We start from the raw sequence: 121,896 nt of genomic DNA, 5'->3' as shown, positions 1-121,896 counted from the left end.
TCTTTCCAAAATAAAGACATTTCTAAGTGACCCCAAATCTTTGAACGGTCGTGTACATAAATAAATTTATATTTAAGTATGCATCAGATAATAATATTAAAAAATCATTTCACTAGGTTTAGACTTTCTGTCCTAAGGAGGTAGCCTATGACAAAATAAGACAGATAAACCCTCTGGAGCAATATTTTCAGTACTGTCTGATCCCTCCGGGCCAAACTGTCCCCCGTTGCAGTTAGTTAAATGTGGAAAATGACCAGCAGGAGTTGTGTTGTTGTGTGTTCCAGTTACACAACCATCAGCAGCGTCTTTTCCTCCAGTCTGAAGAAAAGTTGTTGGTCGCCGGTTGCCATGTGATCCTGGAACCGGACCAGCCGGAATGTCAGCTGTCATGTGGAGCTTCCTGCTCGGTAAGCGACACCCATCCAACTGAGCCGCACCACATCGGCCTGTCTCTCCCCAGAGCTGCTTAAATTCAGTCCGGAGCCCTGCTAGGGGTGATTGGGGACTTCCAGTGACGGCAAACATGCGCTCCGTAGCTGGACTGGCTGTCATTGTGGTGGCAGCGAGCGTCTACCTCTACCTGCTGTCGACGCACCTTCCTCCAGGACCAAAGCAGCCACAGGCGGCCTCGGAGGGCCAGGACAAAGAGCTCCAGGAGTACAGGTACTAAACACTGGAGCAAGCGAACTATATATACAAACTTAAAAATAGTCTTATTAACCTCTTAAGCCCTGGCCATATTTTCAGAAAAAACGCCGGGATTTCTTCGGCCCACCCGTGGACCGACCAGGCTTAAGAGGTTAAGAATAAAGAATAAAAAATATTATCATTATCCCTACTCTAATCCAGCTATTTATTGATCCAGTAGATCAATAAATATAAATTATATTACACTATTATTGCAGAAACAACTTTACACACTTATTTAATTTTTCTGGACTTTCAGAAATGTTTGCATGAATAAAACTCAGCTAAATAAGACTTTGCTCTTACTTCTGCCCCTTATGTAACCATTATACATCATTCAGCTGCATTCTTGTCAGATTTTTTATGTTAATGTAATAATTTAGGTAATTTCTGAGTAAAATGTGCTCGTTTTCATGTGTTGCTGTGTATTTTCCCCCAACTTAACATCAAAACTAATACTCCAAGTGTTTTATTTTGTCTGAAAAACACTTTTACACCATATAATGTCACATTAATAGCGTTTACCATCATAAATGAGAACAGAGCCAGAAATGATCACATTTCATAGGCCTGGTTGGCACTTTTAATTCAAAACTGACTGAAACCACTAACTAGTTATCATATTAAGTTGAAAATTTGCGATCGATCAGTGAACTGTCATCACATATTGTGGCTTTAAAGTGGACACTACAGTTCAACTAAAGTAAAGGAGCTGAAAGAAAATAGCAAAATTTAAGAGGAAACTCCCTGAAGTGATTGTAAATTTACATTTTGTGACCCTGTTGTATCCATCTTGGAAGCCCTCGGTGATTCCCCACAAACCCCGCGCTTAGAAACCACTTCACCAGTCACCCATAAACACTGTTTACCTTTCTCTTTTCACAGTACATGCTGGGAAAGGATCCCTGTGAGGCTGAACAAGAGGAAAATCAATGAATGACGAATTAATTTATTACACAATTTGAGCTTTTAATCATCAAACAGAGCTGCAGTTACTCATTATTTTCATTGTTCAATGTCATAAAAAAGGAAAGAAACCAGAAAAGATTGACATTTAAGACACTAAAATCACAGAGTTTAGACTTTTTTCTTTAAAAAATTACTCAAACTGATTAATCAAATATCTAAATAGTTGACAAATTAATATTTACATACTTGAATGAATCAATCTTTAGTTTTCTGCTCATATTGTTAATTTTAAATGTGAAATGTTACAATAATAATATTTAATGACGTCAGTGTAGCCATAAAATATCAGATGTGTTTTATATTCACACCTTAAGTACATTCTGTACTGATCACATTACTGCTCAGTGCATGTGTGTGTGTGTGTACGTGTTTATCTACACCGGTGGGGACTTGAACCTGACTCTGTGCTATATAGGACCTAAAATGAGGTCCCCACGGGTGGCAACAGCGTTTTCTTGGCCATGTTGTTGTTACTAAAAAACTGTAAAAGTGCAAAAACGTTTCTTTAGGGTTACGCATTGTTTTGGTGTTGGTTGAGGTTAGGGTTAGGGTAAGGGTAAGGGTTAGATATGAATGGGAGTCAATGGTAGGTCCCCACAAGGATAGGAATACACAGTGGTGTGTGTGTGTGTGAGTGTGTGTGTGTGTGTGTGTGTGTGTGTGTGTGTGTGTGTGTGTGTGTGTGTGTGTACAGAAACACACTAATGGTTTTTAGATATTAGTGCATATGTTTGTGTGTTTGTGTGAGTTTTGACAGTGGTATGTTGCAATGTGTCAGACACGAGAGAGTGAAGTTGGTCTGGAGATGATAGAATATCACCGACTTAGGCTATCTGAAGCCAAGAGAGCACGTGTGTGTCTGTATGTGTGTGCGCACACCCAGTAAATTGATATTACTCACACTTTTAGAGATAAAGTCATTCAAACATCCAGTACATCCAGTGTGTGTGTGTGTGTGTGTGTGTGTGTGTGTGTTGACATGACCTTTCAAGAAACTATGGTTAAACTGTTTTCTAACATTTTATTGTCATAATTTATCAGCAATTTTAAAAAATATTAAGTGGGATTAATCATTAGGGCTGCACAGTGGAGTAGTGGTTAGCACTTTAGCCTTGCAGCATGAAGATCCCCGGTTCAAATCCCGGCCTGGGCCTGGGATCTTTCTGCATGGAGTTTGCATGTTCTCCCTGTGCATGTGTGGGTTTTCTCTGGGCACTCCAGCTTCCTCCCACAGTCCAAACATATGCTGAGGTTAATTGGTTACTCTAAATTGTCCGTAGGTGTGAATGTGAGAATGATTGTTTGTCTGTATATGTAGCCCTGCGACAGACTGGTGACCTGCCCAGGGTGTCCCCTGCCTTCGCCCGAGTCAGCTGGGACAGGCTCCAGCACCCCCCGCAACTCTAGTGAGGATAAAGCGGTGTATAGAGAATGGATGGATAGATTAATCATTAGTGAAAATAATTATTTGCAGCCCTCACTGCTTTTGTGGTATTTACAGTTTTTCTCAGTTTCTCAGTTGATAAGACCCTGGTTCTGAAAAATAGCACACATTTCCCACAACACTGCACCCTATTTTCTTTATAGGACACAAATCGCAAAGCACTGCACACTTGTGTCAAAGGCGCACTTTATTGTCAAAACTCAAACTTGTTTTCAAAATTAGCACACACAAAGCAAAAGTAGGACACCGCACTGTTAAATACAAAACACTCTTCTCTCACCGTGTTTTCATATGAAGTATAAAAAATGATACAGTCCTAAAAAATGACAGCAAAGCACGGGTGCATCCTATAAATGAATCAGAGGGGGCCACTGCAGTACATTTCAAAATAAAAAAATAATGTTAGACAAAAAAGACAGCACTGTATTGTACAGAGTACAGTATGGAAATATTTACACCACGTCTGCATCAGATCTTTCAGCCTAGTCAGGCCACGAGGACCTCATCAACATAACAAGCTATGTTTTCTCTGGCCAGGCAATGTGGGAAGAAAGACCTAGTGTGTCTGATCCAGCCCTGACATGCATCAACAGAAACATCACTACATGTTACAGTTTTTCTCACTTGATAAGACACTGTTCCTAAAAAATAGCACATATTTCCCAACACGCTGCACACTATTTTCTTTATTTGAACACAATTCACAATGCACTGTGCACTTGTGTCAAAAGTGCACTTTAATGTCAAAATTTGAATTTTGTTTTCAAAATTAAGACACAACAAGCAAAAGTAGGACACTGCACTGCTAAATACAAAACACTCTTCTCTCACTGTGTTTTCACAAGAAGTATAAAAAAATGATACTGTTCTCAAAAATCACAACCTAAACACAGATGCATCCTGTAAATGAATGAGAGGAGGCCATTGCAGTGCCTGACTGTACATTTCAAAATGAAAATAATGCCAGACAAACAATACAGCACTGTATTGTACACAGTACAGTATGCAAATATTTACACCACATCTGCATCTATTCTTTCAGCCTGGTCAGGCAACAGGACCTCATCAACATCACAAGCTATGTTTTCTTTAGCTAGGCAATGTGGAACGAAAGACCTAGTGTGTCAGGGCTCCTCCCTCTCCTGCTTGGGTCTCAGCCTAATTAGCGACGGCTGCGAAGGAGCGCAGCTGGCCCTGATCAACAAGCAGCACTGCATAAAAGCCTGGCTCTTTCCACAGCTCAACGCCCGCCTCGCCATTTCCGCCTCGCCTACAGCTTCAAAGAAGCTAATAGCTTCTCCTGCAGCCTTAGAGAGGTTTCCCGCCTCTCCTGCGTTTTCAAGGAAGCTAAAAGCTTCTCCTTCAGCTTTAAAGAGGCGAAACGCCTCCCTTGCAGTTTTGATGAGACTTCCCGCCTCCGCTGCAGCTTTGATGAGACTTTCCGCCTCTTCTGTAGTCTTGAAGAGGAGAAATGCCTCCCCTGAGTCCTTATTAAGGCAGAACACCTTCCCCAAGTCCTTAAAGAGACAAGATGCCTCCTCTGCAGCTTTAAGGAGGCTTCCCACCTCCTCTGCAGCCTTGATGAGGCGAAACGTCTCCTCTACAGCCTTGATGAAGCGAAACACCTCCTCTGCAGCTTTGAGGCAAAATGCCTCCCCTGAGCCCTTGAAGGGGCGTGGCGCCTCCTCGGCCACCTTGAAAAGGTGTAGCGCCTTCTTGGCAGCCTTGAGGAGGCGTAGTGCCTCCCCCCGAGCCCTGAAGAGGCATAACGCCTCCCCTGAACCTTTGAAGAGGTGTAGCCCCTCCTCGGCAGCCTTGAGGGAATGTAGCATCTCCCCTCCAGTCCGTAAAAGGACTACACCACCCCAACACCAAGTGGCGCCCCTGCAGTGGCCTCCCCAATTAGTTCCCCTGCAGTTGTGGTCTCCTCAACCCCGTGTCCAGTCCAGCCCTCCGAAAGAGCCCCAGTTCTTTGTTCAGTTCAGTCCCCAGTCGCTTCCCCCGAAGAATCCCCAGTTCTAGTCCTGTCCCCAGTTCCGAATCAAGCCCCATCCCTAGTCCCGAACCCAGTCCTGTCCTCAATTCTACCCCCCGAGGGGTCCTCAGTCCCTAATTTAATCCTGCCCCCGGGTCCAGTCCAGTTCCAATCCAGTCCAGTCCCAGTCCAGTCCTGCTATAGTCTAGTCCGGCCCAGTTCTAGTCCAGTCCAGCTCGAGTCCAGTCCAGTCCGGTTCTAGTCTGGTCCAGTTCTAGTCCAGTCCAGCTCAAGTCCACTCCAGCTATTGTCCGATGCAGCTCGAGTCCAGTCCAGTCCTAGCTCAGTTCAGTTCCAGTCCAGTCCAGTTCTGCCCCTGGAGGGGTCCTCATCTCCAGTTCTGCCCCCAGAGGGGCCCTCGGCTCCACCAGCTCTGCCCCCAGAGGGACACCCAACTCTGGCTCCAGCTCTGACCCCGGAGGGACACCCGACTCTGGCTCCAGCTCTGCCCCCGGAGGGGCCCCCGACTCTGGCTCCAGCTCTGCCCCCGGAGGGGTCCCACCACCGCTGACACCCAGTCCGGCCACCGGCCCGGCCTCTGGAGGGGTTCAGCCGCCGCCGACACCCAGTCCGGCAACCGGCCCGGCCTCCGGAGGGGTTCAGCTGCCGGTTCCCAGTTCATTAGCCACAAGTGTGATCAATTTTGAGTTGTTGTGTTCAACCGGTGATGCCTGAGCTTTAACTGTGTTTGACTTTTGCTTACCAGTGCTCACTATTTTGCAATACAGGTGCATCACAATGACAAAGTGTTGACAAGATGTGTCTAAACAGGTGAAAAGTGCTTATGGTTTTGCCAAAAGAGTGACTGATTCAATAAGTGGGTTCAGGCAACTGAGAATTTGGTTCAGAAAATAGAGTTTAGTGTTTTAGCAATTGAGAAAAACTGTAATACAGCGGTGGCTTTCATTCATTTCGTTCTTGTAAGTGATTGACAGGTGCCATGTCCCGCCCCGTGATTTACTGATAATTTGGGCTAGCTTCAGTCAGCCCACAGGCCTTTGACGCAGCGAGAAAAGGTTAAGCTATGGCGGGCGTTAGCATGAACGAGGTGGATTATTTGCTTTCATGTCCATTTTCCTCAATTTCCCTTTGGAGGAAAAGTTGGAAGTTAAGACACTGGGATCACATCGGCCGTCGATGTGAGCTTCTTTTCAAATAAAGCAGGCCCATGTTGACCTGTTAAAGGACTGTGACACCTTGTTTTTGCTGAGGTCATCTGTTGTACTGAAGGCGTGTTTTGCACTACATGTTGCCAAACAATTGTAATAAGACAGTTGCAGCAGGCTATCTGTGGGCAGTTGTTTGCAGTTGGAACACGTTTTGTAGTGGTGTCTGTGTGTGTGTGTGAGTGAGTGAGTGAGTGAGAGAGAGTGCTGATGTAGAGCACTAAAAAAGTAGTGTACCTGTAATTGTTGTAACTGTGTGTATCATAGGTGATGTTGCTTTTGCAGCTGTGTTAACCATTTAATCGGTATTATGCATTTGTTAGCCCACCCAACAAATTTCACCACCAGCCGCCATTGGAAAGGGAGATTAAAGAAAAACCATAATAAGTTGAGGGTTCATAGTGAACCATTCCCGAATCAATAGTCCTATATGAAAACTAGCATTGTCCTAGATGTATTCATGTGGCCTATCATCAGCATCCAACTGAAAAACTCTCTGGAACAAACGCACATAAAACAGAGAAAAAGTCAGTCATGTACACTTTCTGTAATTTTACTAGCATTTGTGAACCAGAATGATGCATTAGATTTTTTGTTACATTGTTCTCAGAACATTTGTGACTGCTTGTATTGTTACAGTACAGACATGTCACTGAAGTGACAAACAACATTTATACACCATGTAAAGTAAACCACAATAAACCGGAAACTATTTACTTTATGCGCCATCCTTACTATCTGCTGAACTTAACAACAGATTGCATTCTAAACAGCTAATGTTGCTTCTCAGCAGGTTTCATTGGCAAAAGTATTTCCAGCTTTGAATTGTGGTGCCTTAATTGTGACAGCTTTGTTGGAACAGTGTCCCAATTCTACCTTCTAGTGTTCACTTTTTTGAAAAATGTGTGTTATTGTCTGGATTCAGCCCTCTGGCTGCCTCTTGCCCCACTTCTCCTCCCTTTTCCGTCCTCCCCTCATTTGAATTTTGACCCTTTGTGGACTCTGTTGTTTTCTGTTTAATATGTGTGCCTGTTTGTTCCTTCTGTGTTGGTTGCTTGTCTGTGTGCGTTTTGCTGGTGTGTCTTTGTCTCCCTCTTTCTGTGGCCCTTCTCTCCTGTCACTTCTCCTGGCTTGTCACCTGCTTTGATTACAGCATGAGCGTCAGCTGCCACCAATTAGTTAATCCTAATCACCTGTCTCCTGTTATTTAAGCTCTGCCATTCCCCTCAGTCTTTGCTGGCGCATAGTTGGACAAACATGCAGTTTCTATTCACTTCCCACTACCCTCCTCCGCTGGATTCTCAGTTGTTGGACTTCATCATTTTTCATCTCTTCTCCCCACTGGACTTGTTGCTTGTAAGACCCTAGTTTGGTCTTGAGTTAGCTGTTCATTCTCCTTCTGTAGTATTTTTAAGTCTTGCTGTTGCCTTTGTCTAGTTTAGTTTTTGTCTCCTCTTTTTAGTCAAGCCGTTGTCTTTGTCTAGTTTAGTTTTCTCCTTCCGTTCCCTCCTGAGTTCCCTCCTGAGTTCCCTCCTGATCTATTAGTTTTTGTCCACCTTAGTCTCGTTTTCAGTTGTAAATGGTTTTTGTTTCAGTCAATAAATTCTTTAATTATGCCTAGCTTTTTGTCGGTGATGTCTGCACCTGGGTTCTCCACATCCACCAATCCTAACAGTTATGAGTGAAAAGTGTGTTCAAATGAGCAAAAACCGTGTTCAGTCTTTTGCAAAAAAGAGTGCAAGAGGTTTGAAAACTATGTGCAAACCATGAATAGTGTTAAAAGTTTTGACAGCAGAGCAGGGCCGGATTGGAAGTCAAATTCGGCCCAGGACTTTTTGGACCAGACCAGCCCACCTGTGCAACCCCGGACCGCTTCAACAGAGTCAGAATCTAAATTGCTTACACTTATATATGCTTCTTTCCACCCACTATGTGGTGGACTATGTGTTGACATTTGAAATGCATCTTGAAACCATGAAGACACCTGTTTTATGAATTCAATTAATTTGTGACTTCTGTCTTCTTTCTCTCCCTCTTGCCCTCTGTTATCTCACAGCACTGAGATTTCTCAAAGAAATGTAAAGTAGGCTACTTTACAAATGAAATGTGTTATTAATAATATTATTATTACTGCTACTACTATTACTACTACTACTACTATTATTACTAGGCTACTACTACTACTATTATTATTATTACTATTACTACTAGGCTACTACTACTACTACTACTATTATATAGCACTACACTGTAGTCTTCTTTACCCATTCACACACACATGCTTTAGATACCAGCTCATAGAGTTGATTACAATTCAGACCATAAAAATCCTTTTTCAAAATTTTACCTGTGAAACACACATTAAGACCATCAGGGAAAAAAATAAGATAAGATAGACTTTATTGATCTCACAAAGGAGAAATTTACTGTTACAGGGCTCTTAGAAACAAAAAAACTGAGGAGTGCAAAAGTCACGAAAGTGCAAGAACAAGATAATAAATATTGCACATAACAATTACACAGTGGTGTTATATAGTCTGATGGCAGTGGGGATGAAGGACCTGCGGTAGCGCTCCTTCTTGCACTGAAGGTGTCTGAGTCTCATGCTAAAGGAGCTGCACAGGTCCACTACAGTCCGGTGCAGTGGGTGGGAGCTGTTGTCCATGATGGATGAGAGCTTGGTCAACTTCCTCCTCTCACCCACATCCATCACAGAGTCCAGTGGGCAGCCCAGGACAGAGCTGGCCCTCTTGGTCAGTTGTTCAGTCTCTTCATGTCCCGCTCTGTGCTGCCCGGGGCCCAGCAGACGACAGCGTAGAGGAAAGCAGAGGCTACCACAGTGTCATAGAAAGTCCTTAGTAGAGGTCTGCACACTCCGAAGGACCTCAGCCTCCTCAGAAGGTGGAGGCGACTCTGGCCCTTCTTGTACAGAGCATCAGTGTTGTGGGACCAGTCCAGTTTATTGTTGAGGTGAACACCCAGGTACTTGAAACTGTCCACTGTTTCAATGTCCTGCCCCTGGATGTTTACTGGTGGATGTGGGAGTGTCCTTCTCCTTAAGTCGACCACCATCTCCTTCGTCTTACTGGTGTTGAGGCACAGGTGGTTGCGCTCACACCAGTCCACAAAGTCCATGATGACCGACCGATACTCCAGCTCATTCCCCTCGGACACACTGCCCACAATGGCGGAGTCATCGGAGAACTTCTGGAGATGGCAGCTGTCCGTGTTGTAGGTGAAGTCCGAGGTGTAGATGGTGAAGAGGAAGGGCGAGAGGACGGTGCCCTGGGGCGCCCCCGTGCTGCAGACTACCACCTCTGACTCACAGCCACGCAGCCGCACGTACTGTGGACGGTCAGTGAGGTAGTCAGTGGTCCAGGCAGCGAGATGTCCATCAACTCCCGCGTCCACCAGCTTCCCCCGCAGCAGCGCCGGCCTGATGGTGTTGAAGGCGCTGGAGAAGTCAAAGAACATGACTCTCACAGTGCTGCCGGCGCTCTCCAGGTGAGTGAGCGCTCGCTGCAGCAGGTAGATGACAGCGTCTTCTACCCCCATGTTGGGCCTGTAGGCAAACTGCAGCGGGTCCAGGTCGGAGCTCACCACTGAGCGGAGGTAGTGGAGGAGGAGCCTCTCCATGGTCTTCATGAGGTGGGAGGTGAGGGCGACACGTCTGTAGTGGGCCAGTTCCTTGGCGTGAGCTGTTTTAGGGACTGGGACCACGCAGGAGGTTTTCCACAGGACAGGGACCCGCTCCAGGCTGAGGCTCAGGTTGTAGAGGTGGCAGAGGACCTCACAGAGCTGGTCTGCGCAGGTCCTCAGCAGCCTGGGACTGATGCCGTCTGGTCCTGCAGATTTCCTCTGCTTTAGTCGCCTCAGCTCTCTCCTCACCTGTTCCGGTGTGAAGGAGAGGGGGGGGGGGTGAGGGGGGGAGTGAGGTGGGCTGCAGGGGGTGGGAATAGTCCGTGAGGGTGAATTGGGGGCCGGTGAAGGTGTCGCAGGAAGGGGAGAGTCCGCTGGGCTGGGGATGTGTGAAGAGGGGGGAGCAGGAAGGGGGGCAGAAGGGGTGGGGGGAGAGTCAAATCTGTTAAAGTAACAGTTCAGCTTGTCCGCCCTGCGCTGGTCTCCATCAGCTGTCCCTCTGGCACTCTGTCCATGTCCAGAAATGTTCTTAAGTCCTCTCCACACGTCCCGCACGTTGTTCTGAACCAGCTTCTCCTCCAGCCTCTTCCCATAGTCCTTCTTGGCCCGTCTGATCCGCCACTGGAGCTCACGCTGCACTCTCCGTGAAACACATGAGGCTACACTCGCGATGCTCCTTCAGATGCTCCGCGCCAGTGTGGCCAGCTCCTCTACCTTGTTGGTGATGGAGAGGACGTTCCCCATGTTGATAGAGGGAATATAATATGCAGATGGAAGAATATAAATCACATTTGAATATTTTGGCAGCTTAGTTTGAACAGCTACATTTTGTCAGCGGATGTGTCCATAGAAACGACTCGAAAACACATGAGGACAAGAAAAGTCAAAGTCTTGAGTGTCATTCAGGTCCTGTCGTCAGGACAATACTAACTAGCCAGGGTGCGCTTGAGTGTGTGACTTCTTTTAAGTTCATGCAATTCTATACCATGGCCGAATAAATTTGTTTTCGTTGTTGCGCCCAATACGAGCTGCGTTTGTATTGTAGGAGACAGCTACATTTGGCTAACTAGCCAATTAGCTTCTAAGGCTACCGTGGATAGACCTTGGGCTTGGGCTAAGAGTTTACACCACCGATACTAACAGCTTGATATTTCTCTACTAAAGGCAACATATTCAGATATCCTCGAAGATATAGTGAAATGCAGGATTCTTTCATGCTCACCACTCCAGCCTCGCTTTCTTCACATTGATCTGCATCCTCATCCTCGCTTGTTGGCTCAGCCTCTTCATCAGCAGGTGGCCCCTTTGCCTGTGATGGACCGGCAGCGGCTACAGCAAACATTTCTGTTATTGTTTTACTCTGTATGGCCGACGCTTCGAGAGCTTTTCTTCTGTTTTCTCTGAGTTTTTCAGCCCCTCCTCTACGTTTTTTGACATTCTTCTCCATCTTCAACTACCTGGCTGGGCTTTACTGCACACACCGCAATATCAAGTCTAAACTCTACTCAGCCCAGAGCTGTCACCTGAGGGTGGGGCTGAGCGTGCGTGTGGTGTGACGCATGTGGGCCTGTGTGCCTGCGTGCCTGCACAGGGCTGATGAATGGTTTTACGCTCATCCCATTCGGCCGCATATGGATAAATAATCAATTTTTTTTTTGCCTTTTTATTGTGATAGTCGCAGTAAAAAGTGACAGGAAATGGGGAGAAGAGTATGGGGAAGACATGCAGCAAAGGGAATCGAACCCGCTGAGTCGGAGACCAGCCCCTGTACATGGGTCGCCTGCTTAACCTGATGAACTATACGGGCGCCCAATAAACAAAATTATTTAATAAATACCAGCGCACCGGCCCAGATGTGGACCGGCCCTTCGATCAAACAACCGAATGAAATAATGTTCAATCCGCCCCTGCAGCAGAGTCCTGTTTTTGAGAAATGTGTACAGTCAGTTGGTGGCTGTGCAGTGAATGGAATTTCGTGTCTAATCAATCGAGAAAAACTGTAATAGAGTGGTGGTGATTTACCAATTGATTCATTTGTAACTATTAAGGTAATCACAGACTACATTGCAATTTTTTTTTTTAAACTTTATTTTGCGGTTTTACATTATTATATTGACCAGACTGTCACAGAATTTAGGCTGGACTCGTGCAGAGAACCACACTACCAAGGCAAGGATGGAGGTAATGATGGTTTATTGTACAGATGAAACGATGAAGGTGGCTGGGAATTGTCCAGGGAGGAAGATGAGTTATGGGGGAAAGGCAGGAGTCCGGTTATGGGGGAAAGGCAGGAGTCCAGTTTGTAGAATCTTCGGGCTGGGGATCAGCGGCGGTCCAAACTCAACGAGGTGGGGGGGAGCAGAGTGTGGAGCGGGGGGACTGGTATGGGCAGCTAGGTCAACGGTGGGTTTGGCTGGGTTCGGCGAACGGCTCTGGGCAGCTGGTTCTGACAAGGCAAGGAGGAGAAAACAGAGTTAGCGGAGTTCACTTTCTCAATACTGACAAGAAGGCTAGAGAGTCACTGACTGCTGGAGTCGAGAGTTCAGCCGATCTTTATTGCAGTGGTGTGATTAGTGGAATAGAACACAGCTGCCCAGGCTCCAGGGAGGTAGCTGATTACCAAACAGGAGCCAGCTGTGACCTGCTCCACTCCCGAGTCCTGCAGAAAGGAAAGAGGGAGAGAGGAAGAGAGGGAGAGAGGACAAAACTGGATAGGGAAGGGGATTTGGGGTGTCAGAGGGGAGTGAGGGTGAGAGGGGAATCCTGACACAGACAGATAACAAGAAAAAAAAATGGAAAAATGCCCCCTCCCCCCTCCCCTCTCCCCCCTCCCCCCTCCCCTCAAGGCTCATACATAAAAATCAAAATAGAAAAACAGAAAAATACAAGAACAAATACAAAAATAGACAGGCAGGGACTTCTCATCATATATTGTGTTGGTTAATGCTTTGGATAAGATACGAAGTCGTTTTAGCAGTTCAGCACAACAATGTCAGAGTATATAATTTAAAGGGAAAACCTTCTACAAATTCTATAAAAGGACTCCAGGTCAGCGTGAAGTTTCTGTGGGCTTTACACATCTTATAGCTCAGTTTCTCTAAAGGAAGAAAAGATAGTACATCCCTCAACCACTGTAGAAATGACGGGGCTGAATTTGATTTCCAATTTAAAAGTATGAGTCTGCGTGCGAGCAGGGAAGCAAATGCCAAAGCATTTGCTTGTAGCTTTGAGACTTTGTGGCCAGGGGGTGGAATGCCAAAAATGACTGTATGATAGTCAGGTGTTATAGTCTGACCACAGATTTTGGAAAATACGTCAAATATCTGTCTCCAATAGTCGTTGAGGGAGGTGCATGACCAGAACACATGTCCTATTTTGGTGGGTGTATAGCTGCACCTTGGACAGTCAGAAACTGCAGTTGAAAAGAGCTTAGACAGTTTATCCCTTGAATAGTGCAGGCGATGGAGTACTTTAAACTGAATTAAACCATGGCGAATACACAAAGACGAAGCATGAATACGTTTTAGACTGCATTGCCACATATCTTCAGAAAGCTCAACCCTCAAATCCCTCTCCCATGCCATTTTTGTTTTATCCCATGATATTGGTTTCAGGTCTCCTATCATATTGTAGATCACAGATACACACTTCTTCTCATAAGGATCCAGCTCAAGAATTGCATCTAAATGATTCTTAGGTGGTGGGAAAGGAAATGAGGGGAATTCTTTTCTGGTAAAGCTGCGTATCTGGAAATATCTAAAATTATGTGATCTCGGTATCCTGTGATAATTTACGAGTGTCTCAAATGAAATAAACACATTATCTGTCATGAATCTGAGCTGGAGAACCCAAGCAGCAGGCGCGGACAGCAGGGTGAATTTATGGTGATTTAATTAAAGGAAATGGACAAACAGAAACTCATCTTAAACAAAGCAGGAGGGGAGAGAGCAGGAGGGAGAACTAAACTGAATAAACTCAACTAAGGGAGGACCAGACGGTCAAGGTAAAAACTATAAAATAAAACAGAATAAAACTAAACTAAGGATGGACCCAAGGGCCGAAGTTAAACAAAAACATAGAACTAACCAGAGAGAGGGGAAAGTGGCTTACGGATTGTCTGGGTTATGGAGGACGGGAAAAGTATGAATTGACAGAGCCGGCGGGGAATGTGGCGATGGTCGGGGACTGGCGAAAGTGTCCAGGAGGGGCAATGGGGTCCGAGGAACGGGACGTGGCGAAGATAATCCGGGGGCAAACAGAGTCCAAGGAGTGATGTACGGAAGGCAGAGAAGCGGCGAGTAGTCGGGTGAGTGGCGTAGTGGGGAGGTTTGTTCAATGATGCGGCATCGGTGTGGTGGAGAGAGCCAGGCTTTATGCGGTGCTGATTGTTCATTTGCCTCAGCTGTGCACTCAGCACAGCCGCTCGTCATTAATCAGATGAGCCGTCTCACTGAAGCAGGAGGGTGTGACATTATCGGGATACAAATCACCAAAGAATAACAAACCATTTCTATGCCAATACTGAAATGCACTGTCGGACCCAGATGGGGGAAAGAAGTGGTGAGGTGGGAAATACCTGCTATACTGTTTTAAATCAAAATGTCTCCTGAACTGTAACCATATCCTGAGTGAAGCTTTGACAAGTTTGTGAGTCGTGTACTACAGCTATGCGGCAATGATGTTGTGAGTGTTGGTAGAGGGCTGGATGATAGTTCCATATGAACCCAGTCTGGGCCCTGCTTATTCCCATACACGTGGATCCAATAAATTAATTTTGCAATGTTAGCAGCCCAATAATACCAAAGAAAATTAGGCAATCCCAATCCCACAGCATTTTTAGGGACCTCCAGGTATATCTTTTTCATCCTAGGGTTGGAGTTGTTCCATATATGGCTCAGTGGGTAGAGTGGCCGTCTTGCAACCGAAGGGTTGCCGGTTCGATCCTCGCCCCGTCGTGCTCGAGGTGTCCCTGAGCAAGACACCTAACCCCGAATTGCTCCTGATGGGGTCGTGGTTAGCGCCTTGCATGGCAGCTTCCGCCATCAGTGTGTGAATGTGTGTGTGAATGGGTGAATGTGATGTATCATGTAAAGCGCTTTGGGTACCTTGCAGGTATAGTAAAGCGCTATATAAATACAGACCATTTACCATTTACCATATAAATGAAGAAATGAGTCTATCTAGCTGTTTAAATGTTTTCATAGGGATAAATATGGGGACACATAAAGAAATCTAGGTAGGACTGTCATTTTGACTATATTAATGCGACCAGCTCACGAAATTGGTAGAATCGACCATTTACCAAAATCTTTTTTTGTTCTAATAATGGCTTAAAGTTGTGTTTCTCCAAATTCCCTATCCTACGGGTAACTTTGATTCCTAAATATGTGAACACGCTGCGTTCTAATTTGAATGGAAATTTGGAATAATCATCGTCTGTGTGGTTGATTGGAAAAAGCAGGCTCTTTGAATAGTTCAATTTGTAGCCTGAGAGGCATCTGAACTTTTCTAGCAATGACACTAATTTTGGGATTGATACTGTTGGGTTGGATATATACAAGAGCAGGTCATCCGCGTATAGCGCCACCTTATGGACTTTACTGCCACGGGATATACCAGTGATACCCTCTTCTGCCCTAAGGGCTATAGCAAGGGGTTCAACTGCCAGATCAAACAAATATGGGGAGAGGCCGCAGCCCTGCCTGCAAGATCTGTGAAGGGGGAAATAATCAGAGATATTGTTATTGGTTCGTACAGCCGCAGTAGGTGCGTCATATATTATTTTAATCCATGTCAAAAATAATGATCCAAAGCCAAATCTTTCTAAGACAGTAAACAAGTATTGCCATTCAAAGCGATCAAATGCTTTTTCAGCATCCAAGGAGACCGCATTGATTTAATTGCCTGCATAACTTCGTCTGTTGTAATCCGTCTGTCTATCTGCAAACAATCCTCTGGGTTGATTGTTGGGATGGTCAGTCCTTCCAAGAATCTAGTAATATCTGACAGGTCATCTGGTGGTTCAGATTTGTAGAGGTTCATATAGAATTGTTTAAACTCATTGTTTATCATGTCCGGGTTGGTGGTTATCTCCCCCTGCTCTGTTCGGATTTTAGGAATAGTGCTCACCGCTGCGGACTGTCTGATTTGGTGAGCTAAAAGCTTTCCAGCCTTCTCCCCATGTTGGTAAAATGTTTGTTTTGATTTAAAAAACAACTGCTCAATTTGTTTAGTGGAGAGGTTATCAAATTCAGTTTTTAACAGTAATTTTTCTCTGTAGAGATCGGGCGTTGGGGCATCAGCATATTTACGGTCCACCTCTGCTATGCTGTGAGACAGGTCGCTCAGGCGCTGTTTGCGTTTTTTTCTCTCATAGGCTGTATAAGATATTATCTGGCCTCTGAGATAGGCCTTAAGGGCCTCCCATACTGCGGTTAGTGGCATATCTGGTGTCCGATTGAATTCCAAAAAACTATCAATTTGTTGGGAGATGAATTTCTTGAAAGACTCCCGGGATAGCAACAGAGGATCAAACCGCCACGTATGGCGTGGTCTGATGCATTCTGGGAAACATATATCCAGTTGCACTGGGCCATGGTCAGAAATTACAATACCATTATACTGGCAATCCTTGACCAAAGGTAGAGTTTTGCTGTCTACAAGGAAAAAGTCAATCCTGGAAAAGGAATGGTGGACTGGGGAAAAGAAGGAATATTGCCTAGTGGTTGGGTTATCTCTCCGCCAGGGGTCAAAAAGTCTGTATGTGTCTATAAATGACTGGATAACTGCACCAGAGTTTGAGATCTTACTGTTAGGTCTGGGATTTAATCTGTCTAGTTTAGGGTGTAAAACACAGTTAAAATCACCTCCTAGTATCAATTGATTGTTATTAAGATCTGGTAATGTTGCTATAAAGTTAGTGAAGAATAGTGGATCGTCCCAATTGGGTCCATATACATTAGCTAATGTTACTTGAGCACCGTACAGCTTGCCACTCACTATGACATATCTACCCCTGGAGTCACACGCAGACTGTGTTGGGTTGAATGGGATGCCTTTTTTAATCAGAATTGCTGTGTCACGTGCCCTGTCATCGTTTTTTTTTTAAAGAATAATTGCCCTATCCAAGCTTTCTTCAGTTTTGCATATTCACTTGATAGTGAGTCTCCTGTAGAAATATGATATCACTTTTTAGTGCTTTCATATGTGCAAACACCCTGCTTCGCTTCACTGGGTTATGGATTCCCTTTATGTTCCAACTCAGGAAACGAATATGACTTGCCATTTGCATACCAAACATTGTGTTTCTAGAGTAACTGAGAAAAGTAAGAAAGCAAGAATAAGTCCCTGTCTAACTACAAAACTGAAACTAAAGCTGAGCCTTAAAACCCTATGCTGATCTACTGAACCTGTCGAGATCGCACATCCCCCTTCTAGCATACTGGTGCAGATGCTCAACTAACCTATCCTCCTAACTAGCCCCAACCGGGGCGAACCATTAGTAAATCTAAGTTGAATTCAAATTAGAGTGGAGACTGTTTATATATAGTTAACAACAGAGAAAGAAAAAAAAAAAGAAACAAGGTATCTCTGTGTGCCCCTCCACTCTCCTGTATCCGCATGTCTAATGAAATTTAAAAGGCTTATCTGTGCGGTGCTAGTCCTGGTAACAATAATTATTATGGCGTTTACATTTTACTCAAGAGGCTACCATATTCAAATGTTATGCATATATACATACATATCCACCTGGGTTACATGCGTAAACCATAGGAAATTAAATAGGAGAGAGGAATAAAGTCTGTACACTGTAACTTAAACACCAGGCGCTAAACGTTCACAAAATATAAGATGCCAGTGTTGCCTGGGAGCCTCACTGTTGCGGGCATTATGAAAAAAGAGGGTGAATAAACAACTGTTGTGAAAACACCTTTCACACTTGGGCTTACCAGTTCGTTGTTAACATTTAGTCTCCATCATCCAGTTGGCTAAATCAGTTTACATTGTCCTCGGGCTTCAAGTTCTTTTTAATGTATTCCACCGCCGCCGCCGGGTCTTCAAACCACGAATCAGTGATGCGGAGCACCACCGGGAACCGGACACCAAACTTGACATTCCAGCAGCTCCGGAGTAAACGTTGAGCTTCAGCAAATGCAGCTCTCTTCTTCGCCACCGTCGCCGTATAGTCTGGGAATATACTCACTCTCTCGTTGTGCAGGGGCAGCGGTGCCATGCGAGCCGCTGTACAGAAGATCTCCTCTCGTTCCCATAAATAGTGGAATCTGATCAAGATGACTCTGGGAGGCTCTCCTTCGTTAGCGCGCCGGTATGCTGCATCTAGGGTCGGGGTGAACTTAAGGCTCAACAGCTCCTGCAGTAGTTTAGCGAAGCTCGCAATGGGCCGCTGTCCCTCACATGATTGAAGACCTTCTTTTATCCCGACTAGGCGTGTGCAGAATCGGCGTTGTCTCTGTAGGCATTTTCCAAAAGGCCTCTGGAATTCCTGAGACATGGCAAACTCAGATAAGCTCCCTCCAATGCTGGACTCCTTTTTCCCATTCCTACAGGAAGATTGGGACAGTGTATTTCTATATGTTTTCATCCACAGGAAGATGGAGTTCCTGTAAACATTAAACACCTGGAGGAACCTTTTCTTTCTGATTGACAAGGATTCTCAATTATACGCTATGGATGTCTTGTTAATGAACTTTCATGCTAAAATCCCTTTTCAGCTTTAGGAGACCCTCAGCCGGAGACGTCTCTGCATTCCCCAGATCAGATAACAAGTCGTAAAACTTTATGGCTGAAGGCTGGAGTCACCCTCTCTGTCTCGTTGACTGAAACAAAGAGACTGGAACTGAACTGAAACAAAAGAACACTTGCCAAATTAATATTTCTGATATGTATTTAGTTTTCCAGATTTACCACAGTTACTCACAGTGTTTCATCTATGACATATTCGAAAATCAGATTTACATGTCTTATAGAAGTCGATTTATTAATTTGTGATGTTTAATCATTTCTTCCCCAGGATACTATGATTTTGGAATGAATTCCAGTATTAACCTCTGAATTTCCTCTCCATTTAGGTTGAATGATGACCATTGTATTTACCTGTTACCAAATCTCTGACTTGTTGTTATATTTTCATTGTGATACATATTTTTAATGTCATAAACATAAACATATAGTTATGAATGAAATAATTCACATAATATGAACATATGTATTAATCTACACATTTAGGAACATGCGTTTCTCTTTCACACAACTGAAATATGGTGGAGAGATAGACAGATCGTTTACCGTTCTAACGTCACATACTCTTTATCCATTTTGGATCATTTCCTTTTTCTGAGAACAAAGGAACTGCGGTCACTAGGCAACTCTCGCTGAAAGTTTCTTTCTCCGCCTCTGACCTTTATAAGCCTAAGCAGCCCCCACCTTCGCTCTCTTCTTCTTCTCTCTGCCCTAGACCACACGTCAGGGCCTCTCATTATTTCTCTTATCTAAAGCGCGTTTTTACCTATCTTTTGAAGTTCCTTCATTATCAAAGTTTAATTATTTTATCCTTTCATTTTTGTAACTTAATTTAGACCTTTTGCTCAATTTTAAGCCAACTTTACTCGTTTTAATCTGAAGAACAGATTCAGAACCAGCATTTATTTTTCTTAATCTGAGCAGTTTTTCATCAACACCCGTTGTTCTTGGCTAAGCCTGAGAGCCATCATTTTTAAATCAAGCGGCATTAAACCTGGCGCCATTCAGCTGTGACCTCCGTAGACCTGTTGGACCAGGTCCATTTCGGCGGAACCGATCAACCAACAGCAGGACAACGAAACGGTGCCAGGAGACCATACCACCTTTGGGAACCAAAGACGTCCAGAGGCGTGGTACAGCGTTACAGGCTCGTATAGTCCCAGCTCAAGACGGTTCCACTTCAATAACTCCAGCTGAGTTTGCTCTGATTCCATTCTATGGGTGATGTACTAACCGCTTGGTCAATTAATTCATTTAATCAGTTTATTCGTTTACAAATTATTAATTCTTAATCCAAATTACCGGTTACCTCGTCAGGTTAGCTCTGGCTAATCCTCACCATATTTCCGTCTCTCTCACACGAACTTCAACATCTCTCACACACTCCCACATTCCACACACGCACACGCACACACACATGTAGTCCTGCACGCACACACACACACCATATCCACATTGTATATAGTTCACTTGTCATTATTTTCATAGAATAGTTAATAAATACCTCATTTTAGATCAAACTACAGTCTTAAGTGTTTCTTTGTGTAGAATGTGGTCAATTTAACCAAGAATTCAAGACTTTTTGATATGAGAGTGATCAAAATTTTTATGAATATTAATAATTTTATTAATGTTAATTAACCCTCAAGGGACGGACATCCCGCGGGCGGCCCCGCCCACCCGCGCTGTGTACATAGGTCTGCTTAAACTGATATAACTAAAAAACCACATTAGCTAGAATGCGCATTCTTTTTGCTGCTAAAAGCACAGATTTCCGTCTTTCAAGTGATATCATTTACGTCATTACGTCGTGTCAAAAAAAAAATCTCGAGTGATTACCCCGGGGAAAAAAAAAAGTGATTACCCCGGGAATTTTTCCGCGCCACCACCGTGTGGTGCCAAAGGACCTTTGTGAAGAGTAGGTTGGAAAGAGCAGGACGTATGGTGAGAGAGCTAGAGATAGATAGATAGATACACACGTGGACAAAATTGTTGGTACCCCTCAGTTAAAGAAGGAAAAACCCACAATTCTCACTGAAATCACTTGAAACTCACAAAAGTAACAATAAATAAAAATTTATTGAAAATTAAATAATCAAAAACAGCCATTACTTTTGAATTGTTGATTAACATAATTATTTAAAAAAACAAACTAATGAAACAGGCCTGGACAAAAATGATGGTACCTCTATAAAAGATTGAAAACTATTTGACCAGAGTGACATGATTAACTTAGGTGTGTCATTTAATTGACATCACAGGTGTTTCCAAACTCATAATCAGTCAGTCTGCCTATTTAAAGGGAGACAAGTAGTCACCCTGCTGTTTGGTGAAAAGGTGTGCACCACACTGAACATGGACAACAGAAAGCGAAGGAGAGACTTGTCCCAGGACATCCGAAAAAAAATTATAGACAAACATCTTAAAGGTAAAGGCTATAAGACCATCTCTAAACAGCTTGAAGTTCCTGTGACAACAGTGGCTCATATTATTCAGAAGTTCAAGACCCACGGGACAGTAGCCAACCTCCCTGGACGTGGCCGCAAGAGGAAAATTGATGACAAATTGAAGAGACGGATCGTTGGAATTGTATCCAAAGAGCCCAGAGCAACCTCCAAAGAAATTAAAGGTGAACTCCAAGGCCAAGGTACATCAGTGTCAGATCGCACCATTCGTCGTTGTTTGAGCCAAAGTGGACTTCATGGGAGACGACCAAGGAGGACACCACTGCTGAAAAAAACTCATAAAAAAGCCAGACTGGAATTTGCAAAAATGCATGTTGACAAGCCACAAAGCTTCTGGGAGAATGTCCTTTGGACAGATGAGACCAAACTGGAGCTTTTTGGTAAGGCACATCAACTCTATGTTCATAGACTCAAAAACCAAGCATACGAAGAAAAGAACACTGTCCCTACGGTGAAACATGGAGGAGGCTCAGTAATGTTTTGGGGCTGCTTTGCTGCATCTGGCACAGGGTGTCTTGAAAGTGTGCAAGGTACGATGAAATCTGAAGACGATCAAGGCATTCTGGAGAGAAATGTGCTGCCTAGTGTCAGAAAGCTTGGTCTCAGTCGCAGGTCATGGGTCTTCCAACAGGACAACGATCCAAAACACACAGCCAAAAACACCCAAGAATGGCTGAGAGAAAAGCGTTGGACTATTCTAAAGTGGCCTTCTATGAGCCCAGATCTGAATCCCATTGAACATATGTGGAAGGAGCTGAAACATGCCATTTGGAGAAGACACCCATCAAACCTGAGACAACTGGAGCTGTTTGCTCATGAGGAGTGGGCCAAAATACCTGTTGACAGCTGCAGAACGCTCATTGACAAATACAGAAATCGTTTAATTGCAGTGATTGCCTCAAAAGGTTGTGCAACAAAATATTAAGTTATGGGTACCATCATTTTTGTCCAGCCCTATTTCATTAGTTTGTTTTTTTAAATAATTATGTTAATCAACAATTCAAAAGTGATGGCTGATTTTGATTATTTAATTTTCAATAAATTTTTATTTATTGTTACTTTTGTGAGTTTCAAGTGATTTCAGTGAGAATTGTGGGTTTTTCCTTCTTTAACTGAGGGGTACCAACAATTTTGTCCACGTGTGTAGATAGATAGATAGATAGATAGATAGATAGACAGACTGATTGATTAGAATTGTGATAGGGAGACTTGGGTACTGTAGAGTGTGTGATTTAGGGAAAGTAAGTAGTTTGATTTAGTGAGAGATTGTGTGTGTGAGAGAGAGTTTTGTCTTTGTAAAGACAAAAACTTTTCTTTTTTGTCTTTTGCCATTTTTGGCCACATTATTATTGTTTCTGGAGCTAATTAGTAGGTGTCGTGATGGCAAGGAAGAGCTACACCACCGAAGAGGCTCTAGAAATAATATTGGTTGTTGCTCGAGGTACGGACCCGTACCCGTAGCCTGTGGACTACGGATACGGCACTTGCCATTTGCCAATCAGATACGCGAGATCAGGTCACGTGACTCCCGGTAGACGCTAGCTGTACGGACCCGTAGCATCGGTACGACAGGTACGGACCCTAAACCTGACCCTAACACTAACCCTAACCTTAACCTTTGCTTACCTTTCAACAGTTTGCAGTGGTTAGCAGCTTCTTGACTCGCGAGACTCGCGTACGGGTCCGTATCTGTCTGGCAAATGGAAAGTGCCGTACCCGTAGCCTGTGGGCTACGGATACTGACCCGTATCCGTAGACACTAAAAATAATATTTGCTCATCAGCATGAAGATGCGCCGTTCTCTGATCCGGACTCTGTCTTGACAGAGGATGAAGATCACTTTGTTGAAGGTCTCGATCCGTATCATGACATGTAAGTAACATTTTATTTTATTTTTTTAAATTTCATCTGATCAACAATTACATTTTTAGGGAACTGTGTTTGAATTTGTGGTTTGTGGGGAAGAAATATCTTCATCAGTGTAACAGGTGCGTCAGAGCGATTATTTTTCAAGAGTGAAAAGCAGTATTGGCGTTTCATAGCAACTGTGAATCACTCGTGTTTGTTGATAATGTATAATATAATATGTTCTTTTTCATTTATTTGTTTCAGTGTCAGTGACACTGCAGAGGCAGAGCAGCCCAGCACTTCACTGCCACCCTCTGATGAAGAGGCACAACCTCAAAATAGTGAATCTCCACAAGTAAGAGGTCGCAGCCTCAATCGCCAGGGAGCAAAGCGTAGCTACAGAAGTCGCAGCTGTGGAGGTAGGAGTCATGGCCAGTCAAATGGATGGTGGAAGACTGAAGAAGAGCCGGACAGTCTGCCTCAGCCGGTCCCCAGGTTCCATCCCAAAAGAAATCCTGGTGTCCAGCCACCTGCATCATCACCTGCCTCTGCCTCCAGCCCCATGGAGCTATTCAAGCTTTTTTTTTTTTTAACACTAAAACGATTCAAGTTTTGTGTCAAAACACAAATAAAAATGCAGATAAAAACAAAGCTGCTGGAAAAAAATTCCCCAGGATTCCAGTTACACCTGAGAAAATGTGTAAATATATGGGGCTAGTTTTTTATATGGGTGTTCTCAAGATGCCAAACATCAAAGATTTTTGGCGTTCAAAACATTTTTTCCATGTCCCATCTCCTGGCAAGGTTATGTCCAGAGACAGATTCCTGCTCATTTCACGGAATCTTCACATGAGTGACCCAGAGGAGGATGCCTTGAATGACAGGAAGAAAGGTACAGAGGATTATGACAGGCTGCACAGGCTCCGCCCTCTGTATGACAGTCTGCAAACCGCCTGCAAGGCTGTCTACCATCCTCTGAAGAACCTGGCTGTTGACGAACGAATGGTGGCCACCAAAGCAAAACTTGGCTTGAAACAATACATAAAAAACAAGCCAAAAAAGTGGGGCATCAAGCTTTTTGTGCTAGCAGATTCAAGTGGCTACACTGTAGACTTCAATATCGACACTGGAAAAAATAAATCAGTCAGTGGGATGGGTCTTTCCTTTGATGCTGTGGTTTCACTTGCAAACAAAGAATTCCTGGGGTCTGGTCATCACATTTATTGTGATAACTTCTACACCAGTCCAGCGCTTTTCAGGCATCTCGGGGACCTTGGCTTTGGAGCCTGCGGGTCCGACAGGGCTGGCAGAGTGGGGACGCCATCCACGACAAAGAACGCTCTTACAAGAAGGTCACCACCAGGATCCATACGCTGGATTAGGGATGGGCAGCTCCTCTTCGTGAAGTGGATGGACACAAGAGAGGTGTCAATGTGCTCCACTGTGCACTCTGCCTACTCAGGAGAGACAGTGATGAGAAGAAGGAAGACCTGCAATGGGTATGAGAGGGTGGAAATACCGAGACCAACCAGTGTCGGGGAGTACAATCGGTACATGGGTGGAGTTGACCTCTCAGACCAGCTCATTGGGTATTATTCCACAGCCAGGAAGAGCGTGAAATGGTACAAAACTGTCTTTCACCACTTTCTGGACATTGCTGCAACCAACAGCTACATTGCATAAGCAGCTTTGTGCCTCCAGAGGAGAGCAGCCGCTGACCCATCAGGGCTTCCATGAGCTCCTGTCTGCTGAGCTGTGTGGGGTGTCCCTGGACGTGTCTGCACCGAAGCCAGACAGAGAGCAGTGCCATCACACAGAAGGTGCCATTGCTCCTGACAATGATCCTTCCAAGAAAGCTACAGCAGGAAGGAAAAAATGCAAACTGTGTGGGAGGAACACGCCATTCCAGTGCCGTGTTTGCAGAGGTCCCCTGTGTGTCATTGTGGACAGAAACTGCCATGATGACTTTCACAATGGCTCTTTGTAAAATAAAATGTATTTAATGTGTATTGTGTAAAATGTGCAATGTATATATGTATATGAAAAATGTATATAGATGTATATAGTTGAAACAATATTGTTGAAAAAATATTTTGTTCAAGTTTCTATGTTCAGTGTTGCCTTAGTTCTGCAGTAGTGATCAAACTAAAAAAACGCCTCTGCAGTTCTTACACAAAAATGTTCATATCTCAAAAACTAAAATAGGTATTTTGTTTAAATCACTACTGGTGTGTTCAGAAATTTATTTTTCTACATGTGGAAATCATTTCGATCAATGGGTTTTGTGTGCATATTTAGTAATTATAATTAAAAAAAACATTTCCGATTTATGTATTTTCTTATTCATAACACAATTTGAACACCTTTACCTAATGTTTTTGGTTTATTTATATGTATACCATTTTAGATTAAGTTGTCAGGATTCTAGGGATATTAGGTATTTGAAGATATTCCAAGAAATGACATCAGAATGAACAAAAATACAAATGTATGTACTGGCGAACCTTTAACATTGCAGTCCCCAAAGGGACTAGCAATTAGAACGCTAGGTGGTGCCCCAGTTATTGATAACGAGAGCTATAAATCATAACGTAGAATCCCCTACATCTCCCGTCAATTTCTTCCATTTTCTGGCGGATTGAGGTGATTTCCGCTTTTAACATGGCAACGTCGTTTTCCATAGTAGCCGCCCTGTCCGAGTACGTATTCAGGCCGGATTCCAACTCGGTCAAGCGGGTCTCTTGTTTCGTCACGTCTTCCCAGAGCGCGTCTATCTTAGTGTTCAACTCAGCTGTCCTTGAGTCTATCCATGCCAAAATTCTGCTTTCGCTGCTTGCAATGGCAGTCATGACAGCCGTTAGGTCTGTAGCCTCCTCCTCTGAAGATTCCTCGTTCGCGGTCGCAGTTTCAACTGAGTCCAAGGCTTCACTCAAGGCCTCCTTCTTGAGGCATTTTCCCGTCGGCATTTTATCGTTTAGTTGTATATTGTGAAAAAGTGGAGCTACCAGTATGATACCCTGGTGTTATGCAGTTGTCAGGGACAGACACGGTCTGTCTGAAGTTATTTTAGAAAACGGTATTTTTAAAAAAGGTTCGCCCCGGTCGGGAGCACTGCATAAACACGTCCTTACGTATTGCTGTTCGCTAGCGCCCCCCACATCGCTAATTTAATTTTTTTTTCTAATTTCAGCTACTTAAATTTACATTTTCCTAGTTACGACTGAGGGCTGCACAGTGGAGTACTGGTTAGCACTTTCGCCTTGCAGCAAGAAGATCCCCGGTTCAAATCCCGGCCTGGGCCTGGGATCTTTCTGCATGGAGTTTGCATGTTCTCCCTGTGCATGTGTGGGTTTTCTCCAGGCACTCCAGCTTCCTCCTGCAGTCCAAAAATATGCTGAGGTTAATTGGTTACTCAAAATTGTCCGTAGGTGTGAATGTAAGAGTGATTGTACGTCTGTATATGTAGCCCTGTGACAGAGTGGCGACCTGTCCAGGGTATCCTCTGCCTTCGCCCGAGTCAGCTGGGATAGGCTCCAGCACTCTCCGCAACCCTCGTGAGGATAAAGCGGTGTATAGAGAATGGATGGATGGATGGATAGTCACTACTGAGCCTAGTTCTCACTCTTTTGGTCTTATATGATTGTAAATTCAATATCTTTGGGCTTGAGACATAAATAGTTTCAACATGTTTTGAGGATTTTAATTAAGGAAAGTAATTTACAAACCTTTAGCCACCTAATTTAGACTCTACTGATTTTATTGGCAGCAGGAGGCATTTACAATTGAGCTTAGCAAATCTTTAATTAACCGCTAACTATTTGATAACTGATTAATCCTTTCTGGGTTGTTTTAAAGAAAAAAGTAGAAATTCTCAAATTTTAGCGTCTTAAATGTTTATTTTCTGGTGTCTTTCTCCCTCTGAGACAGACATCATCCAGAGCTTCGGGAAACACTAACCAACATTTTTTACCATTTTATAATCCAAACAACTAATTGATTAATTAAGAAAATAATCAACAGATTAATTGAAAATGGAAATAACAGTTTTTAATGCTGATTAATGTTCTGGATGACATTAAACCTGATTGGACGCTGCCTCATATGAGTTCATAATTGTGACATCAGCCTTAAACCTGTTTCCACGAGGAGTCAACGTTACTTATTTTACTGCTGTGCATGAATACTTATTTGTGTCTGTGCATTTGCACTGACAGATTGTTTGTCATGAGATCATGCGTAAGCGAAATTAAAAGTGCTCACGAAGACACATTTTCCTCCTTGAATACTGTACAATATGTCCACACAGTTTCATGTGTCTGTGTGCTCACACATCATCAACTCAGCGACAAATGATGGAGCGGCATGTTTGTGCAGCAACCAATAGGAAGCAGGAATGATTGAATGTGGAAGCAGGTGGTGGAGAAAGGGTGGCATCTTGAGTTTCAGGAGGGGATTTTGGTTTGTGTCTTTGGACGACCTGTTCAAGTCTACAGGCTCTATTTCTGTTCTTCAATCAAATGTATCCTGTTACACACACAAACACACACACACACACACACACACAAACACACACACACACACACACACACACACACACACACACACGCTTATGTTACAAGAGGGGCATGTTGAGGTACACAGGCCAACAGGGGACCAATGTGTCTCATCATTTTGAAATAGTAAAAATTAAACACAAAATTTTATTTTAAGGTCTTTTTCATAATATAACTGTAAACATGCATTTTAAACTACAAAACAAACCAACAAGCCAAAAGGGCACCTCCATAGTCTGCAATAAAACTGTATATGTCAACACAGAGTAAACTTTCTTCAGGTTTTTCCAAAATGTGACTCTACTGTTTTAAGCATTTTAACAACTCATCCTTACACAAACATTCTGAAAGTCACTTGTTTTTCTTACATACCCTTATTTGGCTTGGTTGATTTGGTAAGTACTCTAAATTGCCCGTAGGTGTGAATGCGAGTGTGATTGTTCGTCTATGTATGTAGCCCTGCAACAGACTGGCGACCTGTCCCAGGTGTCCCCAACCTTCGCTCAAGTCAGCTGGGATGGGCTCCAGCACCTCCCGCGACCCTAGTGAGGATAAAGCGGTGTATAGAGGATGGATGGATGGATGGATTTGGTAACTTGACTGCACTAGTGTATTTGTCACTTATCAGAACAGCATTTTATTTCATGTAGTTAGAGATTCGCAATGCTTTTACATTAAAAATATAATATACCCATTCAAAATGCCCTAAGTCGCTTAAATCTGACCGAAGAGAAATATGACACACGAGGAATATTTGATTAATTAAACATTCTATTCAGGTGTGATTAAGATTCAGATATGAAAATAAAATAAAATCCGTAGTTGCAGTAGTTTTAAATACGTTCTGAGTGGCACTAAATATCCTCCGCTTGAAATACACTGGTTTGTATTTCGTTGTGTGCACCACGAAAAACATGAGAAAATCGTGTTGGTGCGCACGAAACCATAGATTAATTTACGTGACAGTTTCACGAATCCTTGTGAGACCGGGTTGAGTAGGATTGCAATCATGTGATCATCAGTGGGTAACTGACGCAGTGTTCACGTCATGGTAACAGCGGTGTGGTGCCGGCAGCAATATCTCCCAATGCGAACTCTCAAACAAAGCCGTGGATCCAGATTATAAACCACATCAGTGCAAAATCTAATCACTTGGTCCCTGTGTCATTTCTGACTGTCCCTGAAAATTTCATCCAAATTCGTTAGTTCGTTTCTGAGTAATGTTTCACACAGACAGGCAGATTCACAGACAGATTTCTGACTGTCCCTGAAAATTTCATCCAAATCGTTAGTTCGTTTCTGAGTAATGTTTCACACAGACAGGCAGATTCACAGGCAGATTCACAGACAGATTCACATACGCTGAGCTTCACATAAGTCCGCCGTTCCTCGGCGGAGTAATAATAATAATTTACCAATACAAAGGACTTCCCTTAATAAGAATTTGGGCAGCCATTATGTGTACCATCTTGACCTGCACCGAATTTTATATTATTTTGTTCACTTTTAAACTACCAATTATTTTTTCTTCATAAACAATCATTTTAATATCACAAGAGCAACTTGTCTTTGGGACAGAAAATGTTCCTTTAAATGTGGTGTAAATTTCAAGTTACTTTCCACCAAACAAATGGTATCTACTACATGTAACAAGATGAAAGGAATATATATACATACATACATACACACACACACACATATATATATATAGATAGATAGATAGATAGATAGATAGATAGATAGATAGATAGATAGATAGATAGATATTTCCTTGGATCTTGAGAATATGATTTATAGGCCTGAGCATCACAATAGCACCAAAACGCTTTACTCATAATAGTATGTTGTGACACATCTTACATTCATAAAAAAATTACAGGTTCTGAGATTTGGATACTGCAACCTGATACATATTTGTTCAACCCTCCTGCTTAGCTTACCAATATCTCACAGATTGGTTTCTGAATGGGTAATTTGTTTCTTTAAACAGTAGAAATGAAGCTTGTGTTTGTTTCCGTTTAGACTGAAGTTCCCGTCGGATCTGGATGAGCTGCGAGAACTCGCTGAGATGCTTAAGTTTTATAAAAGGGAACATCATGGCTACGTTTTGCTGCTGTTCTGTAGCGCCTACCTGTATAAACAGTCTTTTGCCATACCTGGTTCCTCCTTTCTGGTGAGAAACACATAAAAGATCCTGGCAAAACCTGGACAAATTATATAAACAATGTCTAAACACTTTTTACCATAAAGTGCAGTCTGACTGAGAGTTTACAAGTTGTTTTTCACACTAATTTCTGGCAAATATGTTATTATTTTTACTGTGTTATTTTCTGTGTAGTTATTCTTGCTTTCATCGTTCAGAACATGTTGGCTGGTGCGATTTTTGGGCCCTGGGAGGGTCTTTTGTTGGCTTGTCTACTCACCACTTCAGGCTCCACGTTCTGCTTCTTGTTGTCTAAAGCATTTGGAAAACAGCATGTGGTTCAGATGTTCCCTGACAAGGTGGCTCTGCTACAGAGGAAGGTAGGTTCAGTATATTAGTCTGAATAAAACTTACAGTGGTAGTACTTTAGCTGTCTTTTCAGTGTTTTACTGTTATATTGTTATGAGTTTAGAACTGATTTCTACACTAAGAAACGATCTATTCTCACGGTAATACATTTACAACATCTGTATTAGAGGATGACCAATTATCAGATCCAACATATTTTTTTTTTTGATTGTCATTATTCTTTTATTAACTGCTTCTTGTAAAATTGACCTAAAGTAGCTGTACTATCTGATTAGTTACATATCCTAAGCAACAGCCAATCACAATACAGAGGGATACATTTGAAATATTCTCTTCTAATGAAACACATTTTAACCATTAATAAACAAAGACAGTTAAACACATTTTTGTGTTGGTGTTTGTATTATTCTAAATTTCAACACTAAGATTTTAGTTTTTACTGCAAATATATATCACTCATTTAACACCTGATTAGGTGTATACAGTCCCTGACAAAAGTCTTTTTGCATAAGGACATAGTAACCTTAAATGGCATATAACTTTATTTCTAATCAATCAATTCTCACAAAAATGGTTCATTTTAATTTCAAGGGCTTTCACATTAATAACTGGATGCAAATTGAACCCGTCATAAAGTGTCCTGATGTTCACGTCTTGGTAAAGCACATGACATCTGTTTTTGCAAGGACAAAAGTCTTGTCATGTCTTTAAATGATTCAACCAATCACACATTAGAAGTTCATCTGTGACAAATACTGTAACTGACACATTCCCAGGTGTGTATAAAAAGAAACCCAAGACACAAGACCTTCATATGAAGCCCAACCTGACCCCGACAGCATGCCAAAGATCCAACCACGGACCAAAGTGTTGATCATCAAGACCAAGTCTGCTGCTGAGGTGGCAGACAGCTTTAATGTATCCAGATGTCAAGTAGAGAGGAAAAGAAAAAAATCTGAAGAAACTGGTGATGCTTATGACAAGCCTAGGTCAGGCAGACACCTGTTAGAGAAGAGCATTTGTTGCTTCCACAGTCCAGGGCCAGCCCTTTTTCAACTGAAACAGGGTTACACGTGAACTGGTCGCCAGAAATCCCTGTATCTGCAAGAACAGTTTGTCAAATTCTCTCACGCGGTGTTCTCAGTAGCCAAATTAGTGCGTAGAAACCAGCATTAAACAGAAGACAACAAAAAATTGTGTTGCATTTGTCAAGGTCCACAGCTTGCAGGAAGAATGGACAATGAAAAGTGGCAGAAGGTTGATTTTTCTGATGAATCATCCTGTCATACAACAGAACCGGACTCGAGCAGAGAACCACGCTACCGAGGCCAAGATGCAGTTTTAAGAATGATTTATTGCAGGGAAGGGAGTGGATCTGGTGGGTGGAGAGCCGGAGTCTTGTCTGGGGGAGAATGAGGAGTGGTACCGGGTGGGTGGCGTTCCTACTGGGGATCAGTGGCTGCTGGTTCTGGGAGGGGAAGCAGAGTGAGGCGCCGGGTGGTCTGAGGATCCCTGGCGGCAGGAGGGAAGCGGGGAATGAGGGGTTGGAGAGCTAGGATGCAGACAGGGCAGACTGGAGAAATCAGAACCGGACAGGTTCTGAATCGGTTCCTGATTGTCGCAGGCAGAGCTGAAGAAGGAAAACGCCAGGAGACAGGGGAGTGACGCTGAGAGATGGGTTCGGGGAATAACTGGGTCCAGGAGGGAAACCGGAGAAACACAGCAGGCAGGAGTCTGAGCAGCGGATTGTGGCGAGACAGAGAAAACAGGATTAGAGATAACACTCACAGGCAGCAGAGCAAGAGGCTAGAAGGCAAACTGACGGTGTATGTCGAGTCTAACGATCTGGTAGGGTGTTGCAGGATGAGCCGGTGTTTTATTGTCGGTGTGCAATCAGGAGAATGCTTGTCAGCTGCTCAGACTCTGGCAGAGGTGACTGATTGAATGACTGGTTTCAGCTGCTTCTCATCAGCTCTGCTGTCATGTGAGGGAGAAAGGCATGAAGAGAGTTAGAGCTTGTCAGATTGCAGTGTATGAGGGAAGGGTCCTGACATCCATTGAACTGCATCCCAATCAACACAAATCCCGCAGAAGCTGCACTGACCCAAGATTCACCAAGAAAACAGTCAAGTTTGGTGAAAGAAAAATCATGGTTTTGGGTTATGGGGTGTACGAGAGCACTGCAGAGTGGATGGAAACGTCAACAGCCTGAAGTATCAAGAAATTCTTGCTGTCCATTACATCCCAAATTCTGCAGCAGAATGGCGTTCCTTCTCATACTTCAGCCTCAACATTAAAGTTCCTGAAAGCAAAGAAGGTCCAGGAGCTCCAGGATTGCCCAGCTCAGTCACCAGACATGAACATTATTGAGCATGTCTGGGGTAAAATGAAGGAGAAGGCTTGGAAGATGAAACCGAAGAATCTTGATGCACTCTGGGAGCCCTGCAAGACTGTTTTCTTTGCCATTTAAGATGACTTTATCAATAAGTTATTTGAGTCATTGATGAGATGTATGGATGCAGTCCTCCAAGCTCTGGAAGTCATACACAATATTAATTATTTTTTGCAAGACACCATGACTTAATGTTCTGATATTTTTATAGCATATTTGTGTATTCAGAATAAAGTATATGTATAATTTCAACATTATTTTTGTATGCGACAAGACTTTTGTCCAAGCAAAATCGGACCTTTCTGTCCTAATTAAATGATAAAACTCAATGAATGATACAAAGCTTTATTTTTACATAATAAATATAATCTAGAAGGCTTTGTCATTCATATGAGCCATTTCTGATTCCAATTGATCAACTACAAGTCCAGTTGTTATTTGTTGTTCCTACAACTTAAGAGAAGCAACAAGACTTTTGTCAGGGACTGTATATTCATGCTCAACTTACAGAGACATTATGGAGGATTTATCATATTTGACTGATGATGGATTTGAAACACATTCTCTTTCCTGCTTCCCAAACTGTGAATTTTCTACTGTGCAGCAAATAACATGAGAAAAAGAAAAAACGTGAGCAGAAAAATGGGAAAAATATTAAGTAAACAGGCAATTGTATTTTGTTATTTCTTTTTCTCACCATCTCTTCATCCTTTTATTTTCCTCCTCCTCTCCTTGTTTGTATTTCTTTGCTGTGTCAGGTGGAGGAGAATCGCAGCAGTCTGTTCTTTTTCCTCCTTTTCCTCCGTTTCTTTCCTATGACTCCTAACTGGTTCCTTAACATCACCTGTCCTGTCCTCAACATCCCCATGCCCATCTTCTTCTCCTCTGTCTTCATAGGTGAGAACAAACACAAATAAATACACAAAACAGCTACAGATACTGATTATTATCTGTATAGCACATTTCAAAACAGAAAGTGCTTTACAATTAAACAAATGTTAAATTAGACAAATAACGAAAACTAATTTGAACAAATAAATAAGATCCCAGACAAGCAGCATAAACAAAACAGTCAAATAAAGACAATGTTTTAAGAAAGAAAATCTAAGAGTGTAGACTCTGTAGTGTTATGAATGGTGTAATTATATCAGAGTATATTACATATTAGGGATTAAACCCTACAAAAAATATATAAAATGCTACTTTACTTGATTATGAAACATATTGAATCTGAGACCCTCCAGAGTTTTTAAATATGGAGAATAATCTAATTAATAACCTAACTAGCTGAAACATCGGCCATTTAAATTCAGTGTTATCAGTATCAGTATTCTTTTAATAATTTATGTAGTATCAGCAGTATCAGTCTCAGTATTATGTAATATTTAATGTTTTTGTGTTCAACATGTGAAAAGTGTATTATTTCATGTATTTGGTGGAACATTTCGATTTCATTTGTAATATATCAATTCAGTGTGCAATATTTCAATATTGTATAACATTTTTTCAATTTCATTTGCAATATTTATCACCATGTGTGATTGTAGTGCCTCAGAATTATTCTATTCTAGTCTTACTCTCTTATTTTCATTTTTCATAATGTGTTGTACTTAAATCTTATTGTTTTTAACCAGGCACTGCATTTATTCTAATGCTTTGTAATTTTGTTTTTTGAGCAATATTTGGCAAAGAAAAATAAAGCTTAGGGTTACGTTGTAGCAAGACTGCAAAGGCCCTGGAATTCCTGAGCTGATCAAAACTCAGATAAGCTGTCCCTCTCTCCAGCACTGACCAACACCCATCTCTATAGGAGGATTGAGACATTTGTATTTCTGTAGGTTTTCATTCACAGAAGGATGGAGCTCCTGTGAACATTTAAACCCCTGGAATAACTTCTTCTTTTTAAAAGACAATGACTTTCAATTATATGCTATGGATGTTTGTTTAATGAACTTTCATGCTAAAATCCCTTTTCAGCTTTAGGAGACCCTCAGCCGGAGATGTCTCTGCATTCCACAGATCAGATAACAAGTCGTAAAACTTTATGGCAGAAGGCTGGAGTCACCCTCTCCCTCTCTTTGACTGAAACAAAGAGACTGGAACTGAACTTAAAAACCTTGGCAAATTAATATTTCTGGAATGTATTTTGTGTTTACAGAATTACCAATGTCAATGGAAATCATTCATCATTAACATATCCGAAAATCAAGATTCTATCTTTCACAGAAGTCTAGATACTAATTTGTGATGTTTAATCATTTCTTCCCCAGGATACTATGATTTTGGACTGAATTCCCTTATTAATCTCTGAATTTCCTCGCCATTTAGGTTGAATGATGACCATTGTATTTACCTGTTACCAAATCTCTGACTTGTTGTTATATTCTCACTGTGATACATATTTTTAATGTCATAAACATAAACATAGTTATGAATGATTCACATCATATGAACATATGTATTAATCTACACATTTCACTTTCACACAACTGAATATGGTGGGATAGACAGATCGTGTTTTGCGCGTTTAATATCATATTTTAATCCATTCTGGACTCCTCTTTCTTCTCTACTCTGTGAGAACAAAGAGATTCCAAATTCCACCAGACTCGCGCCTAAAAGTTCTCTCTCTCCGCCCAGGTCCTCCCCTTAGCTGGACCCACAGATAAAGTCAGCCGTAGCCCACATTACTCCCTCTTATTCTCTCTTGCCTCTTACCGACCTACTCTCTTACCCCTCTCTTCCTGAGAGGCCAACCAAAGTCTCTCTCATTATTTTCTTACCTAAAGCGCGTTTTTCTATCTTTGAAATTCCCTCACCATCTAAGTTTGTTAACTATTTATCTCTTAATATTTTTGTAACTTAAGGAGACATTTTGCTCAATTTTAAACCAACGTTATTCGTTTTAATCTGAAGAACCGATTCAGAACCAGCATTTATTTTTCTTAATTTTGACAATTTTTCATCAACACCCGTTTTTCTTGGCTAAAGCCTGAGAACCATCATTTTAAACCAAGCAACACTCAGCTGAGAACTCCGGAGGCCTGCTGGATCAGGTCTTTGCTTAGAACCGATCAACCCGCGGCAGGACATCAAGGCGTGGCCAGAACGACGACACACCGCTCCGAACCGGCAAGTCCAGACCGTGTGCTGCTTAATCTGAAGGCCCCGCAAGTCCCAGCTCCATGACGGTTCACTTCAATAACTCCAGCTGAGTTTGCTCTGATTCCATTCTATGGGTGATGTACTAACCGCTTGGTCAATTAATTCATTTAATCAATTTATTCTTTTACAAATCATTAGAATTCTTAATCCAAATTACCGATTACCTCGTCAGGTTAGCTCTGGCTAATCCTCACCATATTTCCTTCTCTCTCGCACCTACTTCCACATCCCTCACACATGCACACACACCACACACACACTCCCACATTCCACGCACACACGTAGTCCTGCACGCACACACACACACACCATATCTTCATTGTACATAGTTCACTTGTCATTATTTTCATAGAATAGTTAATAAATACCTCATTATAGACCAAATTACAGTCTTGTGTTTCTTTGTGTAGAATGTGGTCAATTTAAACGAGGATTCAAGACTTTTTGATATGAGATTGATCAAAATTTTTATGAATATTAATAATTTTATTAATGTTAATTAATAAATGTCCTAGCCATTACAATGCTAGGTGGTGCCCCAATTATTGATAACGAGAGCAATAAATCATAACGTAGTACCGCTACATATATTGGTGCCCCGTGTGAGGCCAATTATAAACCTTTTTTGCACAAAGAAACACTATTATTCAATCACCGGGAGCTGAAGCCTCCCTCTGCCATTCATTCACATACACTGGTTCTTTATCTGCTGTGTGAGCATATGTCTTCCTGTAATCAAATTGTCTAAGTAATTTACTGCTTGAAACGCTGTTTTGTTTTTATATCACGTCGGATTGATAACATTAGTGGACGCACTTGTGTTTTATTAGTCTGTTTTGCCGTGAGCGCTGTTGATCCGTGACGTCAGCTGAAGCTGCAGTCAGTCCCTGTGTTGCTAACTAAACTAGCCTGAGCTCTTTGAGTTGTTGTTTCGAAAGTTTTTATCCATCTTGATACAGTTTATTTGTCGACTAAAACAATTAAAAATAAGGCCTGGAATTCATGAACAGTGCTATGCCTTACCGATGAAACGTCCGGAACGCATAGTTTGTTCAAAAGCCTCCCAGTTAGGGTTCGGAGTAGCTAACTGAACTTGCTAACTCTGCTTCGGCAGCTTGAGGTAATTTAGCATTTGGGTGTCTCGTGCCCAACACACATTCATTGCTTGGTTAAATATAACCTTCGTTTGCTGTTTGCTAAGATCCACAGCGACCTAATTTTATTAGATAAGGCACATTTAGCCGCCGAGCTAACTAGCGTTAGCAGCTAAAGCTAACTAGCATTAGCTCAGGCCCTCAATCACCAAATTAAGAACAAGCCCAGTGGCCCCATCTTGTGGCTGTTTCGAAGTATTACACTTAAAGCAAAATTTCTCTGCAAACGTATGCACATAATTCTCGTCTTTGAAACGCATTTTAATCAAAAAGCGTGACTTATTTTTGAATGTAAAACTGAACTATTGTAGTTAAGAGCTATTATTAAACATTTCATGCATTTATTCAATTGATTTTAACCCACTATTGAATTTTAATCCACTTTTTGATTTTCAGTTCAGATTCTGAACCTAAGCAATTTTCACAGATTCTGACTCATCACTTAAACACAAGTTAAGTGAGTTGTTTTTGCATCAACTAATCAGTTGAGCACATTTTAAGTAAACATTTAATGTGCATAACCAAGCTTGCGATTTAATGTTTATTTTGAAACTTTTTCATAGTTAAATGGTTTTCCACAACTGAATGCCTTTAACTAACCAATGCTGAATTAGTTCTCCTTTACCTATGGTAATTGAGCTTCTAAACTTGAACACTGAAACAATTAATCTTACAAAAACAAATGTAAATAAATCCAGGCTGTTGACCAAATTATTTAAACTCTTCTTTTTGAGAACATCTAACTGCATTTGAATAATCTCACTTGTTGTTATGGTTGTTCCGATTCCAAAAACAGAACTTTTCCAGCCCAACTTGTGCTAAAATTGTTTCGTTGTAGATTTGTTTGTAACATTTGTCCGTTACTCTCATTAAAAGACATGGCCCCAGATGCGTCTGACCTCAGTGACCCCCTGATGAGCTTAGATGACGCTTTAAGTGGCTTGACTGAAGACATGTTACCTGGATATGTAGGAAAAATCCAAAATGTTGGTCCTTCTACCCTTGAAACCAAAATGACAGAGCTCCTGACGGAAGCGATCTCAAAAACACACAAACAAAAACAATTTTTGTCAAAAATCTTAGGGAAAATGGCTGCTGTGATGTCAGCACAACTTCAAAACACTTTTCAACTCTTAGAGAGAACAACAAAAACTCTAAAAGCCCGCAATCAGGAAAATGAACTATTAAAAAAGCAGAACCAAACTACTAAAACCAAGATAGGGCAAGAACACCAAGCTAGGGTAGAAGCCCAGACACGTGTTGCTGAATCGGAAGCCCAAATCACTCAACTTCAAAGCAAAAATGCTGAATCAAACCAAGAAATACATCAATTAAAGACAGAAAATGACCGATTGCAAGAAGCAATTTCCAACCAACAAATCCAGCTTCAAACTGTAGAGACAGAGCTGGAACAGTCCAAGAAGGACTATACAGAAACCAAACACCTTCTAAAGAAAGCTGTGTTTGAAAACAATGACTTAAAATCTCAAATCAAAGACAACAGCAGCTATGTGGCAAACCTCGAACGACAGTTGCAGGACGCTGAAGTCAGAGCTGCAGAACCACTAGAAATTCAAAAGATCGAACCAAAAGAGCTAGCTGAACTTGAAGCTGAGCTCACAGAACCGGGGAGATACACCTCATCTCCTCCAGCAGCTCAGAGAAACCCATTACCCCAGGGTTCCACAGTCCGTGATTTAGACAGCATAGCTAGACACATAAAGCGTTTTGAACCGAATTTTAATGACTCCAACTATGACATCCTAACCTACGTGTCTGACATTAACTTCTTTTTGAAGAGGCGTCCACTCGCCTCAGTAGATGACAAGATTTGTCTGGTAAAGATGACATCCAGTCGTGATGTCAGCAGCTTTATCGACCGCCAACCACTTAATGTCAGAACTGATTTTGAAAAGCTGTGTCAGGCCCTGAAAGAGGAATACCGCGACCTCATGCCAGACACTGGCCTGATACCTGCCCTTCGGGTCAAACAGGGACGATCAGAGAATCCCCATCAATATTACCACAGGCTACGTCTAGCCTACTTTGGATCCCAAAACAAACCCGGAATGGAGGAAGATTTGCAATTCAAATCTCTCTTTGTCGAACACCTGCATCCTACTACTAGCTACCACCTTGGAGTGTCGGCTTGCCCACGCTCCTTAGACAGCCGACAGCTACGTGAGCTGGCTGCAAAAGGCTTCTTTAAACAGAGACAGAGTCAGTCCAGATCAGCAAAACATAACACTGTTCTGCATCTTGACAGCCCTCCCTCACTGATGGAGCTTGACGGAATTTCAGGCCACAATTCACATGGTCGGATTACTCATCCACCACAAGCTAAGCGGCCTGACTCGACACCGAAACAGTCCTCACCTCAGGGACCTAGGCAGGCCCACAAACCTGTCAAACCACCTTGGACTGGCGGACGCCAGGACCACATGAAACCTGTTCCTAACCAAACTCGGCCCCCAGGTCACCCACGAAGGGGACGGTCGAACCGTTGGGACAGACATCACAGTCGTGGTGCACCCCGTGACAACTACTCGCATAGGAATGATGAGAAAAGCAGACCCAGACAGAACCACGTCAGTGGCACAAGTGAGTCTGACATCCCTCACATTTCCCAAAAAGTAAAGGAGCTTAAACAGCTACTCCAAGAGGTCAGGAAGAAAACACGAGAGAAGTCAGAGCGTGACTCTGTAACATCTGTGTCTTCCTCCACCGATTCCTTCAGTCCGTCAACCACGGCTGGAGAAGAATTCTACTTGGGACCTCATGTCGATGCAATGCACTCAGACCCCAACCATGAATATGACAATCCTGCCAGCCAACCAGATGACACAGAAAATATGTCAAACTGGGAAGCTGATGACCCTGACTTTGACTCAGACCCTGAGACTGACACGCTAGATTCCCAACAGTGGGGTGATGACCGAGAACTCCTCAGTGCGCTCTCAGAAGTCCAACCAGACTCTGATGATGAAATTTTTGAGACCAATGCATTCACTGGTCCGATGACATTCCTGAGCCACCTCACTGAAAAAGGAGGAACAGGCCGACAATTTCTCCTACCGATAAACATTGAAGGTGTCCTGCATCAGGACGCACTTCTGGACACTGGAGCCGACATCACAATAATGTCACTCCCTCTTTTCCAGGAACTACAGCACAGACTGCACAGGACAGGTAGAAAGTCTGATTGTCAGTTCTGTGACTTAAACATCCAGCCATATGCACAGACAACGGTCACGTTGTCCACTAGGGCTGAATTGATGCTTCAGATAGGACATATGACACTGATCCATCCAGTGTATGTGTCATCTCTGGACAACACTCCTTTCCTTATGGGGAAAGACCTTCTCAACCGCTTTGAACCCATAATTGACTTTAAACGCTCTGTAATCTATGCACAGGTCCGCCAGCCTCTGCCAATCGCAGCTCCTGATGACACTGTGACACAGAGTTACAGACAAGAGCACACAGACGACAACTTCCAGGCTCCACAGAGCCCATATGATGTCTTCCTTTGCACAGTGGCTGAATCCACTCCTGCAACCCACCTCTGTCCACAGGCTGAATATGTCACTGAAACTGCAGGTATCAAGTGCACCAGCAGGGCAGCACTGCATGACCTCCAGCTTCCACTAGACCCTGGTCTTCCTTTTTCCATCCAGAACGTTCCTGTGGACACTCCTTGGACAGGTGCCTCCACATGTCAGCCCAGCCCAGAATCTTGTGCCCACCCACCCACCCTGTCGGCCAGTGAGCTCACTCGCCCTCCCTCTGCTGCCCCACAGGCCACTCACTCTCCTGTGTTGGTCTCCCTGGCAGCTGACTCTGACCTTATGACCCTGCCTTCGCTTTGCTGTGACACACAGGGCCCGGTTCCGGATCTTGTGAGTGCTAATACCTACACTCTGCGCTCTCTGCACTTCTCCTCGGCTTCTCACTTTTGGCTCCTCTCTACTGTCCTCGCCACGTTTCTGGTGTTCATCGGCCTACTTTTTCATGCTTTTGGCCCTCTCACTTCACCTTCGTTCGTGGTGACCCAAAACCACAGGGGGGTGACGTTGACACACGGCCATGAATCACTATGGGCAAATCCCAGCCTGCACACCGTTCACCAGACTTCAGGTCAGATAGGAAAAGCCAACCACAGAAAGTTTAAAACCAGACTACTCCTACTTCTGATAGCCATCACAGGAACTCCACATGAAACAACCAAAGTTCCACTCCTTAAAATAATGACAGGTAGACAAAGGATTCTACTACTGCACCTGCTCTTCCAGCCAGAGGAAGCCTGTGTTGATACAGCTCACACAGCTTCCCACTATATGACTGACGTAAGTGACCAAAACCTCATGCAAAATAACCACCAAGTGGGGGACAAAACATGGTCCTACCTCTCTGCCCAACCACCTGAGAACACTAAACCAAGTGGGGGTAAGCTCGATCGAAAGCTCCTCCCTCAATGGTCTGACAACTTCAGGATTAAGGACAAAATCTATCCTGTAATCTATCAAAACAAAATCGATAGGGACAAAAACCCTTCCACTTTAAATGAATACATAAAAATCGCACCAAAACTTCATAAAGACTGCATGGGAAGCAATAAATCAGTCAGATCTCATACCAGAACTAAATAGATAATTAGGAAAAACTAAACGTCCTAGAGAAAAACAACAGGTGTAGAATAGAACAAAATTAAATAACTTAATTTTACAAGCCAATTGTAGAATTAACAGAGAAAAATAAATAACTTAATTTACAAATCCAATTGTAAAATTAACAGGCAAAGAAATAAATTACTAAGTTTACAAATTCAACTGTAGAATTAGCAGAGATAAAAGGAAATAAATAACTTTACAATCATAAGCCTAACTTTGACAAATAAACAACCATACAATCAAATTGTCAGGAAATTACTAAATTAAATAATATAATCACAACAAACCAAAACAGGTTACTAAAACTAACATAAACAGAGCTGTTGTCTTTCCTTTCAGACTCAGTGAAAAATCACTTGAGGTCCTCTCAACCATAGGTGCCTTGTTTTCAGTCAAGTTCACCTTTAATATCTTTATTAGCACCCTCGTTAAACTCCATAGGTACAAGTGGGGGTTAAACCCATCGTATCAAGTGCACAACTGACCGTAGCCTCTGTTTTGATTCTCGTTAACATAAGATTCGCGTCTCTTATCACTGCTAGTACTGTGAATTCATAACTCTCTGTTTTCCAGGTTGTCTGCTCACCCAGTAGATAAATATACTTCTGTCTGACACGTTTCAAGACACCAGCTTTAGGTAAATCATACATCTACCTTCTCACTCTAACAAAACACCTTGGATTCACTACTACTGACAATTACACCTCTCATACGGTTAAATGACAATTCAACCATGATCTAACACTTCTGTAAGGATTTTCATTTTCAGAAGTGACATATATAGCTTTAGGTTTGTTTTAGTTTACCTTATTTTGTTTTATTTTTATTCTCTAAGCCCATAGGCCTTACCTACTCTTTATTAGAATCTTGATTCTTTTACTTTACCTTACTAGTCAGTAATAAAGCTGTTTCAGAAACTAACCCACTAACCCTTAGGATTCCTGTTCCTGATACTAATAAACATCAGCCCTGAATCAGAGCAGCATCTGAGTTTGATCCTGACACCACGGATGACCTTGATGTTGGACCGAAGTTCTTCTGATACAACGAACATCGCTCCAAAGTGGGGGAATATGTAGCAAGACTGCAAAGGCCCTGGAATTCCTGAGCTGATCAAAACTCAGATAAGCTGTCCCTCTCTTCAGCACTGACCAACACCCATCTCTATAGGAGGATTGAGACATTTGTATTTCTGTAGGTTTTCATTCACAGAAGGATGGAACTCCTGTGAACATTTAAACCCCTGGAATAACTTCTTCTTTTTAAAAGACAATGACTTTCAATTATATGCTATGGACGTTTGTTTAATGAACTTTCATGCTAAAATCCCTTTTCAGCTTTAGGAGACCCTCAGCCAGAGATGTCTCTGCATTCCACAGATCAGATAACAAGTCGTAAAACTTTATGGCTGAAGGCTGGAGTCACCCTCTCTCTCTCTTTGACTGAAACAAAGAAACTGGAACTGAACTTAAAAACCTTGCCAAATTAATATTTCTGGAATGTATTTTGTGTTTACAGGATTACCAACGTCAATGGAAATCATTCGTCATTAACATATCCGAAAATCAAGATTCTATCTTTCACAGAAGTCTAGATACTAATTTGTGATGTTTAATCATTTCTTCCCCAGGATACTATGATTTTGGACTGAATTCCCTTATTAATCTCTGAATTTCCTCTCCATTTAGGTTGAATGATGACCATTGTATTTACCTGTTACCAAATCTCTGACTTGTTGTTATATTCTCACTGTGATACATATTTTTAATGTCATAAACATAAACATATAGTTATGAATGAAATGATTCACATCATATGAACATATGTATTAATCTACACATTTCACTTTCACACAACTGAATATGGTGGGATAGACAGATCGTGTTTTGCGCGTTTAATATCATATTTTAATCCATTCTGGATTCCTCTTTCTTCTCTACTCTGTGAGAACAAAGAGATTCCAAATTCCACCAGACTCGCGCCTAAAAGTTCTCTCTCTCCGCCCAGGTCCTCCCCTTAGCTGGACCCACAGATAAAGTCAGCCGTAGCCCACATCTTCCCTCTCTTACTCTCTCTTACCGACCTTCTCTCTTACCCCTCTCTTCCTGAGAGGCCAACCAAAGTCTCTCTCATTATTTTTTTACCTAAAGCGCGTTTTTCCTATCTTCAAAATTCCCTCACCATCTAAGTTTGTTAACTATTTATCTCTTAATATTTTTGTAACTTAAGGAGACATTTTGCTCAATTTTAAACCAACGTTATTCGTTTTAATCTGAAGAACCGATTCAGAACCAGCATTTATTTTTCTTAATTTTGACCGTTTTTCATCAACACCCGTTTTTCTTGGCTAAAGCCTGAGAACCATCATTTTTAAGCACTCAGCTGAGAACTCCGGAGATCTGCTGGATCAGGTCTTTGCATAGAACCGATCAACCCGCGGCAGGACATCTAGGCCACAACGACGACGACGCACCGTTCCGAACCTGCCAGTCCAGACCGTGTGCATAATCTGAAGGCCCCGCACGTCCCAGCCCCATGACGGTTCACTTCAATAACTCCAGCTGAGTTTGCTCTGATTCCATTCTATGGGTGATGTACTAACCGCTTGGTCAATTAATTCATTTAATCAATTTATTCTTTTACAAATCATTAGAATTCTTAATCCAAATTACCGATTACCTCGTCAGGTTAGCTCTGGCTAATCCTCACCATATTTCCTTCTCTCTCGCACCTACTTCCACATCCCTCACACATGCACACACACCACACACACACTCCCACATTCCACGCACACACGTAGTCCTGCACGCACACACACACACACCATATCTTCATTGTACATAGTTCACTTGTCATTATTTTCATAGAATAGTTAATAAATACCTCATTATAGACCAAATTACAGTCTTGTGTTTCTTTGTGTAGAATGTGGTCAATTTAAACGAGGATTCAAGACTTTTTGATATGAGATTGATCAAAATTTTTATGAATATTAATAATTTTATTAATGTTAATTAATAAATGTCCTAGCCATTACAATGCTAGGTGGTGCCCCAATTATTGATAACGAGAGCAATAAATCATAACGTAGTACCGCTACAACGTTAATTTAATAATAAAGCGAGACACTATGGTTTTATATTATTACACAACTCAACCTAAATAACATAGACATCGAGGTTAAAACCCAACTATGTTATTAATTTTGGAGGTACACCTGAATAATTCAGAGCTATTTTTTCTTGTTATTAATATATATATTCTCCTCCAGGTTTGATTCCCTACAACTTCATCTGTGTCCGGACAGGCTCCATCCTCTCAGAGATCTCCTCCATGGACGACATCTTCTCCTGGGGGACGCTGGCTCAGCTCCTGGCCATCGCCATCGCCGCTCTGGTGCCCGGAGCACTGATCAAACACTACAGCAAAACTCATCTGAAGGTGGACGGACTGGAGAGCAACGGAACAAGTCTGGCTGAAGTCAACCAGGACCGGAAGAGGCGATGATTGTTGGGTGAAGAAAGACTCAGTGTCAGAAGAACTGAGGTGACACTGGGAGGAATGTGACCTTTAATCCACCCCAGGCCTGTGATTTCTGTAAGGTCACACCGGAGGCTCTTCATACTCGGTACGATCTGTCTTCAGATCCTGTTACATTGGTTTTAATACCACAGTTTTCCAAAGATCTCGCACTACTGATACACAGCTACAGCTTCAGGGCAGTTTTCTAAGAAGAGCTCTAAAATTTCTTAAACTCTTAAGAAAATGCCTTAAAGTCATTGATGTTTTTCTCCAAAGACTTTCACATACTGAGGAAATATTGTAATTAGGATTTTTCCTACAGCATTAATATTAATCAAATTACCTGAATATATATATATATTGGATCATTCTTTGTTTTTTTTAAAAAAAAAATGCTTTTAATGTCAAAACAAACTTGTAATTTTTTTTAACAATTTACTTTTATTTTACAGATATTGTATGTTTTGTGAAATTACAGGTAATAACTAGTAAGATGACAGGATAAAAGCATTAATTTACATGCTATTAGTTTAAAAAAAACAGGACAAAACTGTAAATAATGTTGACATCAAAATTTTTTCATTTTTTTATAGACAGTAATTCCTTCTTTTAGAACATTTGGCAGCAGAATTACAGAAGTCTTACTGTATTTAAATCAGCCAAAAATATTGCTATTTTAGAGATATCCATTTTTACATCAATTGATTCATTGTTTTGTCTATAAATGCCAACTTTTTCAAATATTCAACGCAAAGAATCAGAGGAAATGTAATTTCCAGAGTCTCAGAGATTCTCAAAGATACGATGATTGTGATGCGAGTGAAACGATCATAATATCAGTTTACATTTCAGGAACAATCAAGTATTATTTATTATGCAATGGAAAAACAGCTAGTGATCTGGTGATCTGGTTCAATTGGATGAAGTGCCTTAAAGGTCTTTGTGTTTTCATTGTTAAATACTTTTCATTTTTATCTCAAATGTTGTTGTTTTTTTGGGTTTGTTTCTTGAATTCTGACTTTGGTTCCACGGTGCAGCTGTTACAAGAACATGAAGCTTTAAAAGTACTTTGTGTGTAGCAAACAGTAGTTTAAGTACACAGGACAGAGTCGTGGAGAAGTCTGATTTCTTACTGTATGTTCCTTGTTTTACTCCACAGTCCGGTGTGCATGTAGACCAGTGTTATTTTCTTCTTCTTTCATATGTTTACTCAGAAACTCGGTCTACAGCTCCACAATCTTAATTATTGGGGAAAATGTTGTTTTAGCTCCTTTTTCTATTTTTTTCCTGAAGCACTTAAACATGTCTTAATGAAGCTGCAGCTGGATATTACATCATCAAATCATCAGTGAACTTCTGTTCAATCATCTCTGATCTGATTTATACTTCATTATCATCAATTGTGGACATTTAAAATGGCATCATATGAATGACATTCATATGTCAGGTACTTAAAAGTCCTGTCGACTCACTTTCAGTACATTTTTCACACATTAGAATTTGAGGCGTCGTATCAATCCACCCGTCCATCTGTTGCTCCATTTTTCCATCACTCGTGAAGAAGCACCAGAGATACTTGAACTCGTTCGCTTGGGGAAGCAATAATAATAATAATAATAAGAAGAAGAAGAAGTAGTAATGCAGGCATTGTACTGAACCATCATGGTGAGGTGAAGAGGGAGCTGAGCTGCAAGATGAAGCTCTCGATTTACCAGTCCCTCTATGTTCCAACCCTGACCTATGGTCATGAGCTCTAGGTAGTGACCGAAAGAACAAGATCGCAGATACAAGCGCTCAAAATGAGCTTCCTCCATAGGGTGGCTGGGCTCAGCCTTAGAGATAGGGTGAGAAGCTCTGACATCTGGAGAGAGCTCCTTTGCGTTGAAAGGAGCCAGTTGAGGTGGTTTGGACATCTTATTTGGATGCCTCCTGGGAGACTTCCTTTGGAGGTTTTCCGAACACATCCCCCTGGGAGGAGACCCCGGGGTAGACCCAGAACTCGCTGGAGGGATTATTTATCTCGTCTGGCCTGGGACTGCCTTGGGATCCCCCAGGATGAGCTGGAAAGCATTGCTGGAGGGAGGGACATCTGGAATGACCTGCTTTGCCTGCTGCCTCCACGACCCGGCCCCAGATTAGCGGAAGAAGATGGATGGATGGATGGATGGATGGAAGGATGGATGGATGGATGGATGTATAGAATTTGAGGCTGTATTTAAACAACATCTCAGGAACTCCTAAAGATTAAAATCTGAATTTTCCACAGTTAGTTCTCATTATGTCATGGTTTTAGTATCTTCAAAATTGGAAAAGTAGATCAAATAATGTGATTATGGGTGAGTTGAACTAGTGATACATTCTGAACCATATATACATATCACAATGATACAAATCATATATAATGCATTTTAGTATGAAATACTTGGTCAGAGATATAAAAACATAGATTTCTGTTGAACCTTCATAAGTTCAACAGAAATCTATGAGCATGTATAAATAACATGATTAATTAATTTCAGACAGCCTTTCATGTGTTGAGCTTACATTTTCATAAATATCTTTATAAAGAGCCACATTTTATGCTATAATTATTACAATTCAGGCAAATCAGAGATTATTGGGCAGAAAATGTTTTTAAGATTTGAAATGAAATGACACAGCTGTATTCACAAATGAATTATTGAAAGATGAGATCTTTTCATGGTGGTTTCAACAAAGAAAAGAAAAAGCAAAATTACGTCTTATTTTTAAAAATTGACAAAAACTTAATAATTTCCTCTATCCAGTTTCTGTAAAAATGACAGAGTACCCTGAAAACTTCTATGGGACTTGTTCACTGTCAGACTTTTTACGTGAAATCAAACAGTTCAGGGTAAACACAGCTTTCCAGCCTGTTAAGTTACTTTTTAATAGTATTTGAAATGTAAAGTCCTGAGAAGATCACATCTTGTGTTGCGGTTATTATGGGAAGTGTGTTGTTGTTCTTTGTCTGTTTGAATTTGACTGATATTTGTTTTTTAAGTCAGTATTTGATAGAGCAGTATCTAGAGAATAGTCTTACATTATGAATTTTTTTAAAAAAACACATAAGTTTGCTCTGAATTTAGTGAGACTGTAGCACAGAGAAGAACATCTTTAAAGGTATTTCAAACCTAATTTCAGGATGATCTTTTCCATATGTAAATGTATTTTTGATATCAAATTATATACACTATAAAATTTATTTTAAAAATTATATTATTTGAAAAACGAGCTGCTCATGACACAAATTACGGAAATGTTGGTGGTTCCACTATTTTTGTAAAGATGAAAAAGACATAAAAGTGCATTCAGTTTACCTGCTGTTGGCTAAATCAAGTAAAATAAATTCATTATTTTCATTAGTGCAGTGGTAGTTTTACAAATACAGTTTACCCAAATTGTAACGATCTAAAAGATGTTAAAGGGGATGAAGAAAGTAACAATGATTTAAAACCCAGGTTAAATAAAGAAAATTGAGACAAATTATGAAAAGAAAAGGTGATGAATGTTTATTTACACAACTTGATAACTTAAAGCAACAGGGCAAGCCCATGTACCGCCCGGTAAACCTAAAAAGCCAAAGAACACAAAGAACAAAGGAAACTACCAAACTCAGCCACTGGAAGCCTACAAAGCTCACAAACCCTCACAAACAGCTCCACAAAGAGTTAGAACTTAAGAAGTTAGAAGCAGAAACTGCTATTAAATTGCGGCAATTAGAGTTACAGGCCAGCTCAATAACTACTGTTGCCAGTACTGTGCCCCCTTCTGGTTCTGCTACTGCTTTTGGTGTGAGTAAACACATTTCTTTAGTTCCTGTTTTTCGTGAGTCTGAGGTAGAATCCTACTTTGGTGCATTTGAGCGAATCGCTGCTGCTTTGCATCGGCCTGAAGATGTGTGGGCTATACTGTTGCAGTGTAAGCTAACAGGTAAAGCTCAAGAGGCCTGTGCTTGCTTCTCAGTAGAAGATGGTTTGATTTATGATAAGGTTAAGAGTGCTATTCTGCAAGCTTATGAGCTAGTGCCAGAAACATATAGACAGTGCTTCCGTGGCCTTAAGAAACCATCAAATCAGACTTACGTAGACTTTGCCAGAGAGAAGAGTATTCTTTTTGACAGATGGTGTGCAGCATGTAAAACAGCTGATTTTAACTCTCTGCGTGAGTTAATGTTGATAAAAGAGTTGAAAAACTGTGTACCTGACCGTCTTGTGGTTTTTTTAAATGAACATAAAGCTTCCACTGTGCAGCAGGCTGCTATGCTCGCTGACAACCCGGTCTCACGGGGATTCGTGAAACTGTGACGTAAGTTTTTGTTTCGGTTTCGTGCGCACCAACACGATGTCGTCATGTTTTTCGTGCAGCTCACCACGAACGAAACCGGCTGTGGTAATCACATCTGAAAGTGGTTTATACCGGCGGATTCATGACGATCTAAGCTGTCCATCGGCGTTTGCGGCCACCGCTGCGGCCGCCACCGCGGCCGCCACTGCGGCCGTCGGACATTCTTTAAATTCCTATGCAAATTCGTCGGATTCATGACGATCTAAGCTGTCCATCGGCGTTTGCGGCCGCTGCTGCTGCCAGACATCCGGCCGCGGCGGCGGCCGCAAACGCCGATGGACAGCTTAGATTCGGCGGATTCATGACGATCTAAGCTGTCCATCAGCGTTTGTGGCCGCCGCCGCGATGGACAGCTTAGATCGTCATGAATCCGACGAATTCGCATAGGAATTTAAAGAATGTCCGGCGGCTGCGGCTGCGGCTGCGGCTGTGGCTGCGGCTGCGGCGGCTGCGGCCGCAAACGCCGATGGACAGCTTAGATCGTCATGAATCCGCCGGTATAAACCACTTTCAGATGTGATTACCACAGCCGGTTTCGTTCGTGGTGAGCTGCACGAAAAACATGACGACATCGTGTTGGTGCGCACGAAACCGAAACAAAAACTTACGTCACAGTTTCACGAATCCCCGTGAGACCGGGTTGTCGCTGATGAGTTCAGACTCGCACACAAGAACATGTTTGCCACTCGTGAGTCCTCTCCTCGTGACACTTATGTGAACACTGATGTAAATGTGCGTACTTCATCCGGTCCTAAGGGTAAAAGGCCCTGTTTTTCTGCCATAAACCTGACCATTTCATTTGCTGACTGTGCTGTGTGGAAGCGCAGGCAACAGGGGTCAAGTTTAAAACAGCCTAAGGGGGTGGGGTTCATTAAAATACTTCCAGTGCCCAACTTCCTGTCCTAAAAGAGCCAGAGGACTGTTTCAAACCATTCATCTTGAATGGTCTAGTTTCTCTTACAGGAAAAACTGAAGATCAGCATCCAGTCACATTGTAGCGAGACACGGCATGCTCACAGTCTCCAGTGTCTTGCCTTTTAGTGAACAGTCGGCCTGCGCAGTGAGCGCAGTGGTAAGGGGCATTGAAATGGGCTTTGTGCCTGCACCTCTCCATCACATTCATGTGCAATCTCCTTTAGTTACTGGGTTTTTTGATGTTGGTGTCCGCTCATCTTTCCCCATTGATGGTGTAGATTTCATCATGGGAAATGATATAGCTGGTGGCAAAGTTTACCCTGTTCCTGAAGTTGTGAATGTTCCAATTGCAGATTCTGAACATGACAGCTTAGTCCAGAATCACCCCAACATCTTTACTGTGAGTGTGTTGACCAGAGCTCAAACCAGTAAGCAGGCCCAGGATATAGATTTGGCTGACACATTGTTTGCTTCTGTTCTGACAGACAATTCGCCCTCTACAGGTACACCAGTGGAATGCACCTTAGAGGCTGAAAAGGTAGCGGAGTCTGTCACAGCTCCAGTTCCTCTCCCTTTAACTCGAGAGGCACTGATTTCTGCTCAGCAAAACGATCCATCCTTAGCTAAATGCCTCTCCACAGCTTCTCAGAGCTCTAGTGAGTGCAGAAAGGGCCTGTGTTTCTTTTTTGATAAAGATGTGTTGATGCGCAGGTGGGTATCTCAATCAGTTAGTGCTGAAGATAATTCAGGTGACGATTGGAGTACAGTATATCAAATAGTTGTGCCAGTTGGTTGTCGGCAACATGTGCTTGCACTAGCACATGAGCACCTATGGTCTGGATATTTAGGTATAACAAAGACATACAACCGTGTCCTAAAACATTTCTTTTGGCCAGGAATGAAGAGGGATGTAGTGCATTTCTGTAAAACCTGTGGTGTCTGCCAAATTGTGGGAAAACCAAATCAAGTGGTGCAACCAGTTCCTGCTATTGGAGAGTCTTTTGAGCATGTTATTGTTGATTGCGTGGGTCTTTTGCCCAGAACAAACTCTGGTAATCAGTTTTTACTCACAGTGATGTGTGTTGCTACCCACTTCCCAGAAGCTATCCCTTTGCTCAAGATTACCGCACCAGCAGTTAGCAAGGCATTGCTTAAGTTTTTCACCACTTTTGGTCTCCCTAAAGTAGTTCAAACGGATCAGGGTACCAACTTTCTATCTAGAACCTTTAAAGACACTTTGCAGTCTTTGGGTATCTCTCACTCTGTGTCCAGTGCATATCATCCACAGTCACAGGGTGCACTTGAGCGCTGGCATCAAACACTTAAGTCTATGCTCAGCAAATTCTGTCAAGAGACTGGTAAGTACTGGGATGATGGTGTACCTTTTGTTCTGTTTGCAATTCGGGATGCTAAACAGGAGTCTTTAGGTTTCAGTCCAGCTGAGCTTGTGTTCGGTCACAATGTGTGTGGTCCGTTGAAAGTGTTGAAGGAGAAATTTGTGAATAATGTTTCTCCTCGACTTAATGTGTCTGAATTTGTCTCCCAGTGTCGAGAGCGTTCGCAACATGCTGCCCTGCTGGCGAAAGAAGCCCTGTCATCCTTTCAGGCTAGTATGATGAAGAGGTTTGATCGAAAAGCAGTTAAGCGACAGTTCGGGCCTGGTGACAAGGTTCTTGTGTTGTTGCCTACACCAGGTTCTGCTCTCACTGCCCGCTTCTCTGGTCCCTATGTGGTAGAAAGTAGAGTGTCAGATACAGACTATGTTATCCACACACCTGAGCGTAGGACAAAAACACGTCTGCGCCACATTAACATGGTCAAACCTTTTCATTCCAGAGCTGGTGGTCAGGAAGAGCCTAAAGCTGTCCCTGTAATTGTCACCCCTTCACTGATTTGTGTCACCACTGAATCTGATGGGTTGGTGGGTCTGTCTGACGGTAATCGTGGTGGTAGGTTGTCAAATTCTGAGTGGCTGTCTTGCATAGAAGATCATTTGTCATATCTCCCTGAAGTCCAGCGGCGAGACGTAATGGATTTGATCTACTCCTACCCCAACTTATTTGGTGCTGTGCCATCATGTACCACTGTGTTAGAGCATGATATTGATGTTGGTAATGCTAAACCCATTAAACAGCACGCATACCGGTGTTCAATGGAGAAAAGGGAGAGCATGAAGAAAGAAGTCAGCTACTTGGTGGAGAATGGTCTCGCTAAGCCCAGCAGTAGCCCTTGGAGCTCTCTGTGTTTGCTTGCTCCCAAGTCTGATGGAACCCCTCGTTTCTGCACAGACTTTAGAAAAGTGAATGCAGTTACTGTGCCGGACTCCTTCCCATTGCCTCGTATGGAGGACTGTATTGACAGCATTGGCCCTCCACTTTTATCACCAAGCTGGACTTGCTTAAGGGTTACTGGCAGGTTCCTTTAACCTCACGTGCATCTGACATCTCAGCTTTTGTGACTTCTGATGCCTCCATGCGGTACACTGTCATGACGTTCGGCATGAGAAATGCACCAGCGACCTTCCAGCGCCTCATGCACCTTGTGTTGGGGGATGTGCAGAACTGTAATGTGTATCTGGATGATGTAGTGGTGCACTCGAGTAGTTGGGAAAGCCATGTTTGTACTCTTGCTGCGGTTTTCCAGCGACTTGCGAGGGCATCCTTGACACTCAACCTTGAAAAGTGTGAGTTTGGCAAGGCCAGTGTAGCAGGACGGGCCATAGCAGACCCCCACGGCGCCCCACCGGCTCACAGCCCCACTTCCCCCACGACCACCCGCCCCCCCCATCCTCCCCCGCAACCCGGCCCCCCCCGCCCCCCGGCCCCCAAACCCCCGCCCCCCCACCATCCCACCCCCCGCCACCCACCCACGCCCCCCCCTCCCCCACCATGCCGCCCACCCACAACCCACCCCCAACACCCCCCGGCCCCCCCCACCAGGCCACCCCCCCACCCCTCGCCCAGCCACCCCACCCCACCCCATCCAACCACACCATCCACACCACCCACGCCACCCCTCCCACACCCAAATCCGGGAGGCCACCCGCTCACCGGAAAACAGCACCAAGGGACCGGGCAACAGCACTGAAAGGGCAGACGAGCCCAGCCCACCTCCGGCCGCCCAGAGAGATGCGACCCTGAGGGAGGGAGGGAGGGAGGGAGAGGAAGGAGCACCAGGGGAGGCGCAACAACCCAGGCCCTCGGGCCCGGCAGGGAGAAGCCCCGGAGATCACGCCAGTAAAACTATTGTGAGTTACCCTGTTACTGAGTTCACCAGTTCCCCAACTGGTGAACACTAGCCCTGCACCGTGAATGTGACGCACCCAAGTGTATATACAAGTATGTGTGGTGTCTTCGGATTGGGGGTCGGTGAGGCAGAGCACAGGGTAACGAAACCCCCCCTCAGTCTCACCGCAAGCCCAAAATGTGAATGTGTATGTGGTGCGTTAAAATTGGGGGAAGAAGTGTCAGGGTGGGGGCATAGACGGGGGGGCCACAGCACAACACTGCACGGGGGCCTATCCCATCTAATGACGTCCCACCCCATAACCACCCACCCCCCAGGTAGTGTGGTGCATTAAAATTGGAGGGGAATTGTGGAGTAGGAATAGTACCTCTCCACCCCCCCCCCCCAAGGGATGTGTTGTGTGCCCTATGTGTATATTTACAAGTTGTATTGTGCGAAACTTGTGAAGTGATTTAAGAGGAGCGATCAACGGGGCCCCACCCAGCCAGGCGGAGGGAGGTGTGCGCGCGCCCAGTGCCCCCCATACACCCCCCCACCCCAATCCCCAACCCCCCACCCCCCCCAGCCCCGGCGCCCCAGCGGGCAGACGGCGCAGGCCAGGCCAGAACGCCCCCGTGCACCGCACCCGGTCCCCCTCCCCCTACCCTCCTCCCTCTCAGCCCCCCAAGCCCCCCCACCCCATCCCACACCCATCCCCCGCCCCACCCCCCAGGGGGAGGGCGGAAGGCAGGAGAAGGAGGGGGAGGAGGAGACGACAAGAAAGGAGAGGACAGGCAGCAGAGCGGGAAGACGAGGGGGAGGGAGGGGGCGAGGGAGAGGGGACAAGGAGGCGGAGGAAGACGGGAGGAGGGAGGCGAGGGGGGAAAAAGGCAAGGAGGAGGAGGGGGAGAGGAGAGGGTACCACGGGGCACCCAGAGACCCACCAGGCCGGAACCGCAACCGCTAGCCGAAGAGCAACAGGCCATGCCGGAACAGCGCCGCCCCGAGCCCCCGGGCAACACCCCCGCACAGCACCCGCCGCGGGCACCGGGAGACGGCCGAGACGCATTGCGACCCAGCAGAGACCCAGGGGGCAGCACCGATCCAGACGGCCGCCAGGCCACCGCAAGCGCCAAGGGAACCACGGGAGGCCAACGACACCACACAAAGCGGCCACCCCTATGAAGAGAACACGACAGGCGACCCAGCCTGACCGGGCGCCAGACCCAGACGACCGCCGGGCCGCCACCCACAACATTTTTAGTCGCAGATGGCGACCTGGCGGGCGCCCAAACCAGGCACCCGACCGAACCGAACCGCCCACCATGCCCCCCCACAGAAGCAGCCACCCCGCAGGACGCCACCAGCCCCCCACGACCCCCGACCCCCGAGGCGACCCGGCGCCCGCCCAAACCGAGCGCCGCCCGGGGAACAAGGCCAACCACACCGAGCCACAGGGGACAGCACCTGGAAGATTAGCCAAGCATGCAGTAACACCAAGCTAGCCATTCATGCATATAGACAGAGGATCCTGGGGAGTTGTTGACTGTAAGTTGTCGTCGATACGGCCCGCTCGATCCTGCTGACAGCGACTGTCGTGGTTGTTTCTTTGACTAAGTTGTGTAGTCCTGTGGTTCCTTTTGTCTGGACAAAAGAATGTGACTCTGCGTTCAATGCTGCAAAGTCTCTCCTCTGTTGTGCTCCTGTACTGGCTGCACCCAACTTCTCTTTGCCTTTCAAACTTGAAGTGGATGCTAGTGCCACTGGAGCTGGTGCTGTGCTCCTGCAGGATGGCGAAGGGGACGTGTGCCACTCTGTTTGCTACTTCTCTGTGAAGTTCAAGAAACATCAGTTGAACTATTCTACAATTGAGAAGGAAACCCTGGCTATGCAGTTAGCCCTCCAGCATTTTGAAGTGTACATTGGTTCTTCTCCTGTCACAGTTTACACGGACCATAACCCTCTGGTGTTCCTGGTGCCAGATGTACAATCATAACCAACGGTTGATGCGCTGGTCCCTCTTGGTCCAGGAGTACAACCTCAACATCAAGCACAAAGAAGGTGTTGACAACATAGTGGCTGATGTACTGTCCGGTGGGTGAGCATTAGTCTTGTTTCTGTCCTTGAAAAGGAATATGTATAGTGATACATGTAGAAAATAGGCATGTATAGACTTTTGTATTATTCTTGTTAACAACTAGTCTTAGTACTAGTCTGTTCTTATGGGAGGGGGTGTTACATGCCCTGTGCGTTGGTGTGCTGTTTTGTGTTCTCTCTCTCCCTCTCTCTCTCTCCAGGCTCCTCTGCTGCTGTGAAGGTGTGGCAGGTGCTGGTGATTAGTCTGATTGCTGCTGCTGTGAAGGTGTGGCAGGTGCTGGTGTTGTAGGAGAGAGCTGTGGTCTCTCTCTCGCTCTCTGGCCTCTTCTCTCAGCAGTCCTGCGTGGAGCAGTGGTGACCTGTCGGCTTTGTGGAGCTGTTTGTGAGATTTGCAGGCCTCCAGTGGTTGAGGAGCCTGTTGTTGTTTGGTAGCTTCCTTTGTTCTTTGGCTTTTTAGGTTTACCAGGCGGTATATGGGCTTCCCTGTGGTTTTGAAGTTATCAAGTTGTGTAAATAAACATTCATCACCTTTTCTTTTCATAATTGTCTCAATTTTCTTTATTTAACCTGGGTTTTAAATCATTGTTACTTTCTTCATCCCCTTTAACATCTGTTAGATCGTAACAAGTGCCAAGCAAGAAAAGCAAACTGTGGCGATGGGCGTGGGAGAGCTCAGCTGCAGGGGAGAGAGGTGTGGAGGCGAGTGTATGGAAGCAGCGTCAGGTTAATTGACACAGGTGGTATCAGTTAGGCTGACCTGATTACCTCCACAGTAGCAGGCTGGAGCAGAGGACAAAAGACAGACGAACAGAGAGGACAAGGAGACACACGGGCGGAGGACAGCGGACAGGACGAGGTCCGGTGGAGCGGGCAGCTTACCGGACGAGATCCTGTGGATAGTCAGGCTAATGCTGAGACTGTTTACCGGACGAGAGCCGGTGGAGAGCCGGGCGAACATTGAGACTGTTTACCGGACGAGAGCCGGCGGAGAGTCGGGCTGATGCTGAAACTGTTTACTGGACGAGAGCCGGGCGGACATTGAGACTGTTTACCGGACGAGGTCCGGTGTAGCGCCGGGCAAGTAAGACTGTGTATGTATGGTGGTTGGCGGCAAATAAAAAGAACCTATGTTGCATTGACGAACTGCCGTGGTTATTGCACTGAGAGGACCCACAGACAGGTGATCTGTCACACAAACATTTTTTGTTATGTTGCTTTTATTTTGAAAGGGCATTGTGTGGGTGGAGGAGGATGGGATTTATTGTTCCAAACAAAGAGTGTTTTACCAAAAAAATAAATGAGTTTTTAAAAAAATAAAAACTCCATTTTTTTGAGGGGGGAAGACATGCAGTTGTGTAAAACTGTAATAAAATCTGTTTTGTGTCAGTTTAACTATCACTTTCCATATATGAATTCACAATCAGAACATTTAGATGCAAACAGTTTTTTTTATTTGTGCCTTTGACAGTCACTGACCGACTGACCACAGCAACACACTTTAACGTCCACAGTTGTACTTTCCTCCACACAAACACACCACACAGAAATTCAAAGATGCTTTAAATGCATGCAGACAGACACACGTCACATTTACTGAGGCAGGCACTCGAAAAGAAATCCCATTTTTATCATCTCCTTAAACACAAGGACCTGATGTGAACTGCATGAACTGGTATATTGTCAGGTAGCAGAAGATGCAAAGATGGAAACTAATGCACATGTAGATTTGTTGTCTGATGAGGAAAAGGTATTAATACACAAATATCGTTTGGACAGTCTGCACTTTATTAAAGGTCAGAAATCAACAAATCTGCTTGAGGTTTCATTCAAATCTGGCAAGAATTTAAATAAAACCACTTGTCTGCATGCTTACAACCAGCATTAGCTTGATGATGTGTTTTTTGTGTGCATTACCATCAATGCATCTTCTGCCACCTTTGCCAACACACTAAACTTCACAGTAACAATACTGCAAATCAGCAACCTAACAGGCAAAAATAGCTGTAAACAGTTAAGTAGTGTTTTTTTGTGTATATGTGAGCAACATACAGCAAGGTAAACTGTGAGAAAGTAGAAGAACACATCAAGACTGCAATTGTGGCTGTTTCATTGTCAAAATTCAGAAAAAAAGTCAAATGCATCTCAACTTTTAAGTGCCTTCTGCTCTTATTGTGACATGCAACTACATAATGGTTCAAAAATTATCACTAGTTGACTTTTATTTGATCTAATGTTGTTAATTTATGCTCAGAAATTGGATTTTTGTGTAACTGCTTCAGTTTCTTTCACATTTCAGCCAAAAATCTGAGTTTATTTTTTAAAAAGTTTCTGGAGTTTCTGTGGAATCGTAAAATATTTTAATGTAAATGGCCTAGAAAGTGGGTTGACAGGAAAATGTTTGACATATGAAGCACAAATGTCTTAATTAATTTCATATTTTAGGCTCTACAAAAATTCTGGCAAATCAGAGATGGCTGAGCACAAAGTGTTTTTAAAAATGTGAGGATTTGAGATGGAATGACGTATAGATGTGTAGTCACAACAACTACATTTGTTTGTGCCCAGCTTCAACTCATTGCCAAAGAAATAAATCAAGCTAGACCCAGATTTGGATGAAGAAGGAATCTGTGCGAAATTTCCACCCTGATTGAATGAATTACTTTAGCGAAAAGATCAGTCCAGAACAAATGTTTCAAACTAAAAGGGGCAAAACAATTACAAGACACTAAGATAAACATTTTCTGCAGCATAATCACAAGACAAATATCTGGTGAGTTGCATAATTCAAAAACATGAAATATGTCATTATTCAGTCAGTGCAAAAAGTTCAGGAGTCAGTCCTGCTCTGAGTCATGCAAGTAGTCAAAGTGGTTAAAAGACACAGCGTGCAAACTAGCAAAGTACTGAGTAACAGGCAGAATCTAGATAATTTCATCTGAAACAAAACATTAAAATATTAGAGGCTGACTAAATATCAGTTTGACCAACTGTCAGATCTGGAGATGTAAAATTTAAACAATATTTTTGACCAGTAGTCAGCAGCGTTACCAGTAATGATGAGGTCTAGTGAAGAATATTCCATGTGCAGATTGAGCTATTTGCCACTTTGCCATTTAGCTATTGTGCAGTTCTCCTTATAGACGTAGGCTCATTCTTAAATCTGGCCAGCAGTCAGTAACCGTCACAGATGTTTTTGTCATGGTGGCCCATTGCTAGCTAAACCCCCACAATGCTCTGTACTTGCTCTGTGTCATGGAAGTTGTCAGTGTAGACCAGAGTGATTAAAAGATACAGCATGCAAAATAAGAAAATGCTAAAGTAACAGGCCTGACAACATTAGGGGTCAACAGATTATGAGATTTAGGGATGCACAATTAATAAAAAATAAATTTACAAAAACCTAAACCAAAAGCTGGTAGCATCATCACTCAATTAGTTATTCAAACGAGTGTTAGGATATTATTCCATGTGCAGACAGTTTTTTGTTTTTGTTTTTAGCTATTCAGCAGTTCTTTAAACTTAGGTTCATCCTATGATTGTGAACTTCGACTAGAACCCATTAACTGCTACAGAAGTCTTTGTAATGGTGGCCCACTGTGAAAAATTGGGTCAATAATAAAGTCAATAGGCCTGGTAAATACTATTCTATCTGCAGACAGAAAATGTGATAGAAACATGTGACGTTCACTGTACAAGTGGGCTTGATGAGCTGTTTGGCTACAGGGTGGATGACATTGTAGACTTAGGCTCATAAGCTCTGGCAAGAAGTCCTTAACAGTCACATGAATTTTTGTTGTGGTCAATTGGGAGCTAAAGAAAGTATGTCAATAATTATGTCATTAAGTCTTGTAAATATAACATCTGAAGATAAAAAATGTGATAGAAACGTGATGTTCACAATAAAAGTGGGTTTTATGAGCTATTGGGCTGTAGGGTGGTTGACCTTGTAGACTTAGGCTCATCATTTACTCATAAGCTATGGCAAGAAGTCATTAACAATCTCAGAAGTCTTTGTCATGGTGGCTTGTTGCTAGCTAAACACTCACAGTGCTGTCTGCTTGACAAAGCAAAATTTCTCGCTATCTGAGTGACCGCTTCCTCGGGTCACTACAACATTAAACAAAAAGAGGTGGAACAACCTGGAACCCCAATTAAGAGCTAACTTTAGCAATTTGTTATTTCTAATTATTGCAAGAAAATTCATGAGTATGCTACGAACAAAATTTAATCAGGTATGGCACTCAAGTAGGAATATTTCTAAGCATTTATTAATGAAAGCATTACCAGAAGGTTTAGGTAGCAACATTACCCTATCTTGTTTGGCTAAAACACTTAAAATATCTTTACAAAGGGTTGCATGTCCCCTGTAATAACTATGCCGTCCCAATAGAATGTTTTTCACACCCTGATTCACAGTTCTTTACTCTGTTCACAAATATTTTGTGTTACCTTTTTGAGTTGATAATAAAGACTGACAATTTCTGGAAAGAAGAATCTCTTTAGCTAATTTGAAAAATATATAAATTTGAACTAGCAGAAAAATGGCCAGAAAACTTCAGTTAAGCAAAGAAAAAAGGATTGAAATTCAGGTTCTGAAAAAAGAAGGCTATTCTACAAGACAAATTGCTCAGAAAGTCAAAGTCTCACAAAGTGGAGTTGCAAAAACATTAAAGAGATATGAACAGAAACAGGTTCACATGAAGACAGATTTCGTTCTGGTAGAAGCAGAGTCACGTCTAAAGCTGCAGATAAGTTCATCAGGGTCACCAGTCTTCGAAATAGACAAAAGACAGCCCCAGAAATAAGAGCTCAGCTAAACTCAACCAGGAGCAATAATGTGTCAGTGGATACTGTGCGGTGTAGACTGCGGGAATCTGGTCAGAAAGGCAGGGTAGCTGCCAGGAAACCACTGTTAAGAAGGCAGAACATAAAGAAGAGACTTCAGTGGGCTAAAGTACGTTTGATGTAGGGCTGGAGAACACTTGAGTCCTGCGTGTGTTGTTCCCACAGTAAAGCATGGTGGAGGTAGCGTGATGTCTGGGGCTGTTTTGCAGGGGGACAGACTGGTGATCTGCACAAAGTCACAGGAATTCTAAATAAGCATGGATACCACAGTATCTTACAGAGGCATGCCATTCCCTCTGGGCTGCGTTTAGTGGGACAGCCATACACACTACAACAAGACAACGATTCAAAGCACACCTCCAAACTGTGTCAGAGGTATCTGGCCAAGAAAGAAGAGGAGGGAAAGATAAGGATTATGACTTGGTCAGCTCAATCCCCTGACCCTAACCCCATCGAACTTGTATGGGATGAACTGGACAGAAACATCAAGAACAAGCAACCCACAAGTGCTGCAAACCTTTATGAGATATTGGCAGAAGCATGGGAGGAAATTTCAAGTGATTACCTCATGTCACTGATTGCAAGAAATGCCTCAAATTTGTCAAGCAGTTATCAAAGCTAAAGGAGACTATTTTGATGAGTCACAGATTTAGACAGCTTATTAACAGTATTATATGCAAGATGCTTCAATTTTGTTTTCAGTATTCTTATCTATAGTTCTAATGTGATTAGAAATGAAACATGGCTAAATTGCGCTCATAATTTAGGTAATATAAACCAATCACAGAAAAATTAGGGGCGAGTCCAAACTTTGGCCTGGTAGTGTATATCTAATCAACAACATGTATTTTCAATTGGTTAAAACGTTAATGGCAAACAATCAATTTACATGCTTAATTGGATCTGATATTCAGCATTTGTCCAATTATCTATAACGTTATTTTGTGCTATCTGATTGGTTATGCATCACAAGTAACAGCTTATCAACACTGACAAATTAAAGTTGATGAGTTCTCTTAATTTAACATCAAAAAATGAAGCCCTTTCAACAAAATTATTCTAAATTTTTACGCTAAGATTTTCATTATTACAGCAGGTATCTGGTCTTCTTGATAACTAATAATCGGCATCTGCCCAGAAAAAAGAAAAGAAAACATATCATTTGACCCCTAGAAACATAAAAACCTGTGGGAAAGATATCGTCGGCTTTCAGTGAACAGTCCTGTTGGTTTACGGGTCTGCTCTTCTCCTCACTGGCTTGTACATAAATGATGTTTTAAGGATGACAGACAATCCTGTTCACATTTCACAGTGACTCAAATCAAAAAGCCATCAAGTTCAGAGCAGTGGAGAAAGTGAAACAAACAAAAAAAAAAACTGGTCCAAAGTCAGGAGGGGTTAGGTATCAGCAGGGGGCGCTTCGTTGATCATTTAACTGACCATCTCTTTAAATGCAGCCTCTCAGTCGGCTCAGCTAGTAATTCTCACATTTGGGCTGCAGGTTTAAGGTTGAGTGGAGAAGCAATGGGAAACCACTGCGAACAGCCGAGACAAATGTCAGTCAAGGTAAAAATCCATCAAATGTTCCACTTAATATCAATATGGCGCAAAAGTGTCACAGTAGAGTAAAATGTCTACACTTCTGAATTACTCATCTAATCCAGACTATGTATTTTTTTTCCTTCAAAACCAGACAAAATGCACCATAAGGCACTTCTGCTTTGGCATAACACGGCCATAGTGGTTGCCGCAGTTACCTCCGACCTTGTTCATCCTCTTCCTTGGGTTCATCTTTCCCCTGTATGAAGCAGTAAAGCAGGGTTGGTTTGTCCCTGAAGCAGTGCTGTCCTGTCAAATGATCCAGCACTCCTCCCTGCTGAAGACAAGCGCCGTAGATTTCAGCCTCGATCCGCCCGGAGCAGAGGCCTTGTTCAAGCAGCCAGTTCACCAGGTTGCTGCCTCGAAACATGACTGAAGTAAAACCCTGCTGGTTCTCAGTTTGGTTGGACTGAAGTTGGGAAATCTGTTCCTCGGGTGCACTGGGATTGGGAATATGTAGTCGGTGTTTCTTCTCAGACTCTGGGTGAAGTTGGGATGAAGGCGAATGCTGGCCATTGGATTCAGCAGGATCTTGATTTTCATGAAAGGGGTACAGATATTGCGACTCATGGCTTAGTTGCTCCTGAAGGTGTTGGGATTGACGGGAAGGGGAATGTCTCAAAACTGCACTATAGACCTCACGCCATCCTCCAAACCTGTTACTATCAGAGGAAGGATTCACCTGTCGAAGCATTCACACTCTCCCCTGAGCCGCTAAGGCCAACAAAGAAAGATGGAGGGAGGGAGGGAAGGAAAAGGGGCAGGCAAAAGAAAAAATAAAGGAAATATGAGGGGGAGGATTAAAAGGATTAATAAAGAAAAGAGAAGGGAAACATCAGAAGAAAAGCAAAGATAAGTCTCATAAGGGTTCAGCATAAGAGTTTTAGTAGAATTTTAGTAGTTTTGTAGTTGGTAAATTTAATATTTGCCATCTATAAGGAATAAAACAGTATAAATGGGTATTTTAAGAAAGTGGTGAAGAGGAAACTCCAGTAAATGCAGCAAACAGATTATCAGATACCATGCAAAGTGGATTCTGCGAACAACAGTAATAATTTCGACAGAACCAGTTTTTAGAATTTCTCATGCAGGGACACAGTTATAAAGTTCAGATCAAAAACAAAACAAAATCAAGAGTGGATCATTTTTTCCCTACATGTTGAAGTCAAATGTATTCAACCTTTGAAAGAAAAAATGAATTCCAAGCTGATAGTTTAGATCATGTACATGCGATTTCCAATACAAAGACAAAATTTCCTGCAAAACACATGCAAATAAATGACAAAAACACGATAATTGATATTCATACCTGCGAGTGTGCACTATGTCTTGTACACACTGGTCTTTGTGGTAGCGGACAAACTGAGTGCAGGTGAGTCGGACCTCCTCTGGTACAGCTGAAGGACTCAGTTCCTCAGTTTCTCTGCCCTGCCAAAGACTGAGCAGCCTGAACAAGACATAAACACTCATAGTGCTGACTTCTAATATACTGAGTCAATGGACAAGTTCCTGAGGTCTTAAGCTCACCTCTTCTTGAAAGGCAGGATGATGAGGTGTCTGTCCAGACCAAAAATCCCAAAGGATAGGAAACCCTATAAAAAGTGAAAGAGAAAAACTGCATTTAAATAGCAGCTAAACATACAGCATATTGTCAAGTGGATACTGACCCAATTTTTGTTATTTCAGACATTTATGAAGACTTATTTAAGCTACAGTTATATAATAAATATGGGCTTAAAGTGCAGAGTTTCCACTTTATCTTGAGGGTTTTCCCATTAAAATTTGAAGAAGGTTTAAGGAATTACAGCTCTTTTTATATGTTGCTGCTTCTTTATCAAGTGACTCAAAATGGACAGCTGTTGGATATTCTCTTATTTCTTGATCAATTAAGCAGTTGATTCCAAATGTTGCATTTGGAACCTGTTGCTGTAAAACCCACAACAAGAGGTCAAAGAACTTTCCACTGAAAAAGTCCATCTTCAAAAAGCCCATCCTCATAAGCCAAATTTAAAAAAAACAAAAACGAATCTGCCAGAGAGGCAGCAGGAAAATTATGAGTGGAAAAATAAACAATTTGGTGCATTGTGGGAAAAAAAACAACACACTGGGGAACTTATGAAGCAAAAGATTTAGGAGCAAACAGATCCGAGAGTGAGGAGCAGAAATTTTCATTGCTCCACTATGCCAACATGCTCTGCTCAATCGCTTTATTCATGATTATGTAAATGTGTTCAACTGCACACCTTCTCACTCAGTGGCTTTTATTTAATTATTTTATATATTGTAGATTAATACTGAAGACATCAAAACTATAAAATACACTGGAATTATGTTGTAAACAAAATAGCCTTAATCTGCAATGTAGAAAATAATACAAATAAATAAAAAGCATTGAATGAGAAGGTCTGTCCAAACTTTTGACTGGTAGTGTACATTTGAGCCCATGAAAATCGAGGCCTAATTAAAAATAGTTGCAATTTCCAAATATTAATGTGGTATTTTTCTTCAACTCCTGGCATTAAAGTTGAAGGTCTTGATTGTGTTTCGATAGTTTACATTTTAAAATCTATTGTGGTGGTGCTGTAGAGCAAAAAAATATAAAAATTGTGCTATTAATTAAACTGTATATGGACAGATAGTTGTTTGTCTATATATGTAGCCCTGTGACAGACTGGCGACCTGTCCAGGGTGTCCCCTGCCTTTGCCCGAGTGAGCTGGGATAGGCTCCAGCACCCCCCGCGACCCTAGTGAGGATAAAGCGGTGTATAGAGGATGGATGGATGGATGGATGGACAGACAGAGGAAGTGGTACCTGTCCATAGTTGGCCACAGCACAGAAGAACTGCAGTTCAAGGTAAAGTCTTCCTGGATCTTTGTTGAAGAGCCACCACAGACAGCTGGACAGGTTCTATAGACAGACAATCATCAGACATCAAGACTGTTTGTGCAGTTTCTCGTATTAAATTTATACAGCTCAGCTATGTAGAGTAAAAGTAGGGGTTGGTGATCTGGCCACACAAGATCATGTGATGATCTTTGGGTCAGAATCACAACTGTCTCCCCACAGATTTAACCGAACTCAACAACTCCTAAATCTCTGCATCCTGACTTTGCTTTGATTTTACTCTCAAAGTAGTGATTTGCTAGCCTAGCCATGCTACACCCATGTTTCTGACGGCACAAGGGTCTAGGGAAGCTCGACAGGGAGGGAGGCGGGCTAAAAGGTTGTCTATCAAATCCCTCTGCAGCAATTGGGTAGGTATACAACCAATCAACGCAACGAATAGGCTGACGTAGTTCCGAGAGCACCGGCGGATTGTGGCTAAGTCCCATTAGCTTCCCAACCAGCGGAGCCGCGGAGCCAACTGGTATATTAAGGATTTGCCATATCCCGTCGGCATAAGTCCAAATATGTCTTTCTTCTCAATGAAACACTTAAGTGCCGTCCTTTGTTTATCTTTCAAGCTGAATTTTAGCTTCACATCTTTAAGGGCTGTGGCCAAAGCCGAGTCGAAAGATAACTGTTTATTGTGCGCTGGTTGTTTCTGTCAGAATCGTCATGCCTCTGTCGTCACTTCGTTACGCCCGCCTTCTGACTCTACACTTCATAGTGATGGTCCGGCCAGTTTTAGGAGAATCCAGCCTCGAGCCTTATGGAGGGTAACTAGACCCTCCCTGGCAGAGAATTAAATTCGTTGCCGTGGGTTGTCTAGCGCGGCTAGGCTAGTGATTTGCAACTCTTACTGTCACTTTCACTCTTTATTTGAAAATTCTATCATATCGTAACTAGGTAACCCCAGCTGTCGGCCATTTCTCTACCAGCTGGCTGCAAGTTTTTGTGGCATTCCTCAGCGTCATTCAGTTTGCTTCTCTGGTAGGTTTCTTGCCTCACAGGAGAAAACTTACTCTATTGTTTTGGACTGCAGCCGGCAACGATAGTCAGCTTTCTAATCACAGTAAGACTCTGTAGTGTCCTTGTTCTACCTGCACCATTGGAGAGCTTGCCATAGCAGCACATAAAACAGTTCTAACCCTGCTACAGGTTCTGGTTGGAGTAGAATTACTACTGATGCCACCTGGAGTCTAATATGGTGATGCTGAAGCTCATCTGCAAAAGGAAACTCACTGAAGTGGCAGATGAATGACAGCGAGGACCGCCTGGTTTTAAAACTAGAGAGGGGCAGCTGGTTTAATTCTTACATATAACGCTCTTAATGACAAGATCAGCATGAGAAGATAATCTGTGAAATTATGATAATATAAGGTAGCCCACCCTCAAATGGTACAATATTAAACTGAACAGTAGCATGTACTGTAGCATATTATGATATACAGGAAATTTGCAGGAGACAGAGATACCTTTATACCCCAACACAACTTTTAGTTAGGAATTCTGTATCTTCTTTCATCACTTACATACAGGAAATAAATGTCCTTCCCAGTAATGCTTGTTAATTACGGTAGTTTTTCAAATGACAGCAAACAAAAAACAATGTTTAGTGCCCCAAAAAAAGGTAGAGATTGTGACATTCAATGTGTGAAACTTTTGCTGGTACGTTTCTTTAAATATGCAGAGATATTGGCCGTTTCTCAATATGCATTCTCGTCCGTACTTGCGGTCTCGCGTTCTCGTGAAACGTCATCAATACTGAAAGTATGAGTACTGTTCCAATTCAAAGAACGCATCTGATCGAGAACGGAAGTAATACCCGGAAGTGTTCTCGCTCCGCCCACATTTATTGAGACTGCATCGGATCAGACTTGTGGACTTGGAGCAGCCAAATAACTCATAATGCATTTCTCGCTGACCAATGGTCAAAGGCCAAGGGGGAAACTTTCAGAGGTAACAGAATATTTTTTGGGACTACTACTGTTATGATACAAAATGTAGTTTTGAGATTATTTCAGGAAAGAAAGTAGTTGTGCAAACATCAAATATGTGGTCACTTTATTCAGATAAAGCCCGTTTAAAATTTAGTCCAACAGTGTCAGAAATGTGAGGCTCCAGTATATACGGCTATGAGCGGACGGTCAGCACTCAGTGTAGCCGCCGAGAACAGCCTGATGTCTGTAGGACTTTTAGAAGTCTGCCGCTGGCTCTGATGGTTCTATAGCAGTTAAACGAGGATATAAGTAGCTTTACGATTTTCTAATGGTCACACTTTGGCCTCATAGTACGGAGCCCCTAAGGTGCCACGGAGGAAAAAAAATATAAATCGTGCACACGAGATATGTATTCGTGCACACGCAATACTAAAGCGTGCGCTCGAGATACTTATTCGTGCTCACGTTTTAGCTTAAACGTGGGTACGTTTAAACTAAAACGTGAGCACGATATATTAAAACGTGTGCACGTTTTAAGATAAAACGTCAGCCGGCGGGAGGAGTACTCAGATTTGGGCCGTGTCATTGATTTTATACAGGAACAAACAATTACAAGGTCCGGGGAAGATGCATGGATATCGGTGAATGTTCACTAAGTGCCAAGAAAATGGCCTAAAAGTCAAGAAGGAAGAAGTCTGACTCATACTGACCGAGCTGGATCCAGAGGGGTCAGCATTCAGACAGCAACGGAGACTGTACAGAAGACAGTACTTCTCAAAGGGACCTCTGGCACATCGACTCAAACTGAAACCTTTTGGTGTGTGTATTAATGGGTGTATCGATGGCTTCTCTCGCAAAGTAATTTGGCTGAATGCCTACAAAACAAGCAGTGACCCAAAAGTGATCGGAGGCTATTTTGTCGAAGCTTTAGAGACATTAGGTAAATATCTGTGCGGAGCTGTTCATGGTCCTGAATATTACTGACCTTTTTACCAGAGCTGTCCTTACTGATTAATCCCCTTATTTAGTCAGACAAGCAAATCAAAGTAAGAATAACTTTGCACAACAGAAAACAGAGCACAGAGCTTAAAATAATGTTTTAAAACAGAATAGTTATACTTTATGTTGCGGGTTAACTTAAAACAGCATGTCGCTGGACATAACGTGATGCCTAACTAAAAAAGTTACTGGCAAAAATCCTAGATAATATGCTCCTGGCATGAGAGCCGTTATATAGGCTATGTTCCACAGTTATCTCAAACTGAATGAAATTTGCAATCATTTTACGCGCAAGGGAGGGAGAAAGCAGGGGTCTACGTGATACGCAGGTATACGCCGCATACCCACGAGAAAATTTTTCAAATTTCCGTATACCCACTTAAAAATGCGCAAAGATACATATACCCCAACCCGGTTTCACAAAGATTTGTGAAACTGTCATGTAAATTAATCTATGGTTTCGTGCGCACCAACACGATTTTCTCATGTTTTTCGTGCTGCATACAACGAAATTCAAACCAATGTATTTCAAGCGGAGGATATTTCGTGCCACTCAGAACGTATTTCAAACGGATGTGCTACAACCGGAGAAACTACTGCAACGACGGGTTTGATTTTATTTTCATATCTGAATCTTAATCACACCCAGTGGTGTAGTCTATGTGATAGGCAGGTATATGCCGTATACCCACTATAAATTTTCCAAATTTCCGTATACCCACTTAAAAATGCGCAAAGATACGTATACCCAGGGGTGTAAACAAGCAGGTATACGCCTTATATCCACTAGAAAAGGTCCTGAATTTCCATATAACCACTTAAAAATGCGCAAGCATATGTATCAGTATGTTTTTTGACATAACGTTCACTTTCCCGTTCATAAGTTCGTCTTCTCTGTGTTAGGAAGCGGAGAAGCTGGATGGGGCGGGGGAAGGTGTCTGTCTGAGAACAGGACTCACTAAAGGCCGACTGCGGTCCGGATCCGGACCCAGACGCCGTCTATACGGGTGTAAATTTGACAGGTCGCTTCTATTTTACCGGTGCAGCGTTCCAGTGTTTATCATTGGTCTGTCAGCTCAGAAACGCACAGACCAATTATGTACGACGGGTCGGCAAGTAGATGATAGTAGATTGAATAGCGGGCCAACCTGCGGGGGGTGTGCTCCGATTCCGCGAGCGTGGGGGGGGGGGGGCGATACCGCGAGCAGCGGAGCTTCTACAGCTGATCGCTGCTGCTTGGGACACACGTCTCAATTCTGATCACAGATGTATTAAAAATGACTCCCGAGACACACACGTTTTGCACACACTGTTGCTTCAGTAAAATCTGGCTGGTACAACCATGTCCGACCAGTAGCGCAGACGCGGAAATGCCCAGGAGCAGCCGACCACGCGAGTTTCGTGTTGCGGTGACGGACTGGCTTGGCTACGTGCCAAATCAAATTTTCAAAATCATCTGGCGGGCCAGATATTATTCCTGACGGGCCAGTTTTGGCCCGTGGGCCGCCAGTTGCCGACCACTGATGTACGAGTTCAGGCATCCCACGTGACGCTACTCAGCCAATGACGTCGCTGAATTGTATCGCCACTCTGCCTTCAAAAACCAGCTGAGAGATGACCGACAGAGAGGAGGACAGTAGTGATGGAAGTTCGGTACTTTTCAGAGAGCTTTTGGCACGGCTTCCAAAGAAAAGCTGGCTCTTTCGGCTCCCAATTTATTATTGTTAGTAGCCTCATATTTAGCCTAACCAGGCAAATATGAATCATTTGTGTTTTGACAAACACTTTTTCATTCAGTGTTTTTATGAGAAGCCTTATAATTGACTCATTTTGTGCATTTGTTTTGTTACAAAAACAGGCATTCTTACTTTTGTTTAATATTTCAATCAAAATTTTTTGCACAAAAACAAATGAACAAAACTCTGCACATGAACCCACAGAACCAGAACAGAAACAGAACCAAACTCAGTATTCAAACAGTATAAATGTCCTCAGTGTAGGTTGACATTCAGAAAAATCAGAAGCCCGAGCTTGGATGGGCTGATACCATTTCTTCTTTCAGTGAATATCTGCCGTGTTTTTGAGAAGATTCTCTCAGATGGAAGAAGCTGTCTCTCCTCCATCACCTTCACCAGGTGGGGCAGACTGAGGCCTTGTCCTGCCTCCAGCTCAGTGGGTCGTCTGCTGGTTGGATGAGGGCTTCCTCTAGATATGATCCTCCATTACAACATCAGATGTAGGATTTCTCCTTGCAGCATCTCCTGTAGCTCTTCCATCAAAGAGCCTCCACACAGCAGAAGTTTGAGGTTCCTCCTCCACTTTGTCCTCTAATGGTGGAGGTGTCAGGCTGCTGCTGCTGCTCTTATTCTCTGAAGTGTCTCATCAACAGCTCTGTTGTCACTGAAGGCAAGCTTCTTTAATCTAGGATCCAGTAACATGTTTTCTGCGAGGACAGTGTTAAACTCCATACTCCATTAAGTACGTTAGGAGTCAGCTCTTCAGATTCACTACAAAGCATCGACTCTTAGAGTCGTATCTTTTGCACATTATACATCAGTGGAGGACAGACTGTGGTCCACATGCTGAACATGTTTGGCTCAACATACAGCTGTAAGGCAGCTTTCTCAACTATGAACATAATCAAAACTAAATATTGTTCCAGACTCACCAATGAGTTCCTCTAAATATGTTTGAGAACAGCTCTGACACCATTCAGGCCATGATTCAAAACACTGGCAGGACAAGCAGCAGCTCAGTTCTCCCATTAAGCAGCAGAGATATAAGGGGAGTGATAGAAGACAAGAAAACAATGTCAAAGTGTTCAAATGTTTACATTTATGAGATTTAGGTATTGTTAAAGATGTATAGAAGTTGATTCAGGTTGTTCAGCCACTTTAAAAAAAAAAAAAGTTCTACATTTTATTTTAAGATATAGTTACATAAAAAGTTATTTATTAATAAACGTTGAAATGTTTTTGAACCGTACTGAACTTATTTGATGGTCAGTTTTTGATTACATGCAGATCCTAATGTAACTACCAGGTTACATCTTCATATATCACACTAATTTAAGTTAGACATTATGATGTTCTGGACCTTTGCTTTAATACATTTTCTTTGACAACCCAGTCTCATGGCCAAATGTGAAATACCTACGTCTGTCCACAAAACAAAACGTAACAGTCTCACAATACAGGTCTGAAAATTGTAAAATGTTTACATTTTTTTCTCCCTATTATTTTCTACTGCTTGCCTTGCGTGCCTTGCAGTGTGAGAACATCAATCAAAGCGCACCAAAGTGCATAAAGTCATAGAACACGGTGTGCTGAATGCTCTGGGAGTATGAATGCTCTCAAGTATCATAAAAGTCATTCCCAGTGGAATTCAAGTCTGATATTGTGTGGGACTATTCAGAGCAGTCACATGAAGCACTGTATCTGTTTTCAAGGGTCTAGCCCCATGGGAACCTGCTTTTTTCAGCAGTGAGGCCTACTAGTAGTGATGAAGCCTGAGGCCTTCAAACATGTAAAAAAATTCCTGCTCGGTTATTTTTGGGTCTAGTGACACCAAATCAGAAACACTCCTACTAGACCACCCCCTGACCTTGCATATTTTTTTTCAGAGAGTTAGCTCAAAAGGGGCCCGAGCACGGGCCTGTTTCTTACTTTAATGTCCAAATGCTTCAAAACGGGCTAAAAAGGTCAAAATCTCACACATTCCTGAACCAATTTGGACCAAACTGCACAGGTTCTATATATAGAGGCTAATGTGAACGCTCATGCACGTTTTCAGACCTCCAGGGGCCCTGAAGAAGGAATGAGGGCCAAAAAAACATGTTTTTTGAGAAATGTCCCTCTTTTGCTCTCATTTCTCTTCTGTAACACTCAGAGAGCTGAAACCTGGGATCGGGTACCTCTGAAACATCTAAAATCTAACAGTTTTGGCGCGAGCTAAAACCGGTGTTTTGGCGCGCGCTATCGCGCGATTTCGGAATGAGATTTGCGTTCTAGCGTCCTGAGATTTGGATACAGACCACAACAAAGAGCGATCGCCAGGTAATGTGGAGGTTTTCGTTCACTTCTCATCTCTAGTATGTTGTGGGACACTCATTGAGACTAACGTGCTTTTGCCCCACACTGGGGCAAAAGCACGTTTGGGCGGACTTTGACGCGGGGGGGCCAGCTGCCCCATACTTTTCGCTAGCTGAGCTGCTAAGCTGCCTGCCTGGCTAAACACTGGAGCTTTGTCGAAAATTCATTTCTCCATCACTCACATGTATGAAATTACATATGGAAACAGACCCCGGTTGAAAAAAACGAAGTTCCCCTTTAACACTGTCCTCGCAGAAAACATGTTACTGGACACCTTGGAGCACTCTGACTGTGCCTTCATGGTGGACAACGAGGCCATCTATGACATCTGTCGCAGAAACCTCGACATTGAGAGACCAACGTACACCAATCTGAACAGGCTCATTGGCTAGATTGTGTCTTCCATCACCCCTCGTGCGCGCGAGATACAAATACGCATCTCGTGCACACGATTTATATTTTTTTTCCTCTGTGGCACCTTAGGGGCTCCGTATTATAGTGTATTTTTTTATTGTTCAGAGAAAAATGGGCTTGAAAGAATTTAAAGCTAATATTCATAACATCATATTTTTAATGTTTTACTCAATGACTGTGCTTCTGAATACAGACAGACAGACAGACAGACAGATAGATAGACAGATAGACAGATAGATAAGACAGATAGACAGATACTTCATTAATCCCACAGCGGGGAAATTTACAGTGTACAGCAGCAAATAGAACACTTGAATCAAAGAAAGAGTGCAGCACACAATGCATACATTGCATATATATATATAAATCAGGGGCGATTCTAGGATCAGAGGTTTAGGGGTGCTGAGCACCCAGAGGTGCCTGGCCAGGCAAGATAAATTTCACTGTTTTGTACATTTTAATGCAATTTCATTCCCATATTTGTCAAAGAAAAGCAACACTTTTTGAAAAAGTCTGTGACTAAACCATCCAATCTGATAAAGGATATTTAAATGCTGAGTCACAGCAAAGGAGGAATGCTCTGGAATCTTAAAAGAAACCTATCACAACCCTAATTTCTTGGAAAAGTGACTAATTTAGGTGCAGCAGCTCCTTAACATACACATAAATAGCATGTATGTTTCTGGAGTAAACCAGCCCCCTATACAGAGTACCAAAAACACCAAAAATGGACCTTGGCCTTTATTTTTGACTTTTATTTGAAATGCAATGCACAGCATCTCTTTCTTTGGTCTGCTCTCTCTCATCTTCCCGAGTCTCTCCCTGTTCTTCTGCTCCTTGTATAGTGAAATTAAGCAAATATTAACCTCTTAAGTCCGGTCGGCCCAAGAAATCCTGGCGTTTTTTTCTGAAAATATGGGCTTAAGAGGTTAAAGCATACAGATAATTAGGAAAATGTAATGAAGATGTCCTGTTTAAATTGAAGTCCACTGATATCTGTTAAGTGTGCTTCTGGAAAGCATTTACTGTGGGGAGAACACATAATTTCCATGACATATATGTAAAATTAGATTGTGAATGGAATGTTGTTCTTTGTCATCTTAACAGTTGCTGTTTGTGTGCCACTATTCTCTGTTTGCTTTCTTACCTGGTTCTTCCTGACCTTGCACTCTCTCTTCTCCTTCCCCTTTTTCATCTCTCCCTCTTTGGACTGACAATCATACACAAATAGATTGTATTCAACTAGATGAAAAACTATTAGAAAAAATACCAATAAGAATACAAATAAATAACGTCCTCTCTCTCTCTCTCTTTGTGCTGTCAGCCTAAAGGCAAATAACCAAACAATGCATTTTATATCTAATAAGAGATATAAACACTGATACATTGATCCAACTTACAACATTACTCATGAGAGATAAACCATTTCATCTTACACTCTTACCTGATCCTGGCTCTTTTTTTTTTTTTTTTTTTTTAAACAGTCTTATGTCCATGATGAGGCTGTCTGTCTGTCCACACACACAATTGGAGTTATAATGTTAATGGACATCCAGTCAGTTAGCTAGTCAGTAGCACCTTGGCTTTAATATTAACACATGCACTGTCACAACAGCTAGCTTGTCTCGGTCCAGTTCAAACAGACACTGACCACCTGTAACGTTTTTGCTAGCTAGAAAAAACGTCTGCTAACTCCTACCTAACAACATAAACAGTAACCTGTGATTAAATGCAGCAAAAACGAGGACTTGTAATGATAATAATGTGTTGGTATTGAGTGGTAGAAGTTAAGAATTGTGCCACGTATCCTGATTTAAACCAGGTACTTGCACGGCTACGAAACATGTCCTTCTGTGGGAGGCAGCGCTTAGCTCTGCAGGGAAAGCGTAAAGGCTCAGAGCTTGAGTTGGGAAAGTTGGACGGGATCAAACCATTTTTGAGGCAAGATAGGGGGAGAGGAGTGCCGTATTTTTGTTGTTAAAACATTATGTATCAACCAAGTGGTGTATGATTTTTACACTTTTCTGGTTTGTTAAAAAAAAAAAAAAACAAGGACATGCAATACAAAAAAAATCTCTCAAACTTTAGGGGTGCTTGAGCACCCCCAAAAATGGGCTAGAAACGCCTATGATATAAATAAAAAATATTTTCTTCAGAAGAAGAACAGAAAGCAGTATTTACAGCAAATTTTTTATGAAATTGCACAGCATCATTATATACATTTTTTATTGCACAGGTGGGAGGTGTCCTCCATGATAGACAACAGCTTTGTCATCATCCTCCTGTCTCCCACCACCTCCACAGGATCAAGGGGCAGCCCAGGACAGAACTGGCTTTCTTTACCAGTTTGTTTAGTCTCTTCCTCTCTGCAGCCATGATGCTGCTGCTCCAGCAAACCACTCCATACATGATGGCTGATGCCACCACAGAATCATAAAAGGTCTTCAGAAGGGCTCCCTGCACCCCGAAGGACCTCGGTTTTCTGAGCAGGTGGAGTCTGCTCTGACCTTTCTTGTAAAGTGCGCTGGTGTTAGTAGTCCAGTCCAGTTTCTTGTTTAAGTCAACACCCAGGTACCTGTAGGAGTCCACAATCTCAATGTCCGTTCCCTGGATGTTCACTGGTGTAGGAGAAGTGTGTCTGTTCCTGCTAAAGTCCACCACCAGTTCCTTGGTTTTCACCGCATTGATCTGGAGGCAGTTCAGCAGGCACCAGTCCACTAAGTCCCGGTTAAGTTCTCTGTACTCCTCCTCATCTCCGTCCGTGATGAGGCCGATGATGGCAGAGTCGTCAGAGAACTTCTGAAGATGGCAGTTTGTGGTGTGATGGGAGAAGTCTGCAGTGTAAAGAATGAAAAGAAAGGGGGCAAGCACAGTTCCCTGTGGGGCCCCTGTACTATTGGCCACAGTGTCGGACACACAGTTCCCTGTCCTCACAAACTGTTGGTGAGGTAATCCAGCAGCCACATTGTGAGGTGAGAGTCCACTCCTGTCTGCTCCAGCTTGTCCCCCAGAAGCGCAGGCTTGATGGTGTTGAAGGCACTGGAGAAATCATAAAACGTGATTCTCACAGTGCTCTTCATCTTCTCCAGGTGAGAGAGACATGTGTGCAGGAGGTAGGTCACTGCATCATCAACCCCGGGCTGGTAGGCAAACTGCAGCGGGTCCAATGATGAGCTCACCAGGGGTCGCAGATAACAAAGGACCAACCTCTCCAGGGTCTTCATCAGGTGGAATGTTAGTGCTGTAGGAATACTGCAAAGGCCCTGGAATTCCTGAGCTGATCAAAACTCAGATAAGCTCCCCCTCTCCAGCACTGACCAACACCCATCTCTATAGGAAGATTGAGACATTTGTATTTCTATATGTTTTCATCCACAGGAAGATGGAGTTCCTGTAAACATTGAACACCTGGAGGAACCTTTTCTTTCTGATGGACAAGGATTCTCAATTATATGCTATGGATGTCTTGTTAATGAACTTTCATGCTAAAATCCCTTTTCAGCTTTAGGAGACCCTCAGCCGGAGACGTCTCTACATTCCACAGATCAGATAAGAAGCCATAAACTTTACAATCTGCTGGAACACAGAGGAAGAGCCACATTCTCTTCAACTGAACTGAAACAAAAGAACACTTGCCAAATTAATATTTCTGATATGTATTTGGTTTTTCCAGATTTACCACAGTTACTCACAGTGTTTCATCTATGACATATTCGAAAATCACATTTACATGTTTTATAGAAGTCGATTTATTAATTTGTGATGTTTAATCATTTCTTCCCCAGGATACTATGATTTTGGACTGAATTCCAGTATTAACCTCTGAATTTCCTCTCTATTTAGGTTGAATGATGACCATTGTATTTACTTACCACCAAATGTCTGACTTGTTGTTATGTTTTCAATGTGATACATATTTTTATTGTCTTAAACATAAACAAATAGCTTTGAATCGAATAATTCACATAATTCTATACACACGTTTCACTTTCACACAACTGAATATGGTGAGATAGGCAGATCGTGTTTTGCGCGTTTAATATATTTTAATCCATTCTGGATTCTTCTTTCTTCTCTACTCTGTGAGAACAAAGACAGTCCAAATTCCACCAGAGACTCGTGCCGAAAAGTTTTCTCTCTCCGCCCAGGACCTCCCCTTAGCTGGACCCACAGATAAATTCAGCAGCAGCCCCTTCTTTTTCTCTCTTCACTACCTGGGAATCCATGACAGAGATTCACATTATTTTCTTACCTAAAGCGCGTTTTTCCTGTCTTTGAAATTCCCTCAACATCTAAGTTTGTTAACTATTTATCTCTTAATATTTTGTAACTTAAGGAGACATTTTGCTCAACTTTAAACCGACGTTATTCGTTTTAATCTGAAGAACAGATTCAGAACCAGCATTTATTTTTCTTAATTTTGACAGTTTTTCATCAACACCCGTTTTTCTTGGCTAAAGCCTGAGAACCATCATTTTTAAGCCAAGCAACACTCAGCTGAGAACTCCGGAGACCTGCTGGATCAGGTTCATTTGCACAGAATCGATCAACCCGCGGCAGGACACCCAAGCGTAGCCATAACGACGACACACCGCTCCGAACCTGCAAGTCCAGACCGTTGTGCTGCTTCTCTGAAGGCCTGCAAGTCCCAGCCCATGACGGTTCACTTCAAAATCCAGCTGAGCTTGCTCTGATTCCATTCTATGGGTGATGTACTAACCGCTTGGTCAATTAATTCATTTAATCAATTTATTCTTTTACAAATCATTAGAATTCTTAATCCAAATTACCGGTTACCTCGTCAGGTTAGCTCTGGCTAATCCTCACCATATTTCCGTCTCTCTCACACACACTTTCACATCTCTCACACCCGCACACACCACACATACACTCCCACATTCCACACATGCATGCGCACACCCACGTAGTCCTGCACGCACACACACACACATCATATCTACATTGTATATAGTTCACTTGTCATTATTTTCATAGAATAGTTAATAAATACCTCATTTTAGATCAAACTACAGTCTTAAGTGTTTCTTTGTGTAGAATGTGGTCAATTTAACCGAGAATTCAAGACTTTTTGATATGAGATTGATCAAAATTTTTATGAATATTAATAATTTTATTAATGTTAATTAATAAATGTCCTAGCAATTAGAACGCTAGGTGGTGCCCCAATTATTGATAACGAGAGCTATAAGTCATAACGTAGTACCCCTACAGTGCCACCGGCCTGAAGTGGTTGAGTTCCTTGGGGTGCGATATCTTCGGCACCGGTACCATGCAGGACGTCTTCCACAGCAGTGGTACTCTCCCCAGCTTCAGGCTCAAGTTGGAAATATGTTCCACAATCCTGCTATTGTCGTCTTCATTACCTGTAGTACAACTTTGTTCTATTCTTATGACTGTTACTGTGCATTAAAAATAACATTTGAGCAATACTATATTCCATGGACATCTGAAGAAACCCAGATCCTCACTGACTGCTGGGAGACTCCACAGACCGAACATCAGCAGTTCCATCTTCAGCATCTGGACCAGCAAGATGCTGTCCATGGAAACTGAAGGACAGAAAATGCTGAATTGTATTTAAGCATTTTGCAATTAAATACTATTCAACTGTGTTCAAAAAATGAATTGAATTGTTGAAGCCAGAAGTAAATGTTGCTCTAATCAGACCTGTTGATCAGATGCTGCTGATGTTTGAGAAGATTTCTGTTTTATCACCTGACAGGCAGAAGAAGAGCTCACCTGTAGGAGGTCACCTGTATTCAGGTTCTGAGTACAGCAGTTGACATGAAATATTCTCTCATTAATCAGTGATGATGTTCAGCATCCAGAAGTCCTGGTAATCACATTAAAGTGTTGTGATATTCGTCTATCTGTCAGACTATAAACCTCTGGATGTTGGAGGACAAACATCAGGTACGTATGTAGAATGTAGACTAATGCATTTTATTAATGTTAAGAATAAAACTGTAAACCATCCATCCCTGTTTATAAAGTGTCCTCGTGACAGTTTAATATTTTTTCAGCAATCAGCTTCTGAAAAGTTTTTGTGGATCCACTGATAGAACTGAGAATGAGACGGTTCAGTTCATCACAAACTACAGCTGTCAATAAAACAATATATATATATATATACACACACACACACATATATATATATATATATATATATATATATATATATACACAGTAAATGTTTTAATATTAAAACATGAACATGCAAGGCTGTGTTATTTAGACCCTCCAGAAAAACGCGATTATGCGATCGCATGAATTCCTGCATTAATCACCAAAATGCCGCTGACTATGCGGGGGTCAATTATTTCACAAAAGGCCGCATAATCTCCCCAAAACAGCGCATAATTCCCGCAAGAATCTCACATTTCCACGAAAAATAGAGAAATATGCGGGTCCCGCTTAATTTCACAATTTCCGCATAAAATGAGAAAACTATAACCAATATAAATGGAGTTGTGAGTGAGTTTTTATGTGATGCCCGGCCTGACGTCATCAGTTCGCGCATTCACACACACACACTAGAAGCATGAGCTGATGCGGAGCGCGGCGCCAGTGTTGCCAATTTAGCGACTTTCTCGCTAAATCTAGCGACTTTCCAAAGCGACGAGCCACAAATCTAGCGACTTTTTCTGCCGTTTTAGCCTCGATGCGTTCTCGCGTTCTCACCAAGTCCGGTCTTGAGAGTAGTTCTCTTGGGTCGTTGACTTGGCAAGAACGCGAGAACAGACTTGCGGTCTTAGAATTGAGAAACGGCTATTATAATTTGTTCACACATACAAAAAACCTATAGAGAGTTTTATTCTCACCGCCAGCAGGCTGACGAAGAGCAGCAGACAGAGCAGAATGTGTCTCAGAGTCTGTTTATCATCAGTGGTTTGAGGACCTGGAGGAGGAAGATTCAGTGGCTGCTCAGAGGAGGAAGAACTCTGCTGCTGGCTGTCACACAGCGCCCCACTGTGACCTGGAGAGGAACAAACAGAAATCCGTTTCTATATTAACCCTCATCAGTACATGTGGCAAAAGCTATTAATCTGTACACTTGGGGTCCAGCTGGACCCCAAGTGTAACTCCTGAATTGAAATGAAACACAATGCAACTGAAGTAGTCATCACAAGAGCAACATAACACAAATATACATAAAAGATGCACAGTCTGGCTCGGGGCTGCACAGTGGGGTGGTGGTTAGCACTTTCGCCTTGCAGCTAGAAGGTGGCTTGTGTCGCGGCCTTCCCGGGATCTTTCTGCATGAAGTTTGCATGTTCTTCCTGTGTATGAGTGGGTTTTCTCCAGGTTCTCCCCACAGTCCAAAAATATGATTAGATTATTTGATTATTCTAAATTGTCCAAAGTTGTGAATGTCAGTGTGATTGTTTGTCTATATATATAGCCCTGTGACTACACAGGCTGGTTACCTGTCCAAGTGTCCCCTGCCTTCGCCCCAAGTCAGCTGGGATAGACTGCAGTCCCCCATGACCCTAATTAGGATTAAGCGGTGTACAGAAATTGGATGATGCACGGTCTGGCTGGGGTCCGCGAATGATTTTTTCATATATTCACCACAAACTTGGTTGGAATCAAATAAGCTTTGTGATGGCAACTAGGTGGGTGACAATTACCTGAAGGGACTGAAACATCCAACTTGCAAATAAAAGATATGACAAGTTATATACCCCTGGGGTCTGCGTGGACCCCAGGTGTACTGATGAGGGTTAAAGAAGCCTCACTTTGCCTGCTCATTCTGTAGAACATAATGGTCTGGTTGCACCACATTAACATTCTGCTTAAGGAGGGAAAATAACACTCTGGCTTGTTTGTGTTTCTTTAAACCAATCAGTCGTTCTGGAAGGAGCCAAGCAAAGAATGCGATTTTGGTGTTCTTACAAAACTGACAAATGGAATAGTTGCAGTGGAACCTTTGCATACAAGGAGACGAATGCTGTCATTAAAATGGAATCTACCAAAAAATGTTCAAGTAAATGGAAGGGAGGTCTTACTGCACAATCCAAAGCCTCTGCAAAACTTGTAGTTAAAAGTGTTCAGCATGACAACGCTTCTAACCCTGAGGTTTCTGTCATTTCCCAGAGTGAACAGTAAAACACATAGCCGAAAGATGAGGACAATGCTGCGTAAAAAGGTTTTGAATGTGTAAAACAAGCCTGAATTCTTCATTGTATTATAAAGACTATTATTGGTTTGATTTAGTCATACTACAAAGAAAAACAAAAACGCACAAAATTAAGCACAAAAATACATCTCTGCTTAACTTCTTAAATGTAAAAATTAATATAAAACAATGCACAGAAATAACCTGTCTTTTATTACCACTCTTTTTGTTATCAAATATTTTTTCAATATTTTACTACCACTTCACATATACACACGTGGACAAAATTGTTGGTACCCCTCAGTTAAAGAAGAAAAAACCCACAATTCTCACTGAAATCACTTGAAACTCACAAAAGTAACAATAAATAAAAATTTATTGAAAATTAAATAATCAAAATCAGCCATCACTTTTGAATTGTTGATTAACATAATTATTTAAAAAAACAAACTAATGAAATAGGGCTGGACAAAAATGATGGTACCCATAACTTAATATTTTGTTGCACAACCTTTTGAGGCAATCACTGCAATTAAACGATTTCTGTATTTGTCAATGAGCGTTCTGCAGCTGTCAACAGGTATTTTGGCCCACTCCTCATGAGCAAACAGCTCCAGTTGTCTCAGGTTTGATGGGTGTCTTCTCCAAATGGCATGTTTCAGCTCCTTCCACATATGTTCAATGGGATTCAGATCTGGGCTCATAGAAGGCCACTTTAGAATAGTCCAACGCTTTTCTCTCTGCCATTCTTGGGTGTTTTTGGCTGTGTGTTTTGGATCGTTGTCCTGTTGGAAGACCCATGACCTGCGACTGAGACCAAGCTTTCTGACACTTGGCAGCACATTTCTCTCCAGAATGCCTTGATAGTCTTCAGATTTCATCGTACCTTGCACACTTTCAAGACACCCTGTGCCAGATGCAGCAAAGCAGCCCCAAAACATTACTGAGCCTCCTCCATGTTTCACCGTAGGGACAGTGTTCTTTTCTTCGTATGCTTGGTTTTTGAGTCTATGAACATAGAGTTGATGTGCCTTACCAAAAAGCTCCAGTTTGGTCTCATCTGTCCAAAGGACATTCTCCCAGAAGCTTTGTGGCTTGTCAACATGCATTTTTGCAAATTCCAGTCTGGCTTTTTTATGAGTTTTTTCAGCAGTGGTGTCCTCCTTGGTCGTCTCCCATGAAGTCCACTTTGGCTCAAACAACGACGAATGGTGCCATCTGACACTGATGTACCTTGGCCTTGGAGTTCACCTTTAATTTCTTTGGAGGTTGCTCTGGGCTCTTTGGATACAATTCCAACGATCCGTCTCTTCAATTTGTCATCAATTTTCCTCTTGCGGCCACGTCCAGGGAGGTTGGCTACTGTCCCGTGGGTCTTGAACTTCTGAATAATATGAGCCACTGTTGTCACAGGAACTTCAAGCTGTTAAGAGATGGTCTTATAGCCTTTACCTTTAAGATGTTTGTCTATAATTTTTTTTCGGATGTCCTGGGACAATTCTCTCCTTCGCTTTCTGTTGTCCATGTTCAGTGTGGTACACACCTTTTCACCAAACAGCAGGGTGACTACTTGTCTCCCTTTAAATAGGCAGACTGACTGATTATGAGTTTGGAAACACCTGTGATGTCAATTAAATGACACACCTGAGTTAATCATGTCACTCTGGTCAAATAGTTTTCAATCTTTTATAGAGGTACCATCATTTTTGTCCAGGCCTGTTTCATTAGTTTGTTTTTTTAAATAATTATGTTAATCAACAATTCAAAAGTAATGGCTGTTTTTGATTATTTAATTTTCAATAAATTTTTATTTATTGTTACTTTTGTGAGTTTCAAGTGATTTCAGTGAGAATTGTGGGTTTTTCCTTCTTTAACTGAGGGGTACCAACAATTTTGTCCACGTGTGTATATAGAGCACCCATGAAATGCACAGAAATAACCTCTCTTTTATTACCACTCTTTTTGTTATCAAATAAATTTTAGAATATTTTACTACCACTTCACGCGTATATAGAGTACCCATGAAAAGTAGTCGCATTCCTTGAAAGTTTCTCTTTTCATTGCTTTTTAACATTGAATCTTTCTTAGTTAAATTTGGCTTTTTTGCATAAGAATTTAAACAAAAACAAGACTCATTCATGTCAAAGTGAAAACAGATTTCTACAAAATAATTTTAATTAATTAAAAATGCAAAAGAAGTTATTATATTGACCAAGATTCAATGTTCAAAAGCTGCAAATGGGAGGTGAATACTTTTTACAAGTATTGTAAAGTCACAATCCACACTAGTTTGGTGAATAATTAGATTCAATTTTCGTTACCGGTTCTGATTGTGTGCTCCCTCTGAGTGCTCGCGATCATGTCAGGTATTGGCTGAAGAGGAGAGAAACTGTGGAGGTCTGCACAAAAAACCCAACACAAACAGTAAACACGTTGACTTTAGATCATTTCATTTCTTCAAATGTGTGCAACTAAAAGCACAACAGAGCTACCTGAGTTGAAGCTACAGGCGGGTGAAGTTGCCACCTGTGTCTGTTGTTGTTGTTGCTGTTGTGGATCCTCCAGGCCAGCAGAGGCCATCAGTTCATCGTTGATCCCCGTTACAGCAGCTCTGCTCAGGGCCTGGTAGCCGCTCTGCTCCCTGTCGCCCTGACTGAGGCCCATCAGAGACATTGCACCAAGGACCAGGCTAATGGCGAGAACCACTGCAGTGCTGATTATCTGGAGCAGAATAAAATAAGAATCAAATTGTAAAGAAAAAAAAAGGCTCAAATCTCACCCATACTGGACAGTGGCATTGGTTCAATTTGTGCATTGAAGACAGTTTTTAGCTTAATTTGTCTAGCTAATAATGGAATTGCCTTATTTCATCACTTATACGTAGAGTAATCAATACTTAATTACAGTATATTTCCACATGCACAAACAACAACATATAAAAGACAATGTGTGGTGTTCAAAATAAGTAAAAGAATATCAGGGGATTTTCGGTTATGGCGGCTTGCTGAGGAGACACGTGTAAGTCTGTGCTGCTACTTAAATCTCTAAATCTTTTCTAAAAAGCTCAATTCGTAAGCACCACTCAGCCGAACTACAACACCAGCATTAAAGAAAATACCGATGTCACATGAGAAGACAAATCACGGCCGGACACAACAATACAACCTTACTAATTTTGCTACATCGACAGTCAAAGCCAAGCTTACTGCCAGCAAGGCCATGGAAGCTAGCATCAACGCTAACACCACCACTAGCATTAGCCCCGAGGAACAGTCGGAGGGAGACACTGCTACCGCCAAGGAGGAGTCTGATGCCTCTTTTTCAGTAATACTGGCAGGTATTAACTCCATGAAGTCTGAGTTCTCATCTAAATTTGATGGCGTTCTCACTGCGATTGATAATGTTAGGAAAGACATTACAGACTGTTCAGAAGGAGTCACACAGGCAGAGACGAGAATCTCAACAACAGAAGACGACGTGGCTGCACTCCAAGAGATGGTGAAAAATCTAGAAGGGAAAAATTACAGCCTGGAGAAAGTACTGGACCTGGAGGCTCGGTCACGTTGCTCCAATGTACGGCTTGTTAATTTACCTGAGGGCGTCAAGGGTGAAAACGCCTGAGGATTCCTGGAGAGCTGGATAGTGGAGGCGCTGGCGCTAGCTCCGCTCAGGGGGAACATTAAGGTGGAAAGACGGCACAGGGTTGGTACAAAAAGACAACATAAAACTAACCCCACACCTTGAACCTGTCTAATGAAGTTCCTGAGTCGCAAAGACAAAGAAGCGGTGATGAGAGTGGCAAGGGCGAAATGACAGAGCCTCTACAAGAACCAGCCGGTGAGATTTTACCAAGACATGACAGCAGAGAAAGAAGCAGAGAAGAAGGTGAAAGAGTTCGAAGAGGCGAGACAACAACTTTGATCACTGGGTCTGCAGTATGGCATCATCCCTCCAGTCCAGCTCATAGTGACCTACAAGGAACGCTCATACATCTTCAACAGCACTGTCGAAGCTGAATACTTCATTAAGAAAACCCAGTCGGATAATCAACCAGACTGAGGTATGGATGAACAGATGACACTGTGGGAAAGGTGATCCAAAATTGCTAATGGAACATTAGTCTGATATCCTGAGGCTGTAGAGACAGGAGTGGAGTACAGAGTGAAAGTTAACCTGTTACACAGTTTTGATTTCTCTCACTCCCGTTTATTGATTAGGAAGAATTCACTGATTAAATATGCACTGTTCAATTAAGAAAATATGAATGTGCTTTTCATTTGTTTAACAGTTTCACAAGATTTATCTGGATTACAGTAGCAGAGTAGTTAGATATATTCTGTATTTTATTTTTGCATCAGCATAGTTATACTGTTCCTCACAGTGTGGACCAGCTCGTTGCTTTCTGAAAGTCTAGTCGATAAAGGGAGGTAACACCTGATGGGGGAACATTCAGGTGGATTGCTAATGGTTGAGAGAAATAATTTTCTGTTCTTTTTTCATTTTGTTTTGTCTGAATTACTGAATAAGTGTTGGGGAAATTCCAAATCACTTATCCATATGTCTGTTGATCTAAAGGTTAAAATTACATCCTGGAACTGCAGAGGGCTACAATAAACAAAAAAAGCAAACAAGTTATGAACAGGATTAAAACATTACAGTCTAATATAGTATTCCTTCAAGAAACCCATCTAGCACAAGAAAATGAGCTTAAAGTGAGGAGGAGGTGGAAAGGTAAAATTCTGTCAGCCCCCTTTACGTCTCAGGCAAGGGGGGTAATGAGTTTGATTCATGATTCTATTCCACTACAGATTCACAATGTTATCAAGGACAAGGCAGGAGGATACCTGATTATTCAGGGAAGAATTCTTAGGGAACAATTAATTCTGATAAATATATATGCTCCAAATACAGATGAACCCAAATATTTCTAGAACCTATTTCTTACTATTGCTTCTTTACCTGGTGCTTGTATTATGGCAGGTGACTTTAATTGCACTTTAGATCCACGGAAAGACAAAAGCATAGAAATTGACCAGTCACATTTGAGAAGCAGAGATGTAATTCATAATTTCATTAAGGAAATTAATCTAGTTGATGTTTGGCGAGCAGATAATCCCAATGGGAAAAAATATTCATGTTACTCCAGTATGCACCAATCATATTCCCGCATAGATTTCTGTCTGGTTTCAGCACTACTAAGATGTAAAATAAAGAATGCTTCCTATGATGGCATTCTCCTGTCACACCAAGCTCCAACCTCTTTAGTCTATTATGATTCCAAATTGACGAGTGATTTTCCCAAATGGAGATTTAAAACTAAATGGATGGCAGATACTGGCTTTGTTACTTTCCTAGATGAAAAAATTAAATACTATTTTGAAACAAATAAAATAGAAACCTCAGGAAGTATTAGATGGGAAGCATTTAAGGCCTTTATTAGAGCACAAATAATTAACATAACGAGTTCTAAAGCCAAAGAAACCTATAAGAAAACAAAATCATTAGGAAATTCGAAGAAGAATACTACCAGTCAGGTTCTAAAGATACTCACCAAGAACTACTTCAACTTAAAACACAATATAATTTCATATTTGCTACGAAAGCTTTATCAAGTTTATCATGACTTAAGCAGACATTCTATGATCAAGGTGAAAAATTTGGCAGAGTGCTCGCACGGTGCATCAAACAATTACAGAATGAAAAACTGATAACCTCATAACAAAATGATAATAATGAAAATATTGTGAACTCAATTGAAATCAATAAAATCTTCAAGAAATTTTATGAAAAGCCTCAGAAATAGATCCAAATACAACTGAATTGAATAATTTAACTTTAGTGGAATTATCTCTAGCCATTGACAACATCAAAGGAAGAAAGACCCCTGTACAAGATGGGATACCCATAGAGGTTTACAAGAAGTTCAAACATAGACTGTTAACAACCTTATTAGAAATGTTCAGTGTTTTCCGAGAGCGACCGCGGCCCGCGGAATCGCGGAATCGCGGATTACCGCTTATCTGTCCGCAGGTTGCTGCCGAAGTCTAATCACTTGGTCCTTGTGTCATTTCTGACCGACCCTGAAAACTTAATTCAAATCCCTGAGTCCGTTTTGAGTGATGTGGGTAACAAGGAAATGATTCACACACGCTGACCGTCACATAACTCCGCCGTGGCTCTCAGCGGCGAGACCGAGACGCCCCGTCTGCCCCAGTTGTCCAACCACTCCAAGAGTATATCGCTGCAGTCTCAATCACGGAGCGCGTTGCCCAGGGTCGCGTCCCGCTCAGGCGGTGGTCGACCCTCCGGACAACACGGACATTTCTCTCCACTCTTTGGTGGAATAATTAATCTAATTTACCTCATTCTTTCAGTGTTCTGATGGATCTGGAAGCAACAGTTTCCATCATAGTGATTTGCCTGGTCTGTTGTCCGCTCATTTCAGCCATTCTAATATGTTTCGTGATTCTTTTTTTTTAAATTGTGTATCAATCGATGATTTTCTTTTTGTATTCCATCACAATATTGCACGGTTGTAAAACAGTTTAGCTCCGCTTTCGTGAAGAACATCAGTGAATTAATTGTTTATCATGGTCTTCAGCAGTAATTTTTTTGGTAAATGAGAGACATTAGTATCGCACGTCTGCATCTTCAAACCATAAACAGGCAGTGAATTCGGTGACGTACGTGCATTACGTTTTCGCTGGGAGCTGCTATGATTGGTTGAACTCACAGGAGGCGGGCCAAAATTGCGGGAAAGTTGCGGTGATTGGACAAAATTGCAAGGCCGCGCAAAATTCGCGGAGATTGGTTGATTTCGCACCATCCCAACATATCTGGAGGGAATTGTTTGGGGATTGTTTGATTCATCAATGAGAATGTCCTCAGAGAGGAAGCAGGAGATTGGCAAGGGCCAGCAGACCATGTTGGCTTCCTACAAAACAGAGACAACCCGGTCTCACGGGGATTCGTGAAACTGTCACGTAAGTTTTAGTTTCGGTTTCGTGCGCACCAACACGATTTCGTCATGTTTTTTCGTGCCGCTCACCACGAAATGTTTTTCGCTGTGGTAATCACATCTGAAAGTGGTTTATACCGGCGGATTCATGACGATCTAAGCTGTCCATCGGCGTATACTGCTTGTGTGATTGCGTTTGCGGCCGCCGGCCGCCGGACATTCTTGAAATTCCTATGCAAATTGGTAAGTGTACCACCGGCTTATGGTTAGGTTATGGTTAGGTTATGGTTAGGATTATGATTAGGGTTATGTTTAGGGACGATGTCATGCAAAATATAGCGTTGGATTCGCCGCGGTTTTACATTAAAAATATAATACACACATTCTTTTGAAATACGTTCTGAGTGGCACGAAAAGTCCGCCGTTTAAAATACATTGGTGTGCATTTCGTGGTGAGCGGCACGAAAAACATGACGAAATCGTGTTGGTGCGCACGAAGCCGAAACAAAAATTTACGTGACAGTTTCACAAATCCTCGTGAGATCGGGCTGACAGAGAACAGGTGTTTACCACTTTTTTTGCTTGCAAACTATGATTTGACATTACTAAAATTTACTGAAATAAATCCCATGAATGTAAACATTTCATAGATTTGTTCAATTACCTTTTATGAATGAATGAAATGACAGAATACAGGAGAAATGCTGCCCAATTTTTTTTTGCATGTCTGGACTTGGAAAATATTCTAGGTGCTACCCATATAGATCTAATTTTGCCTTTTTCATTAATGCTCTAAATGATTGTAAATATTTTGTGAGATGAGTGAAATGATAAAATACAGGGGAAGTCCTGGCCAATTTTTTTTCACATCTGGACTTAGAAAAATATTCTGGGCATTTTGACTTTTTTAATTTATGTTCTGATCTGCTGGATAATAATCAATGACTTTTTGTTTTCAGAGCTAGCAGTCACTCAGCCACCAGCAGTCTGAGTGAATAAACAAAACATGATTTACTTACCATATATTGATGTTAGTTTGTTTCATTCCCAGAGCTGCCTGGAGTGCCTAGGTTCCCATAAGTCTATGATCCCGTAGTTAAGGTCTCACACATAGTCATTAAATTAGGTTAATTAATATTTCCCAAAACCAAACATACAGAAAGATGCACAACATCTATGCTAAACATGCAGTTATGTTACAAACCAGACAGCATACTACAGAGGTTTACTAAGAGACCAGACACACATACTACTGGTGAAAGTGCAGTTTGCATGAAAATTGTGTACTGAAAACTCACATTTTGATGAAATGTACTTAAATACACAAATCACATGACAAAACCAAGTGCTAGAAAAACGTTAAATTACACAAATAAAATGCACCAGAGGCCACCAAATAGCACTAAAAAAATCAAAATTTTCTTGGGGGGGCATGCCCCCAAATCCCCCTAGATTGTGTGCACTTCCGTTACGCAAGAGTGGTGCAGGCTACTTTATTTCTAGTGCAGGCTACTAATACTTCTTGGGAAAACTCTGAATGTTTAAGGAATCTTTTCATAATGGAATCCTCCCAACATCTCGAAGAGGAGCTCTAATCACATTGCTGCCAAAAACAGACAAAACAAATAAGTGTGAAAATTTTAGGTTAATCAGTCTATTAAATGTGTATTTAAAAATGTTGAGTAAAATAATAGCCAGGAGACTTGAGAATATAAAGCCAAATATTATTGACAAAATGGCTTTGTACAAGGTAGGCAAAGCTTCCATAATGTTAGGAGAATCCTAAATATATTAATTGAGGAAAAAGGAGCATCAGATACAGCATTACTGTCACTAGACGCTGAAAAAGCCTTTGACAGAGTTGAATGGCCCTATTTATTTGAAATCCCTAAAGGTTTTGGTTTTGGAGAAAATCCTAATAAATGGATAAAACTATTTTATACAGAACCATACACTGAAATAATGACCAATCGTAATATACAGTGGGTACGGACAGTATTCAGACCCTTGAAATTTTTCACTCTCCGTGTCATTGCAGCCATTTGCCAAAATCAAAAAAGTTCATTTTATTTCTCATTATTGTACATTCAGCACCCCATCTTGACAGAAAAAACAGAAATGTAGAATTTTTTTGCAAATTTATTAAAAAAGAAAAACTGAAATATCACATGGTCATAAATATTCAGACCTTTGCAGTGACATTCATATTTAACTCACATGCTGTCCATTTCTTCTGATCCTCCTCGACATGGTTTTGCGTCTTTATTGGAGTCCAGCTGTGTTTAATTAAACTGGACTTGATTAGGAAAGGCCCACACCTGTCTATATAAGACCTTACAGCTCACAGTGCATGTCAGAGCAAATGAGAATTATGAGGTGGAAGGAACTGCCCAAGGAGCTCAGAGACAGAATTGTGGCAAGGCACAGATCTGGCCAAGGTTACAAAAGAATTTCTGCAGCACTCAAGGTTCCTAAGAGCATAGTGACCTCCATAATCCTCAAATGGAAGAAGTTTGGGACGACCGCAACTCTTCCTAGACCTGGCCGTCCAGCCAAACTGAGCAATCGTGGGAGAAGAGCCTTTGTTGAGAGAGGTAAAGAAGAACCCAAAGGTCACTGTGGCTGAGCTCCAGAGATGCAGTCGGGAGATAGGAGAAAGTTCCACAAAGTCAACTATCACTGCAGCCCTGCACCAGTCGGGGCTTTATTGGCATGGTGGCCCTACGGAAGCCTCTCCTCAGTGCAAGACACATGAAAGCCCGCATAGAGTTTGCCAAAAAAAACACATGAAGGACTCCCAGACTGTGAGAAATAAGATTCTCTGGTCTGATGAGACCAAGATTGAACTTTCTGGTGTTAATTCTAAGCGGTATGTGTGGAGAAAACCAGGCACTGTTCATCACCTGCCCAATACAATCCCTACTGTGAAACATGGTGGTGGTAGCATCTTGTTGTGTGGGTGTTTTTCAGCTGCAGGGACAGGACGACTGGTCGCAATTGAAGGAAGGATGAATGCGGCCAAGTACAGAGATATCCTGGAGGAAAACCTCTTCCAGAGTGCTCAGGACCTCAGACTGGGCCGAAGGTTCACTTTCAACAGGACAATGACCCTAAGCACACAGCTAAAATAACAAAGGAGTGGCTTCAGAACAACTCTGTGAGCATTCTTGACTGGCCCAGCCAGAGCCCTGACCTAAACCCAATTGAGCATCTCTGGACCTCAAAATGGCTGTCAACCAACGTTCACCATCCAACCTGACAGAACTGGAGAGGATCTGAAAGGAAGAATGGCAGAGGATCCCCAAATCCAGGTGTGAAAAGCTTGTTGCGTCATTCCCAAGAAGATTCATGGCTTACTAGCTGAAAAGGGTGCTTCTACTCAATACTGAGCACAGGGTCTGAATACTTATGACCATGTGATATTTCAGTTTTTCTTTTTTAATACGTTTGCAAACATTTCTACATTTCTGTTTTTTTTTCTGTCAAGATGGGGTGCTGAGTGTACATTAATGAGAAATAAAATGATTTTTTTAATTTTTTTTTATTTTGGCAAATGGCTGCAATGACACAGAGAGTGAAAAATTTCAAGGGGTCTGAATACTTTCCGTACCCACTGTATCCAAAACCATTAAGATACAAAGAGGATGTAGACAAGGAGACCCTTTTCCCCTCTGCTATTTATTATGGCTATTGAACCACTGGCAATAACAGTAAGAACACAACAAAACATAACCGGTATATCAATTGGACAACAGGAACACCGGCTGGCTCCATTTGTGGATGACGTAATAATATTTCTTAAAAAGATGGAAAAATCCATTCCTGAACTATTAGAACTCATCAACGTATTTGGAAAATTCTCAGGATATAAATTAAACAGATCAAAATCATCAATAAATCTTCTAAATCCATTAGAAATAAATACCCCCCTAAAACTGCCACTCAATTTAAAATCATAGATTGTTTTACATACCTGGGCGTTCAAAATGTCCCACAACTTAAATATATTACAGCCAGTAATTATGAACCATTAATTGAAGAAATCTCAAAGTCATTGGACAGGTGGACACCCATACCAATGTCACTAGTGGGGAAAATAAATGTCCTTAAAATGAACATACTGCCTAAACTGTTTTATTTGTTTCAAAATATTCCACTTCCCCCACCAAGTAACCTGTTCACTCAACTTAAAAATTTGTTGGTTAGATTTTTGTGGAATAATAGACATCCTCAGACACGACTCTCACTATTGTTCTTACCTTTTGATAGAGGGGGACTCAAATGTCCCAATCGACTCTGGTATTACTGGGCAGCACAGCTAAGAACACTGAGTTTTACTTCACAGAAGAAGATGCTCCTCTATGGAAAGAAATAGAGGAACTCCAGCTAAACCTGTCCCTCCCTACATACCTATACTCAAAAAGCACTAAAATCCTTAAAAAGAATATATAAAAAAAAAAAAACCTATAATGAAAAATATGATTACATTTTGGCATGAAGTTAAAAAATGTCTGAAAGAAACGTCTCTCTCTGTCTTCAGCCCAATATAGAGAATTGACTCCTTCCCTCTGGGAAAAACAGGCGGGGGATATAAATCTTGGGCTACCAAGTGACTGGGGAAAATATGAGATGTTTAAAATATGCAAAAGGTGCTGATGTCATTTGGGGAAATAGTTGATAAATTTAGTATACCCCATAATCACTTTTTAAAATACCTACAGTTAGGGGTGTAACGGTACACAAAAATCACGGTTTGGTACATATTTCGATGTGGAAGTCACAGTTCAGTTCGGTTCGGTTCTCAGTTAAGGGGAAAAATGGGGGAAAAAAACCCTGCTGATATAAGAGCTGGCTGAAGTATGGATGAGAAGGAACTTCATAACGGGGCTCTTTCACCTAAAATAGGAAATATAAGCAGGAGAATAACAGTCTGTCATCCTGTGGTTCACTGGAAACTCCTACTTGTTATTAGTTCCGCAATACTGCACGACTTGTGTGAGCCAGAGAAGGTCCACCGCAACTGTTGGCACTTCAAAGTTTTTGGTTTCGTAATTAAAACAATTCTGTACATTCTTAATAGTCGTACCACGGTACACCTCTGTATCGAACCGAACAGGCCTGTACCGAACAGTTCAGTACGAATACTTGTACCGTTACACCCCTACCTACAGTTGAGAAATTTCATCAGAACGCACCAAAATCAAACACTATGCATCCCCAAAATGTCTACCATAGAAAACTAATGAATAATAGCTGTTTAAGGAGGAGTATAATTTCCAAAATGTATAAATGCCTGGTAGATGGAAGTACAGAAACATCTGCAGGATAGCTGAGGGCATGAAGGGAGGACCTACAGGAAGACCTCTCAATGGAAAAGTGGGGTGGGCATGTACTAAAGCACAACTGAGAACTACTAACACCCGCCTAAGACTACTGCAATACAATTGAATGATGCGAACGTATATAACTCCAGAAAAACTTAACAGATATAATAACATTATACCTGATACTTGTATTAAGTGAGACAAGGGAAAAGGTACACTTTTCCATTGAATTTGGCAATGTACAGAAATACAAAAATTCTGGCAAGAAGTGAAACAATGTATTCAAAATATTTTATGGATTCAAGTACCCTTAGTCCTACAGCTATTTATATTAGGTTTATATCCAGATATTTTGAAGATTAAAAAGAATCAATGAATATTTGTAGATTTAAGTATACTAATGGCAAAGAGAGTAGTAGCCCTCTCATGGAAAACATCAGAAGACCAGGAGTGAGCAAGTGGTTGTCTGAGCTATCTTCATCGCTGCCCTTAGAGAAAATTACCTATACAATAAAAGACCATCAGCATCACTTTCATCAGATATGGGATCCCTTCATTAACTATGTTTCAAGAACAGATCTGTCATGTGCGATGGAAGAACCAGGGGACATGTAAACAGCGGCCCTCTGCAGTAATCAATAGGGTAGAAATGTGTGTGAGGGCTTCCTTCCACCCAACCCCCACCCCCACCCCCTTTTCTTTTCTCCAGTACAGTGAATTGAAATGGACTATAACTCACTATCTTCATCCCCAACCAAGAATCGTAGAAATTTGGAGGGTGGGGGAAAAGGGGAGGGGATGACGTTTGTTTAATACATGCAATTGTTTCTTTGTTATGTTATCTTTGTTGTGTTGTGAAAACAATAAAAAGAATGTTGGTATAAAAAAAGAAGAAGATCAGAATATGAACTAAACTGAAAAATAAGGCTCAAATGTCACCCAGTATTGCTGGTCTAAGTTGTGTGCTGAAGACACACATAAGAGTTGTGTCACATGTTTGAAAGCTATGTTACTCAGTGGAGGCTCAAAAGGACAAATCTGATGTGATTTATATCCCACATATCCTATATGGTTTGCTGCCCTGTATGATTTTCTTTTATGTTTGGGACAATGGATGGAAATAATCCCTGTGCTAAATGCAACTTACTTACTGAAACCTTAAGTAAATTTATGAGATTGCACATTTAATAATATACACTGTCCGGTCCAAATAAATAAAGAAAAGAAATGAAATTTCCTGCCCAGTGCCCCAAGACTTGACTTGACTCCGAAATTTCTAAAAATTACTAACTAGTCAAATTGAAGGTCTGTTTAGCAGATTTAAATAGGATTTGTGGTTTTGAATTAGTGCGTTGGTAAAAGATTTTCACTGTGACCCGGGTCATAAATCTGAACTTGAAATAAATGCACTGATGTAGAGCTGAAGGAAGAGAAAAGGCAGTAAAGATACCAATAAGTAGTTGAGAATGGAAAAACAGACAGCAATATGGAGTTGTTCCAACCTGAGCTCTGCCATAGAAGAAGGCCGAGTCGATGGTTTCAGTCCGTTCTCCTGATATCAGAAGACCTCCAACCATCAGGAAGGGAACTCTGCACACACAGAAACAGTATTTAAGGCCACATACCATTCCACATACTTAAACTGTATATATCTATATAAAGCCATCCTGCTGATATGTTAAAACGTTATCATTAAAACAACAAAGATTTTAGAAGTTTCAGTCCTTCATTCCAGGTGTGCTGACTTACCCCCAACCCAGAATCATGAAGACTCCTGGTCGGAGCCTCAGCAGATCGTCTCTGTTAGTCAGAGCCAGACACAGGGGTATTAAACCTAAACCACACAACACATGAGAACACAACTCTGTAGCATAGTGTGTTTCATTTCAGTATTTTCGTACCTAATTTTGTATTTCTGCTAAATGCCATCTGACTGACAATAACTGAGGTGTGGTTAAGAACTCACCAAACTACTTTATCCACTGACCTGTCCATATATATGTGCTGTACAGAGACCCATAGAGCAAAGTGAAGGTGAGAATCTTCCCGACTAGATTATCTTCCTGTTTCACCAGGAAGTTCCACAAGATCATACTGACACACACCAGGAACTGCAGAATGAAATACAGAAGGTTCAGGTGGAACAGCAAAGGTGTGAGGTTCACACAGGGCTCCAGACTGTGACTAAATGGTCACATTTTGCGACCAAAATTTGAGCAAGTGCGAGTAAATTTTTCATCAGTTCGAGTGAAAATAATATTTCATTTAGTATAACAATAAGAGTGACTGACCTGAGCTAGGAAAAGATTCAACACAAACAGGTGAGGAAGTCTGTTAAATTTTCTGCTGAGCAACATCACCACTATGGTCCACACCTGAGAGAAGAAACACAATCTGTATGTTTATGTTTAGGAAGTCACTCTGTGCCACTTAACATACATAAAATCTGAGAAATACTTCTTGCAGACTTGTGCTTCTTAATCATTTTCTCATTCTTTTCCGTATATTCCTGTCTATCACACTAACTTTACTTCAAAAACACTGGTCTTGTTTGGTAAAGTTGTATATAATAAAAATTGTGTAAGGTTTTCATCCCTAAAATGTAAATTGTTCAGGAAAAATCACACCACAAATGACATTATAGAGTCTGTACTGCATCATTCAAACTTTTTTAGGTTAGTTTAATAATGCAAATGATAAGCTACTTTTTTTTTACTGGAAAGCACTTTGACGACTAAAATTGTGCTTTATATGAGAAATGGTGATTTTGCTTGACATATTCTGCAACTTGTCACCACTTACCAGCGCTACGAGGCTGACGATGCTAATATTAAAGCTAACGTTTTCCAGCTCTGTCACCAGAGGGGTTGGATCCATTAGAGGGATTGTTAATAACCAGGCAGAGACATACATGATCGGAGCAGACAGGAATGTACTGATTACCATCCCTGATGTTACCTAAAGAAAAGACGGAAAAAAATAAATTTAAAAATAGTCAGAAATCCACAATATTCTTGACTCACTTCTATAGGTTTTTGATATAAAATAAGATTTAAACTCACAGTTCTAACAAAATTAAAGTGGAACTAAAACAGTCAGGTTTAGTAGCTTTAAATACACAACCAGATTGTTTTTTCTATTTGCTGTGACACAACTCAGACTTTCTGTCCGTGTTGATAACATTTCTTTTTCTTAACAACCAAACGCACAATCTTTACAGACTAGTACTACTTTACTAATTTAAACAGGAGAATGAATTTGCTGTGATGGTGACAAATCTTTGAAATTAATAATGAAATTCACCCAAAAAATGGCAGCGCTGTTAAGATCTTGTGATAAGACATTTCTAGGAGGCTCAGCAGGCTAAATTTCATGGCCAATGAAGGGTTTGAAGCCACAATCCCGACTCTCATATTTCTAAAGAATAACTAATGAGTCAGATTAGTGGTCTGTTTAGTGTTATTTATTTGTATTTTGTGGTTTGAAATTAGTGCTTTGGTACAAGAATTTGACTGTGATCCCTATAACAAACAGGAACTTTAAATAAATAGAGCAGAAGGGAGAGAGAAGAGAGCAAAGACACCAATAATCACAGTTTTTCTTGACTCATTTCAACCTTTCTTGATGAAACTAAAATTCAGACTCACAATTCTAATAAAACTAAAGTCTACCTATTACAGTCAAGTTTAAATATATTTAAGTAGTAGCCTAATATACACAGCCAAGTTGTGTTTCAACTTGCTCAGACACAATTTATCCTTTCGGTTGATAGTGTTTCTTTTTCCTAACATGGTACACGCTCAACTTTAAAAACTTTACAAACTAAACTAGGAGAATGTGAGTGGAGAAACTCAAAGCAATGGACTGTGAGTTTTGTAAATGCAGCTGAATGGTGGATAACTACCAGAAAATCTGAATTTTCCAGTCTTTGCATATATGTGTGTGTGTGTGTGTGTGTGTGTGTGTGTGTGTGTGTGTGTGTGTGTGTGTGTGTGTGTGTGTGTGTGTGTGTGTGTGTGTGTGTGTGTGTGTGTGCATCTTCTGGCTTAATTTTGTCATGTGAAGTGGTCAAGATACAGATACTGCTCTAATGGATTTAACACGCCACGTTCATGTATTTAACATTTTACAGTGTTTCAGATACTGTTGCAGCAGTACTGTATAACGTGTTTCTTGTAAGCTGCTGTTTAATGTAGGATCAATACAGTTGGAAAACTTACCACCTCTAACTCCATGTTATAGTGTCCAGCATAGATAGCCACACTGGGCGCAGTTGGGAAGACTCCATAAAGAAAAGCAAAGTTGGACAAACTGGTGTGATTAGCACTGGTGCTGTTGACTCCCATGTCCAGAATATCCACCATGTCTTTACAGACCAGCGGCATTATAAGGCTGGAGGGATGACACGGAGTGAGTCAGAAAAAATAAAACTCGAGCAGTGTGATTAACACAAAGCTAAAGTAGCTCTGGTTTGAAAACACTTCCTACTACTATTCACATTTCTAATGTTTTAAAGGCAACAGCATGCTCACTTAGCATATCAGTCACCAAATAAACTCAGGCAACAAACGTTCCCTTTATGAAGCTTAGAACTTTTCAGATTTTGTTGGAATGATTTCAAAGATAAGCCATTTTCAGAGCATATCTTGCAGATTTCTTTACATTCTTGACCTGGTGGGGCATAACCTAAACATAGAGAAAAATTGTTAACATTCTTGAATTGCTGTTTATGTCTGCTTTTATTTAGGTGTCGTAACAGTTTGTAGCAAAAGACTTGGGATGCAAATTTCAAATAGTTTTCAAACAAATGAAAGCTGCAAGCAGCGTAAGATGGGTCCTCGCATCCTTGCTGGTCGGTGGACCCACGCATGTCCAGCAGGTGGCACTGCGACCGAGAGTGTGATGAGGGCTGGACTCTGATCACACATGTAAAGTTTCTGGTAGATTGGAGCATGTTCAGGCTAGTTATGCAGCATTTCCTGTCCATCCACCAGGTGGCGCTGTGACCGAGACTGTACATTGGCCTATGGATGTGATCAGGATTGGACTCTGATCGCACATGTAAAATTTTAGTCACAGTGGAGCATGCACAAGCTACTTAAAGAGCTTGTCCTTCCATCCAACAGGTGGCACTACCACCGAGAGTGTATATAGGCATTTGGATGTGATCAGGATTGGACTGTTATTAAACATGTAAAGTTTCAGGCAGATTGTAGCATGCAGAGGATAGTTACACAGCAGTTGATGTTTCATGGCGAAGCATCAAAACTCTGATGGCTGCCATGGCCACGCTATTTGGCTTCTGCAAAATATTTTGCTAAGTTTTCATCACTAAGTCCTGCTCTGCGGACCACAAAATTTGAGGTCTCCTGGAGTTACCCCCTAGGAGGAGTTCGCTCTCAAAAAGGACAAAAATCAACTAAAATCTCACAATTAATTCATGATGGCACACTTCCTGTTGAGTTTAGGGCATGGCTCCAAGAGGATTTTTTGTGCGTCTTCATGTGCTCTATGTGTGTCCCAATTTTTGTGGCTGTAGGATACACATACTCCTATTTGTTAAAAATGCTGCAGGGGGCGGTAAAGTACATGCAGTGCCGAGATGAATACAGTGTCCTTCCTTGGGTTGACAGTGATGTGTGTGGTAATTTTTGTGAGCTGCTGAGCATTGCAAACCTGTGAAAAAGTACTTTGTCACGGAAATCACGCATTTCCACGGCAACAGCATTGTATCAAATGTCAAAATCTTCACACTGTGGCATTGTCAGGGGGTGAAGAATCAGCTGCCCAATTTTCAGAATGATATGAAAAAGTTTGGAGCAATGGTGTGTGCAAATGTAATTTCTAAACTGCTTGTTACCAATAGGTGGCGCTATGACTTTTTCTAAATTTTTCAGTGTGGATGTCCTCAAACTGGTTCTGGTGTCCAGCACATGAAGTTTGGGGCAGATAGGATCCTTTGCAGCTGAGATATGAACACTTCAATTTTCATGGCGAAACATCAAACTTTGCCGTCGCGCCACAGACACCCCTTTTTATTACACGTCACCATTTTCTCTGTGATTCATCATCAATGTGTTCAGGCTTATGTCGCCACATCTGAGGTGAATCTGAGCAACAGGCTAAGAATGGTACATGAAAGTGTAAAAAATATCAAATTCTTGATACCACAAGGTGGCGCTGTGACTGTGAATGAATCTTCCTATATGGATGTCATCGAGGCAGGTCTGTGATCATACATGTAAAGTTTCATTCAGATAGGAGCATGTTCAGGAGAGTTAAACAGCATTTCCTGTTTGATGGCGAAGGATCAAATTTCGACAGGCCGCCACGACCACACCCTTTAACTATGGAAGAAGATTTTAATAACTTTTTCTCAGGAAGGCCTGCTGTATGTACTGGCAAAATTTCAGATCGCTAAGACTTTCCCCCTAGGAGGAGTTCATCATAGATTTTGTACAGTTAACGCATGATGGCGCACTTCCTGTTGGGTTTAGAGCATGGCTGTGATTGTCTTTTTTGTGTTTCCTGATGTGCTGCATATGGCTCCAAAATTTTGTAGGTCTAGACAAAATTCCCTCTGAGTTGGCCTAATACCACTTTTTAAAATTTTGTAGGGGGGGCTATGGAGCCATTTTTGCACACACCTCCACATGCCCAAAAAAAAATAAAAATTTTCGCCAGTTCTGATGTGTGTGCAAATTTTCATGACTTTTCGAGAATGTTCAGGCCATGAAAAATGCAGTTCTTTTGGCAGAATAATAATAATTAAAGCTGCAAGCAGCGTTGAACGGGTCCTCGCATCCTTGCTGGTCGGCGGCCCCAAGCATTTCCACCAGGCAATGCTACGACTGAGAGTGTATTTAGGCCCACGAATGTCACAAAGGCTGGATTCTGAGCACACAGGTCAAATTTCAGGCAGATTGGAGCATGTACAGGCTATTTATGCAGCACTTTCTGTCCATCCACCAGGTGGCGCTATCTGTGTTACTGTATATTGGTCTATGAAACTCATCAGGACTGGTCTCTGATCAAACATGTTAAGTTTGAGGCAGATTGCAGCATGTACAGGGGACAAGACGCCCTGCTTCATGGCGTAACATTAAAGTTCAGTTGGCCGCCATGGCCACGCCCTTTGAGTTTTGTGAACAATTTTCACAAATAGTCAACCTGAAGGCGTGTTTTATATATTGTCCCAATTTCAGGTGTTTTGGAGCCATTGCCTGTGAGAAATCAATTGTTGAAAATGATCAAAAACACCAAAAATCTGACATTTAATTCAAAATGGCCATCTTCCTGTTGGGTTTAGAGAATGACTCCAAGAGACTTTTTTGTTTGCACTGACGTGCTACATATGCACGCCTAAATTCATAGTCATAGGTGAAAGTCTCTGTGGAGGCTATTATTTTAAATGCTGTAGGGGGCGCTATGGCACATGCTGTGAATGTATTTTGGCCAATAAATGTGATCAGGACAGGACTGTGTTTAATCATGTGAGGTCTGAGGTAGATTGGAGCATGCAGAGGACAGTTAGGTAGCACTTGATGTTTCAGGGCAAACCATCAAAATTCTGGAGGTCGCCATGTCCACACCCTTTGACTCTGGAAGAATCCTTTAATAACTTTTGATCATAACATCGTGTTGTATACGCTGGTAAAATTTGAGGTCTCTAGGAGTTAACCCCAAGGAGGAGTTCGCTCTCAAAATTTAAAAAAATAGAGAAAATTTATCCACGTAATTCAAAATGGCGGACTTCCTGTTGAGTTTAGGGGATGGCTCCAAGAGGCTTTTTTGTGTGTCCTGGTGTGCTCTACAGGCCTCCCAAATTTTGTGGATGGAGGTGAAACGTGCTGCCGGGGCTGGTTGTTAAACATACTGTAGGGGGCGCTATAGCACATGCCCTGCAGAGATGTATACAGTGTTATTCCTTGAGACGACTGTGATGCGTGTGTAAATTTTGGTGAGCTGTTGAACATTCTAAGCCTGTCAAAAAGTACTTTGTTTGTCACAAAAACAAGGCGTTGCCACGGCAACAGCATTTCATCAAATATCAAAATCTTCACACTGTGGTATTGTGTGGGGGTGAAGAATCAGCTGACCAGTTTTCAGAATGATATGAAAAAGTTTGGAGCAATGGTGTGTGCAAATGTAATTTCTAAACTACTTGTTACCAAGAGGTGGCGCTATGACTTTTTCTTAAATTGTCAGTGTGGATGTCCTCAAACTGGTTCTGGTGTCCAGCACATGAAGTTTGGGACAGATAGGATCCTTTGCAGCTGAGATATGAACACTTCAATTTTCATGGCGAAACATCAAACTTTGCCGTCCTGTCACAGACACGCCTTTTTATGACATGTCACCATTTTTTCTGTGATTCATCATCAATGTGTTCAGGCTTTTGTCACCACATCTGAGGTGAATCTGAGCAACAGGCTAAGAATAGTACATGAAAGTGTAAAAAATGTCAAATTCTTGATACCACAAGGTGGCGCTGTGATTGTAAATGAATATTGCTATATGGATGTCATCGAGGCAGGTCTGTGATCATACATGTATAGTTTCATTCAGATTGGAGCATGTTCAGGAGAGTTACACAGCATTTCCTGTTTCATGGCGAAGGATCAAATTTCGAAAGGCCGCCACGACCACACCCTTTGACTATGGAGGAAGATTTTGATAGCTTTTTCTCAAGAAGGCCGGCTGTATGTACTGGCAAAATTTCAGATCGCTAAGACTTTCCCCCTAGGAGGAGATCATCATAGATTTTGAACAGTTAACACATGATGGCGCACTTCCTGTTGGGTTTAGAGCATGGCTGTGATTGACTTTTTTGTGTTTCCTGATGTGCTGCATGTGCCTCCCAAATTTTGTAGCTTTCGACCAAACTCCCTCTGAGTTGGCCTAATACCACTTTTTAAAATTTTGTAGGGGGCGCTATGGAGCCATTTTTGCACACACCTCCACATGCCCTAAAACATATGAAAATTTTCGCCAGTTCTGATGTGTGTGCAAATTTTCATGACTTTTCGAGCATGTTCAGGCCCTCAAAAATGCAGTTCTTTTGGCAGGATAATAATAATAATAATAATAATAATAATAATAATAATAAATCCTAAGGTTACAATAGGGTCCTACGGCACCGTTGGTGCCGTGGACAGCCGGTGCACTTGCACCGCCTGTCCTCGGCACCTCGGTGCTCGGACCCTAATTAAAGCTGCAAGCAGCGTTGAACGGGTCCTCGCATCCTTGCTGGTCGGCGACCCCAATCATTTTCACCAGGCAATGCTACGACTGAGAGTGTATTTAGGCCCACGAATGTCACAAAGGCTGGATTCTGAGCACACAGGTCAAATTTCAGGCAGATTGGAGCATGTACAGCCTATTTATGCAGCACTTTCTGTCCATCCACCAGGTGGCGCTATCTGTGTTACTGTATATTGGTCGATGAAACTCATCAGGACTGGTCTCTGATCAAACATGTTAAGTTTGAGGCAGATTGCAGCATGTACAGGGGATTTACATAAGACGTCCTGCTTCATGGCGTAACATTAAAGTTCAGTTGGCTGCCATGGCCACGCCCTTTGAGTTTTGTGAACAATTTTCACAAATACTCAACCTGAAGGCGTTTCTTATATATTGTCCCAATTTCAGATGTTTTGGAGCTATTGCCTGTGAGAAATCAATTGTTGAAAATGATCAAAAACACCAAAAATCTGACATTTAATTTAAAATGGCCAACTTCCTGTTGGGTTTAGCGAATGACTCCAAGAGACTTTTTTGTTTGCACTGACAAGCTACATTTGCATGCCAAATTTCACAGTCCCCGGTGAAAGTCTGTGTGGAGCCTATTTTTTAAATGCTGTAGGGGGCGCTATGGCACATACTGTGAATGTATTTTGGTCAATAAATGTGATCAGGACAGGACTGTGTTTAATCATGTGAGGTCTGAGGTAGATTGGAGCATGCAGAGGATAGTTAGGTAGCACTTATGTTTCATGGCGAACCATCAAAATTCTGGAGGTCGCCATGTCCACACTCTTTGACTCTGGAAGAATCTTTTAATAACTTTTGATCATAACATCGTGTTGCATATCCTGGCAAAATTTCAGTTCTCTGGAGCTTAACCCCTCGGAGGAGTTCGCTCTCAAAAATGAAAAAAATACAGAAATTTTATCCACGTAATTCAAAATGGCGAACTTCCTGTGGGGTTTAGGGGATGGCTCCCAGAGGCTTTTTTGTGTGTCCTGGTGTGCTCTTTATGCCTTTCAAATTTGGTGGATGTCGGTGAAACATGCTGCGGGGGCTGTTTGTTAAACATACTGTAGGGGGCGCAATAGCACATGCCCTGCAGAGATGCATACAGTGTTATTCCTTGAGACGACTGTGATGTGTGTGTAAATTTTGGTGAGCTGTTGAACATTCTAAGCCTGTCAAAAAGTACTTTGTTTGTCACAACAACAACACGTTGCCACGGCAACAGCATTTTATCAACTGCTAAAATCTTCACACTTTGGCATTGTCAGGGGTTGAAGACTGAGCTGACCAGTTTCCAGAAGGATATGACAAAGTTTGGAGCAATCATGCACGCAAATGTAATTTCTAAACTGCTTGTTACCAATAGGTGGCGCTATGACTTTTTCTAAATTTTTCAGTGTGGATGTCCTCAAACCTGTTCTGGTGTCCAGCACATGAAGTTTGGGGCAGATAGGATCCTTTGTAGCTGAGATATGAACACTTCAATTTTCATGGCGAAACATCAAACTTTGCCGTCCCGCCACAGACACGCCTTTTCATCACACGTCACCATTTTTTCTGTGCTTCCTCATCAATGTGTTCAGGCTTATGTCACAACATCTGAGGTGAATCTGAGCAACAGGCTAAGAATAGTACATGAAAGTCTAAAAAATGTCAAATTCTTGATACCACAAGGTGGCGCTGTGACTGTGAATGAATCTTGCTGTATGGATGTCATCGAGGCAGGTCTGTGATCATACATGTAAAGTTTCATTCAGATCGGAGCATGTTCAGGAGAGTTACACAGCATTTCCTGTTTCATGGCGAAGGATCAAATTTCGACAGGCCGCCACGACCACACCCTTTAACTATGGAGGAAGATTTTGATAACTTTTTCTCAGGAAGGCCTGCTGTATGTACTGGCAAAATTTCAGATCGCTCAGACTTTTCCCCGAGGAGGAGTTCATCATAGATTTTGTACAGTTAACGCATGATGGCGCACTTCCTGTTGGGTGTAGAGCATGGCTGTGATTGACTTTTTTGTGTTTCCTGATGTGCTGCATATGCCTCCCAAATTTTTTGGCTCTCGGCCAAATTCCCTCCGAGTTGGCCTAATACCACTTTTTAAAAATTTGTAGGGGGCGCTATGGAGCCATTTTGCCACACACCTCCACATGCCCTAAAAAATATGAAATTTTTCGCCAGTTCTGATGTGTGTGCAAATTTTCATCACTTTTCGAGCATGTTCAGGCCCTGAAAAATGCAGTTGTTTTGGCAGAATAATAATAATAAATTAAAGCTGCGAGCAGCGTTGGACGGGTCCTCGCATCCTTGCTGGTCGGCGACCCCAAGCATGTCCACCAGGCAATGCTGCGACAAAGTGTATTTAGGCTCATGGATGTAACGAGGACTGGATTCTGAGCACTCAGGTCAAATTTCAGACAGATTGGAGCATGTACAGACTATTTTTGCAGCACTTTGTGTCCATCCACCAGGTGGCACTATGTCTGTGACTGTATAGTGGTCTATGAAACTCATCAGGCCTGGACTCTGATCAAACATGTAAAGTTTGAGGTAGATTACAGCATGTACAGGGGATTTACACAAGACGTCCTGCTTCATGGCGTAACATTAAAGTTCAGTTGGCCGCCATGGCCATGCCCTTTGAGTTTTGTGAACAATTTTCGCAAATATGCAACCTGAAGGCGTTTCTTATATATTTTCCCAAATTCAGGTGTTTTGGAGTTATTGCCAGTGACAAATGAATTGTTGAAAATGACCAAAAACACCAAAAATCTGACATTTAATTCAAAATGGCTGACTTTCTGTTGTGTTTAGAGAATGACTCCAAGAGACTTTTTTGCTTGCACTGATGTGCTACATATGCATGCCAAATTTCATAGTCATAGGTGAAAGTCTGTGTGGAGGCTATTTTTTAAATTCTTTTAGGGGGCGCTATGACACATACTGTGGATGTATTTTGGCCTGTAAATGTGATCAGGACAGGACTGTGTTTAATCATGTGAGGTCTGAGGTAGATTGGAGCATGCAGAGGATAGTTAGGTCGCACTTGATGTTTCATGGCGAACCATCAAAATTCTGGAGGTCGCCATGTCCACACCCTTTGACTCTGCAAGAATCCTTTGATAACTTTTGATCGTAACATCGTGTTGTATATCCTGGCAAAATTTCAGCTCTCAAGACCTTAACCCCGAGGAGGAGTTCGCTCTCAAAAATGAAAAAAATAGAGAAATTTTATCCACTTAATTCAAAATGGCGGACTTCCTGTTGAGTTTCGGGGATGGCTCCAAGAGGCTTTTTTGTGTGTCCTGGTGTGCTCTCTCGGCCTCCCAAATTTTGTGGATGTAGGTGAAACATGCTGCCGGGGCTGTTTATTAAACATACTGCAGGGGGCGCTATAGCACATGCCCTGCGGAGATGCATACAGTGTTATTCCTTGAGACGACAGTGATGTGTGTGTAAATTTTGGTGAGCTGTTGAACATTCTAAGCCTGTCAAAAAGTACTTTGTTTGTCACAAAAACAACGCGTTGCCACGGCAACAGCATTTCATCAAATATCAAAATCTTCACACTGTGGTATTGTCTGGGGGTGAAGAATTAGCTGACCAATTTTCAGAATGATATGACAAAGTTTGGAGCAATGATGTGTGCAAATGTAATTTCTAAACTGCTTGTTACCAAGAGGTGGCGCTATGACTTTTTCTAAATTTTTCAGTGTGGATGTCCTCAAACTGGTTCTGGTGTCCAGCACATGAAGTTTGGGGCAGATAGGATCCTTTGCAGCTGAGATATGAACACTTCAATTTTCTTGGCGAAACATCAAACTTTGCCGTCCCGCCACAGACACGCCTTTTCATCACACGTCACCATTTTTTCTGTGCTTCATCATCAATGTGTTCAGGCTTATGTCACAACATCTGAGGTGAATCTGAGCAACAGGCTAAGAATAGTACATGAAAGTCTAAAAAATGTCAAATTCTTGATACCACAAGGTGGCGCTGTGACTGTGAATGAATCTTGCTGTATGGATGTCATCGAGGCAGGTCTGTGATCATACATGTAAAGTTTCATTCAGATCGGAGCATGTTCAGGAGAGTTACACAGCATTTCCTGTTTGATGGCGAAGGATCAAATTTCGACAGGCCGCCACGACCACACCCTTTAACTATGGAGGAAGATTTTGATAACTTTTTCTCAGGAAGGTCTGCTGTATGTACTGGCAAAATTTCAGATCGCTCAGACTTTTCCCCTAGGAGGAGTTCATCATAGATTTTGTACAGTTAACGCATGATGGCGCACTTCCTGTTGGGTGTAGAGCATGGCTGTCATTGACTTTTTTGTGTTTCCTGATGTGCTGCATATGCCTCCCAAATTTTTTAGCTCTCGGCCAAATTCCCTCCGAGTTGGCCTAATACCACTTTTTAAAATTTTGTAGGGGGCGCTATGGAGCCATTTTGTCATACACTACCACAATTCCTTTAGAATATAAAATTTTTCACCAGTTCTGGTGTGTGTACAAATTTTCATGAGTTTTTGAGCATGTTTAGGCCCTCAAAAATGCAGTTGTTCTGAGAGACAAATAATAATAATAATTAAAGCTGCAAGCAGCATTCAACGGGTCCTCGCATCCTTGCTGGTCGGCGACCCCAAGCATGTCCACCAGGCAATGCTCCGACAGAGTATACTTAGGCCCATGAATGTGACGAGGGCTGGATTCTGAGCACTCAGGTCAAATTTCAGGCAGATTGGAGCATGTACAGGCTATTCATTCAGCACTTTGTGTCCATCCATTAGGTGGCGCTATCTCTGTGACTGTATATTGGTCGATGAAACTCATCAGGACTGGACTCTGATCAAACATGTAAAGTTTGAGGTAGATTACAGCATGTACAGGGGATTTACACAAGACGTCCTGCTTCATGGCGTAACATTAAAGTTCAGTTGGACGCCATGGCCACACCCTTTGAGTTTTGTGAACAATTTTCGCAAATATGCAACCTGAAGGCGTTTCTCATATATTTTCCCAAATTCAGGTGTTTTGGAGTTATTGCCAGTGACAAATGAATTGTTGAAAATGACCAAAAACACCAAAAATCTGACATTTAATTCAAAATGGCTGACTTTCTGTTGGGTTTAGAGAATGACTCCAAGAGACTTTTTTGCTTGCACTGATGTGCTACATATGCATGCCAAATTTCATAGTCATAGGTGAAAGTCTGTGTGGAGGCTATTTTTTAAATTCTTTTAGGGGGCGCTATGGTAGATGCTGTGAATGTATTTTAGCCAATAAATGTGATCAGGACAGGACTGTGTTTAATCATGTGAGGTCTGAGGTAGATTGGAGCATGCAGAGGATAGTTAGGTAGCACTTGATGTTTCATGGCGAACCATCAAAATTCTGGAGGTCGCCATGTCCACACCCTTTGACTCTGCAAGAATCCTTTGATAACTTTTGATCATAACATCGTGTTGTATATCCTGGCAAAATTTCAGCTCTCTAGACCTTAACCCCGAGGAGGAGTTCGCTCTCAAAAATGAAAAAAATACAGAAATTTTATCCACTTAATTCAAAATGGCGGACTTCCTGTTGAGTTTAGGGGATGGCTCCAAGAGGCTTTTTGTGTGTCCTGGTGTGCTCTTTGGTCTCCCAAATTTTGTGGAAGTAGGTGAAACATGCTGCCGGGGCTGTTTATTAAACATACTGCAGGGGGCGCTATAGCAAATGCCCTGCAGAGATGCATACAGTGTTATTCCTTGAGACGACTGTGATGTGTGTGTAAATTTTGGTGAGCTGTTGAACATTCTAAGCCTGTCAAAAAGTACTTTGTTTGTCACAAAAACAATGCGTTGCCACGGCAACAGCATTTCATCAAATATCAAAATCTTCACACTGTGGTATTGTCTGGGGGTGAAGAATTAGCTGACCAATTTTCAGAATGATATGACAAAGTTTGGAGCAATGATGTGTGCAAATGTAATTTCTAAACTGCTTGTTACCAAGAGGTGGCGCTATGACTTTTTCTAAATTTTTCAGTGTGGATGTCCTCAAACTGGTTCTGGTGTCCAGCACATGAAGTTTGGGGCAGATAGGATCCTTTGCAGCTGAGATATGAACACTTCAATTTTCATGGCGAAACATCAAACTTTGCCGTCCCGCCACAGACACGCCTTTTCATCACACGTCACCATTTTTTCTGTGCTTCATCATCAATGTGTTCAGGCTTATGTCACAACATCTGAGGTGAATCTGAGCAACAGGCTAAGAATAGTACATGAAAGTGTAAAAAATGTCAAATTCTTGATACCACAAGGTGGCGCTGTGACTGTGAATGAATCTTGCTGTATGGATGTCATCGAGGCAGGTCTGTGATCATACATGTAAAGTTTCATTCAGATCGGAGCATGTTCAGGAGAGTTAGACAGCATTTCCTGTTTCATGGCGAAGGATCAAATTTCGACAGGCCGCCACGACCACACCCTTTAACTATGGAGGAAGATTTTGATAACTTTTTCTCAGGAAGGTCTGCTGTATGTACTGGCAAAATTTCAGATCGCTCAGACTTTTCCCCGAGGAGGAGTTCATCATAGATTTTGTACAGTTAACGCATGATGGCGCACTTCCTGTTGGGTGTAGAGCATGGCTGTCATTGACTTTTTTGTGTTTCCTGATGTGCTGCATATGCCTCCCAAATTTTGTTGCTCTCGACCAAACTCCCTCTGAGTTGGCCTAATACCACTTTTTAAAATTTTGTAGGGGGCGCTATGGAGCCATTTTTGCACACACCTCCACATGCCCTACAAATATGAAATTTTTCGCCAGTTCTGATGTGTGTGCAAATTTTCATGACTTTTTGAGCATGTTTAGGCCCTCAAAAATGCAGTTGTTCTGAGAGACAAATAATAATAATAATAATAATAATAATAATTAAAGCTGCGAGCAGCGCTGCGAGCAGCGTTGAACGGGTCCTCGCATCCTTGCTGGTCGGCGACCCCAAGCATTTCCACCAGGCAATGCTACGACTGAGAGTGTATTTAGGCCCATGAATGTCACAAAGGCTGGATTCTGAGCACACAGGTCAAATTTCAGGCAGATTGGAGCATGTACAGGCTATTTATGCTGCACTTTCTGTCCATCCACCAGGTGGCGCTATCTCTGTGACTGTATATTGGTCTATGAAACTCATAAGGACCGGTCTCTGATCAAACATGTAAAGTTTCAGGCAATTGCAGCATTTACAGGGGATTTACATAAGATGTCCTGCTTCATGGCGTAACATTGTAGTTCAGTTGGCTGCCATGGCCACGCCCTTTGAGTTTTGTGAACAATTTTCACAAATACTCAACCTGAAGGCGTGTAGTATATATTGTCCCAATTTCAGGTGTTTTGAGCTATTGCCTGTGAGAAATCAATTGTTGAAAATGATCAAAAACACCAAAAATCTGACATTTAATTCAAAATAGCGGACTTCCTATTGAGTTTAGAGAATGACTCCAAGAGACTTTTTTGTTTGCAATGAAGTGCTACATATGCATGCCAAATTTCATAGTCATAGGTGAAAGTCTCTGTGGAGGCTATTCTTAAAAATGCTGTAGGGGGCGCTACGGAACATGCTGTGAATGTATTTTGGCCAATAAATGTGATCAGGACAGGACTGTGTTTAATCATGTGAGGTCTGAGGTAGATTGGAGCATGCAGAGGATAGTTAGGTAGCACTTGATGTTTCATGGCAAACCATCAACATTGAGGAGGTCGCCATGTCCACACCGTTTGACTCTGCAAGAATCCTTTGATAACTTTTGATCAGAACATCGTGTTGTATATCCTGGCAAAATTTCAGCTCTCTAGACCTTAACCCCGAGGAGGAGTTCGCTCTCAAAAATGAAAAAAATACAGAAATTTTATCCACTTAATTCAAAATGGCGGACTTCCTGTTGAGTTTAGGGGATGGCTCCAAGAGGCTTTTTTGTGTGTCCTGGTGTGCTCTATAGGCCTCCCAAATTTTGTGGATGTAGGTGAAACATGCTGCCGGGGCTGTTTATTAAACATACTGCAGGGGGCGCTATAGCACATGCCCTGCAGAGATGCATACAGTGTTATTCCTTGAGACGACTGTGATGTGTGTGTAAATTTTGGTGAGCTGTTGAACATTCTAAGCCTGTCAAAAAGTACTTTGTTTGTCACAAAAACAACGCGTTGCCACGGCAACAGCATTTCATCAAATATCAAAATCTTCACACTGTGGTATTGTCTGGGGGTGAAGAATCAGCTGACCAATTTTCAGAATGATATGAAAAAGTTTGGAGCAATGGTGTGTGCAAATGTAATTTCTAAACTTCTTGTTACCAATAGGTGGCGCTATGATTTTTTCCAAAATTTTCACCGTGGATGACCTCACACTGGGAATGGTGTCCAGCACATGAAGTTTGGGGCAGATACGATTAGGATTTGCTGAGATATAAACATTTTAGTCGTCATGGCGAGACATCTAAATTCGCCGCGCCGCCACAGACACACCTTTTTATGACACGTCACCATTTTCACTGTGAATAATCATCAACATGTTAAGGTTTATTTCACCACATTTGAGGTGAATCTGAGCAAGAGACAAAGAATAATACATCAAAGTGTAAAAAATGACATTTTCTGTTGCCAGCAGGTGGCGCTCTGACTGTGAATGGATTTCATCATATGGATGTGATCAGGGCAGGAATCTGATCATACATATAAAGTTTCAGGCAGATTGGAGCATGTTCAGGGCATTTACACACAACTTGAAATTTCATGGCGAAGGATCAAAATTCCACAGACCGCCACGGACACGCCCTTTGACTTTTGAAAAAGATTTTGATAACTTTTGCTCATTAAGGCCTCCTGTATGTACTGGTTGAATTTGAGGCGAATTGGAGTTTCCCCCTGGGAGGAGTTCGCTCTGGAAAAAAATGAAAAATGGGCAAAATCTCACATTCAACTTAAAATAGCTCACTTCCTGTTGGGTTTGGAATATGGCTGTCACTGACTTTTTTGTTCAGTCTGATGTGCTGCATATGTGTACCAAATTTGGTAGCTGTAGGTGAAACATGATGGGCGTGGGAAAGTGTAGGGGGCGCTATGGAGCCATTTTGCCACACACCTCTACAATTCCTTTAAAATATGAAATTTTTCACCAGTCCTGATGTGTGTACAAATTTTCATGAGTTTTTGAGCATGTTTAGGCCCTCAAAAATGCAATTGTTCTGAGAGACAAATAATAATAATAATAATAAACCGTAGGGTTTCAATAGGGTCCTACGGCACCGTTGGTGCCTTGGACAGCCGGTGCCCTTGCACCGCCTGTCCTCGGCACCTCGGTGCTCGGACCCTAATAATTAAAGCTGCGAGCAGCGTTGAACGGGTCCTCGCATCCTTGCTGGTCGGCGACCCCAAGCATTTCCACCAGGCAATGCTGCGACTGAGAGTGTATTTAGGCCCATGAATGTCACAAAGGCTGGATTCTGAGCACACAGGTCAAATTTCAGGCAGATTGGAGCATGGACAGGCTATTTATGCAGCACTTTGTGTCCATCCACCAGGTGGCACTTTCTCTGTAACTGTATATTGGTCTATGAAACTCATAAGGACCGGTCTCTGATCAAACATGTAAAGTTTCAGGCAAATTGCAGCATTTACAGGGGATTTACACAAGATGTCCTGCTTCATGGCGTAACATTGTAGTTCAGTTGGCCGCCATGGCCACGCCCTTTGAGTTTTGTGAACAATTTTCACAAATACTCAACCTGAAGGCGTGTAGTATATATTGTCCCAATTTCAGGTGTTTTGGAGCTATTGCCTGTGAGAAATCAATTGTTGAAAATGATCAAAAACAGCAAAAATCTGACATTTAATTCAAAATAGCGGACTTCCTATTGGGTTTAGAGAATGACTCCAAGAGACTTTTTTGTTTGCAATGAGGTGCTACATATGCATGCCAAATTTCATAGTCATAGGTGAAAGTCTGTGTGGAGGCTATTTTTAAAAATTCTGTAGGGGGCGCTATGACACATACTGTGGATGTATTTTGGCCTATAAATGTGATCAGGACAGGACTGTGTTCCATCATGTGAGGTCTGAGGTAGACTGGAGCATGCAGAGGACAGTTAGATAGCACTTGATGTTTCATGGCAAACCATCAAAATTCTGGAGGTCGCCATGTCCACACCCTTTAACTCTGGAAGAATCTTTTAATAACTTTTGATCATAACATTGTGTTGTATATCCTGGCAAAATTTCAGGTCTCTAGCAGTTAAACCCGAAGAGGAGTTCGCTCTCAAAAATTAAAAAAATAGAGAAAATTTGTCCACTTAATTCAAAATGGCGGACTTCCTGTTGGGTTTAGGGGATGGCTCCAAGAGGCTTTTTTGTGCGTTCTGATGTGCTCTATATGTCTCCAAAATTTTGAGGATGTAGGTGAAACGTGCTGCCGGGGCTGTTTATTAAACATACTGTAGGGGGCGCAATAGCACATGCCCTGCAGAGATGTATACATTCTTATTCCTGGAGACGACAGTGATGTGTGTGTAAATTTTGGTGAGCTGTTGAGCATTCTAAGCCTGTCAAAAAGTACTTTGTTTGTCACAACAACAACGCGTTGCCACGGCAACAGCATTAAGCGAAACATGGTTGCAGGTGAACAGAAACTTTGACAGCTTATAAAAGAAAAACTAGACAAGTTAGTCTTTTTCTTTTGATAACTTTTGTTTGGCTGGATATTCACTATAACCTGTCCAAATATGAAGCCGGAATATTGTACGGTTTCAGAGGAGATAATCTTTAAAGGGTTTTCATATTTTGCGCTATAGCGCCCCCTACATTGAAGATAGCTCAAATCAGTCCAACAGGTTTGGTAGAGCTGGAGCAGATGAACGTGTGTGTGGTGGTTGCGTGTCTCTACGACATTCCTGTGCGAAGAGCTGAGGCTATTTGTGATTTATACAGTTTTTTGTGTCTCTAGGTGGCGCTATAGAGTTTTTCCAGAATTTTTCCACAAGTCATGTATGGTGATATTTTTAAGTATTTCGTGTTGTCTTTTTGCGTTTATCGCTCGGCTATGAGGAATTATAACAGCACTGAAGCCTATCAATATTTGCACAGTGGTAAAGTCGGCGCTGTTCTGTTACATCAAGAACGGGAATATACGTTTCTTAAAGCTAATGTCAGCCCGAGTCAGGCTAGTACCTCCTCACACATGGCGTGGGTGTTGGTGACAGCTTATGAAGCGGTGGAGACCACAGGATGCTCCTGTATCGCTGGGTTGGGACGGTCCTACAGTCACGCTGCTGCGATATTATGGAAGGTATGTTGATTTGAATAAAACTTTATTTGATTCATGTATATATGATGTGGTTGTGCAAACGGAGGTTGTTATTGTCATATCTGAAACAGCTCCTGCGGTTTACTGTGTTATTTGCCCTGTCAGAAGCTAATGCTAATTCCCTGGAGCAACAAAAAACTGATTCTGACCAAACCGTAGTCATAACAACGTTTCAAAATAGCAGAGAGCATCTTTTTACCTCACTGATGGCACAGCTTGGTCTTTAGTGGAAACTGAACTTTGGTAGAATCGCTGTAGCTGCGCTGACAGTGACCGATGCAAGCTGTGAGTTTACATAGCCATGAGCTGGTCCGCAGCATTCAGATCTAACTTTTCCGTGCTCTAAACAATTCTAAGAAAGAAAGCTTCATTTTTCCCCAGTTGTGGCACCCACAGACAGCGCAATTGATGCCACACATGTTAAAATCGCTTAAAAGAACAGTTAAAAGTAGCTACAGTAGCGAGAGGACTCGATGTTGTTGTAGTGCGAAGACGGTCAACCGGAAGTCAATCTCAAAAATGGCGCCGCCCTGCCTCACTTCCTGAATAAGGTGAATAAACCCTAGGGTTTCAATAGGGTCCTATGCACCGCTGGTGCCTTGGACAGTCGGTGCCCTTGCACCGCCTGTCCTTGGCACCCTCGGTGCTCGGACCCTAATAATAATAATAATAATAACAATAATAATAAACCCTAGGGTTTCAATAGGGTCCTTGGCACCGCTGGTGCCTTGGACAGTCGGTGCCCTTGCATCGCCTGTCCTTCGCACCCTCGGTGCTCGGACCCTAATAATCACTTTAGAGTTTAAGTCACCATCATCACCACCACAGCAAATAAAGACATGATACACATTTCATTTGGTCTTCTTTATTTCCTACAAATAAAAGAGTTAGTTCAGTTAATGTTCCAGTAGTTACCATAATTCACCTGAGACCATCACCCACCTCTAACTTGTGCTCTAGTATTTCAATCTTTTTTGTTGTTTTTTTCTCAGCAAATGCAGTTTGTAAATCTGTTTTACTGATAACTGGGAATACATAGAGGACATTAAATTATACAGTTGCACATGAATTCCACAGAATGAACCTCTGGTGTTTCCTGAACATCCATCTCACTGTGTCAGTCTGTGCAGTGGACGTTGAGGGACCATTCTGCTGCTGTCCAGCCATGCTCAGGATGAGAATGTGCAACACTTCAGTGTAGGCTAAATGTCACACTCTATATTCCACCCAAAATCTGAATGGGAAGAGAACTATCAGTAACATACCTCTGTATAAAACTTAAACTACCATTTGGATAAATCTTTGGAGTGTTGCCTACTTACAGTTACAAGGTCTTTTGTGGTGTGAAGGGGCCAAAAGACAAAAAAAGACACAAAAGAGAACTAAATAATCATATGTATGTGTATATATATATATATATATATACACATATATATATATATATATATATATATATATATATATATATATATATATATATATATATATATATGCATCCATGACCTTTTATACCACCGTTTTACAGGCATCTGCTTTCTTTCTGTTGGCTGAGCAGAAGTCTATGTTAGTTTAAATAGGCTTAATTATTTAACAGGACATGATATGGATGCAGACATTTAGGCTATGTGTGGATAAAACAACTGCACAGTCAAACAGCCACTTAATATTTAGGCTACTTTACAAAGTAAAACATGATCAACATGAAGTACCTCGCTGAAATAATGCCGAGGTCTGACCTGTTTGAACAGTGTTTTTATATTTCATCTTAAGCTGCTGCCCCATGCGCTTCTCCCCTGCGAAATTTCACCTAAATGAAATAACTTACTAGGCTACCATTCAGACGGTTATTCCCTGTAATATTATTACGATTACAAAGGACTACATTTAAACTTATGCATTGATCCGGGCTGCAGTGTTCTCCACGCCGTCTCCCTCTCTTTTGCAGCTGCAGCGGTGTTGCACTTCATTCTAAAAACGTGTTCAAACTCGCCATATGAGCGCGTTAAAAACTTCCAGTTCAAAAACGCAGCCTTTTGCTTCCCCGTTTCCATGGTGATTCCTTGAATCGGAGTTCTATTGATGCTGTCTTTTCAGAGTTGCGGTGCACACGCTTAACTCCGGGTCAAACTACTCCGAGTTAATTAAACCAACTCAAACCAGCCGTTGTGAAACCGAAAACTCAGAGTTTTCTATCTCAGAGTAGATCAACTCAGAGTTGTAGAAGAAACTCAGACTTTCTTGAACCTACTTCGTGAAACAGGCCCCTGGTTAGACACAAATTATAACACTGAATAGTCAATGTGTGCTGCTTATTTGCTAAAACAGTCCTCTTGTGCTTTGATTAGAACGGTCAGCCACTGCAAAAAAGTACGTTTTATCTCATTCTCAGCTTTAATAGCTAATAATTTCAACAAGCACTGAGAAGAAGCATCCATTAGCAGCAATACCCTTCATCCTGATTAATAACAGTTCTTGAAAAGAATTTTCAAAATACAGCTGACTAAAGGCTCATCCTGTTGTCAGTATGTTTGAGAGAAATACAATTGGGGATGTATTTATGCAATGATTAGCAAATTAGACGAGTTACTATGACTGAATGTCGTAGCTTTTTAGTATACCGATGCAAAGACAGGAAGCAAGATGATGAATATTAATAACTAAGAGCCCTGCAAAGACTTCCACTGAGCCTAAACTGTCTGTTTGCACACAAATGGCAAATAAAAAAACTTGAATCTCCCCAACAGATTGAGCAAGAACCTGACCACCTGCAATGGAGTTCATCAGGATGACTTCATCAAGCTCCAAGATCAGACTGAAGTTGGAGAAAAGTCTAAAATGTTTTGGTATTAGAGTAACCACTCACAGAGGCGTACTTGAATCTCAAAATAAACCATAAATTGTGAAGGACAATATATCCTGTGTGACAATCTGCCTGTTAATGATTTCTGTACTTACTATTTGGGCAAGAGGAGGAACAAGGGCACCGCTGTTTATTTTTTAAACTTTCCACCACCTGTGTTAAAATAGAAACGAGCAACCAGGGCCACACAGACCGATTAAGTATCCTACAGAGATATGGTGTTAAGAATTTCTTAGGGGCTCAGGTGCAAGAACAGAGATCGAGACAAGCAGATGCCAAAAGGATGGTATTTTATTGACAAAATATGAAGACAAAAAGAACTACAATTCCCAGTAGCTGAGCCCCGGAAACAGGAAAATAACATGTGTCCAACGTGTTCCTCCAAGGAACGAGTGTAAATGAAAATGTCATCTCGATACACGAAGACAAAACGAATTGACATGTCTCTAAGTACGTCATTTATAAGGTTCTGAAAAACAGCAGGGGTGTTGGTGAGGCCGAAAAGCATAACTAGATACTCAAAATGCCCTAACGGGGTGTTGAAAGCAGTTTTCCACTCATCCCCCTCGCGAATCCGGATTAGGTGGTAGGCACTGCTTATATCCAACTTAGTGAAGATAGTCGTGCCTTGGAGTGGGGTGAAAGCGGAGTTTAACAATGGTAAGGGATAAGAGTTCTTTACGGTGATAGCATTCATTCCTAGCTCCTACAGGGGAGGAAGAGGGACGTATAATTCCCGCATTAAGGGACTCCCGAATATAGGTCTCCATGGCTGTTTGTTCTGATTTTGAGAGGTTGTATGGTCGGCAGTGTCGCATCCTTTAGAAGTTCAATAGCACAGTCGTAGGGCCTGTGAGGTGGTAAAGACAGCACACGGTCTTTGCTAAAAACTGGGGCTAGATCTTCACATCACATCTGGCAAGTGACACTGAGAAAATAATGCAGTACCTGCACTACTCTACTGTGCAGGTACTGATTCTAAATTAATGGGCTGGGAAATTTTAGGAAGCTTAGGGACAGAGGGTGATAAAGCCGACAACAAACGGCTCTAGTGACAGGCTGGACTCCAGGAGATTATTTTCCCTGATTGCCATTTTTAAACCACAGGATTACCCACAGGATTAATATTCTAACTATGACAACAACAGAGGAAAACCAATGACCACGAGCGAGTAATAATTTTAACTCATTAACCACGACCTTGGCCTAGACTTAACCAGACTTGTTGTGTATAGACTTTTTGATCTGCTCCGTTGCTGATGAGGATCACAATGATTTTTCTGCACATTTTGTTTTATATTCTGTACAAGTATGAGCCCACAGAAACAGTTTTGCTGCCAGTTTACCCTCATGATCAACCTACAGAGACAAAAAAGCCCCTTGTGGCCATTAACAATTACCGTAATTTCCAGACTATAAGCCGCTACTTTTTTCTCACACTTGGACCCTGCAGCTTATACAACAATGCGGCTAATGTATAGATTTTTACATGCGAGCTTCATGCCGTCATTAAGTTTAGCCTCGTCACATCAAACCAATAAAATTACCAAACAGGTCACAGTGGACCATTGACACTGTTCGAATTAAATCAAACACACACTAAAATCTTCAGATCAATCATTCTGCACTTCATGCACACACTCTCATCATGGAGAACACGAAGAAATGCATATGATGCAGCTGTTGCAGACAAAGCCTGCTCTCCTTTAACCTGGGCAGGTTACGGTGTGTGTGTGTGTGTGTGTGTGTGTGTGTGTGTGTGTGTGTGTGTGTGTGTGTGTGTGTGTGTGTGAGAGAGAGAGAGTATGTGTGTGTGCAGGGGTGAAAGTAGGCCGGAACGGTCCGGTACTATGTACCGGCAAAAGATCTGGTGGTGGTACGCCGCTCTTCCACTGGTACGCCGCCCAGCTGCCTGCTATCGACCTTTCACTCAGCACTACGTGAGTGCGCATGTGTGTCTACTTTCCGTGACACAGCGACTGCTATGGCCAATAGCAGCCAATAGCAAGTAGGTGTGCTTGATTTATTACACTGGGACATTTCCCACAACTCATCAATAGACGTCAACAAGCGACGCTTGCGCCGGGACGGGGCGAGCTGTAAATTACACCTGAAATTCCACACGTACTTGTAATTGGCTGAAAAACTTTCAACAGGATTTACAAAGGCTATCATCGACAGATGCATATTTTAAATAAAAACTGAGAGAAGCACTACAAAACAGTCAAAACATTTTTTGTCAAAGTAATAATGCAGAGGAAAATAACCTGAAGAATGGTTACCACAGAAAATCAGAAACTAACTCCTACTACTACTATAACTACTTTAGGCCTGTGTGGAAAATGTTTTTGGTGTTTTTTTATGTTTAGTTCCATTCTGAGTGTTTGCTCGTGACCTCATGTCTGTTCTTAGAGCCTTGTATTCTGGATATTTATCAGTGTTTCAATTAAAGCAAAAAGTTTACCATATTTTCAAGTGTTATTAATTCCTACTTATTCCATTGGCCTACAGTGAAATAATATGTTTTTATTTGTTTGTGTTTTAACTTTGCTATTTTAAAATGCATGAAGTTAGAGTGAGACAAGGGTTTTGGTAATAGTACCGGCAAGAATTTAAAACTACTTTCACCTCTGTGTGTGTGTGAGTGTGACATGAGGAGGAGCGCTGCAGCTGTGTGTGTGTGTGTGTGTGTTGCAGACACGAGTGTGGAAACGAAGGCAGAGCGAAAAGCACCACGATGATATACAATACAATACAATAAAAAAATTTAAAGATAAGGCTGCCCAACCATGGTTCGGCGGCCGGCAGTGTTAAGCGACATTCTCTAATTTATGTTAGACCCTCCAGAAAAACGCGATTATGCGATCGCATGAATTCCTGCATTAATCACCAAAATGCCGCTGATTATGCGGGGGTCAATTATTTCCCAAAAGGCCGCATAATCCCCGCAAAACAGCGCATAATTCCCGCAAGAATCTCACATTTCCACGAAAAAAAAGAAATATGTGGGTCCCGCTTGATTTCACAATTTCCGCACAAAATGAGAAAACTATAACCAATATAAATGGAGCACAGGATTGTTGAAGGCAAATGGAAGGCAAGTTTTTGTGTGACGCCGGGTCTGACGTCATCAGTTCGTGCATTCACACACACACACTAGAAGCACGAGCTGATGCGGAGCGCGGCGCCAGTGTTGCCAACTTAGCGACTTTTTTCGTTAAATCTAGCGACTTTCCAAAGCGTCCTAGCGACTTTTTTTGTCAAAAGCGACTAGCCACAAATCTAGCGACTTTTTCTGCTATTTTGGAGACTGACAGGAAAACTCAGATCATTCTGCAGTTACTGTTTTCAACGAGCAGCATATGCTGCTGTGAGCTTCTCCCCCTCCCAAAGCATAGTCCAGTAATCCCGCAGCAGTCCCAGTGTCTGATTAGAGGACACATCCCTCCGCGGCCAGATGGCAGGTGAATCGCGCATATTTTTGCATATTTCACAACTATTCGCATACTTTGCAACTTTCCGCAATTTCCCCGCATAAAATGGCATAAAAACCCTGCATATTCATTCGCATAATAAAGGATTTTAGCCCGCATAATCAAGGATTTTAGCCCGCATAATCAAGGATTTTTGCCCGCGTTTTTCTGGAGGGCCTATTATGTACTCAGTTGTTAAAAGATGAGGGTGTATTGCTTGTAACAAGGTGCAGTACTTTATTTTCGCCACTGTGAGGCGCACATCTGTGTTTCAGGAACTGTATTGTCTTCCTCTTGTTTGTAAAGTTCAGAGCTCGTTCCCCTCCAGGATGAGAACGAGTAACATGTATGAGGTTGAGCTGTTTCCCCTCAATAAATAAAAATGCCAGCAAAGGCTAAAGCGTATAACTGCCTCCGCCAAGTTATTCCCCGAGTTCAACTCTGGTGATGCTGCAAAGCTCAACAGGTTATGGGCCCAGGAGCAACTCGGAGAACAGGAGAAGAGTGCTGATAGAAAGTCGCGACGGACAGCGTGCTAACGACTAACAGTGCATCATGGCGTCGCAAAGAGCGGGGAGGCTGCACCGACTCATGTTCGACAGAGATGAAACCAAGTATGAACTATGGGAGACTGAAGTGCTGGGACACCTACATTTGTTAGGGTTAAAGAATACGGTTCTGAAAGAACCCAACGGCGAAGCAGAGGTAGCAGCAGATAATAAGAAGAACACTGATGCGTATGCCGAGTTAATTCAGCTTTTAGATGATAAGAGCCTCTCCCTAATTATGAGAGATGCACCAGACAATGCAAGAAAATCACTGAAAATACTGAGGGAATACTACGCCGGGAAGGGGAAACCCCGCATTATCAACCTGTACACCATGCTGACATCGCTGCAGAAGACGAGCAGTGAGACGGTAACGGACTATATCATCAGGGCAGAGACTGCCATTATGGCACTGCGAAATGCAGGTGAGACGTTGGGAGATGGTCTGCTGATCGCTATGGTCTTAAAGGGACTACCTGAAAGTTTTAAGCTATTTGCAATACACGTGGCACATAATGAGGACGATATAACGTTTGCAGAATTCAAAACAAAGCTACGTAGTTTTGAAGACACAGAGAAACTAACTGCAGCAGAGTCGAGTGACAATGTTATGAGGACTGTGGCGAGAGTTGAGCGGAGGCCCGCCAAGTCAGACGCACGAGATAGAAGCAATGATGATGCGGACATTGTGTGTTTCAAGTGTGGCATAAAGGGTCACCGAGCAAAGCATGTCGACGGAAGACATGGTGCAGTCCCTGTAAGACTGAAACCCAAAACGAGACCACATGCAGACGTAAGGATAAACAAGATGTCACGAAAAAGGTTGCAGATGAGAGCGGCGGCGGAGTCGCAGCAACAGCAGCGGACTATGCCTTCACGATCAAGGACGCAGACATCAGGGTTCGACAGCAACCAGCACTCAGCATCAAGAAGAAGGGCCTAATGGTTGACACTGGAGCTACTTCCCACATCGTCACTGATATAGAAAGCTTCAAGAGTTTTGACAACACATTCAAGCCAGAGATGCACTGTGTGGAGCTGGCAGACGGCACCCAGTGCAGCGGTGTTGCTCAACGTAAAGGGGATGCAGAAGTGTTCCTGGTGGACAGTACGGAACGACGATGCAGAGCAACACTGAGAGACGCGTTGTTTATACCATCTTACCCCCAAGACATCTTTTCAGTGAGGTCAGCCACTGCTTGTGCAGCAGAGGTCACATTTAAACAAGGACAGGACGTGTTGACACATAAAGACAGTACCAGGTTTAACATTCATGTGTATGGTAAATTGTATTATTTACACACTGTATTTGACGCTATATAAATAAAATTGAATTGAATTGAAATTGAATTGAATAGAGACATACCCCAAGCGACTTGCAGCTGTAATTGCAGCAAAAGGTGGCGCTACAAAGTATTAATGCAAGGGGGCCGAATAGTATTGCACGCCCCACTTTTCAGGTTTTTATTTGTTAAAAAAGTTTAAAATATCCAATAAATTTCGTTCCACTTCACGATTGTGTCCCAATTGTTGTTGATTCTTGACAAAAAACTTAAAATTTTATATCTTTATGTTTGAAGCCTGAAATGTGGCGAAAGGTTGAAAAGTTCTAGGGGGCCGAATACTTTCACAAG

General features: G+C 42.1%; 2 protein-coding genes and 1 long non-coding RNA gene across 4 annotated transcripts; 1 reads left to right on the top strand and 2 right to left on the bottom strand.

Annotated features, from left to right (window-relative positions):
• The first annotated feature begins 372 nt into the window (after positions 1-372).
• On the top strand, positions 373-45,346 carry LOC110971186 (transmembrane protein 41A-B-like). The gene is made up of 5 exons (XM_051950724.1): positions 373-663; positions 29,589-29,739; positions 29,928-30,089; positions 33,229-33,367; positions 44,731-45,346. Exons 1-5 carry the CDS (start codon positions 524-526, stop codon positions 44,964-44,966), a joined length of 828 nt encoding a protein of 275 aa, XP_051806684.1. The 5' UTR covers positions 373-523; the 3' UTR covers positions 44,967-45,346.
• LOC110971185 (integral membrane protein GPR155-like) lies at positions 12,117-97,246 on the bottom strand. 2 transcript variants are annotated; one of them, XR_007943094.1, is made up of 14 exons: positions 96,998-97,246; positions 95,580-95,735; positions 95,069-95,152; positions 94,765-94,888; positions 94,527-94,611; positions 94,280-94,367; positions 82,988-83,216; positions 82,817-82,894; positions 79,198-79,352; positions 64,840-64,935; positions 63,555-63,619; positions 63,337-63,474; positions 12,467-12,647; positions 12,117-12,386 (listed from the first exon to the last, which is right to left on the bottom strand). XR_007943094.1 is itself a non-coding variant. In XM_022221518.2 (13 exons), the coding sequence occupies exons 1-13, from the start codon at positions 97,160-97,162 to the stop codon at positions 62,693-62,695; spliced, it is 1,512 nt and encodes a 503-aa protein (XP_022077210.1). In that variant the 5' UTR covers positions 97,163-97,237; the 3' UTR covers positions 57,012-62,692. The 2 variants fall into 2 exon arrangements, 1 of the variants encoding a protein (XP_022077210.1); XM_022221518.2 differs by lacking the exons at positions 12,117-12,386; positions 12,467-12,647 and adding an exon at positions 57,012-62,741 and having other exon boundaries at positions 96,998-97,237.
• LOC127534746 (uncharacterized) lies at positions 13,815-43,859 on the bottom strand. The gene is made up of 3 exons (XR_007943116.1): positions 43,604-43,859; positions 34,824-35,253; positions 13,815-19,054 (listed from the first exon to the last, which is right to left on the bottom strand). It is a non-coding gene; the product is annotated as an uncharacterized LOC127534746 (long non-coding RNA).
• Positions 97,247-121,896: the final 24,650 nt, after the last annotated feature.

Source organism: Acanthochromis polyacanthus, chromosome 7 (genome assembly GCF_021347895.1).
Source record: "Acanthochromis polyacanthus isolate Apoly-LR-REF ecotype Palm Island chromosome 7, KAUST_Apoly_ChrSc, whole genome shotgun sequence".
Taxonomy (NCBI): Eukaryota; Metazoa; Chordata; class Actinopteri; family Pomacentridae; genus Acanthochromis; species Acanthochromis polyacanthus.
Note: the sequence above shows the minus strand (reverse complement) of the source record. Positions and strands in the feature narration are given on the sequence as shown.

Coding starts and splice junctions, on each gene's coding strand:
- LOC110971186 (XM_051950724.1), top strand. CDS start 524: ATGCGCTCCGTAGCTGGACTGGCTGTCATTGTGGTGGCAGCGAGCGTC. Junction 30,090..33,228: donor TGGCTCTGCTACAGAGGAAG/GTAGGTTCAGTA, acceptor TTGCTGTGTCAG/GTGGAGGAGAATCGCAGCAG. Junction 33,368..44,730: donor CTTCTCCTCTGTCTTCATAG/GTGAGAACAAAC, acceptor ATTCTCCTCCAG/GTTTGATTCCCTACAACTTC.
- LOC110971185 (XM_022221518.2), bottom strand. CDS start 97,162: ATGCCGCTGGTCTGTAAAGACATGGTGGATATTCTGGACATGGGAGTC. Junction 82,895..82,987: donor CGCCTGTAGCTTCAACTCAG/GTAGCTCTGTTG, acceptor TTTTTTGTGCAG/ACCTCCACAGTTTCTCTCCT. Junction 79,353..82,816: donor GGAGCACACAATCAGAACCG/GTAACGAAAATT, acceptor GTTCCTCTCCAG/GTCACAGTGGGGCGCTGTGT.